General features: G+C 48.9%; 6 protein-coding genes and 1 pseudogene across 7 annotated transcripts; 4 read left to right on the forward strand and 3 right to left on the reverse strand.

Moving 5' to 3' along the window:
- Positions 1-741: 741 nt before the first annotated feature.
- On the reverse strand, positions 742-8,909 carry LOC120635176 (PR domain zinc finger protein 2-like). Its single transcript, XM_039906109.1, has 7 exons — positions 8,776-8,909; positions 7,656-7,740; positions 6,567-6,741; positions 5,366-5,571; positions 3,452-3,816; positions 1,667-1,769; positions 742-1,300 (listed from the first exon to the last, which is right to left on the reverse strand). Exons 2-7 carry the CDS (start codon positions 7,715-7,717, stop codon positions 742-744), a joined length of 1,470 nt encoding a protein of 489 aa, XP_039762043.1. The 5' UTR covers positions 7,718-7,740; positions 8,776-8,909.
- Positions 8,910-9,515: 606 nt separating this feature from the next.
- LOC120635387 (selenoprotein S A-like) lies at positions 9,516-14,042 on the forward strand. 2 transcript variants are annotated; one of them, XM_039906393.1, is made up of 6 exons: positions 9,516-9,631; positions 9,701-9,903; positions 10,258-10,389; positions 10,975-11,081; positions 11,606-11,696; positions 13,651-14,042. In XM_039906393.1, exons 2-6 carry the CDS (start codon positions 9,846-9,848, stop codon positions 13,737-13,739), a joined length of 477 nt encoding a protein of 158 aa, XP_039762327.1. In that variant the 5' UTR covers positions 9,516-9,631; positions 9,701-9,845; the 3' UTR covers positions 13,740-14,042. The 2 variants fall into 2 exon arrangements, with proteins under 2 accessions (XP_039762327.1, XP_039762328.1); XM_039906394.1 differs by having other exon boundaries at positions 9,708-9,903.
- Positions 14,043-16,195: 2,153 nt separating this feature from the next.
- LOC120635177 lies at positions 16,196-28,664 on the forward strand (the record flags this gene model as incomplete). The annotated part of the gene is made up of 9 exons (XM_039906110.1): positions 16,196-16,589; positions 17,648-17,731; positions 19,340-19,769; positions 20,386-20,630; positions 21,110-21,152; positions 22,016-22,455; positions 24,635-24,768; positions 26,113-26,223; positions 28,609-28,664. Coding segments are annotated over exons 1-9 (1,761 nt in total), but the record flags the coding sequence as incomplete, so codon positions are not given.
- Positions 28,665-34,948: 6,284 nt separating this feature from the next.
- Positions 34,949-44,717, reverse strand: LOC120635262 (E3 ubiquitin-protein ligase COP1-like). The gene is made up of 5 exons (XM_039906224.1): positions 44,411-44,717; positions 42,466-43,069; positions 41,987-42,127; positions 39,243-39,779; positions 34,949-38,611 (listed from the first exon to the last, which is right to left on the reverse strand). Exons 2-5 carry the CDS (start codon positions 43,060-43,062, stop codon positions 37,760-37,762), a joined length of 2,127 nt encoding a protein of 708 aa, XP_039762158.1. The 5' UTR covers positions 43,063-43,069; positions 44,411-44,717; the 3' UTR covers positions 34,949-37,759.
- Positions 44,718-45,063: 346 nt separating this feature from the next.
- Positions 45,064-69,292, forward strand: LOC120635178 (bromodomain and WD repeat-containing protein 1). The gene is made up of 30 exons (XM_039906111.1): positions 45,064-45,249; positions 45,334-45,392; positions 45,469-45,498; positions 45,627-45,686; positions 46,373-46,535; positions 46,591-47,288; positions 47,351-47,443; positions 47,973-48,857; positions 52,155-52,321; positions 52,631-52,657; positions 53,101-53,190; positions 53,278-53,557; positions 54,276-54,365; positions 54,444-54,640; positions 55,032-55,156; positions 56,294-56,381; positions 56,448-56,694; positions 57,031-57,164; positions 57,233-57,417; positions 57,494-57,645; positions 58,961-59,060; positions 60,084-60,239; positions 61,713-61,772; positions 63,425-63,495; positions 64,609-64,671; positions 65,938-66,065; positions 66,678-66,894; positions 67,517-68,021; positions 68,647-68,711; positions 68,769-69,292. The coding sequence occupies exons 1-30, from the start codon at positions 45,213-45,215 to the stop codon at positions 68,904-68,906; spliced, it is 5,310 nt and encodes a 1,769-aa protein (XP_039762045.1). The 5' UTR covers positions 45,064-45,212; the 3' UTR covers positions 68,907-69,292.
- A 35,000-nt stretch (positions 69,293-104,292) lies between these two features.
- On the reverse strand, positions 104,293-105,552 carry LOC120635179. Its single transcript, XM_039906113.1, has 2 exons — positions 104,697-105,552; positions 104,293-104,405 (listed from the first exon to the last, which is right to left on the reverse strand). The coding sequence occupies exons 1-2, from the start codon at positions 105,550-105,552 to the stop codon at positions 104,293-104,295; spliced, it is 969 nt and encodes a 322-aa protein (XP_039762047.1).
- Positions 105,553-132,366: 26,814 nt separating this feature from the next.
- Positions 132,367-134,324, forward strand: LOC120635180 (annotated as a pseudogene).
- Positions 134,325-141,548: the final 7,224 nt, after the last annotated feature.

Here is a 141,548-nt window from a genome sequence, read left to right on the forward strand (position 1 = left end):
ATATTTTACATACCAAAACAAGTACGAAAAAATTAATTAACGGTACGTCACTGTCAAGAGCTCGTTGGTGTTATACCGGACGGTCTGCCACTGTGCACTGTGCTGAAAAAGTCTCATTTAAGGTTTATATAAATTTAGCACCCTTGGTAAAAGTTTAGCTCACTCGCAATCGAGGAGTTCTCGCAAAGCGAACTAATCTCATTCGTTTTAGATTAGAAAATCCAGTGCATCTAATTTATATTTTACAAACGTTCTGCCAAAAGCCTGCGCAGGCAAATTTGAGCTTTAATACAATATATATGCGATCCAGTTTGCTTAGTAGCCTCAGTACAAGATTTGCTAGTTCGTAATTATTGAGGAGTCGCTTTCTTGGACTTTGGACAGCAGAGTTAAACAAGTAGCAGCTTATTTCCATTGTATTAAAGCTCAAATTTGCCTAAATTTCTTGAGCGCGTGCTTTTGTCAGAACCTTTGTACAATAAAAATCAGAAGTACAGGACTCGCGACACTAAAACGATATCGCGGTATTGTGATTGACGATACCAACTTCGATAAGCGTCAACGACTCCCCGATTGAGAGCGTACAATTCTCGTTCTAGGGGAACAGTGTCTGGTATCGAAGTAGCGCCATCTAGCGGCGGTACGGTTTCTCAGTAAACATAGGCAGAAAATCTCACACTCGGCACTCAAGTATTTCGGTACTCGAAAACGACTCGGCGATCGCTGCGAGCAATTCTCGTGCTAGGGGCGCCCCCGAGCGCGCGCCGGCACGCTACGGCACGTAGTCGTCGTCGTCGTCGTCGCCGTCGCCGTGCCGCCGCGCGCGGCCACGTAGCCGCACGAGCCGCACGGGAACTTGCGGGCGTGCGTGGGCGGCGGGGCGGGGTGGGGGGCGGGCTGGGGGGGCCGGTGCGCGCGCATGTGGTACAGCAGGCTCATGCGGTGGCGCGCGCGGTAGCGGCAGTGCGGGCAGTGGTGGCGCCGCTCGGCGCGGTGCTGGCGCTGGTGGCGCGCGTGCTGCTGGCGGCTGGCCGTGGTGTGGCCGCACAGCGCGCACACGCGCAGCGCCGCGTGCCGCTCGAGGTGCCGCGCGTAGTCGGCCGGGCTGGTGCTGCTGTAGCGGCACTGCAGGCAGACGTGCTCGTGCGGCGCAAACGGCGGCGCGGCACCGGCCAGCCGCACCAGCGGCACGTCGTCCTCGTCCGTCTCGTCCGACACCTCCACCAGGTCGTAGTGCGGCTCCTCGATGATGACTTCGTCCTCGTCGCTCGACGTCAGCAGGCTGATGGGGCCGTCCGTCCTGCCGAGAGCACCATATGAGTAGTGAGCTTGCGGTGTGGCTGCACACACACATTATAAACTACCAACCGATGAAAATTCATTTAGTACAATGCTATGCCCTCTAAACTGACTGTATTGTTTATCAGCATGTTGACCTTGTACAAGCATTCTTGCAAATAAATGATTATTATTAATATTAATAAAGCATTTCTGCGGCACTCGTACTAGGGAGGCCTGTGTGACGAGTGCGGTAACCTCGCTGCAAGTGAGCGTGAGTGCGTGCGTGCATGCGAGCGTGTGCGTGCGTGCGTGTGAGCTTACGTGCGTGTCAGCATGTGTGCGTGCGTGTAAGCGAGCGTGCGTGCGTGAGGTGGTCGCCACTCACCGGGCGGGCGGGCTGGCGGGCGCGCGCTCGGGCAGCACGAGGCAGCGCGGGTCCACGTCGCACTGCACGCTCTCCAGCAGCATGACGCAGTCCTGGTCGCCGCCTGCGCACAGGCATTGCTTAGTGGGGCTCGCGGCGACGCGGGGAGCTATGCTCGGGGGATCGTTACACCTTCAAACGGCCTTAGTGCCGACTATTGATGTGAAACATCTATAGGCGGAGAGTAAACCTGATTGTTGGCGTGGCGATACAGGCTGTGACGACGCTTCGCCACGCTACATGATTGAATTTTTGTAATTGATATTTAATAATAAAAATGAATGTTCATTTTGTAATAAACAGTCATTATTAACCGACTTACAAAGAGGTTCTCAATTCGGTTGTATTTTTTTATTTTTATTTGTGGAACAAATTTAATGCATTATTTTTTCACTATGCAATATCTGATTTATATTAGACGAGACAATTTCGATGTTTCACATCTGCCAGGCGTCCCGTGACGGCTCACACTTTTTTTTTTTCTTAGTTGTCCTATGATGTTAACAATCTTTTGTGCTACTATTGTAAGTCCAAGTCAAAAATAACTGTATTCAAGAATAATGCCCATAAGGCACTTTTGATGCGTACATTACATTAAAGTTTTGTGTAGTACTTATAAAACTAAAGCTACGAGCTATGTAAAGTTTATTTTCGAACTTCAAAAATAACTTTTTATTGTGTTTATTTTGAATTTCTCTTAATCGTAGTTGTTTATTTTATATTTTTATGTTTCTACTTTACAAGTTAACACTAAACGTTAATGGAAAGATTGATTACATTATAGAAGTAAAAAATAATGGAGTGCACATCGAGCAATTGTTTTTGCATATCAAACTTAACAACGTCAAAGTAAAATTGACCTAATCCCTCATTTTACAGTCGTAACTCCCCTTATTTGTTTATGAACTCATCTTCATCTCATCTCATCTCATCTCTCACAAAACAGAAAAATTCTAAAGATTACTAAACTTAAAAATGATGTTGGAAAGGAGCAATCTGCTGAGTATCTTGCCGGCTCTTCTCAGTGGAATCTGCCTTCCGAACCGGTAGAGTCACTACAAACAGACTGACTTGACGTTTCAAAAGTGCTTATTAACTAGGCCTACTTGAAATAAATGAATTTTGAAATATTTTTTTTCAACGCACTATCAAATCCCCAGCTGAAGAATTGAAGGCAAATTTGAGTTTAAATACAATAAGCAATAGATATATTTTACTTGCGTTTACGTTCAATGATTCGAAATCGACTCTTCGATTGCGAGCGTAAAAATTTCATACTAAGGGTAGTGAAATGAGATCCATTAGCAATGGTTCAACCAACCGATGGACGCCGGGTCACACGGTGCTGGAACGGCGACCCTACGCCCCTAAACGTAGCGTTGGTCGTCCATAAGGAGTCGCTGGACGCACGCGAAAATAGATTTCCTATAGAAGACCTTAGACGACCGATAGGCGCAGTGGGCAGGGACCCTGCTTTCTGAGTCAACACTGGGTTCGATTCCCACAACTAGAAAATGCTTGTGTGATGAACATGAATGTTTTTCAGTGTCTGGGTGTTTATCTGTATATTATCAGTATTTATGTACATTATTCATAAAAATATCACAAGCTACGCTTACTTTAGGGCTAGATGGCGATGTGTCTATTGCCGTAGTTTATTTATTTTATTATTATTTATTTAAATTCCATTACGGTTTTAGCGGTTTAAAAGTGTCGACAGCACAATCCTGTCGTGCTCTGTCTCACCTTTTCCCACTGACACCTCGATGAACACCGGCTCCGCTTCGTCGTCCACATCGATCACTTGGCTGGCTTCCTCTCTCCGCATTTGAATTTCCCCATTTTTCCCTATTTCCATTTCCCCATTTCTCCCTATTTCTATTTTATCGTTTCTCTCTACTTGTATTTCTCCTGCAAACGGCGGCACTTCCACCTCTATGCAAGCGTTCGCGGCGAGGGTGCTCCCGCCCGTTTCTCTATTTCCGCCCGTTTCTGTTTCCGTCCCCTGATGCACGGGCCTCGTTTGTTTGATCTGATAGTTTGTGATGATGTCCTCGATGTCTTTGTTACTGATTTCGGAATCCGTAATAGATACATTGTCCGGTTGACTTCTGGAAGGGATTTTCAAATAATCATTGCAAGCGGTGATTTTAAAACGGCATAGACAATCAATTATTGAGAGTAACTCCATGATTTAATGAATATACTTTTTTTTAAAGTGCATAAACAGGAAAGTTTATACTTTTCTAAACAACATATACAATTTTGCGGCCTTATCGCTCCATAGCCAATGGCGAAGGTAACAAATACAGAAAATAGTTAGGTGGTGCACATGTACATATACCCATAAATATTTCAATACCTAAATAAATATATGTAATATCTTATATCTTTAAACGAGCAATTCTTGCATATATATATATATTATATATATATAATTGGAATCTCGGAATCGGTTTTTCATGAAATTTAGTATACAGGGGGTTTCGAGGGCGATAAATTGATCTAGCTAGGATTCATTTTCAGAAAATGTCATTTCATTTGTGTTTTCCGGTAATAGCCGATTTGGTGCAACGAAGTTGCACGGGTCAGCTAGTAATATATATAAAACAATAACCGTCACTACAGACAGATAAATAAATAAGTAACTACCAATACAAATATCAGAATTACGAAAAAATATTAAAGGGTGTCTATATTTCATAAGGAATCTCCCTGTCAAAATATTAAATCAGAAGAATTAGTCATCAGTATTTATTTCCATACGAACTAATTCAAAATATTCTAAGTGTTTACTTATGACAACCCTATTGGAGATAAAAGACTGACACGCGCATAGTACCTAGGCTACGCGACGCGTACCTGATAAAGTGACAGGAGTCACATGATTTTAATTTTTCATGTGACGTTCGGGCTGTGTCTGATTTCTTACAGTATGAACGATGGAAGTGGTTTACTCAGAAACTATTAGAGTTACGGTTTCACAGATAAGTCTCAGAGACAGTAAATAATGCACCTCCAAGGCATGTGAATTATTGTTTCGGTTTTCATTTACACGTTGTATACATATATGACTTCCGTACCTGTTTGTCACTTAAATTCTAATAAAGGGCTGGAACGGTTTGGATCACATTTTGTTTGTATATTTCGACGGGTCCCCGGATGGTTTTAAATTACAACTGAACCCGGTAGATGGCGCTGCTTCACCGGGCAGGGCGATGTCGACCGGCTCCACGAGTATTACAGTTATAGTTACAATTTAATTTTATAAATGCGTTTTTATTTATTTCTCTGTTTCATTGTTTGTACTTCCTTTAAGCCATATCTCAGCAATCTATCTACATTATTTTTGCTTTTTGAAGGCGAAGGTTACAATTCATCATATCAGCCCCAATACAGGGAGCGAGTCTCATCCCACAATGGGAAAGTATTAAGGCCAGAGTCCACCACGCTGGCCCAGTACTGATTGGTGGCCTCCGCACACCTTTGAGAACATTATGCAGAGCTCCCAGGCATGCAGGTTTCCTTCAACGTTCTGTAATATTAAATTACTTGAAACGCACATAACTTAGAAATGTACCCCGAAAGTGATATTGAGCTCCTACGCAATGCGCTATCACAGCTTCTACTGCTACAATTAGTATTAGTTAATAAATATACCTTTTCACAATATCTTCTTTAAGTCCATTTGTCATGCAGCTCTCGTTTTTGGATGTGTTCTCTTGTAGTCTATGGTTGGGTGAGTTTGTACGTTGTTCTGTGTCGGGTTTATTGTCTGTGGTAACGTCGGATGCGACTCTATCGTTGGCTGTGTCTGTTTGTTTAGAGGATATAAGCTCGTCATCTTTGGCTGTTGGGGTTTTAATCTGAAAAAGATTAAAATTACATTAATTACTGAATTTTTGAAATGTATATATAAAACAAAACTTCAATAAATAATTTAATGTATTTCCAACAAGCCGGACACTCAGCCTGACTAGGCAATTAGTTAGGACATTGCTGTGCCCGGATGCACCAGTGATGTGTGAAGTACAAGATGCTGACACAGACTGGTAGGGTAACCAAGATGGTGTTATACACGATTTGTACTTGCTACAAAAGCTTCTCACAATTGTTAAGTTTCTAATTTAAGCTAACACTATTAAATAAAAATAAGTTAAATTAGATATACGTTGAATATAAATTTAGTTGATGTGGGACACTCTGGGCACCGACTTGGCGTTGAGCTGCTTCTTATGTCTTCTAGCCCACTTATAATGCTCAGCCGGAAGGCGTCCGAAAGACACCACTCACGTGATGCCGGAGTGCACGGGCGTAGCAGCAATATACCTCAGTTCCCCAGCCACTATTCCGGAAGTTCTCAACTACGTGGGCGGTATGCTAGAATTCTGGAGTGAGGTAGGATGGCTGGAGTAGCAACAGTGGGAAATTTCGACCAACTCATGTAGGCCTATCACAGGCACTTATGAAGCGTTCATACAAATAATATGTTTAAATATTGGCTAGGAGATGGTGAAAACTTCGTTCGCCAACTTAAACCTAAAGCTACGAGGGTTCCAAACGCGCCCTGGTCTAAGAGGAGCCCGCAACAAACTTAGCCAGGTAATTTTTTTTTTGTTATCACTATCTCACTGTAAATGAATATTAAGCTAAGAAGTTAAAGCAATTCACACCCAAGCTGTTTTATCGTTTAAGTAATCATTAACATTATAATAGGATTTTTCTGTAAGCTTCCGTTTTAAAAAAACGTTGAACTTATTGGGAGTTGAACGTGCGGAAACTGCCCAGAGAAAGAAGAAGAAGACACTACTGTGCCAGTGGTGTCTTTCGCACGCGGCAGTGCATGGTGGAGTGCACTCACCTGGTCGAACACGCTGGGCACCACCTTGGCTTTGAGCCTCCTCTTCTGCCTGACCACCTCATACTGCTCGGCGAGGAAGTGTCGACTGCACACCACTGTGTCCAGCGTCACTTTGATCGACGTTGAAGGTATTGCGTCGAGCCACTTACGACGGAGGGCTCTGCTGTTCGGGAATCTGGGTAGACACAAATGTGTTTTAACCGATTCTGAACAAAGGATTTTTTAATGAATCTAGTTAGGGCTGAATCAGAGATGTGGTTGTTAATAAAACGTATGGTTAGGGTGTAGATGAGATGTTTGAGGTTCATAGGTGCTTAACTATTTGGATCGTTAACTGAGGCATGCGAGAAGCAGGTTACATACTAGTTAGATCTGTGACTCCACAAACTATATATGAGTTTAGCCAGTGTTTCAACATATAAAAGTTAATTTAAAGTTTGAGGTGGATGTTGGCTGGTGTTAATTTGAAGTTGCTTTTGTTGTTTTAGTTTCAGTATTGTTTATTTTACCGTATAGTTTATTAAACGTATTGAAATATGTATTAGTTTATTTTATTATTATATTTGTGCACTGCTATAAGGATTCATATGTGAGTCAACTCCTTATAATGGTTGCCTGGAAGAAATCACTATAAGTGATAAGGCTGCCTTTGATAAATTTAAATTTCTTGTATCTTTGTTCTTTTTTATTTATTTCTGTTTTGTTCTTGTGTACAAGAGAGTATTTTTGATTGATTGATTGAAGTAAAATAAATGGTTAACTCAAATATCTCCAGCCATTTATTGATCTTTATTATAATATGGTCAGTTTAACACAAGATCAGTTTGTCAGTCATTATGATCTTTGACTATTACAAACTCACAACCTCTTAGTTACCATATACATCCCGCTGGGCTCATCTAGGAGACAGTTTCCCAGCACACACCTCAAACTTTTCAGACTTATGTGCACTTTCAGCAAATAAATATAACTTTCTTTAACAGTGAAGGAAAACAACGTAATGATCTGCATGCCTAGGAGTTTACAAACGTTTGCGAATAAAATCTACAATTGGTAATAAAATTTTATATTTAAGTTAAAAAGACATACTTAAAGTATGTTACATCATCTTTTGCTGGAACGCACCCATCCACGCAGCATATCTCAGGCATTTTCACGCAGACATAATACTGTCCTGAAAAAGGAACATTTTCAATATATTATTTATTAAATTTTATGAATAAAATAATATTAATCAAACCTTGTAGATTTAATTTTCGTAAAGGGAACGATGGGGCTGATATTCTTAGTGTTTAGAAAAGTCCCGAACAAATAAAGAATTAAAAAAAAACCTTATAGATTTGTTTCCTTGTCACAGCTTACAGCACATTATGATGATTGTAAAATCAATATTTTTCTAACTTAGCTTATAATGTATCATGAATTTTTTTGAATTCTGAATTAGAATTTTTAAATTTCATGAACTTAGGTAATCTCTTCTTTATTTTTTACAATATAGTACATTTTGAAAATAGAACACATACTTAAATTAAAGGGAATTTTTTTTTTTTTTTTTTTTAATTTTTCTACATAATTAGTAGTAGCAATTCTTGTTTTTTAAATTTTATGACATTAAACAACCAGCTAATATAACACTGTGATGAAGTTGAATGAGAAATCTTTCAGGTCCAGGATACATTTCTATTTAAAAAGGCTGACTTAGACTGATACGGTAACCAAGGTGGTGTTTTATGTCACGACTTGTAATTACTACAAAAATTCGCACAATTTTTAAGTTTCTAATTTAAGTTAACATTATTAAAACAATATAAATTAGAAATCTGATGGAGATTTATGTTAAAAAATTGTTTTTTTTTAATTAATCACCAATGTGCATCTGCCTTTACATTCCCTATTATAACTTGTTCCGCGTCCTTATTCTGGTACTCCTACATTGCAACCATATCGAATGCATTTTCGACCTTAATACTCTGTTAATACGGAACAAAATACGATATCAAGCGGCGAACCAATAACGCAGTTTTACGAAGCGATTTCCAGAGTAAGACGCCACGATAATAATTTGCGATAACTTAAAATTTATAGAAGAACTCTATTTACACAGGAAAATGAAGTAACTCAACTTATAGAACGTCTATAAAAACTTATTTCGCGCGCAAACAGTTCCAAAACAAGGTTATAAACAGCGGAAACAATAATTTAAACTTACTACGATAAAAGGCTTGAAACCACTTAAAAACCACTAAGTATACATTTGCTAGGAACACTCTTATTTTCACAAAAGTTATTAACTTGCTATATACATTATAATTGGTAATAATATCAAAAATAACTGCATGAAATATTTACTAAATATTTCAATAAATTATTGGTTTTTTGACAACTGCTAGTGTTGTAACTTGTGCTTTGAAATGCTTATAAACCGATACAAGTCTTTGATGGGAAGACAAAATTATTTAAATACTCGATTGGATTTTCGATTCTGAACGAATTAAATCCAATGTCTATCTGTATGTTATAAGTAGTAATGTATATTAATCATAAATATATTCATTAGCCATCTTAGTACCCATAATACAAGCTACGCTTACTTTGGTGCTAGGTGGCGATGTGTGTATTTGGAAATTAGTGTTTGGGCTTCCACTATTTACTGCCATAGTAACAAGATGTAAAATAAATAGATAAATAATTTACACCTCAGTGTACCCTACACAAATCTTAACCACAGCTGAAATCTTGAACTCATTTGAAGAGCTACTTTTGACATACGCAGTACACTGGAACTCATTTTACAGTGTTTTTAAACATTCAAATTTCTGTTCCCTGCACTCTCGTATGCTCTGAATCGTATAAATGTTTGCGCCAGATATGAGTTATCAACAGAGGAGGCAATAGAGGTCTAACTAGAAATCTATGGATTTCCGCTCTATGGACTATCTATATTTGTGTTAGTCTGTTTCAAAAATTAGTAAACAATCGAAATGGCAAAAATTCTAAAGAATGAACTGTAAGATAAACACGACATTTTCTAAGATATCAAAAGAAGAACAAATTACTTTATGCAGGTACCTATAAATTTTATTCTTGGATAATTTTTTTAAATTATCCTACGGAATAAAACAAACCAACTCAAGGTTCTAGTAGGAGTATTGGAACGACAACACGTTGACAGCTGAGGTCAGAGATTGAAACATCGTAATTTCATCATATCCGCAGAAGAAACACACAACAAGTGCACATTGAACATTCTGATCGAAGCAAAACTTTATAATTTAAAAAATGGGCGATCACGTCGCTGATCCAGAGGGTTCCACTTTTGTGAACCCGATTTCTCTAGGTGAGTTAAATTAAGCGTTTACCAGAATGCTTATTGGAACGCTGCAGTCACTAAATATCTGTCAACATACATTGCTTTTATGTTGACAAACATTTAGCCAACAATCTTAACAAATGTTTTCATTATAACTTTAACATTGGTCATTAATATAACTAAAAAAAAGAAACATTTTATAAACAACATTAAAATGTAGACCTATACCATTCGAAAATGTTTAAAGTTTTTCGTAAGTGTGGAAGCATTGAGAAAGGCTAACAAATGTTATCAAAATGTTAGTAAATAAAGGCCAGCCTTGGGTCTGGTCTAAAGGGGAGCTAGCCCTTACCACTATAGGTTTTGACATATTCTCGGCAGTGCTAGGATTCCTGGCAAACTATGGCTGGTTGGTGGTGGCGGGCGGTGCGCTCTGCGTGTACGTGGTGCAGCGCCTGAAGCCTGCCTTCAGGCGCTGGCAGGAGGCCAGAGAAGATGCAGCTTATCATAAAGGTGATCATATACATTTCTATTTATAAGTGCTTTTTATACCCTAGTATAAGATTTGTTTGCTCACAAGGTAATATTAGGTCCGTTTTACTTTGAAAATACAGTTTGATATGCAAAAACTACTCCTCCTACTGAAAAGTAGCCTAAGACAGATTATGTGATTATGACAGATATTATTTATGTGTTTTTGTTTCTTTATCATTACACTTTTTCCTTTTGTCGGGTTACAAATATAGTTCCTAGATATTTCAAATCAAAAAACCCCAATAGAAATTAAAAAAATTAAATTGGTTATGATGCATGGGAATTGTCAGTTCAGACTATTTTTGATGGTTGGCTTTCAAATTAGTAATTGATTGTACGAATTTACATTTAAATCAGCTTTCACCACAATGCTATTATAGTATTAAGGAGGAGAAAAGTCCTATTATAGTATTAAGGACTTCAAAATCAAGGAAAGGAAGAAGGATTCAATGATCAAAATGCTTGGGTGTAAATGATTGCTCTATCCAGGTTGCCTTCACCACAATGCTATTTAGTGGAGTGAATGTGAAGATGTGCAGATAACATGTGTCCACCTCCCCCCAGACCCTGACAAGGCGTTGGCGCGCATGGAAGCTATCCAGCGCGCACGCGAGCAGCAGCAGAGGGCGTTGGAGGCCGCCTCGCTGAGAGCCCTAGAGCAGGAGAAACAGGTGAGTGTGGACCTGCGCTGTTGGGATGTGTTTTTGGCCCTGCTAATACCTTTTCTTAACTTTTTATACAACACATACTTTGTTATTATCGTAAAATCGAATTAATGCTAAGTGATCGCCCTATGAGCGGGTGAGATTCAGGTATACAAAACATTTTGTCAAATCTGTCCTAATAAAAATGATAAACATACGAAATATGGTTCATATTTCATTTCTTTCTATTATTAACAAGAATTCAATTAATAATTACTACTTTTATATTAAAATATGTAACTGTAATGGTCTAAAAAGATAAAATGTATAAATTGTACTAAATTCCTCACAAGGTAATGTTTAAATCATTATGTTTGGTGATCGATTTAAGAATGTATTCATTCAATCGTCCATTCATAACTACTCTGCCAATGTTTCCAACACCTGACAAATTGGATCACGTGATCTGACGCCATGTTGGTTTGTGACGGTGATGCACAGACTTAGCGCTCGGCTTGTAGCGGGGAGTGTAACGGAGTGGCTTGTTGCAGCGCGAGGAGCGCAAGCGGCGAGAGAACCTGGAGCGCCTCGAGAAGTACGGCGCGGGCGCGGCGCCGGCGCGGCGCCTGGGCCACGGCGAAGGTACCGCGCTCCCGAGGGACGCCCTCCCCGCCATATAGACCAATGGAAATTACACTTTATTCAAGGAGCTTTTATAGTTTTCAATCTTTCAGCTGTTTCGCTAAAAGATTCCCGCACAGATGGCTACCGTTCGAGAGAACAAGCCAGCACGGCTAGCATGGGCAGAAGACAGTTATATCCCCGGGGAAAGGGTAAAAATGTATCTTCTCCCACAGCTCCATTAACTCTCAGAGCACTGACGCACAAGTGGAAATAATATCCAAATAATGTGTAATAATAAACGGGGGCAAACTTCTCCTATTTCATATTGCTATGCTTTATAGCATATGTATTATATCCCCTGTTATGTCATGTCATGATACGGCAGTTTTTCTATGAATAACGTTAGATGCTTAATTTCAATTGGGCACTCTTGTAAATAATTTATCGAACAGGCTTAGTTCTGCCGCCTATGCAGTGACGAAGATACGCTATATCACGGACATTGAAACTGCTAGGCTAGTCTACTTTAGTTACTTTCACAGCATTATGTCATATGGAATTTTACTATGGGGTAACGCTGCTGAAATTGGCACTAATTTCGTGCTGCAGAAGAGGGCTGTTCGTACGATCTATAAAATAGGTCCGACAGAGTCATTAAGAGATAAATTTAAAGATAGTGACAGTTTTTAGCCAATACATATTTGAAAATTTAATGTCTGTTCACAAAAATATCAATCTAAATTTAGGTGAAAATGTGACTGCAACAATTTGAAATTTAGAAGCAAAAATAAACTTGAAGTGCAATATACTAGACTACATAAAATAGGTTTAAAGAAAATTGTATACAATTTTACAATAAACTACCGGTTGATATTTTGGAGATGTCTCTTAAAAACTTCAAAGTTTGTATTAAATATAAGCTTTTAGAAAGCTTATTATAGTATTAAGGACTAAGTCAACGATCAAAATGCTTGGGCGTAAATTATTGCTCTAACCAGGTTGCTTCTTTAATAGTTTTAAATGACAATGTGAGATGGTGATAACAAAAAAAACAACCGGCTAAGTTTGTTGTGGACTTTTTCTTAGACCAGGGCGCGTTTGGCACCCTCGTAGTTTTAAGTTGACGAATTTAGTTATCGCCATCAACTCACTTCTATGTCATATTTTACATGTAATGCATCAAAAGTGTCATCTATGTGCCTATTTGAATAAATAAATATTTGACTTTGACTTGACTTTGACTTTATCTCCGACAAAATTTATCAAATCTTTATTAAAATTAGACAATACTATAATAGTATGCTTGATAGTATACAATTTCAAATTAAAATGAATAATTAAATTTAATGGAGCTTTGAAGTAAAATTGATAAAAAATTTCATCCCATTTCCCGGAGGAAACTTCTTGTTTATCGGGATAAAAAGTATCCTATGTTTCACGTGATGCCCGGACAGACAGACAAACAAAAATTAAATAAAAATCTGTTTTGGACTCAGTATCGATTATAAAGCATCCCCCGGTCAAAATTTTCAAATTATATTAAATGTGCAGAAATCTTCCAGTTACAGTTTTATTATATATTAATACTATTGTGATCAAACAAAGTGCCATTCAATCATAATACTGTTGAAATACTTTAGTTGCATAAGCACTGCTTAGCCACAAATATATCAGCGCCATCTCTTAGAACGGTTATGAACTACTAAGGGCCACCAACATAATACATTTTTTCTTGCTTGCCTATTAATGTATAAAAAAATTAGTAAAAACTAACGATAAAAAGAGGTTTCCATTATGTACAGGTTCTCATTATTTTCTTGAAAATTTGTAACTAAACTTTAAAACTAAACTTGACATCTAAAACTAACGAATAGAGTGTCTAGTTTATAGGACAGGTAAAATAAAATAGACTTTAGGTTGAATATAATAATGAAAATATGTTTAACGAAACTCTTTGTTTTCCTCGCTGCAGAATTCCTGCCGCTGAGCGGCGGGGCGGAGTCTTCTTCCTACCGCCGGCCCAAGCGCTCTGCGTGCTCTCGCGGCGGCTGCGGGCCATAGGCCGCCGGCGGAGCGGCGCAGAGGCCGCCGGCGCCGCCAGTATGTTGCTGCGGCACTGTCAACACTACTACCAACAGAGTCTTCACACCACAGCGTCAGTGCATGGGCCAAAGAGTGTTGACTTTTAAAAATATGTTTTTTAAATATAGACACTTTTTGATATCGATTTCGATATAAGATTATCGATATCGATTTCAATTAAAATGGTGAACTTTTAGACGACTCTAAATTCCAGCAATGTAAGTCAGCGGTGACAGGCGATAAATCTGTGTTAAATAAAATCGCATTAATACATTTTTGATATTGGATTTTTTTTATTGATTTATCGATGGATCGACATAAATATACAATGTGTAACAGAATTACGAAATATTATTGAAGGCTGCATAAATATATTTCAGGAGAAATATTAAGACAAAAGAAGCATATTTATTTTTCCATACAAACGAATTCAAAACATTAATTAATTATGACAACCGTATTGAAGATATGAGATCGACACGCGCAGAGTACCTACCTTCGCGACGCGTACCTAATAGTGACATGAGTCACATGGTTTCACAGATAAGTTTCAGAGACAGTACATAATGTAGGTACCGCTAAAGCCTTCTAAAGTTTTCATTTACACGTTGTATATAGCTAAAAACATTCGGTATATCATTATTTTCCCTGCAACCTTAACAGCCGCCGCCCAACAGTTGTGTATACGACTGAAATAGCGTTAGCCTAATGACTAACATAATGGCAGTTATTTGGTGTGGTACAGTTAAGATCTTCATATATTTTTTTTTCCTGTAACACCTATTTACCTGTATCAGCAAATAAATAAAATTGAATTGAATTGAAATTGAATTACATGTTCGTATCACACTGATTTAATATGTTATCAATATTTATACACTGTACCGGTTCGGAGCTACAGTCAGGTTCAATTTCAGACCTGGGTAAATATTGTCCATGGCACACCCAACCCGGATAAAGGACACCAAGCCAATCTTGGCAGGATATGTGACACTTATAAAAATTAATTAACACCTATGTAAACATGTTGCATGTACCATTTCAAGCAAAATAAAAATTAAGAAAGAACTACATTTTGTCAATTTCATGTTCACATGTAACTTATTTTATTTTTCTTAGAAGTTTATGTGAATGAAAATAAATTTAGTGATAGCTTCATCTGTTGTTTTCGGCATTTATTTATTTATTAATTATTATTAATTAGAATGGCTAAAAGCCAATTACACTAATTAAAGAAAACGAAACTAACCATTATTAAAAAGAAAGTCATAAACAAATTAAAATAATTATTGATCTGAATTCACACCGACTTGTCACAATAATGCAGACACTCGCGCATGAACTTTATACGTTCATCAGCAAACAATTTAGATAAGGTTTAGCCTCTAGGAGAGCATTGATCATCAATTCAACTGATTCAAACGAACAATCTATAAATGAAGCGGAATGTTTTGTTTTGGCCCATTGTATATTAAGGTAGAATCACTACAAACAGACAGACTTGACGTTTCAAAAGTGCTTATATTAGGCCTACTTGAAATGAATGAATTTTGAATTTTTTACTTCTTATTCCAAAGCAGTGTATCTTTTATAAGAATTAAAAAAAAAAGTGGGCGACATCTTGAAATTATCGATATTAAGCCGATTGCTATCAAAATCGATATCTGGGCGAGACACCAACAACAAATTCCACGGTGTGATTGCAGTCAAGGGCTATCTTGTAATTGAATAAAAAAATATATAGATAAGCAATCAATCTGTGTAACACCACATACTTTTTTTATATCGTAAACAACAATTACAAATATAAAAACATTTTAAATAATTATTACTAAGTATTTTGTCAAATACGATGATGATCCAGTGCTCGCTACCGCGCCAGGCGGCAAGCGCGCGTTGACTACCCTAGTGCCCTACTAAACAAGACGAGTTAGTTGTAAGACGCGAGGGGTGAACGATGACAGCGCCTTAAACGAGGATCTGTATATTCTGTAAAAAGTAGGTAATTGGAAAAAACTTTGAAATGTGTCGGTTTACAGTTTGTGCCCTAGACTTTTTATGTTTGTAATTACATATTATATTAAACTATCCGTTTTTGAAAGTATTATCATTGAATGCGATTTTGAAATTGGTAAGCCAAAATCTTCAATGCCCTTTACCGACCATTTTAGATGTTCCTTTTATTAGAATTGTAATAGGATAGCGATGAGTCCAGGAAAAGACGCAAATAATATGTACCATAAAATTATTTCATATACTTCATGAAACTATCGTAAAAGTGTATAATATGAAGTTATTCTTCACAACCATGTAATTCACTTCACGATCTCTTGCAAGAACGATTCAACCCGCCTAGCAAATAAACCAAAGTTTCTGTGGTTATCTGTGGTTATTTATTGTCTGGCGGTTGTTCTGACTTGACTTTGATATTTATTTACTAGTCAGCAGTCTGTGGAATTTGATATTTTATTGGCGGGATTTGGATTGTCTTTATTTACCTACGAAAAGTGAAAATTAATTCCAAATTATCACGTTTGCATTTTATTGTCGGTAACTGCGCATAGCGAGGCGACATTTATGTTAAACCGGGAATAGCGGTGCTGGAGTTGCGATGAGCGACGTGATGTTCGCGGTGTACGGCGGCGGGCGCTGGCGGCAGCTGTGCCTGAAATCGGGGCGCGTGTGCGGCTGGGGCGCCGTGCGCGTTGCGTGCCAGCGGCGCGGGCGCCTCGAGCTGGTGCCGAGCGCTCCGGCGCTGCGCGCTCTTCGTGCGCTGGCGCAGGGTCGCCGCAGCGCCGCGCGCGCCGGTCCGCGGGTGCCGCAGCAACGGTACTCACCTACACACCTTTCTGCTTCTATGGGTCCGGGACTACGGCTCAGACCACAGCCACACAATAATGATATAATAACCTAATTGCTTATTTAATTAAAGAAAATCAATCAAAAGAAGGTGGTAAGAAGTTTTAGCATCTAGTATGTCAAAGCATTTAATTCAATACCCTTTTATTGGTATGGAGGTATTTCAGACTTTCTTAAGAGTCCAAGAAAAAGATTCAAAGAAGAATTTAGCCAGAATCCTCATTTTTTTATTCACAAAATTAGTTTAGGTGAAGTAACAAGATAAGATATCTTGGTACTTCTCTTAAACTGATCTATATTCACAGAAGTTGACAAAGGTAATTATTGTGTGGCAGAGGGAGAAGCTCTGAGCAGATAGAACATCCAACTTGGATGAAATTTTGAGGGACAGTGCAAGCCAGGGTCTTTTCAAGCAGGTTACTTGCACCCTGTTTTTTTTTATGCCACTACAAGTTAGCTCTTGATTGCAATCTCACCGAGTGGTAACTGGTAAGTGATGATGCAGTCTCAGATGGTAGCGGGCTAACCTGTTAGGGGTATGGTAGTCATAAATTGGTTTCTGTGTGACATTGCACCAAAACACTAAATTGCTTAGCGGCATGTATTTGTTGTCTGGATGGTAACTAGCCAATGCCAAAGCCTCCCACCAGGCAAAACTAAGTTTTAACTTAATTCATAGCCATATTTGTTTAGTTCATTTTATTTCATGTAATATTTGCGTTTATATGTACCATACTTATTACATAGAGGCTTGGATTAGTTTGGTTTAGTAATGGACCTGCAGTTATATAGCACAATGGGAAATTTCACTGAGCTATATTAGATGAAATTTTGAGGGTTCTTAAAGGGTTATCAATCTGAACTCCTAGTACTTTAACAGCAGTCCAAAATAGACTAAAATTCAGACTGCATTTATAGACTTTAGACAACTTATGAAACAAAACCAGGTCCAAATTATCCATAGTCCATGCTGACCCATAGACCAACAAGGTGGATTGTGGTTTGTTTGTTAAACCAAATGTTCCAAGTTCCAGAAAAGAGCACCATTATATTCCGGATGCAAGCAAAGACTGGATTGAGGGACACATGTGCTGCCAGCCACACGTGAAGCAGTAAGTGCCTTGTTCATTTTAAATATATGACATATTTAACCAAAATGTATGACATTTATCATGTTATACATTTTAGTCTGCTATAAGTGTTGGTCATAAGATTGAGGAAATTAATAAACTAATTGAAATCATCATCAAATTCAAATTCAAAATTTCTTTATTCATATATATTGGATAGAAGCAGGCGTTACTTTGCGGAAATCCATGATATATTATCAAAATGAAGCTTAATTTGCTATACTCCGCGAAAAGCAGGAGAATCTGTGTGGTGTAATTTATAATTTCTTCAATCCTTATACCCCACACCAAACAGATCTTCGGCAATATACCCTCTACGCACGTTTCGCTCCGAATCCGGAGCATCATCAGGAGATGTTGACTTTACAATGAATAATTGTTAAGTGAAAAATTCGCCAAATGTGTCGCCTTTTATACCTTTCTGACCCCCACCTAATCTATCTAAGCCCCTCCCACCTCATTAGTGCCTCTGAATATGTTCAATAGAGGTGAAGTTGATAAATTTATTTGTTCGTTTAGTAATTCGAACCTCCCATTCCTATGTTTAATAATTTCTAATTGTTCCCTCAAATCAAGTTTCAACCCTTTGTCGCAAGCATGTAATATTTCGTATGAATGATTACTGGTTACGTTATGTCCACTGTCTAAAAGATGTTTTGCAAAATGAGATTTTTCAGGATGGTTATGATTGAAGGCTGCCATATGCTCTTTATAACGTGTTTCAAATTTACGTCCGGTCTGACCCACATATGTGGCGTGGCATTCAGAACATTGGAGTTTATATACCCCTGATCTGTGCTTATTGTCCAATCTGTCCTTACCGTTACAAATAGCTCTCAGTTGGTTATTTGTTCTAAAAGCCACATGAACTCCATGTGATCTAAGTATCTTTGCTACACGCTCTGATATAGATCCGAAGTAAGTCAGACTGGTCTTATACCTATTCAGTTTGTCCATTGGTACGGCGTATAACTCCTTAGCAATCAGCCTCTGGTAAAAAAAATTACTAAAAAAGAAACAACAGAGGCTGATTGCTAAGGAGTTATACGCCGTACCAATGGACAAACTGAATAGGTATAAGACCAGTCTGACTTACTTCGGATCAAGAACGGAACGCGGAACGCGCCCTGGTCTTAGAAGAGCCCTCAACTAACTTTTTTTTGTTGAAGCTAGAGCAATTCACACCCAAGCTTTTTTATCGTAAAAGTGATCCTTAATATTATAATAGGATTTTTCTGTAAGCTTACGTTTTATATAAACTTTGAACTCATTGAGAGACATCAGACAAGACAAGTGAATAGGAGAAGTTTACCACCGTTTAATATTACTTATATATTATTTGGATATTATTTCAACTTGTGCGCCAGTGCTCGGAGAGTTGATAAAGCTGTGGGAGAAGATACATTTGTATCCTTTCCCCGGGGAGATAATTGTCTCCTGCCCATGCTATCCTTTATTCTATGCCTTCCGAACTGGTGGTAGTCACTACAAACAGACTGACTTGACGTTTCAAAAGTGCTTATATTAGGCCTACTTGAAATAAATAAATTTTGAATTTGAATTTATTTGTACTTGGCGTGCTCCTTCCAGCTGTCGCGGCGGCTCCAAAGGCAGCGCGCCTCGGCTGGTGCACGCGGCCGTGCAGGCGGACGGCCGGGCCTGCGCCCCGCGGGACTCCGCCCCGCCGGACTCCGCCCCGCCGGACTCCGCCCCGCCGGACCCCGCCCCGCCGGACCCCGCCCCGCCGACCCGCTATAGCCAACACAAGGATAAGAAGCGGAAAACCGGCGCCGAAATCAAAACGCTGCTGAAGAAGAATCATACTGAGGAGCTGTGGGAAGCCGTCGGACCCGAGGATGGCGCCCTGGTGGTAGCGCGGAGGGGATGTGACGAGGGGGGGAGCGAGTCCAGCAGTGAGCCGTCGGGGGACAGCGCTCCGAAGAAGAGAAAGCGAGCACAGAGAGCAAGCTCTGGCAGTGATGCATCTACAGAGTTGGCGTCGCAGAGCCAGGATGATCAGGTATGTAGACTTTTTTGACGACTCCCTCTCCCTGGCGCAGCGGTGAGCGCTGTTAACCTCAGTAGGAGGTCCCGGATTCGATTCCCGCCAGGGGCAATTTGGGAATTTATAATTTCAGAATTTTCTGTGGTTTGGTCTGGTGAGAGGCTTCGGCCGTGGCTACTTACCACCCTACCGACAGAGAAGTACTACATACTGCGATTTAGTGTTCCGGTGCGATGTCGCGTAGACACCTATTACACAGGTTATACAGGTTAGCCCGCTTCTATCTTAGACTGCATCATCACTTACTACCAGCTGAGATTGCAGTCATGGGCTAACTTGTAGTGGAGTAAAAAAAAAAACTCTATCGACCTCCGATAAGTAAATTTGATCCGCACTAGTAACCCACCGCGTCGCATCGACCGCCCCCTCGCATGACTCATAATGGCTGTACTTGATGTTACGTAAATCTGACCCGCACTGATTCGTATTAACACGCCTTTAATACGAATTATGTAAAGCAAAATGGAAGAAGAAGAATAAAGCAAAAATGTAAGATGGGGAATGAATAAATAAATACCAAATGTGCAGGCGTAGCGCAGGTATACGTGCTGTGAGGCCGAGTGTGTCGCAGGACGCGCCGTGCAAGGAGCTGCTGATCTCGGAGGACGCGGTGGCGCTGTTGCGCGGCTTCCTGCGCCGCGACACGCGCAACGTGTTCGGCGTGCAGCTGAGCCACTTCGACGCGGACGACGCGTGCAAGGAGCGCCTGTTCTACCGGCTCAACCCGCTCGTGTCTCTGCGCCGCTGTCCGCGCGTGGCCGCCGCCGCGCTCGGGCGCTTCGCCGACTCGCTGGGCCTGCGCCGCGTCACGCCCGGGTACCCTCCGCCGAGCCGGTGTTATCTGTATATTATAAGTCTTTATGTATATTATTCATAAAAATATTCATCAGTCATCTCAGTACCCATAACACACTTTGGGGCAGATGGCGATATGGGTATTGTCGCTCTATATTTATTTATTTAATTAATAATAATTGTAAATCCCATATTCTTCAACTGACAATATGCCTCGGCGGCCATCTCGGTTTTCAATAAGAATTTAATATTCGTTCTTACTCCACATAAACCCTATATGTTAACCAAACAATATGGCACGGCGGCCACCTTGGATGTCTAAAATAATATCACACTCTGACTTAGTCATGAAACAACTCCTATGTTGTTAAACTGACATTTCGACTTGTCAAGTACAGTACCTATATTTCGACGCTAGATGGCGCCACTAAACCCTTTAATGCATAAAGTGCGCGTCCGCAAGCGCCCTGAGCCGGCTAACCGTTGTGTTCTGTGCGCAGGCGCAGCGCCGGCCCGCGCAGCCCGCGCCACGCGCACTCGCAGGTGGGTGTTTCTTAGTTGGCCAATATTTGTGCAAATTTATCAAAACATTAAAAATTTCACGTTTTATATGATTTGATCGATTTTTGCTCTTATGCATCGTTCAGAGTTATTTATATATAAAAGGAATGTCTTTATTTTAAATATTGAACGAGTTATAGCCACAAAATATATGTAAGTTATGGTAGTGATGTGATGTGCTCAGTCATGGTAATGAAATATAAGGACGAGGTGATGTTACAACATATTTTTAAACGTCTAATATAACTAAATATTTATATTTTTTTAATTCCTTATATTTCTGATTTGAAGAAAGAGAAAGAGTGGGATTTTACAGCGTCCTGTACGACCTGTTGAATTTCTTTCTCTGCTCACTTTTTATAAAAAATAAAATAAAATACAAAAATTATAAAAAAAACTACAACTTTAACATTTGCCACTTCATCCTTATTTTACCTTAAGATTTGCACGCTCCTAATCGAAGGTTTGTAATACGCTCGTTGTTCTGTAACGTCAGAGTAAAATGGCATCTATGCTAATAAGATAACAGACGAAATTCGCCCACAATTCCGTACCGGTACGATCACACAAACCAACTGGGAGGTTGGCTTTAATATAATAAAGAAATTAAAAATTTTAATTTCATTTATTTCAAGTAGGCCCAGTTTATAAGCACAACTCTACCACCGGTTCGGAAGGCAGATTCCACTGAGAAGAGCCGGCAACAAACTCAGCAGATTGCTCTTTTCCAACATCATTTTATAGTTAACAATCTTTAAAATGTTCTATCTTGTGAGAGATGAGAGCGGCAGGCAAGGACTTCCAGTGGAATGAAGAAAAACATACAAAAATGTCTGTTCTCGCAGAAGGTCAAGGCGTTGGACGCAGAGCGAACGCCTGTTGACGACAGCCCGCCGACTCGGCGGAGCCTGCGCCCGCGGACCAGCGCCTGCGACTCGTCGGTTGCCAGCACGTCGGCCAGCCTGCCTCCCAACGTATCTAACAGGCTACTAAATAACGCGCTGGACAGGTCACTGACCAACGCGTTGAAGAGGCCGCCACCCAAATCGTCGAGCAGGTCGTCGACCAAAGCGTCGGACAGGTCGCTGAACAACGCGTTGGATACGTCACCGTTCAACGCGTCGAAGAGGCCGCCATCCAAAACGCCGAACAGGTCGCCGACCAAATCGTCGGTCAGGCCGCCGACCAAAGCGTTAGAAAGGCCGCCGATCAAGCCGTCGGACAGGCCACCGTCAAACTCTGCGAGGTCGTCGACCCATTCCAGCGAGGAACTAGACGTGCCGGGGTAAGATGCGTCTATACTTCACTGCCGTGTGTCTATACTAGATGGTAGGCTGAGTTCGAAATTCATCCGTCCTGTCCGTTTGTAGTGACTCTACCACCGGTTCAGCAGTGTGTGGTTTGTGTGTCGTTAGAGTGACACAAACAAAGGAATGCTGACACAAGTTAGAACTGAAAACAACTTGTAGCCTTTGAATACTTCGATCCCTTCTGCGCATAGACAGCCAATTTCTTACTGCTCGATGCGAAAGAAAGAGGAACATTGTCATTGACGCGCGCGCCCGGTTGAACGCCGAATGTTGTCAAAAAAGTAGGTTATTCAAATCCCCGCTATTTTTTGTTGTTTACACAAAAATAGCTATTTATAATTGTATTTCTCGAATTCCATTGAAAATAAAAAAAGTGCGTTACAATACGCGTGCATCGGTATCGGGACCTTCCAACATAAATAACTCAAATTGATAAAATATGCGGAAAAGTAAAATCGAAGAGATTATCCCACCCTAAAATGGGCATACATGGAGCTCCTCAGGGCGGTATATTAGGACCACTTCTCTTCCTTATTTACATAGATGATATGCCAAAATCGAAAAATTTTCCCTTGGTCCAGTTTGCTGATGACTAGTAATATATCAAAAAAAAAAAGATCATAAAACCCTACTGAAAATCAGCGTTGTAGTATTCCTTGGCATTGACTGCCACGGTGCTGTGGCACAGCGCTGAGTAGGTGACCCGTTGACCGCAATGAAGCTACACTATTATACTCCTAAACTATTGTATTTTTTTGACGTGACAACGTCTTATAATTCGATGGAGCCGGCTGCACGCACGAAAAAACATGACGTATGCGGCGTTACCTCGCTCTGAGGCGTTCCGAGCGACAAAGAGGCACAGTCGGCTTCCGCGTTCGACATCTGTCTCTCTCCTACTTGAGTGAGCGATGCGTCCGCGTGGACAGCTTCTATACAATAGTACATTTACATGTTTTCGGCAAGGATGAAGTGCAGTGAAAAGTGAATGTGGTGTCAATTGTTTATAGCAACGATAATATCTATCAAACAAATAAAATTAGAATTTTCTTTTGAAAAATGCAACCATTCCATCAGTAATTTCTTACGACGTTGTCACGTTCAACTATCGTCAGTAAGCCGACTTTACAGACAACCAATTTTTTTTCTTTTTCTTTGCCCTCATGTTGTCGTATGTCGTTATTTATTTATTGTGGTTATTAAATATTTATTATTATTATTTATTTATTATTAAAAATACAATAAATGAAAGTATAGTAAAATAATAATTCAATGGCTGACTTTAAACATTTGACATTAAATCTGAAGTTTATTGTAAAATTGTATGCAATTCCTTTAAATGAATTGCTTATTTTACGTTTTAGTACATCATCGCAGTCACATTTTCTCTTGAATTGGGATATATTTTATTTGAACATATATTAAATATGTATCGGCTAAGGGCGCGTTCACATAGAACGTCCGTTTTGCAGGTCCGTTTAAACGTATATCCGTTTTATTGGAACGAAACCGCGCGAGGCTTGGCAGTGGCACGCCATTTACAACGTCCATCCTCGTAGAAAGTATCGTCTACTTGAACGTCTACACTGAAGAACGAAAGTCCAGTATCGTCGGATCTGTTAAAATCGGTCTTGCAAATGCTGTGTGAATATTACCACCAGTAGCGACGGATCAGTTAAAAATCGGATGTTTTATGTGAACGAGCCGCGATCCGTAAGCGGGTCGGAGGGAGTGCGGGTGCGGTTGTGAATGTGAAATCATTTGTGGGGATGGGTATATGCTTTTATAACATGATACCGAAGGTAATATTAGATCTACCTTTACCTAAGTTTAAACAATATATTAAAACACATTTAACAAATCGTGGTTACTACACGATTGATGAATTCCTGAACGACAAGGCTGCTGCGGAAGCGGGCCACTCCGCTCTCATCTCTCACAAAACAAAAGAATTCTAAAGATTGTTAAACTTTAAAATGATGTTGGAAAAGAGCAATCTGCTGAGTTTCTTGCCGGCTCTTCTCAGTGGAATCTGCCTTCCGAGCCGGTGGTGGAGTCACTACAAACAGACTGACTTGACGTTTCAAAAGCGCTTATTAATTAGGCCCACTTGAAATAAATGAATTTAGAATTTTAGAATTTGGTTGTCCGCAGGGCGCGCGCGTACGCGGCGGCGGAGGACGCGCACGTGCTGCGGTTCGTGTGCGGCGCGGCGCGCGCGCGGCTCGTCAACGGCAACCGCCTGTGGCGCGCGCTACAACCGCTGCACCACCGCGCCACCGGCCGCTGTGAGTGCAGCCCGCACCTGCTTGTATACGTGCACCAGCGGACCCCGGCGCCATCTGCCGGCGCCATTTGTGAATCTAAACCATCCAGGGTGCCACACAAACGCGTGCCGAAAAATTCATTCAAATCGGTCCAGCCGTTTAGGTTCAGTGACATACATACACACGCACACAAGAAATATATATATATATATATATATTTTTTTTTTTGAAGTTATACTTCTATTGGCGCGTTAGGGAGGAAAGATGAGAATTTTTACGATGCGCGCGCACACCGTCACGAAAAACCGACACCCTGAAGTTAGCTAAACTTTCAATTGTCAAAAGTCTGCGGGCTCGTTCCGAAATCTCAAATTTGAATGCGAGTTCAACTTGGCTGTACGATAGTGAGATAACTAGATAGTGCGTTATAATAAAACTTTCATTGTGTTAAATACTGAATCTATTGTTAGTGTGGTTTTTTCAACAAACGTTAGAATAAGGCGAAAGATTAAATTTTATCTTGTTTCTCCAAAGAAGTATAACTTTTAACGCGTGTACATACGTACACACACGTTTTTTCTTATTCTACTACTAGTAAGTTCTTGACTGCAATCTCACCTGGTGGTACAAGTAACATGGTAGCGGGCTAACCTGTTAAGGAGTATGGTAATCATAACCCCTAATCGGTTTCTACGCGACATCGCACCGGAACACTAGATTGCTTAGCGGCACGTCTTTGTCGGTAGGGTGGCTAGCTAACTAGCCACGGCCGAACCTTCCCACCAGACTAGAGAAAATTCAGAAATGATAAATTCCCAAAGTGGCCCTGGCGGGAATCGAATCCAGGACTTCCTACTTAAATTCACAGCGCTCAACGTTGCGCTAGGGAGGTTTGCAGATATATATTTTATATTTATATATTTGTGTAATGCTTTATACTTTATTTATTGCACCACCTACCTTTTCTATGTTTTTCCTTTTACGCCTTTGGCTGGAAGAAATCGCTATGTAGCGATAAGGCTACCGAATTGTACTCTCTGTCTCCATGTCAAAACTTTATTGACTTTATTTTTATTTAGCTCAACGTCAACCATTTTGGGTACCGTGCCCACAAGTGAACAGTTAGACGGAGTTTTTGTAAATAGTAATGTTATTTTGTAATTATAATATAAATATAGCCTCTCTTCTTGAGCTGTGTTTTACGCCTTTGGTTGCCAAATTGTATAGATTTCATAAATTTCTTATTTCACAATTTCTCTATCTCGTATTCATTCATAAAGTAATAAAGGGAGACAATAAATCCTGTTCACACCGGCATGGATTCGTCCGTGCAGTGTGTCACGTCATGCGTGCTCGTGTCCGCAGTCCGCTCGTGGCAGTCGCTGCGCAACCGCTACCTGCGCCACCTGCTGCCCAAGCTGAACTCCCTTCTGCCGCCACAAGACGCCACGCGCCTGCGCGCCGCCGCCACCGCCGGTGAGTCCCCCGCGCTGCCCGCCCCGCGCCCCCCGCCCCGCGCTGCCCGCCCCGCGCCCCCCGCTGCCCGCCCCGCGCCCCCCGCCCCGCGCTGCCCGCCCCGCGCTGCCCGCCCCGCGACTCCCATGCTCCCCGACAGGCTAGCCCGCTTAGACTGCATCATCACTTTACGACTGTTTATGTCACAGCCTGATGGATCTTACTACTTATAAGTACTCTCACGTCTCTCTTAATCGTTTTCTCTCCTTCTAACTGACAATATAGCTTTGTATTCGCAAGTTATGGCAGTCTTAAAGTGGGTCTACAATATTACATTTATATTTTTTTTCATTTTTTATTTAGTTTTTAACAGTTGTTGTTGTAACCTGTTGATTGTCCCTTAAATAAATAAATAAAAATCACTCACCACCAGAACGGCTAGCATGAGCAGGAGACAATTATTTCTCCGGGGAAAAGATAAAAATGTATCTTCTCCCACACCTTTATCGACTGTCGGAGCACTGGCGCACACGTGGAAATAATATATAAGTATCTAGCGGACCCCAGCGCCATCTGTCGGGCTAATCTGTGAATCTAAACCATCCCCCTAGGGTGCCACCCAAAACGTATACCAAAAAATTCATACAAATCGGTCCAGCCGTCTAGGAGGAGTTCAATGACATACACACGCACACAAGATATATATATATATATATATATATATATATATATATATATGCTTTAGCAGAATGACACGTGAATTATATCCCTTGTCAGGGGTTATAATTTATATCTTCTGCCTGTGCGAGCCCTGCAAGTGAGATTGCAGTCAAGGGCTAACTCGTAGTGGAATTAAAAAAAAACAAATGATGGCTTGTGTCGATGATGTATCATTAGTATACTATCCTCACATATTATTATGAGGTCAGTGAGGTCATTAATGTAAATTAAGAACAAAAAAGGTCCTATTATAGCTCCCTGAGGGACCTCTGATTTTCACAACTGATCTGTCAGACCTTAAAAAATGGCGCTTCCTCTCCATAATAAATTCCATTTCATAAAAGTTAAGTTTTTGATCAATGTCACATGTTAAACACAATCGAATGCCTTGGTCAAATCTCCTACTATATCTCCTTTTTGCTTTTGACGGTCTATTGGCGCAGTGGGCAGCGACCCTGTTTACTAAGTACAAGACCGTGGGTTCGATCCTCACAACTGGAAAATGTTTGTGTTATGAACTTGAATGTTTTTATGTATATTATTAATAAAAATATTCATCAGTCACCTTAGTACCCGCAACACAAGCTACGCTTACTTTGGGGCTAGATGGCGGTGTGTTGGATGTGTATTGTCGCATTATTTTTATTTATATTTTATAGTTTGTTAATAGTTACGCGGTGTTTGGTAACGCACTTACATTGGATAGGTGCTGTCAGTTAAGCGTGACAGAACACTGCATTACTATTACGACGTTATGCGAATGTTTACTTATAAGGCCCCAGTAACAGACAGTGCCTTAGTAACCGATTCGCTCGCTTGCAACGGAGAAGTCGTTTTAGAGTATTAAACTCTGTATCGTCAAAGTAAAATGGACCTAATTTCACTTACTTTAGAGTCGCAAAACGTGTATTTCTTATTTTTATTTAAAATAGCTAAAGAATTTTAAGCAAATTTGAGCTTAAACGTAATAGTAATAAGATCCATTTTACTCAAATGTTCAAGTATTTCAGATATAGATTCCCACTGTCGCTCTCTCCGTTCTGAAGTTAACCTTATCCTGAAAATTCCTATCTATTGTACTTCTTTCTGTTGTAAATCCTTTTTCGTTGAAGCTGTTTGGTGATGGAACTCTCCCCCCATTTAGATTAGGCGTGCGCTCAAATCCCTACCGATTTTCAAGAGACTTCTTAAAAAGCATTTAATGCCACCCTAATTTGTTGTGTTGTATGCTTATACTCTGCATGATATAATGATAGATATTTTTTTAGTTTGGTAACTTATTGTGTACAACCTAAACCTAAAGTCTTTTTTTCCCTATCCTTTGTTTTGTTGCCCGGCAGAGATCGCTTTGTAGCCATAAGTACGAGCGTGTTATATTTAGTGTTTTTTTTTGTTTATAATTTCATTCTGTTAGGTGCACAATAAAGTGTTTTATAATTTAATTATATCCGTACTCTAAAACGAGCTACGGATAGTTTAGCTAAGAAGCAGTGGCGTGCACATGGCTTTTAACCGGGGTGTGAATAAAGAAGGAAGATGCCTTTGCCATGAAATGGAAAAAGCCTTTGCATTTACGAGTTATACAAATATTTTAGGGTAGGAAGAGCTTTCGCGCATGTATGAAGTGCACGCCACTGCTAAGAAGCAAGCTAAGAGCCAACTAAGTGTGCGCGTGTCGTGTTGCAGGCGAGTTGAAGGCCAGCGCGCCGCCGCCGCGCCGCAACTCCGCCTTCGCGCCGCCGCGCACGCGCAGTGCGTGGGGCGCCCGCGCTCGCCCCGCCCACAACGCCCACAACGCCCCGCCCACCCCGGGTGAGCGCCGCCGGGACGACGAGACGCTCCCGATACACACACTGCAGTCTCACTTTAATAATAGTATAAAAAACATTGGATACAAGCAGGCGCTACTTTGCGGAATACCATGATATATTATGAAATCGGTCACGAACACGATTGATGAATTCCTTAACGACAACGCTGCTTTGAAGCGGGCCACTCCGCTCTCTTCTCTCACAAAACAGGAAAATTCTAATGATTGTTAAACTTTAAAACTATTTTGGAAAAGAGCAATCTGCTGAGTTTCTTGCTGGCTCTTCTCAGTGGAATCTGCCTTCCGAACCGGTGGTAGAGTAACAAACAGACTGACTTGATGTTTCAAAAGTGCTTATAAAGTAGGCCTACTTGAAATAAATGAATTTTGAATTTTGAAAATTAAGCATAATTTGCCGTACTCTAAAAAAAAAACTGATATACATCATATATGAATAATTATTATTGCAAAGTCAACATCTCCTGAGTTCAAGTCTGTCTGTTTGTAGTGACTCTACCACCGGTTCGGAAGGCAGTAATACTGGCACGGCCGCGCTCGGCCGGGTCCGTGCTCCAGAATGTCGCCTCCGTCCGCAGACGCAGAGGTCGCGGCGCCTTCGCCCGCGCGCACGCCCACGTACGCGCAGCTCACGCAGCGGTTCGCTGATACCAGCAGCCCCACCGGCGACCGGCCGCGCCGCACCAGCCTCCGCCGCGCCGCCGAGCGCTCGCCCCCGCGCAAGCTCACCCGCCGCCTCTACAACCCCAACGCCATGTGACGACTCAGGACCGCGTTACTGGCCAGTAGCACGCTGATTATATACTATTGAGAAAAATCTCCAGTACGAGCTATAAAAAAGTTCAGAGCGCAGCGTTGTTTTAAATTGGAGGCCCCGGATGCAATTCAATCAATTTTGGAATTCATTATATCCAATTGCTCAGGCTTCGGCCGTGGCTGGTTACCATCCTGCCAACAAATCGTGCCGCTAAGCGATTTAGCATTCCGCAGTATGATTACCTAACTCTCGCGAGCACTTTTGTAATTTTACTGTATGCAAAATTGACGTTGACAACAGTGATCGAGATATTTACGCCTGTCGCAAACCTGTCGTGAGATACGTACCATGCCGCGTATTACAGTTTGGCTTTACTCCCTAATAGGTTAGCCCGCTGTAATCTTACACTGCATCATCACTTACCACCAGGTGAGATTGCAGCCAAAAGCCAACTTGTGGTGGAACAAAAATACTCATACTAGATAATTTCTCAATTTTGTATCATCTACCCGTTGCGTACTGCTGTAGCCTTAGTACTAGATTTTCTCGCTCGCAATCGACTAGTCGTTTTCGCATATCAAACTATGCCGTCTACGTAAAATGAACCTAATGCCAATCATTATAAAATCGCAAATCATCTACTTCTGATTTTTGACGTGTTTCTTACAAGTCGACAACGCACTAAAAATACATGACTCATTGTCACGTTCCGCTTGAGCCGAGCGTGCGAGCGAGAGCGCGGAACCGGCGACAGAGAGGCACGATCGGTCTAAACAATTCGGCTTGTGTTCTTATAATCGTCCGTAAACCGACTTTACAGATAACCATTTTTTTTTAATTTTATAAGCGTTTTCTCAAAAGCCCCAGCAGCAGCAGAGGTTACGCAGGTTCTGTGCACTGACGCCACAATTGCTCACAAATTCAATTTCGCACAACGTTAGTAATTTAGTTAGTCTTTCCTAATATTTCTCTGTCTTCTTCTTCTTCTCTCTTTTGATTGTATATAATTAGTACACAGTTTTATAGGATATGGGAAAGAAATTGCGCTTACGTTCTATTCAATAGAAACTGTTCATTTGTCACTCAAAACCAGTGGCGTGCATAGAGTGTATGCACAGCGTATGCAGATGATATAAAATGTAAAAAATCTCCAGTACGAGTTATAAATACTCAAGGGTAGGCTTTTAAAACTCTTTAAATTCCTATCCTAAAGTTTTTTATAACTCGTACTGGAGATTTTCCTCATTTTATATCATCTGAATACCCTGTGCATACCCTCTATGCGCGCCACTGCTCAAAACCTTTAAACTATTAAAACGCAAAAAGTCACGTCGTTCCGCTGCTCCGTTGCTGCGTGCTCGCAGAACAATCTCGCATGTAGTATGATAAAAATCATCTGAAATCAAACCGATCGTGTTCACAGTATCAAACAATAAATGAGGTATTTATAGTTTTTATGAAGCCATTGTGCGGATTCTTGTATCACATTCTGTAAATTTGAAAAGTTGCCGTTTTAACGCTCTTACCTCAGAAACTAGCAGTGTTATTTTTATGTCTTTTTTATTTTGGATAACGTCAGTTTACTATCATCCGAAATGAACGCTTGCTTTAACGTACACTGTACAGTGAAGCTTCTAATTATAACTTTTGACGATTTGCGATATTAAAGAGTATTTATTGACTTACACACCGTATGTTATCTTTTAGCCCATTACTTCAATCTCACCTGATGGTAAGTGATGATGCAGTCCAAGATGATAGCGGGTTAACCTCTTAGTGTGGTAGTTATATTTAAACCATACTCCGAATCGGTTTCGACGCGTCACCGTACCGGAACGCTAAATCGCTTAGCGGCACTTCTTTGTGGGTTTCTCCTGCTCTTACGTTCTTTTCTCTCTCTCATGTAACGAAATGTATTTTTTTTCATACAATTTATCCCTTCAAGTTGTTTCTATTCAAATACTGTATTGTAAGCGATGGAGACATTGTGGTAACGCAATGCTGGAGACAGACTTATACAGTAGTAGTAGAATTTTGTGACTTAGCTCGTCCAGGCCAAGTTACTACTGCCACAGCATTGTTGTATTCCGAATAAAAGGGCCTCGAAACCTATCTTGATGGACACGGGGTGGGGTTGTAGTACGTATTTCTTGCATGTGCTGCGAAGAGTTGATTTATTTATACGCGATGGTTACCACTTGCCACATTTATATATTTTTTATATTAGATTTTGATATAAATAAAAGTGTTTTCACCATCGAACCGCGAGGCACCGTAAGGATGTACATCCCTACGTGGTTGATACCGCGGACGCGTATCCAGCGCTTTGCATCAACACTTTACATCACTTACCATCGGGTGCGATTGCAGTTAAGCACTTTTATAAATATCAACATAATGTAATGACTTGAAGAAATCCAAGCAACTCTGTGCTCAATGTCAAATTATGTTTATAGAAAATTCCAGTTCGAGTTAGCTTGGACAATTTTAATAATGATTTCGTTTGCCAAAAGTGTACCGAGGAATAAAATCCGAAATCGCTTTGGAAACCCAGTTTAAAAAAAACCATGTTTTAAAAAACGGCTCCTTACTCAAAGAGCCTATTCTGCACTGGTCCAATTTAATTAATTACTTGTCTAAACACATTGAGATGTTCGAATTTCCTTCGTTTAAGCGGAAATAGAAAGGATTCTTAATGAATAAAACCGGCTGAACCATTCTCAATGTGGATGGAGACCCGTGCCCTGTAACGGGTCGATATAATGACTTCTAACTTTAGCTTGTTATAGGGCGGTTTAGACAGCGTTCCCGAGTCCAAAATGTCCTCGAACGAAACCGGTTTAAAGTTGCGCGCAGTTAAGAGAACTTTGTTAAGGACGAATCGTGGTTCAGTTCGGGGTCTGCAGTGTTAGGCTCGTTCGGGAGAGACGCCGAGGTTTTAATTTTATTAATTTTTCCGTAATTTTGCGTTAACGCCTTCTCAATGTGGATGGAGACCCGTGCCCTGTTGATATGACGACAGTGTGTCGATTTTTACTATATTATATTGAACGCAGTAGTAAAAAAGCAATGTGAAAAGGGGTTTGTGGTTCAAGCTGCGATGAGTAGACGTGATTGGTTAAGCCTGCCCGACGGTCGGACGTACACCGACACACGAGCCAGCCGAGCTGAATCATGTATAATTGCTTTCTAGATGATTTTGTTGTTTGTTTTCCTAATATAACATGATTAGTTTTTTTGTTTTTGTTTTTTATTTCACACACACGTGCCAAATGATCGGAGCGTCATTGTATAATAATTGTGACACATTGTCAGGCTCAGCGCACACCAGGCGGCATGAGTTGACAGTTTAATCAAAATGATAACGATTCGTGTTGATTTACAGTAATCATAATTTAATAGTTTATATGTTTTGTTTCGTTGATTTAATGATAAGCATTTCCAAATACGGTTGACGAAGTCCGGGGTTCTATTCCCGGGTCGGGCCAAAAATTGTGCTCGAGTCCACTTGGAGCAGCGTCGAGTATCTACGCTCTGAATACCCTCTCGTATGAGTGAAGATGCGTTGGCCGCGCAATGGGACCTAGATACGCTGATGATACTGTACAACATTTCGATATCTGTCTGTGTAAAACAATGAGGTTTCTTTGCAAGTAATTTTTTATACTTATAAGTTATAACGTACTTAATATGTTAGCAAGTCCCCGTTCGAAATCAATATTCATTTCTTCCAAGTAGGCATACATGCACTTTTTAATCAAAGGCGAAAGGAATCACGGTGCCCAGCTAGTTTTATTATAATTTAATAAATAAAACGTATGTACTATAGTTTTTTTTCTTCTTTTATCTTGCTATCAGTCCTTGATGAGCAGATGTGTTCTTAGATATTTTATTTCTTTTATGATAATTTCCCATTGGAAATTGTCATTTGGTATTTACTACTTCACTGTTGCAGTTCTTCTTTTACGCTCCTGATCCTCCAGATGCTGATGGATCTCATTGTTCTTGATAAACCAAGGGGAGTATTCTAACAGATGGCGCTGATTTATTTGCGGAATTATACAATGCTGTTTATCTATCTGTTCATTGATATCGATGGATCGTTCCGATTTGTCTGCTTACAGCAAATTAGGTTTTATTTTCGTTAACTTAATGCGGTATATGCATTGTAGAGAATGTTGGCGTCCACACGACTGTGGCTCTCAGGGGCCGCTCGGTAAGGAGCACACACGTGCGGGTGTCGGAGCTTAATGTTGTATAATGACTGATGAATCGAAATTAAATCGTTCTCATAAGTAATTATGAGAGTTGAAAGTTGGAATAAATATATTTTCCTATTACATAGCACTGTGTTTGTATTTCTATGACACCCTTCCATAATCTTTTAGTAGAGGTATGTAGAGTGACCGCTTAAAAAATGCCCTTATAATATACTTTTATAGTAGTCTGTGGCAAAAAATCCCTTTTGTAACTGGGCTGCGATTACTTGCAAAAAAGTGAATAAAAACTACTATTATACAGAAGTCTGTAAACGAAATTTAAGAGTAAGCCACCGGAAGCACCGTGAAAGAAACAGCGTTATTTAAGTCTGCTATTTCAAATGTGTCTGAGAAAAGAAAGTTATTTTTTTTCTTATAATGAAACATTCTTTTACTTCTCTTCAAATATGATGTGCAACAAAGAGTCAAAGAAGTTTGTTAACAGCATGTTTCCGATCAGCAGTGAAAGCTTTTTACTCAAATAAGTTATTAATCGGGAAAAACTTCTGTACCAGAGTGAAAATTAAGCGATACAGGCTTACCTAGTTTTTTTTTATGAACAGTTACAAAATATGTATGAAACGTGACGCCCTCTATCTATCCCTCTATCAATCTCGCAGATTGGCTTAAATTTTTCTTAATAAATAAATAAATATGCGACAATACACACATCGCCATCGCAATATATAGATAAACACCCTGACACTGAAAAACATTCATGTTCATCACACAAATATTGTCCAGTTGTGGGAATCGAACCCACGGCCTTGGAACTCAGAAAGCAGGGGCGCTGCCCACTGCGCCAATCGGCCGTCGAAATTACAGCGGCAACCGCGCCCTTCAGATCGGAACACAGCAATGCAGCTTGGCCGCAGAAATCAGCGGCAGTACTCTCCCAACAAAAACCTCTTACTACTGCAACTTTGGGTAGCAACGGTTTAGTTATTGTCAAATTGTTCAATATTGCGGGTCATAGTAGATTATGCATCTAGTTTGATTACATTGCATTTTAGTCGATGCGGTATTGGGCGCGTGAGCTAAAAGCGAGCACGCTAAGAAAGCCGAGAGATTATTAGATTTATGCTCATTAGTATACAATTTTATCCAAGTCACAAACACTGAGGAGGGCCTTCGAAGGACCCGGTGGAGCGGGGATACGAGGGGTAAGAAATACGAGGCAAATGAAATAAAAGCTCTATTTACACATTTATACAGGGTGCTTACTTGTTATAAATATTACAACTTGTAACTCAATACAAAACATCCTTATATAACATTTATATTCTTAAACATTACAAAAAATATTTATGGACTTTCTCTGAGCGCTGATTGTTGACTTTCACCCGTATCCACAAACGACACTGAAGTGGCGCAAGACAAAACATTATGCGTTAATTTTGAGTCAATTTAAAGAGAACTTATTTTACTTCATCTTGCAAGTTGACCTTTTACATTTGTCCCTTCCCTCCTATACGCGCACACGTACACACGCAGTGCACGTCATATCGTGTTGTGGGTGCTAGTGAGGTTTACAAAACGATACTTTTTTATATTAAAATTATTAAGGCAAATACACTTTACACTCACCACTGCCACACGATTTGATTTGACTCAACACTTGTTGCGGCGTGTTGTGTGTTTACGCTCTCACTAATGGTATCTTTTAATTAAAATCTCTATTATTATGATAAAGGTTAACACTATTGTTAAAAAAATATGTTTTAAGAAAAAGATCCCGAATATTGTAGAGTTTGAAATGATTTCATTATTAAGATCACAACGTACTTTATATTTTTTCAATAGAATATAATTTTTATCTTAAAAAGCTAATAAAAGGTTAATTTTTCAAAAAGTTTGTAATGCAAAGCCAACGAGCCGAGAAGAATGTTAACAAACATTAATCATAATAAAAATAAATATACTACGACAATACACACATCGCCATCTAGCCCCAAAGTAAGCGTAGCTTGTGTTGTGGGTACTAAGATGACTGCTGAATATTTTTATGAATAATATACGAAAATACTTGTAATATACAGATAAACACCCAGAAACTGAAAAACATTTGTGTTCGTCACACAAACATTTTCCCGTAGTCGTACCCACGGCCTTGGAAACAGAAATACAGAAATCAGCATAAAATACTCCGGTGTCGCAGCGAAACGTGCGTCGAGAGTACATACGTTGCGAAAGATCTGTTTGGTGCGGAGTATAAAGATTTTAAATAACACCGCACAGATTCGACTGCTTTTCGCAAACTAAGCATTATTTTGATTGTATATTATAAAATCCTGCAAAGTAACGCTTGCTTCCATCCAATATGGTCGCAGACTATTTTCGCCTTAGATTGTTTGGTTATAATAATTTTCCTTATATGGCAGCCCTGCATCTGGGAACATTTCCGACTAGGTAGTAGTAGTTTCCTTCTGCATCTTACAGGTTCAGCTGAACGATTATTGCATGCGACAGGATATGACAAGATTTCCTTCCTTCCTTGGCTCGCAATACCGCCAGTTTGCTAACATTCTTGATCACGTCTGGTTGGCTTTACTCGTAATGTAAGAATAACTCCGCCCTCCGATAACTGTACTTTAGAATAAGAATTCATATCACACGACATTTTTTAATTTTATTTTAAACTCTATGAGATTTGAGGGCGTGCGGCCGACCCACGTTAAACCAGTCACCTAACCCAGTTCTTTTCAGGACTGCGCCGATATTGTAGGCTTTCTTGACACTTGCAATTTGTCTGATATCACACCAGGTAGCGATAATGCAGGCTAAGGTGGAGCGAACTTGCCTAGAAGAAGCCTCGACACTCTCGGTGGCAGGGAAAACCGTAAGGGCGTCTGGGTTGCCCTTACGGACTTTGAGGTAAGTAGCAAGCCTAACATAAAGCCTCACAAACCCTATCAAACAAAGAAACCTTGAAGTGGGTACGAGACGACAACGGACACACAGGTAATGACGCAGCCGACCAACGTCACTGAGGGTAGCTGACGGAAGCGATCATACCCGTCCCGTCAGTGAATACAAAACATGGCTCCATACACGAACGCAATCAACACACTCGGAGTTATGGATTAACACAAAAGATCGCAAAAACCGAGGAGGCCCTACCACCTCAACCCACGACTGACAACCAAATGATTGCAACCGGGTTAAACTAAGGACAACACGGCATTGCAGGTTGCGGAGTACAAAAACAAACACCCTTTTGTTTTAGGTATAACCGACAGCTCTCTGTGTAGAGCATGCGTGGAGACAGAAGATGCTCTGCTGCAACCGAGTGCCTGAGCAACGCGCAGTACACCTTGGCTCCCAGCAACACTTCCCACAGTGAGCCAGCGGCCACACGTATTACGGATAATTCCGGCCAAAAAAGTACGGAGACAGATCCAGGAACAAAAGAAAAAGAAGTAGTAGTAAGTTGTCATCTCCGTGCAAGATCCGGATGAGTTGCGAAAAGCAAAGAAAAGTTACGCAACAGGGCGCAGCACTGAAACGGTTCCTACTGCGACTGGTCGCGGGTGCCGGCGTCGCTCGCCCGCACCGCCACGTGCTCACGAGTCCCTCTACTTACCTACAAAGCGCACCACAACATTCATTAATTATACTATCGCGTCGAATGTCATCATAGTTACATTTCATCTCTTCGTCATGTGCCAGTGTCCTCGCGGCAGGCGTCGGTCGGCGCCTACACCAGCTCCAGCACCTCGATGGTGCCCTGGCTGTTGGCGGCCAGCAGTGCGGGACAGTCGAGGTCGGCGCCTACACCAGCTCCAGCACCTTGATGGTGCCCTGGCTGTTGGCGGCCAGCAGTGCGGGACAGTCGAGGTCGGCGCCTACACCAGCTCCAGCATCTTGATGGTGCCCTGGCTGTTGGCGGCCAGCAGTGCGGGACAGTCGAGGTCGGCGCCTACACCAGCACCAGCACCTTGATGGTGCCCTGGCTGTTGGCGGCCAGCAGTGCGGGACAGTCGAGGTCGGCGCCTACACCAGCTCCAGCACCTTGATGGTGCCCTGGCTGTTGGCGGCCAGCAAGGCGGGCCGGTCCGCGGCGCGGCGCCAGCACACGGCGGACACGAACTCGGGCGGCTCCTCGTCTTTGCGCTCGCGCTCCAGGAAGCCGCGCACGGCGTCGAAGCGGTGCGCCAGCAGCGGGCGCGACAGGCCGGCGTAGTACACGTACAGCGCGTTGTTCTCCGAGCCGCACGCCACGTAGCGCCCGTCCGTGGCCAGCCCCACGAAGTTCTTCTCGTTGGCGTGGCCGCTGAACGAGCGCACGCAGCGCGGCGACTCCACGCGCCACAGCTTGAGCTGCGAGTCCGTGGACGCCGACACCAGCGTGTGCGCGTCCAGGAACTGCACGTAGGACACGGCCTTGCGGTGGTCGCGGAACACGCACAGCGGCGCGCGCGGCGCGCGCAGGTCGTAGTAGTGCACGGCGTGGTCGGCCGAGCCGAAGGCCAGGTGCGCCGAGCTGCGCGGGTTGAACCGCACGCAGCACACGTTGAACTTGGCCTCCAGCGTGGCCACGGAGCGCTCCTGGTTGAGCGCCCACAGCTTGACGCGCGCGTCGTCGCCGCCCGACGCCAGCAGGCGCACGTCGGCGCGGTTGAAGTGCACGGACCACGCGCGCTTGTCGTGCTCCTGCAGCGCGCGCGTGCGCACGGCGGCGCCCACGTCCCACACCGACACCGTGCCCTCGTAGTCGCTGGACGCCAGCACGTGCTTGTGGTAGCTGTTCCACGACACGCAGCTGATCTTGTGCGCGCACTGCATCTCGGCGCACGGGTAGTGCACGTCCACCGCGTCGCGCACCACCGCGCCGAACTCGAACACCTGCGCACGGTCGGTGCGTTCACGGTCTGCTCCGATGCATTCGTTGACTTAAAACTAAAGCTAGGAGGGTTCTCAACGCACCCCGGTCTAGAAGAGTCCACTTTTTTTTTTATTTTGTTATATTTTTATGTCGTAATTCTAGCTCCATTTAATTTATCTCTCAAAGACGCTCTTGGGCCCATTTTATACATTGCACGAACAGCCTTCTTCTGCAGTACCAAAATACCATACCCCATAATACTATGCCGTAAAACATAATGCTGTGAAAGTAGGTCTGGCAGTTTCTATATCTGTCATATGACCTATATTTTTACCGCGTATGCTGCGGAGCTAAGTCTATTCTATAAGTTATATATATGTGGGCCCCATTGAAGTTTAGCATCTAACCTTATATCTAGAAATATTGTCGTATCCACCTGATCCAATTCCTCATTATTAGGTTGTACAATGGTTCTTACTTGTAGAACCCCAGGTAACGTGATTTTTTTCCGTTCTTACCTAAACTTGCTTCCCACTATCCGCAATATTTAGTACTTTTTCAATCAGCATTATGTTATTGGAGAACAAGCTCTACATGTCATTGCTACAATATAATGCATACATTCGCCGCTGTTCCAAATGTGAGGCCGACCTTTATGCGCTTGGTGACGCCGGCGATGGCGAAGAACTCGTCGTCCTTGTCGAACTCGATGGTGGACACGATGGTGGAGTAGTTGATGGCGTCGCTGCAGTACGACAGCGTGGCCAGCGGGCGCAGCGCGCGGTACCGCGTGAAGGCCGCCAGGTCAGCGCGGAACGCCTCCAGGCCGCCGTAGCGCTCGCCCGCCCCGTCGCCGCAGGGCGGCTCGGCGGGCACGGGCGCCGGCTGCGGCTCGCTCTCGGGCGCGCGCTGGTCGCCGGCGGCGCTGGCGGCGCGCGAGTCGGGCGCGGCGCTCTGCTGCGGCACGGGGTCCGCGTCGGCCGCGCCGCCCGAGGGGGAGGGGGCGGCGCCCGCGGGGGAGGGGGCGCCGCCCGCGGGGAAGGGGGCGCCGCCCGCGGGGGAGGGGGCGCACAGCGCGGGGGAGGGGGCGCCGGGGGAGCCGCAGCGCTGCGCCAGCGCGGACGGCGCGGGCGTGGGCGCGCTGGAGCCGGGGAAGTACAGCTCGTCGGCGCGGTGCGCGAAGTAGCACTGCGGACGCGCACACGTCAACGACAAGACACAGACACTCCTCTGTCTTCCATGTCTTGTTAAGTAAGCAATCTTTCAGATACTTTTTAGAATACAGAAACTGTGGTTAACGAGTACATAACAAGACAAGAAAAAATAGAGTATATACATTCATTACAAATACAAATAGTATGTATTTGGCTGAATTTCCTATACATAATATAAACTACGAAACCGATTTTAATACAGTTTACAATTTTTAATCCAGTTAACATTCATGTGTAGTAAACATGCATGTTATAGGAGAGAAAAAAAGAAATTCTAAGTTTTAAAATTTGATGTCGTAACACATATTTTTGTCTTACGACACAGATTGAATTAATGTACTGCGGAATTTCATTAGTATTCACTCCATTCACATTAGTTAGAACAAATGGGTCTTAGGTGTCATAATAAAGAGATCATTATTTATAGTTAGTTTATTATATTAGTTTATTAATAGTATATTATTAGTACCAGTAGCTGCACTGCACCAATGCGAAGCGAGAACGAGTCGCTCGGGGATACAAATATAATCAATAAAATAACAAGCAAGGATGAGTTATTGACCAGGCTTTTGATCGAATTCATCACGACATATTACTATTCAAATTATCCAAAGTTGCAGAGTTGTCCGGGCGTATCTGTCTTATCTAGTGTAAAATAGATCACGGAACTACTCTTTATATTCGTGTTCGTACTTTATGGAGTTTCGCAAGGCTCATTACTTGGACTTACGCTATTTACCATTTCATATTTAATTTTTATTCGTTATTAAGTAGTCTCTTTAGCAGTACACAATTTCAATGATCAGTACGTAAAAAGCAGACATTCGTCAGATTACTATACCATCAATAGATTGAATGACAATGATTGCAATTTCCCGTACACGTAAAAGGTATATACTTAAGTTGAAAGACATTTACTCTCAAAAGAAACAGTTTCTCTTAGTGAGAAATTTAAATTAACATAAAGAAGTTGTTACAAGTATATTATCTAGTTAGTGAAACTAGCAGCTTACACTAATAACAGCTTTTAGTAGTAAAATTCAAACGTTCATAAGAAATTAAAAACTATGCTTTTTTAGTTTATTTTTAGATGATTTAAAAGATTTCTCGCAAAAAATATGTTTAGGTAGACTATTGTCAAGTAGTGCTTCCTCAACCTGTATAATTTTAATGCAAAACTAAGTTCTAGTTTTGATTTTAAATATATTCAGATATAAACCGAGTATCGCAAACAATTGATCTCGTAGTTTTGATTGACAATTAACTTTTATTCGATATATAGAATCAAATCGTTGCAATCCTTTCGTCTAAAACTTTCACAAAACTGAAATTGTGCTTTCGAGAAAAGTCATCTTGAGTGTAGACAATACAGTATTCGACATATCAAATAGCAAGTTTATACGGCTTCTTAGATTTCGATACATTTTAATCTTACTATTTCACATGAACCTTTATGTGCATTTTAAGAATTAAAACCGGGAGAGTTGTTTGGCACGATTCTAAATTTAAAAAAAACTGTCAAAATGCAGGGGCAAAATTGCGCGTCTAACAACCAAACATGATGCTTTTAACGAACTGGCATTAAAATACGTAAGGAGATAAATAATTAAGACAGACAGACAATCAAAACGAAGTGTATTCTGTCAATACAATACTATAATGTATTCGCATACTAACACAGAGTATTGAGTTTTCAATCAAGATATTTTAAGTACCATTCTGGAGTTTGGTACTCTTACCGATCGTGTCGAAGCGGGCGGCCCGGACTACGTGCACAACAAGTGTGTGCGAAAACGAGATATTAAAATATCTCCTCGCGTTGCCGTAATCGGCCAAGGAAATGTTTTTTATAGACCCACAATTTGGAGTTCTGTACACTAGAATTGAGAGAGTACGCGATTACGTGCTAACACAGCTAGCTAACTTTATTTTTGGGAAGGTTAAAACCACATAATTAAGAACAAAGCGACAACGTGTAACTAATATTGAAGCATTAAAACCACTCCACTATAGAGTGTTTCTCGAACGAGTGTCAATTCATTTAATTTAGCAGTTGACAGTCATTTTTTTACCTCCAACGTGCCAAACGTTTACCACCATGGACAATGCATAGCATGTAATAACGGCTGAATGAGGGTTCCGTATTTGCTTAAAAAGTGGTTAAATAACTGAACGAGCTACCTGCACGAAGTCGTCGAAGTGCGCGGCCAGGCGCCGCCAGCGCGCCGCCAGCGCGTCGCCGGCCGCCGCGCCGCCCGCCGCGAAGCTCTCCTCCTCCTCGTTGGGCGGGCTGCCTGCGGCGCACCGACCCGTTACATTGCGCTCATAGTACAGTATCATCTGCACAACCGAAGACTTTAGAATCCGTCAATACTGAGCGAGAATCGTTATTACAAACGTCAAATAAAACGGGTCCTAGCGGACTCCCCTGAGGAACTCTACGAATAAGTAACTTAAGAAAGAGATGCTGTGAACGCGCACATTATCGGATTCGGAAACAACATAGATCTAGGAAATTAAAGTTTAAAGCTGGTAAAAAATTTGCTGCAGAATAAGATAAGGGAGTATAATTGGAAATACTGATGGTAATATTTCTAGATTAGATGTGCATAGGACGTACGCGACGGCGTCTCGCCCAGCTCGCCCAACGGCGGGCGCGCGTCGGCGCCGGGCGCGTCGGGCGCGTCGGGCGCGTCGGGCCCGTCGGCGCCCGGCTCGTCGGCGGCGGCGCGCAGCTCCCGCAGCACGGCGGCCACGTGCTCCATGTCCTTGCGCACGAGCGCCGCCTCGCGCGCCAGCTGCTCGAGCTGGTGCGTGCGCGTGCGCAGCAGCTGCGCCAGGAACTCGTAGAGCAGGCGGTGCTGCTGCGCCGCCGACTCGGCCTCCAGCAGGCGGCGCCGGCGCGCCAGCACGGCCAGCAGGCCGCGCACGTCGGCCAGCGCCAGGCGGTGCGCGCCGGCCGCCAGCAGCGCGCGCAGGTCCGGCGGCGGCGCGGGCGCGGCGGGCGCGCGGCGCCGCGCCACCAGCTCGTTGAGCAGGAAGTTGGGGAAGTAGTGGTCGCGGCCCGCCAGCGCCGCGCCGCACTTGGGGCAGCGCCGGTGCAGCTCCACCGCCTTGGCGATGCAGGCGTAGCAGAAGGAGTGGCCGCAGCGCGTCACGTAGGCCTCGTCGATGAGCTCGAAGCACACGGGGCACAGCAGCTCGCAGTCCTTGGCCTCCAGCGAGCCGCCCAGCCCGCCCAGCGCCGCGCCCGCCATGCCGCGCCTGCACGCCCGGGTTGGGAATAACGGCCCTTTGTCTTTGATGAACTCGATAATTATATTACATACTAGCTGTTGCCCGCGACGTGGATAGGGAAGTAAGGATATGAACAAACCATAGTTTGTATACTCATTCATAGTATATTCATAGTAAAAATAAATAATGGCCTTTACTAGACTATCAAAAAAAAGTATAAAATTCAAAAAATTAAAATTGAAAATTCATTTATTTCAAGTAGGGCTAATATATAAGCACTTTTGAAACGTCAAGTCTGTCTGTGTGTAGTGACTCTACTACCGGATCGGAAGGTAGATTCTACCGAGAAGAAGCCGGCAAGAAACTCAGCAGTTCCTCTTTTCCAATATCAACAATCAACATTTTACTCTTTAACATTCATTTTTCTATCTTGTGAGAGATGAAAGCGGAGCCGGATGCTTCCAAGCAACCTTGTCATTAAGAAATTCATCAATTGTATAATAACCTCGCTGTAACAAATGTGTTTTAACACATTCTTTAAACTTATGCATTGGTAGGTCATATTATAAAAGCATATACTCAATCTCACAAATGAGTTCTGCACCTTTTGCAGACGATATGCAGATGTCACTAATTTATGACCATGTCTTAAAAGTTGAAAAGACTGTTTATATCCACTTTTTGTTTATAAAGACTAATATGTTGTCTTACAAATACTATTTTGTTTGTTATAAATATATTGTGAGGCTACTGTAAGGATACCTATTTCTTGAAATTTTTCACAGAACTTTCACTTTTCTGCAATATAAATATAGTTTCGATATCAGCAGCTTTTCCCCATAACAAGATTCCGTAGGACATAACACTATTAAAGTACGCAAAATAAACAAGCCTAGCTATTTCAACGTCAGTAATCTGTCTAATTTTTCTTACTGCGTAGGCAGCCGAGCTTAGTTTACCTGCTAGTGTATCTATATGGGTACCCCACTGAAGCTTACAATGAATGAATGAATGAATACACTTTTATTGTACACCACATAAACATAACAAATTATAAGTAAAAATCTGAGGTCATGCCCAGAAAAACTGTGGAATCTTCTATTTTTAATTTCAAATTTTATTGCACTTTCCGAGTGCAATAAAATTGGCATTAATTTACATAGTCTAAAATTGTACCTTAAAATCTGTATACTGCATACTAACTGAAATGGTTGCGATTAAAATAATCGATAAGGACAAGAATCGCTGTTATTGAAGAGCTAAAAGCAATCATTAATTAGAATAAAATTATAAAAACGCGCGAATAGCTAAATCTACGATATGCTCAAGAACAAAAACTGTTTATTCTACTTTTATTCTAAAACGTACTTCAATAGATTGAGTGGCAGGGGAACATCTTCTGGAACGTACTAGGTCTTCAGAACCTGCAGGACGTCGCAGCACACCACGATTCTTAGCGCAAGTACATCGCGAGTGTTTATTGATGAGTCTGCACGACACTGGACCCACACCACTGTGTACACTTCGCCACTTTGCAATAGGAGGTTTTAACTCTAAACTCTACAATTATACAATGAATATTTTTATGTCATCGGGATTATAAGAAGATTTCTTAATTTTTCAAGAAACTTCGGAGAGCGGTGCATTCACCTCAAAAACATTGACATTGACATAAAACCTAAAATGCCAATAGCGAGTGACGTGACATTTATGTGACCGTGTTACCATAGTACGGTTTGGTAAGTGGAAATATCAACATGCAGTTTTTATTCATTTTCAACAATATTAAGAAAGTTAACGAATATTCTATTTCAAAATACATTTCGAAAAACTTTTACAGTAAGCGATCTGATGTATTTCAATTCTTTCTGTAATAAAATCGTAACAAAAGATATATTATTTTAATTTGGTAACCCAGCTCGTCAATGCCTGCGCCATCTGTGTAATTAAATGAGCACTTCGTCGGCAACCGTTTTACCGACTAATTATTCGAGTAGCCACTGCTTGACCGTGGCTGTCAACTGACAGCAAACGCCATTTTGCTATTATTACAGGAGGTTGCATTATCTTTCGTCAACAATGTAATGCTCGATGTGAAATGTTTGTCGGATTATATCAATGTTTGTGATGTTTGAGGCCGAATTTAGCGCAATATAAAGAAAATAGGATTATGGAGGATCCTAATGAGGCGCACAATGTCGTTCCAGGTAAGTGTAGTGCATAAAAATCAAGCTACAAAAAGTGATCGTTCGAAGTGCGAGATCTCGTAATGGTAGCTTTCCCGGTTTCAGAACTCTACTTTCTGATCGCGAAATTTCTCTCCGGGGGCCCGCTGAAAGAGACTGCAAAGGTAAATTGAGTAGAAATAGTCGTGAATAAGATTAATCTATCGTCTAAAATGCTAATAAACGCTTTTTGTTCCGCAGACTTTGCTCAAAGAGTTGGAGCGCGTAGAGGTGAGTTTAAGCTTTCCCACTGCCGGGTGTAAGCTTATTGTTGTTTTGGTCGAAAAGGCACGTGGAGGCGGCTGTCAAACTTGCTGAAAGTTCACTGAAAAGTTATCGCGCGCCTCTCGCTGTTGCAGGTGCTGCCCCGCCGACTTGATTGGGAAGGCCGCGAACACTCTCAATCCTTCGATGAATTGGTGAGTTCTGAACTTTTGTGCGCGAAATATCGTGTTTATTTACGTTTTACGTGCGAATTTGTGATTAGAAATCATTTAATTGTGACAAAACGGTAAAAAAATGCGTTTCGTACTTTGTGTAAAAATGATCGCCAAAATGTGGTGGAATATCGTAAAAATTGATTTTGAGATGTTTCTGTTAGTATTTTAGAAATATTTAAGATTTTGCAAAAAAGTTGATACTTCATGTGCTCGATTTCCGTGAACACGTAAATTAAGTCGCCTCCGTCCTGCTCTAACACGCAGAGCAACTAGTAGTTCGTCTCACTTTACCATTCGGCGCGGCGCATACTCGCTCGCTATTGGCCGATATCCGATGAACCGACGTCGCGAACATCGCTTCGCGTTGCGGGGCGCCAAAGTGTGAAAAAATGGCGGGTTAAGTTTCAGAACTTTATTTACGAAAAAAATATTATCAGTTTGCTTTGCGCATATTTCGACCGACCTGTTAAAATGGAGCAGGTGCTAAATTAGACGTGTAGGTATATAAGTTTTTATTTTCATTGAGATGAAAGGGCTCCATACAAACTGGGTCAAATGAAGTTATTTTCAGTTGTGAAGATTAAACACCAACTAACAGAATAAATAGTATAAACGAATGAATACCGTCTGGAAAAGAGTTTAGAATCGAATGACACGCCGCGCAGGAGGCGCAGTACCCGGAGGTGTCGCGGCGGCGCCTGGCGCGCGTGTGCGAGCGCGCGCTGCAGCTGGCGCGCCGCGCGCCCGCGCAGCTGCCGGCGCGCCTGTCGCTGCTGGGCGAGGCGCTGGTGCGGCCGGCGCGGCGCGCGCGCGACGACCACTCGCTGGGTGAGTAGCGGCGGCCGGCGCCGGGCGCGGCGTCCACTGAGCGGTGCGTGCGCAGTGCGGCGGCTGGCGGCGCGCGAGCGGGGCGCGCGCGGCGGCGACTTCCCGGCGCGCCTGCTGCGCGGCGTGGCGCTGCAGCGGCGCACGCTGGGCCACCTGTCGGCCGTGTACTGCGTGGCCGTGGAGCGCAGCGGCCGCTTCGTGCTCACGGGCGCCGACGACCAGCTCGTCAAGGTGTGGCGCACGGACGGCCGCCTGGCCGCCACGCTGCGCGGCGCGGGCGCCGAGATCACGGACGTGGCGGCCTCGGCCGACGGCGCGCTGCTGGCCGCCGGCTCGGTGGAGCGCCTCGTGCGCGTGTGGTGCCTGGCCAGCGGCGCGCCGCGCGCCGTGCTGGCGGCGCACCAGGGCACCATCACGTCGGTGGCGTGGGCGCCGGGCGTGGCGCCGCGCCGCCTGGCCTCCACCAGCACGGACGGCTCGGTGGCCTTCTGGACGTGCTCGGCCGACGGCACCTTCCAGCCGCGCCCCGTGCAGTACGTGGAGCGCCTGCGGCCCGGCGCCTGCCACATGATCTGCGCCGCCTGGTCGGCCGGCGGCGCCTTCCTGGCCGCCGGCAGCGCCGACCAGCGCGTGCGCGTGTACGCGCTGCACGGCGCCGCGCCGCGCCGCGTGCTGGAGACGCCGGCGCACACGGACGCCGTGGACTCGCTGGCCTGGGCGCACCGCGGCCTGCGCTTCGTGTCCGGCAGCAAGGTGCGCAGCGCCCGCGGGCCCGCGACCCGTCGGCGCGCCCGCTCATGCTCTCCCTCCGGCAGGACGGCACGGCGGCGCTGTGGACGCTGTACGCCATGCAGTGGCGGCACATCGTGCTGCGCGTCACCGGCGCCGACGACCACAAGAAGCTCAAGGTGTGTGTGTACGGCGTGCTCAAACGTTGAAACCATGCTCATGATGCCTGGGAACGTTCGGAGAATGCTGGTGTTTTTTGTGATCTTGCCAAAGCATTCTACTGTGTTGCACATAAGACCCTGGTAACTAAACTAAACCACGGCAAAAACGTTGAACATAAAATACATTGTCAGGGTTCATGTACTTAAATGGGAAACAATACAATTTTAGACCCTTTTTGTTTTTGTGTATATAGATAATCTGCCTCACCATGTCAGTGGCACTTGTGACATTGCATTGTTTCCAAATGAAACATCTCTAATTTGCAATCGTTGCATGCGTCGGACTAGTTTGAATGCAAAATACGTTACGGTATAGAGAATTTATAATCTCAGATCACGAGAATTATTAATAATATAAAACATATTTGTAATGTAGGCGAAGTATGTAGCAGGAATAGCAAAGGGCCCGAAACGCAACCTTGTGGAACGCCACTTTGGACATTCTTTAGAGTAGATATTTCGGTGTCGTAATCCGCCTCGCCCGCAGGTGACCATGGTGTGCTGGGACCGCAGCGACGCGTACGTGGTGACAGCCGCGTCGGACTGCTCGCTGCGCGTGTGGTGCGCGCGCTCGGGCGCCCCGCTGCGCGCGCTGGCCGCGCACCGCGACGAGGCCTACGTGCTCGAGCCGCACCCGCGCCTGCCCGGCGTGCTGCTGTCGGCCGGCCACGACGGCCAGCTGCTGCTGTGGGACGTGCGCGACGAGCGGCCGCTGGCGCGCTTCCGCAACGCGCTGCCGGGCCAGGGCGCCGGCGCGCTGTTCGACGCCAAGTGGCTGCCCGACGGCGCGGGCGTGGCGGCCGCCGACGCGCACGGCCACCTGCTGCTGCTGGGCCTGGGCGCCGGCGCGCCGCTGCTGCGTCGCCTGCCGCCCGAGCTGTTCTTCCACACGGACTACCGGCCGCTGGCGCGCGACGCGCTGGGCGGCGCGCTCGACGAGCAGACCGAGCTGCCGCCGCACCTCATGCCGCCGCCCTTCCTGGTGGACGTGGAGGGCGCGCCGCACGCGCCCGCCTTCCAGCGCCTCGTGCCCGGCCGCGAGGCGCTGCCGCTCACGCAGCTGCGGCCGCGCGCGCGCGCCGGCGCGCCGCCGGACCCCGCGCCCGGCGGCCGCGGCGACGGCGTGCGCCACACGCCCGGCGCCTGGCTGGCCGACGCGCCGCCCAGCGCGCGCCCCATCGTGCCGCCCGCGCCGCGCGCCGTGCAGGCCGAGCTGGCGGCGCAGGCCGCCGAGCTGTTCGCCTGGGAGCTGGCGTGCTACCGGCGCGAGATGCGGCGCCGCCCGCTCATGATCAGCACGGCGCCCGGCGAGCCCGCGCGGCGCCGCGCCGGCCGCCGCCCGCGCGCCGCGCCGCCGCGCCGCGCCCCGGAGGTGAGCGCCGCATCTTGACTTCACTGAAGCGTTCGATACTATTGAACATCCGGCAATATGAAAGTTACTTAAACAACGAGTAGTACAGATAGCATGATCACACAATGAGCACAAGAAAGCCCGAAGGTGGGACCTTAAAGAAAAAAGAGGTTGGAGATTATGAATAACTAGATAAAAATATCAGCAATTCAGGCAGCAAGTTCTATCGCTCCCTTGCTGAATTAATGGATGCCAATCATATAAACTCAAGAAAGCAGTGGAGGAAAATATTAATGTTTTATACAAATTCAGCAAGAACGAGTGCCGCTCACAACGATCTCATGCCCAGTCACAAATAAAAATTCCTTACTTACAATATCTTTAGATCTCAAGTCAGTTGAAAAAGCCTTGAAGAAATTGGATAAAAATAAAGGAGCAGGTCCTGATGAATTACCAGCCATCTTCATTAAAAATTAAAAAGTCTGGCTTATCCACTTTACCTTATTTTTAATCGCTCTCTTGCCACTGTGATATTTCCAGATAAATGGAAATTTGCTAATGTTGTACCAATCCCTAAAAGCGGGCAAGCAAATGATATACTTATTTATAGACCAATTTCCCTGTTACCTCATGTAAGCAAAGTCTTCGAATCTTTAATATGTCCATTTCTTTCGTTTCATTTGCAGACCAACCTTATTGATCAACAATATGGTTTTCGAAATAAAATGTCAACAGTATCAAATTTGACTGAATACACGACTCAAATAATTGACAACATTGATAAGGGATATCAAGTCGATGCTATTTTTTTTTTATTTATTTATTAGGTTCACCAACAGATTATACACTGAAACAAGCTTAGGGACTACAAAATTAAGAAATATAAAGTTGTAGTGTAAACCCAATTACTGGCAAACCGGCATGCGTATCTGAAGAAACAAACACACAAGTGCGGGTTCGCAAGTTTACAATAATATTATTGTTGTAACGAAGGAAACACTGTAAGATGAAGTTAAAAAAACAGGAAACAAAAACATAACTTAAATTAAAACAAAACAGAAATGTACGAGGCAATTATCTACTAGCTGTACTAATATGTAGTTGCAGAATTGTTTTGTATTGCTGAAGAGAACATGAGTGGATGTCGGCACGAGTAGCTTGGAATAGCTTGTTGTGCTCTCGGCAAATCCTAGCCAGGATACTGTGAGCGCCCAAATTAGTTCTATACAACTTGCCAACGAACGGTTAGAAGTTACCGAGGCGCGCATTGTTACGCGGAACAGTAAATTTAATTTTGGTCAAAATATTTGGACAGTTGATTTTATTATTTAAAATTTTGTAGAGAAATACTTGATCGGATACCCAACGACGACTTTCTAATGAAGTTAATTTAAAGAAGTTTAATCTTTCGCTATATGAGGTTAAAACGAATTGTTTTTTTTGATGAACTGACAACAAGAACAGAAAACGTTTTTGGATTCTTTCAATCCTTAGAATAGGATCCTTATATAGTGGATTCCAAATGCTGGAGCAATACTCTAAGAGACCCCGAATTAATGCAAAGTAGACGGTTTTGAGAGCCAGACAAGAATTGAATGTTTTACAATTTCGCCAAACAAACCCCAGTAATTTGTAGCATTTACTGATTAATTGATTTATGTGTGTATTGAATGACAATTTATATGGACGTAAGTAAGGCATTCGATCGGGTCGACCATTGATCTTAATATCCAAATTGTATGATCTCTTGGCTCTCATCTTATTTGTCGTGCAGGCAGCAGAAGGTTGTAGTTTGTAGCTATGAATCAGATCCGTTCAGGGTTCCATCTGGCGTCCCACAAGGGTCCCACCTTGGCCCTTTGTTGTTTTTAGTGTATATTAACTATGTGTGTGATAACATTAAATCTTCCAATTTCACCTTGTTTGCTGATGATTTGAAATTTTTTAAAGCTATAAAAACTCCTCTAGACTCTGATTCTCTTCAAAATGACTTAAATAGCATATCGGACTGGTCTGCAAAAATAAATTGCCTCTTAATATTAAAAAATGCCAACTTATTAAATTTACAAAAAAACGCATGCCTCTTCAAACTTCTTATTATCTTAATAATCTGTTGCTTGACGAGGTGTATACTGTTAGAGACCTAGGTGTTATTTTGGATAAAAAATTGTCATTCAATACACACATAGATCAATTCATCAGTAAATGCTACAAATTGCTGGGGTTTGTTTGGCGTAATTGTAAAACATTCAATTCTTGTCTGGCTCTCAAAACGGTCTACTTTGCATTAATTCGGGGTCTCTTAGAGTATTTCTCCAGCATTTGGAATCCACTATATAAGGATCCTATTCTAAGGATTGAAAGAATCCAAAAACGTTTTCTTTTCTTGTTGTCAGTTCATCAAAAAAAAAAAAAACAACTAGTTTTAACCTCATATAGCGAAAGATTAAACTTCTTTAAATTACCTTCATTAGAAAGTCGTCGTTGGGTATCCGATCAAGTATTTCTCTACAAAATTTTAAATAATAAAATCAACTGTCCAAATATTTTGACCAAAATTAAATTTACTGTTCCGCGTAAAAATGCGCGCCTCGGTAACTTTCGTTGGCAAGTTGTATAGAACTAATTTAGGCGCTCACAGTATCCTGGCTAGGATCTGCCGAGAGCACAACAAGCTATTCCAAGCTATTCGTGCCGACGTCCACTCATGTTCTCTTCAGCAATACAAAAAAAATCTGCAACACTAGTAGATAATTGCCTCGTACATTTCTGTTTTGTTTTAATTTAAGTTATGTTTTTGTTTTCTGTTTTCAACTTCATCATACAGTGTTTCCTTCGTTACAACAATTATATTATTGTAAACTTGCGAACCCGCACTTGTGTGTGTTTTCTTCAGATACGCATGCCGGTTTGCCAGTAATTGGGTTTACACTACAACTTTATGTTTCTCAATTTTGTAGTTCCTAAGCTTTTTGCAGTGTATAATCTGTTGGTGAACCTAATAAATTAATAAATAGGGAATTTTTAACTTTAAATCATTCTACTTTAACAAGAGATATTTTACATTGTCAAGAGTTGTTTTTCATCTATTTATTTTAAACATGAGTGTTGTCTCATTGAATAACAATACTATCCCTTGTTTTCCCGTACTGAACGATATCAAAAGTTATCATTGATATAAATAAGGAACAGAAAACTACCTAATATAAACCCCTGGAAGACACTTTTGTTTCCAGCCGACTTTTTAGATAGTTTTCCGCTTTCGTTTACTATTTGAATTATATTGTTTAAATCTCACTGTGTTTTGGAATGTTGCAGGAGGAAGAGCGACGTTTGGAGGACGAACCGGCGGACATACCGGAGGAAAGCCGCAGCGACTCATCGGACGAATCGGTGCGGCTGTCGGCCGAGCGCTCGTCGCACTCGTCGCACTCGTCGCGTTCTAGCCGCTCCAGCCGCTCCAGCGACGACACGGAGTCCGACAGGTGAGCGACTGCAGGACGAGGTGTTGTCACTGGCTGCGTGTGACCTTACCACACCTTCCGACCAGCTTGCTGAACTGTAGAATAACAAGCCGCACAGAGCGCAGTCAGATATCAGGAGATTACTTACAGAAATAAAATGGTAAAATCCTTTTGTTTAGGGAAAGCTCTCTAAGAACTTGAGAGTTGATGCGTGATTTGCTTGTAACATGACCCCGGCAGCATTGGGTCCAACGATATAAATAATTTAGCGGTGTGCTTTGCCGTAGCCTTCGTACAATCGACTGACGAGCGAATGTTGTTCTGTTGCAGCTCGCACACGGACGCCAAGAGCGACAGGTGAGTGACGTCACGCGTTCCATACGACTGTCGCAGGAGCTGCTCCTAGTATTGCGCAATGTTTAACGTGTAACGCGCGCGACTTCGGTCAGATTTCCCCGTCCAGCTAGCAAGTCATTTGGATGGCCTTTACGTTATTTACAGCTGTTTTTTTTAAAGGCTGGCTTTAAAAAAACAATGAAATAATTATTGGCGTAAACAGTGTTGTATTATAGGGTTAATGTTGGCGGAAATCCTCGGTCTTGGCTGGGAGTAGGATACGGGAAACTAGTGCACCTTCCTCTAATGTCAATATATGTTGCTATGCTCTTCTAGAACCGAAGTTGTGAGTAACGTACAATAAAAGATAAATTCTTTTCCGTAACATCTGTCGTGTGTCCCATCACGGAATGTCGGAACGCTATATGTTGTAAGTGGTACTCAGCGCTTGTGGTTGTTCGCAGCTCGGCGTCGTCGCAGTACTCTGACTGGGAGGCGGGCGCCGCGCTGGCGCCGCCGGCTCGCTCGCGCCGCCGGCCCGTGCCCACCGCCCGGTGAGTGCGCCGCGTGCTGCAGATGTTCACTCAGGTGACGTCAGCAGTTTGCTCAATCTTGGGTCCGTTCCTTTCACTGTTTCGCAGATACAGCCCGAGCACGAGCACCACTAAGCGCCCCGCACCCGCTGTCACCACCGCCACCGCCGGCACCGATGCCGGACCCAGCACATCTGGCGACGCGGCCTTCGCGTCCGGCAGCGCAACAGTCGCGTCTGATAGCGCGATAGTCGCGTCCGGTAGTATGAATGGCGTGCCGGAGGAGTTGCCCGAGGCGTACCGTGTGGGCGAGTGGCTGACTGCAGTTTCGCCCAGGAAGGCTCCGTACCATCCGCAGATGGGGGACCATTGTCTGTACTTCCGACTGGTGAGCCAAATGTACCGCGTAATCAACGAGGCAGAGTCGTATCTAAAAATTACGCTCGATTGAATTAAAACTTTTATTATTATTTATTGATGAAAAAGCCATTTTATTTAATATTCACTATTTCATTTTATATTCTGTTTAAAATTCATCAATATCACTTTCACATTTTATAAATATTTTCATTTCAGAAAATTTAAGGTTAGATCAGCACATGTCAATATAACCTTGTTATTGAATATTATAGAATGTCGCAATCGTGAGAAAATTTACTAATAATTTATTAAACAAGTATATTTGGAGATTTAAAAAAAACTTTGCAATTTAATTTTTTTTTAAACTTTTGAATTTTTATTCACTTTGCTGTTATATTATAATTGATTATGTTATATATAGCGGGAACTACACAGACGTCTTACGATAGTGTTACTTCGCGCCTAAAGAAGCTTTACTTCAATAATCGGGTAGGAATTATTTAAATCAATGGTTTTCAAAATTACCATTCATTTACAAAGATTAGGTGACCATAACTATTTTTTATTTGCATTTGCACGTGCTTTCAGAAGATTAAATAGAAAAAGTCAGAGATCATTTTGCGGACGACACATTGCTCCTGCTCAACTTGTAGGCTACCTACGCAAAGTGCCCTCGCGAATGCTAGTGGTAGGCAATGTGAGCCGTTCCGAGGTAGTACCGCAGCACCATGTTCCGTCTGTCGCAGGGCCACCAGCGCTACTTCGAGGCGGTGGCGGAGAAGGACGTGTACAAGATCAACGCGCGGGACAAGCCTTGGGAGCTTCTGCAGCTCTACGTGAGTGTATTATAAAAGAAATAGCCACACTTGCTGTCGATAGTGTGAAGTAAACCCGCGAGTGGCGCTGTCCCGCAGGAGTGCGAGGCGGTGCAGGTGGTCGGCATCAAGTACGTGATCAAGCCGCCGCGCGTGGCGTGCCTGCGAATGGCGCGCGCGCGCGACGGCCGCGCCTTCACCGTGCGCTACCACGACATGCCCGACGTCATCGACTTCCTCGTGCTGCGCCACCACTACGACGCGGCCGTGGCGCGGCGCTGGGGCGGTGGCGACCGGTGAGTGCCGCGGCCGACGCGACGCGACTGTCGCGACCGACGCGACTGTCGCGCTGGCGGGAGTCTGACGGACGCAGAGCATTACATATCATATTACTTACTGTCCCGATATATATCGTAATACTTAATAATTTACACGTAAGAGTAAAATAAATATAATTTCAACGACTCGGTTACACAAAAGATACAGAAACAACAAAGTAATTGGAATGTTATAATCAGAAACTTACGATGTTTTATGTAACGCAGATTCTTTATTATAATGATTTATCGTTCTGGTAAAACAATAACTACTCACTCACTTCTGACTCGCTTTATGAATTGCTATACTCGCGGCGCTCGAGGCACTGTGCGCTCGCACAGTGGCGGGTGCTCACTGACCGCGCGGCAGGTTCCGCTGCATGATCGACGACTCGTGGTGGGCGGGGCAGGTGCTGGAGCGCATCCCGGCGCCGCAGGGCAGCGACGCGGCGCCGCCCGCCGAGCCCGAGCAGAGCTGGGCCCGCGAAGCCGCCTGTGAGTGCACGCCTTTATGTCCTTACTAGTTACTGCTCCCCGTGGAAACCGCTCGCATTCCTCGAATACAAGGTAGCCTCTCAGTTCTTTTAACTAACTCTATGCCACAATTCTAGTTCATTGGATGCTTAGTTAAGGGCAAACGAACAAACTTTCGCATTTATATTATTAGTAAAGAGAGTTAGGATTGTAACTTGAAAGAACTACCTCAAAATTACAAAAATTCTAAATTCAAAATTCATTTATTTCAAGTAGGCCTAATATAAGCACTTTTGAAACGTCAAGTCTGTATGTGTGTAGTGACTCTACCACCGGTTCGGAAGGCAGATTCTACCGAGAAGAAGCCGGCAAGAAACTCAGCAATTGCTCTTTTCCAACATTAACAATTTAAATTTTACATTTCAAAATTCATTTTTCTATGTTGTGGGAGATGAAAGTGGAGCCGGATGCTTCCAAGCAACCTCATCTACCTTGTCCTATATATTTTTTTACCAGTAATTAGAATTAAAAGAACAGCATTCTGCCACAACAGAAAAGTCATTAAACAAAACAAAAGTTTGTTCTTTTGTTTTTTAGACAAAGCACAAGCCTTTGACAAAGTTCTGCACGAAAGCCTGTTTTATAAACTGAGCATAATGTTATCAATATTATATTTGTGTCCATCAGGCAAACAATTCTGGACAAATATATGGACTGAATATAAAAATTTAATATGGGGTATTACAAGGAAGTGTATTAGGTCCGGTTCTCCTTATCTCTATTAAGTCTAAACACATAAGAAATGAACTCCCATAAATATGCAACCAAAGAATGCGTTCAAGTTGAAGACTGACTTATGTTACAGGACTATAAAATATGTAAGTTTAAATCAAAGGTAACTTCAATAATAGCCACTTTAATGGTTTGAAATGTGATAGGCTGTGTAGAAAATATTTTATCTACTTTGGTATCAATGGTTTAACTATATTTATTTTACGGGTCGTAGATAATATCTCAGTTGCAACTGTACGTATCGTAAAACAATATTGTTATCAAAATATAGCACTTCTGTAAAAATGGTCCTAATTACGTAGTAGTTGCATAAATAGCTGTGGACGAGCAGTGTGTGCAGTGATTTACTGGGCATGGTGTCCGCAGCCCACTTCCTATCGCTGCGCGTGCGCTGGGACAACGGCGAGGTGGAGCGCCTGTCGCCCTGGGACCTGGAGCCGCTGGACGCGGAGCGGTGAGTGCCGGCGCCGCGGCCACCGCCGCCCGTGACCCCCCGCCGTGACCCCCCCTCCCCCCGCAGGCTGCCGGCGGAGCCGGGCGGCGCCGTGCCGGTGCTGGCGCGCGAGCTGGAGGCCGTGCTGGCGCGCGCGCACGAGTGGCCGCCGCTGGCCAGCCGCGCCATCGCGGCGCACGTGTCGCAGGTCATGTCGCTGTCGGCGGCCGAGCCCTTCGTGGCGCCCGTGGACCTGCAGCTGTACCCCGCCTACGCGCGCGTCGTGCCCTACCCCGTGGACCTGGCCACCATCCGCGCGCGCTTCGACAACCTGGTGAGCGGCACCTCGCAGAGGCCTTTGAATGTGTAGCTCACTGTAAATCACTGGATCAAAAACAGAGTCCTCGAGTGGGTTAAGATTTAAAGCAATCTTTGGAAATATATAATTACAATAATGACACGGTTAGTACAGATCATTGTTAAAGCAGAATAATTTTGGAGTACCCAAGGGCAGTTCACTCGGTCCCGTATTATTCATTCCTCGCATAAATGACCTACCAGTCGGATAGCTGACATGCGACATGCAGATCCGGTCTAGTTAATTTGGCTGCATTTTCCAAGGCAACATTGAAATAGCGAGCGCGTAGAGCTAACTTGGCGGTTTGCGCAGTTCTACCGGCGCGCGGCGGCGGCGCAGTTCGACGCGCGCTACCTGGCGTCCAACGCGGAGCAGTTCAACGAGCCGCACTCGCCCATCGTGCGCCAGGCGCGCCTCGTCACCGACTTGCTGCTGTACGTCATCGGGTGAGTGGCCGCCCCCCGCGCCCGGCCTCCCCCGCCCCGCGCCGCCCCGCTAACCGTGTGTCCCGCAGCGAGTGGCGCGACGCGGACGTGCTGGCCAAGTACCACGAGCTGGCGGCCGCCTACCACTCCTCGGACGGCGAGGCGCCGCGCCGCGCCGCCTGGCTGCCCGCCGTGGCCGCGCTGCTGCGCCGCCTGGCCGCCGCGCCCGACGCCGAGCCCTTCCGCCAGCCCGTGTCCGCCGCGCAGGCGCCCGGTGCGTACCCGCCCCGCCCCGCCCCGCCCCCGCCCCGCCCCACTGGCCCGCCCGCTCACCCGCCGCCTGCCCGCAGACTACGCGGCCGTGGTGGCGCGCCCCATGGACCTGGGCACGGTGCGGCGCCGCCTCGCCGCGGGCCGCTACGCGCGCGCGGCCGACGTGGCGGCCGACGTGCGGCGCGTGTTCAGCAACAGCCGCCTCTACAACACCAACAAGCGCAGCCTGGTGAGTGCAACACTGGGTAGGAGCAGCCATCAATACGGAAGATCTGTTTGGTGGGGAGTATAAAGATTGAAGATTTTAAAATAGAATGTAAATTACGTCGAACAGATTCTCCCGCTTTTCGCAAAGTATAGAAAATTAAGCTTAGATTTTCATAGTATAATGTCATTGTTTGGCATTCGAAGCCGCCGTGCGAGCGGCGCACTTTGCCCTTCATATTATAACGAAGAACCTCATTACCAGGAATTTAAAGTTCATAATCGCGTGTGTTATTTACCTTCTATAGGTTTCTGTTTCTTTTGCTTACGCTTTCCGTGTCAAGAAAGTTCTAGGAGAGAGAAATTGTCGCTATTCAAGAGAGTCGGAACACCAAAGAACAATGGCATTGTCGTGAGCGTCTGGTAGGTTTCGGAGGAGACACTTCGACACAATTAATAACATACAGAATCAGAATCTTGATCGAGACATTATTGCGTGCATTGTGTCCAAAAACAGAAAATGTCTCGAGCAATTGTCACTTCATACCCGCGGAATTTTGCTAGCTCACAAACTTGTTCCAGTCTTCCCATTTTAACCATAAATGTAATGTAAACAGTTAGAATATTAGAGGGGGAAAATGACCGTCCACTGCTAAATGAATGAAGTCAAAGTCAAATATTTCTATATTCAAATAGGCACATAGAGGGCAAAGCTACGAAGGTTCCAAATGCGCCCTGGTGTAACAAGAAGCCCACAGAAAAAGTTTGTTGTGGGCTCCTTCTTAGACCAGGGCGCATTTGGAACCTTCGCCTTTTTTTATCACTATCAATAATCTGGTTAGAGCGATAGTTCACACCGAAGCTTTTTTATCGTTTACGTAATCCTTTATACTATAATAGGAATTTTCTATAAGCTTACGTTTAATACAAACTTTGATCTTTTTTAAAGACATTCCCGAGATATCCACCGGCAATTTATTGTAAAATTGTATACAATTTCCTTGAAATGAATTGCTTATTTTATTACACTGCAAGTTTATTTTAGCTTCCAACGTTCAAATTATTGCAGTAAAATTTTTTCTCTATGTTAGATATATTTTGTGAACATTTTCAAATAGTTATTGGCTAAACTGTCATTATTTTGTGTGAAGTCAGTGAGTGGTGAAGTGACCGACTGCCTTTTCGAGAAACACTACCAATGCGCAGTGGTCTTTGATGCTTCAATATTAGTGTACATTCCTGTATGTTCTTAATACTGTGGCTGCCACCGCCGGCACAGCCTGTTGGGACACATCCCAACAGTGGGCACCGGGTGGATAACGAGCACGGCCTCTGTGCAGATCTACTCCATGACGGTGCGGCTGGCGTCGCTGTTCGAGGCGCTGTGGGCCGAGCTGCCGGCGCCGGGCGGCCGCCGGGCCCGGCGAGCGCGCCGCACCGGTGCGTGTCCGCCCGCACACACCACACGCACCCGCACACACCACACGCACCCGCACACACCACACGCACCCGCACACACCACACGCACCCGCACACACCACACGCACCCGCACACACCACACGCACCCGCACACACCACACGCACCCGCACACACCACACGCACCCGCACACACCACACGCACCCGCACACACCACACGCACACGCCACACGCACACACAAACACTGTGCATTGCGATAGAAGCACGCGCCTCTAACTTTTGCAGGTTATGTGAGTTTTAAGCAATTAAAATATCTCTTGCTGCAACGGTGACGGAAAACATCGTGAGGAAATTCCATGATATGTTATGATATTATGTTAAATCAGACAGTAGATTAAAGTTTTTGCTGTCATATCAACTACGGGCCCTCTACAGGGCACGGGTCTCTTCCCACAACGAGAAGGCCTTAACTCAGGGACTCCACGCGCCTATTAGAACATTATAGAGAAGTTTCAGGCATGCAGGTTTTCTCACGATGTTTCCTTCATCGTTCGAACAAGTGACATTTTAATTGCATAAAACGCACTTAACAGATCAGTTTTACAGGAGTAAGAGCAGTGGCTTGCACAGGAAATTCAATTCAATTCGTTTATTTGCTGATTGGTTTTACATTGTTGGTACATAAAATATAAGAAAAAACAATCCGCCTTAGATGGCATACAAAAAAAATATATATATGTTCTTACACTAATTCTTACTTTCTACAATATACCCCAGTCGACAAGTTGAAAATGGTACGAAATAGAGACCACTACTCTTAAAATTATGTGCGATAGCTCATTGAATCCGGAATGGCCAAAAGCGTAAAAAAATGCAAAAGTTTTAAACAATTGAAGATGAAAAAATGGCATTTCGTTTTTTGCCAATTCCTCATACACTATTAATATTTAAGAAATTTATATAATGATTCAGTGATGGGAGGAAATTTCTTAAAAAATCTTCAAGCTCCCGGAACTCATTATTTATAATTGTTTAACTTGAAGCGGGGCGGGGGGCGGAGCGCGGGGCGGGGCGCGGGGCGGGGCGCGAGTCGTCGCGCAGCTCGGAGGGCGAGCCGCTGGCCGCCACGTCGCGGCGCGTGCACGCCGCGCGCGCGGACTCGTGGGACAGCGACGCGCCGCTCACCGAGCACCGGAAGGGTGAGCGCCGCACCGCTTGGACACTCGGAATACTGTCTTCAATATAATTATTAGATAAACGCTCGCTAAAAATGGCGCTCGGTTTGAGGTCACGTGACTCCAATTGCGTCACGCGTCTAGAAATATCCACACATCGCCATCTAGCCCCAAAGTAAGCGTAGCTTGTGTTATCGGTGCTATGATGTCTGATGAATATATTTTTTTAAATATAACACGCATAAATACTTATAATATACATTTATAAAACACACAAATATTTTCTAGTTGTGAGAATTGAACCCTTGACTCGAAAGAAACCGTAATAACTATGAAATCAATATTGAAAGGTTTATTTAGGAGTAACAATGGTTTAGAAACAATTTTTAAAAAAACTAGGAATATTTTGAAAATGATTGAAATACGTTCCCAGAAACCTGGAGACCCTACGTTGTCAAGTAAGATTATGATCTCTATCAATAAAGTACTTTCTAACTAAAGCAATACCACATTGTTAACGGTCTTATGACGTCACAAGACTGTAAAAAGAGAATCAACCAATCAATAGCTTTGTGATCACGTGACCTTGGCTCAGAAAAATATCTTTTCTTTTAAGGATTTATAGATAATTATACTTTATAAGGATTACGCCAGTGTCATATTGTTAATGCAGTCAAATACCGTATCAACTCTTAAAAGAAATCTCTTATTATTATTGTGCAGTTTGTGATCGTCTAATCTAATCTTTGTCTCTAATTGCAGCATAACTCATTATGTACAAACATCTCTCTTCCATCTTGACACTGACGGGAATGGAATGTGCATATTTGACCTAGGTTGTTGTCTTTATGAATTTTCACTGCGACTTACATCGATCACAGATTATGTATTATTTTGGCCAGCCTGAACTAAGATACCTCTTTTCAAATAAATGTACAGGCGAAGGCAGTTTTGCTAACTCTCTGAAAATATTATTCTCAGATATGGTCAGAAAAATAAGGAACTTTAATGGAAACAAGTTCTATTATCGATACAGAATCACGCAATAAAGTAAGCAAAGTGAAAAAAAAGTCTATATATTGTCAGTTTAGCGAAAGTCTCAGTTCTGTTCGCAGCGGCTTGCAAATTGTATGTGATTTGTTGTGAATTGGTGAGCCAAAGAATTGTAGGCAAATTTGAGCTTGAACACAATGTAAACAAGATCCATTTTACACCATTGTTCAAGTATTTCCATAATCAAAAACAACACGAATCGGCTTTCCGATCCGGTGGTAGAGTCACTACAAACATACATACTAGGCCTACTTGTCTATATAGGCCTATTTTTGACTATCGACTCGTTATTTATGTGACAATTTTGTATTTTTTTGTGTTTAACACCGATTAATATGCGTATGTAACTTTTAATGTAACATTGCATGCCAAATTACTGGCAATACCTTGTACCCTTAACCATTATGTAACATTCAAGTAACGTCTATTATGCCTACTGTGCAGGCAAGGGCGTGGGCAAGAAGAGCAAGAGCGCCGCTTCCGCCAGCTCCAGCGGCGTGCCGGGTGAGTGCGCCCGCCCGCCCACTGCGCCGCGACGCTGTGGGCTTACACCACAACCCACTGACACATAGTGCTGATTGCAAAATAAATGAAACTAAAATAAGCAATTTCACGATACCATCATCATCATAAATGAGAAAGGTTTCGGGCCTTAGTCCACCACGCTGGCCCAGTGCGGATTGGTGGACTTCACAAGGTCACATGCCGTTGAGTACATTAGTAGCGATGCTTTCCTTCACCGTTAAAGTGATATTAAAATTGCTTAAATTCAAAACGCTTAAAAACGCACATAACTCCGAAAAGGAAGTGGTGCGTGCCGGGCTCGAACTGCTCCCGTAATTTTATTAAAAATATCTACCATGTTTAATTAATAAATAGTTTTTTCAAAACTTAAAAACGCTTAAAAAAATCTATTAGCAAATATGAATCTATAGTTATCAAAAGTTTTTTTATCCACATCATCAGATTACTGTAACATTGCAAACATCTTCTTTGCTATTCGTTACAAAACATATATTAATGCTAATAGTGTTTTCTATTTTTACTACGATGATATCGAACGATATTGATATACAATTGTAACAGCACACTGGACTCCAGGTAACAGGGACCTTTATGAAATTCAAATTCATTCTGTAAACACACACACACACACACACACACACAAAACAGGCAGGAAAAACTAAATAACTACATTTTGTAAGACATTACAATTTAAAATGAATTATTACTATTTATACTAATAAGTCTAAAATCTTCGCATAATTAAACCTTTTGTTTAAAAAAAAAAAGTTATTTAAAATTGTAAGATAGGGTTACCTTTGTTTATTATTATTTAAAATATCGAACATTAAAGTTACTCTTACTTAATTTTAAATATCAGCGAATAACTGTAATTATAACATTAATTAAACTATATTATATCCATCCTTGTATATGCTTTCCCGGGGCAAGCGCCTGGTGGCTCGAGACAAAGGTTTTACCTAGTTCAAGCATCAGTTCCCACATTATGACTGTGTAACAAAATAGCCCGGAACATTATATTGTACTTATATAGGTAATGTGGAGAAATAAAAAAATATACTACGACAATACAAACATCGCCATCTAGCCCCAAAGTAAGCGTTTCTTGTGGTACTAAAATGTCTGATGAATATTTTTATGAATAATATACATAAATATGGTACACTGAAAAACGTTCATGCTCATCACACAAACAGTTTCCAGTTGTGGGAATCGACCCCACGGCCTTGGACTCAGAAAGCAGGGTCGCTGCAAACTGCGCCAAACGGCTGTCATTCAAAATTCATAATTCAAAAATGTTTTATTCATGCAGACCTTATCACAGGCACTTATGAAGCGTTTATACATTTAACATGTTACACTAGTGTTACTGATGGTGATAACTGCATTCGTTAACCTCAAACTTAAGCTACGAGGGTTCCAAACGCGTCCTGGTCTAAGAGCCCACAACAAACTTAGCCAGGTTTTTTTTTGTTATCACCATCCCACAGTCTAGTTATCATTCATTCATACATTCTTAATATTGACACAATCGCACAATGTTGTACACACACGCACGTATAAGTTTGAGTGGAACCAGTGTAGCTGTGGGTGTTGCGAGTGAGGTTTATCAGAGTGCGTCGGTGTCGCAGGGTTCGCGCGCTCGCCGTCCGAGGGGGAGGCGCGCGGCGAGGCCGGCGACGGCGCCTACTCGCGGCTTGAGGTGCGTTTGCCATAACGTCGGAGCGTGTGGTTTAATTTTTTTAATATTATGTTGGTTGATACTGTGTTAAGTGATCACAACTGCCCATAAACGTCTGCAACACCAGAGTAGCCACCGATACGTTGCGGGCTAATAATTAAGAAGTGTTACATTTATAATAAAATATTTAAAATATTAAATTGGGCGAAGCCATTTTTTTATGCAAATATTTTTTTGAATTTTACTATCATAAGTAAGACATCGTGTAGTAAAGAAACCGATTTTATTGTGGGATGCTCAAATTAAAAAAAAGAAACATTTACAGAGTAAAAGCATTGTTCTGTGAGGTGTTTTTTTTATATATTTTATTAAATTCATTGTCATCGCCACCGCAATTAGAGACATCCAGTGCAAGCTTGCTGCTCCCCCGCGCAACGAGCAGTCGTTTTCGCATATCAAACTATACCGTCAAAGCATAATGAGCCTAATGTTATAGAGTCTGCACTTCTTGATTTTCATTCTTCGAAAGTTATGCCTATTCTCTAGCTGAAATATTATAAGCAAATTTGAGCTTTAACACGATGCAAATAAGATCTATACGTGAGCTATGGAGATGTGCTCGACCGTAACAAGGAAGATCTTAATCCAAGCGGGTGTTCGTGCTTTGAAAGTTGTATGTATAGTAATTTTTTGTGAACACTTTGTTAGCGCGATGCAGCGTGTTTGTGGCGCCATCTAGTTTTGTTATGTTGAGACCGCCACAGATCCATTTTATTCCAATGTTCAAGTATTTTTACAATCGATTACGAGCGAGCTAATTTTGTATTATGGGGGCTGAATGGAATAAAACAGCGCCGTCTAGTTGTTTGCGGGTTGATGCGGTTTCTCAGTTTCGTCGATGGATGGCGCTTCTTCGGTATTCATATTAATCACGGATTATTTCCATCTGTCCCCCTGCTCTGTCACCTCAGGGGGTCAGATAGGAATAAAAAGTGCTATCTCTCCCCCTGCTCCCGACGAGAGGACATATTAAACTTATTATTTCCATTGTCCCCCTGCTGTCCTGAGGGGGACTGAGCACGGGGACAGAGGAATAATCCCACTGAGCGACGGTAAACGCACGGCAATGCGCAGGTGCTGGAGGAGCGCCTGGCGGAGAACGGGACCGCGCGCACGCGGCGCGGCGCGTCGCACCGGGTGAGTGGGCTCTCTTATTGCACCGGCGGACTCCCTTATGAGTAGTAACTAGCTGGTGCTGCGCAACACGTTGGCGTTTGATAATAACATTTACCAGATTTAGAAGTAATGTCCTAAAAGCTTTACAAATAATGTGTGTTTGAATTAGTGTACACCCGTAAGAAGTGAAACTATTTTTTATTTAAATTTTATTATATCAATTAATTGATGTTTACTAGATTAACAGTCGTTTTAATTCACTCTGACAGTTACTTTACAATCAAAAACTGAGGTAAACCTGAAACAACTTAAATTAAAAATATAAACAATAATTACACCCATGTGTTGAATATATTAGAAATAAATATGGCGCATCACGGAAACATGTGACTTAGAAATGCAAATGTCGCGTAACACAAAAACGTTACATTGCTATAAAATGTCTCCATACGTAAATAAAGAATTTTCACTCCAAAGATAGTTGTTTCGGCTTGAATCAAGTTATTTCACAACGGGTAACAAACGCATTGTAAAAAACAATCGGGAGTTGCGGAACAAATTATGTACCTAACTTGCCATTTTGTGTTGGAGGCCATTTTAGATCTTTGATTTATCGTAATGTTTTTTTTTATTTATTTCAAGGGAAACAAGGGGTAGTATCACACTTAAGAGTAATGCCGTATTTAACGATAGCAAGTGAAAATAACTAAAAAAAATTAAATTAAAAAAAAAACAAAATCTTTTAATCTTATAATACTTATTTTGCCATACATATTTTCCTAATACTGCCAAAATTCCATACGCATTTTGAGGGAGAGTTGTGAAAAAAATAACTAATATGCCATTTTGTGGCGGCGGCCATCTTGGAGCGATTGTTCAGCTTATCCGTTCTGGACCTGTCATAGCACAGACAGACAGATACACACAGAGTGTTTATAACGTGAGGGGAAAAAAGGAGGAGGCTATTTATCTTTTGTCTTTTTTAAATATATTACACGGTTACTTTTTAGTAAGCGAGGAATACCAACGGTTCCCACGGGACTTGTAGGAAACAGTAATAAACGCGGACTAAGAACGGGGGAAACTGCCGGGCTTACCAGGTGTTGGAAATGACACAAGTATTTCTAGGAAGCTACCGACAGTGGGTGCTGGGGGAATTATACCGTTTATTTTTTTATAAACGGTAATAAACTGACTTAAAATGGTTTTATTTTTCTCGGAAAACTTCCAGTTTATATCTTTAGTTATAAGTGTGTATATGCTGAGTTTGGTTTCGCTCGTTCACAGCGGCGCGGGGCGGAGAGGCGCGGGGCGGAGAGGCGCGGGGCGGAGAGGCGCGGGGCGGAGCGGCGCGCGCGCAAGCGGCGGCGCCGGCGCAGCTCTCCCAGTAGCGGAGGCACGCGGCCGCGCAAGAGGTAGTCTGCCAGCACTCGGGGCTCCGCTGAATACCGAACACGATTAGTCATCCAGATACAACCCGCGGGGCAGTCTATGGGCGCAGTGCCCGTTGATGTGAAAACTAACTCTACTTAAAACCTCATATATATAAAATATCATGGAAAACTTGCGAAGATTACGCGAGATTCACGCTTTTAGTTCACTTATAAACTGCACATATATATGCAGTGTACATAAATAATAATAATAATCATTTATTCAGGTTAAAAATAATGGATAAAATACTTACATGAATGCCCCCTACCTCTGCGGACGGAATACCTGTGCTGCAGATGGTAAAAAAGGTATAGCTCACGGAGAGCGCTCGGTGACGATGACACGAATTCCATGATTATGGTACAAATGGTACAACCAAAAAGACTTTTTGGCTGACTCAATTTAAAAAATAAATAAATTTTGATTTTCAATATGGTAATATCCCCTGTCGCCGCAGCGTTATTACTGAGGTATAACGCTATGCACATGTGCGATGAGTATACAGCGGGGTGACTCGTCTGTATGCTCGTCGGAGGGTGCGACGTGTGTGTGGGTGCGACGTGTGTGTGGGTGCGACGTGTGTGGGTGCGCAGGGTGCGCGCGCGCGCGTCGGCGGGCAGCGCGTCGTCGTCGAGCGCGGGGTCGGGCGCGGGCTGGGAGGCGGGCGCGGGGCGGCGCTACGAGTCGGACGGCTCGTACCGGCCCGGCGGGGACTCGTCCGACGACGACCAGCCGCTGCTGGCGTACCGCACGCCGCGCGCGGGCGAGCCGGGGCCCTCCCGCGCGCCGCGGACCCCGCAGCGCCGCGGGGTGAGTTCAATTAGTTATTTATGCAACTGTTCCTGCAACACGTTTATTTGTTCTGTGTAAATTATTTATTTGTGCGCCTTTTTCAATATGGCGTCTTTATACGATGTGATCCTAGAGAGTAAGGGGGGGGTTAAACCATTCCATAGCTTCGCCATAAAACCACAGTGTACACATAACATTACTAACTATTCTATAAGTGTTTAGACAAAGTTTGTTGCCCATTAAAGTGATAGGCAATGGGATACGTATTCAAATCGCACTGTCCGCGTTGGCAAGTATGGAAAACAGCGACGATAGGACTATCTCTTTTTTTTTTTATTAATTTTATTTAACTCCCAATGCCCCCGTTGACAAGTATCGAAAACGGCAACGATGGGACTATCTTTTTTTAATAATTTTGTTCAAATCCCACTGCCCCCGTTGACGAGTATGGATAACGGCAACGATGGGACTACATTGTTTTTTATAAAACATTTATTAAATTAAGCTGATTATTAAGGTATTTATTTCTAGTTTTAATAACTGAAGTTTAGTAAATACATAAATAATGAATAAATGTTGCAAGACGATAGATTGCGATCGAGTAAGCTGTGTCTAAGAAATCGGTCGCCGGCGTGTGCAGGGCGGCGGCGTGTCGCTGCGGCGGCGCGGCAGCCCGCGGCGCTACAACGAGGACAGCGAGGACGACTCGGCGGCCGCCATCAGCAAGCGCGGCCCGCACCACCTGCAGCTGCAGCGCCAGCAGCGCCAGCGCGCGCTCATGCGCCGGCGCCACCACGCGCAGGGCGCGGCGCACGAGGCGGCGCGCGGCCCGGCGCCGGCGGACGCGCCGCACGCGCCGGACGCGCCGCACGCGCCGGACGCGCCGGACGCGCCGCACGCGCCGGACGCGCCGGACGCGCCGCACGCGCCGGACGCGCCGGACGCGCCGGACGCGGCGGCCAGTGCGGCGGACGCCGACCACAACTACTTCAACGGGCACGCGCACAACGGTACAGGTTCAATAATAGCAACTCTAAATAGGAGAGCTTTCGGACAGCATCACTGCCATTCTGATTACCGTGTTCCGGCGGGCGGGGCGCGGCTCACACCTGAGCCTGAGGTTGATGGCTGGCAATTTGTGGGACGTAATTCTCGCTCGCCCTGCGAAGGGTTGCTCTTTCTAGGCGATAGTTTTACGCCACGGTGGGCCGTCGCTTACTAAAAAAACCTCGATATGTGTCAAGAAGCAAATCCTAGACATTCCGGAGTCGGTTCGAGCCCGCATGGGGTTATTTTAAAATCCTCAGTAACTATAGGTCGAAATTATATTTAATATGAAATTTTATGACTGTTTGTATCCAACTAGCTTCGTTATTAAGTGTCCAGACGGGATGAATTTTTAATAATATTATTCAAATCCCACTGTCCCCTTTAACGGAAGATTGCTCAAAGGGGGCAATGGAATCCATTGCGATATTCTATATAAACTCTCTTTTAATTATCATGCAGACAGCACAGATTGTTGTGGTTTGTGGTTACGAGCCAGATCCGTGCAAGATTCACGAAGATCTTCTTTCGTGTAATTTGTTGAAAACGTAAAGTAATTGAAGCTATTAAACTATTATCTTCATAAAGACTTTGAAATCAATTAAAAATAACACCATCTTTCGGGCTGGCAGTGGAAACCCGTGGGGGAGAAGGCCCGTGCTTAGCAGTTGGGCGTTAACAGGTTAATATTTTTACAATAAAGCAACGCGATGTGGCCTGTAGGCGGCGCGGGCGCGTCGTCGGGCTCCGGGGGCTCCGGGCCCGTGTCCATTTCGTCGCGAGGCCGCGTGCGCAAATTGACACCCAAGGCGCGCGGGCTGCTCCGCCCCTGACGCGACGCCTAGTGCGGCGCGGGCTCCGGGGGCTTCGGGGGCTCCGGGGACTTCGGGGGCTCCGGGCCCGTGTCCATCTCGTCGCGCGGCCGCGTGCGCACACTGACGGCCAAGGCGCGCGGACTGCTCCGCCCCTCCCGTACCCGTTAAGTTAAGATTACCGCCGCCATGTTAAACGTTAACTGTAAACGATTGATTGATGTGACGTTTGTGACCGAAGTTCGCCTTCCTGGGTCTGTCCGTGTGACGTTTGCCGGTGATGTGTCACCTGCGACGGAGGCTGTACTCTGCAACCACTTGTGTATATTTTGTATATAACATTTGTACTATGTATATTGATAACATCTTATTGGGTGCTGTTCCAGTATTCCTTGAACGGGCCTCGTGGAGGGAGGGGGGGATACAATTTGTTTTTGCAAGCCTGCGTGAGATAGAGGAATATTTTTGTAAGATATAATAAATAAAATACACTTCAAGTTAAAGCAAATATGCTAAATTAGTATTTCTAAAGTGTTCTAAAAATCCAGTAAAAAAATGATTTGGTAAAAAAATAAATAAATTAAAATTAATTACTGGAAAACTAAAAAAAGTAGCAACAATTACTGACTGCTCACGCAGCACTCGAGCGGCCCCACACTTTGTGTCGTAAGACTGAATGTAATCAATGTGTAATTTTACCGGATGCAATACAATTTGACGAGATCAATATTTTTTTTAAACAACTGAGATACAACTTTTGCGAGAGGTTTCGATGCGAATGACACTGAAGGTAAGTTGAACTTTGTACAAGTTAACTGTGAGTACTTAGGTATAATAATTATTCTCATACGTGTTAGACTTTAATGTGTATAAATGGTTGTAATGTGGAAATTTGTAAAACTGTTAGTTAAATTGGTATACAAATATAAAGTGAAAATGAAAACTGCTATTTATTGTGTTTAACCCCCCCCCCCCCCCCCCCCCCACAGATTTTCTCTTCGGTGCATCGTTGGGCAGAAAGTGAATTAAGTAAATACACTACGGAAATAAAGCTTAACCAATTTAGGTGCCTAAACGTAATGGGAGCCATCTATTATATATAAGTTTACCTACGAAGGTGTTATAAATTATATTAATTGTCTATTTTTTTTACCGGTCCTGAAATTTAAATACAATATTCATAAAAAGTATATTAAACGAAAATAGAAATTTACTAACAAAATGTCCGTAAAGAAAGCCCCTTTTCATTCATTGAAATATAATTGTTTTTTAAACATCCTTTATACTTACACTAACAATTTAAAAGAAATGAAAACATTCTCAGCATTCCTCCATTTCAAAATGGAGCATACACATATTTATTTATTTATTTATTTTTTAACTTACGACTAGTATTACAGGAATTTTCATAATGCACTGGCGTAGATACTGATGCATCCATCAACATACATCATAACTATATTTTACATACTACATAATAAACTTTATCAATTAATGAATCATCAAACTAAACATTATAAAAAGTATATATTCGAATGTACTACTTTTAGAAAAACTAAAAGAACAACTTTGACGTTGACTTGGTAATATATTAGATAACTAACTAAGTAAGTCCGTTAATTTTGAACTGAATGAAAATAAACAGTCAAAATTGCTAACCCAACGATGCAACGCCATCTATCGGACACTTAATGTTAGTTAGAAGAGCTAAAAATAAAAAAATACATTAATTGAGTCTATCTGATAGAAGACTTCGGGCCAAGACGAAGAAGAGGAGTACGCACTATAATGTGGTCGTGTATTTAGTCTGGTTGTCGGGCCACCATCAATTCAAATTCAAAATTTCTTTATTCATGTAGGCCCATCACAGGCACTTATGAATTATGTTTACATAATTGTAAGGGGAGGGTGATAACTTCAACTTAAACCTAAAGCTACGAGGGTTTCAAACGCGCCCTGGTCTAAGAAGAGCCCACAACAAACTTAGCCGGGTAATTTTTTTTGTTTTTGTTATGACATACTACTACTTATTATTTAATTAATACATATTTTTTAATGTATGCATTGGTAGGTCAAGAATTTTCTTAGGAATCATGTTGTAAAAGCGTATACTCAACCCCACAAAGGAGTTCTGCACCTTTCGCAGACGATATGCAGATATTACTAATTTATGTCCTTTTCTAGTAAGTCGATTGTTAATTTCAGTTTTTTGTTTATAAAGAGCTATATTTTGTCTCACAATGACTATATTATTATAGATATATTGCGAAGCTACTGTAAGAATACCTATTTGTTTAAATTTTTCACGAAGCGATTCGCGTGATCCAAGTTTATATATTGATCGTACGGCTCTTTTCTGTAGTATAAATATACTTTCAATATCTGCAGCTTTTCCCCACAGTAAGATCCCATAGGACATAATACTGTGAAAGTATGCGAAATAAACAAGCCTAGCTGTTTCAAAATCGGTAAGCTGTCTAATTTTCCTGATTGCATATGCAGCTGAGCTGAGTTTACTCGCTAGGCTTTCTATATGGGTACCCCACTGTAGCTTACAATCTAAGGTCACTCCTAGAAAACAGTGGAGTTTTCTATTTTAAGTGTTTCTCCATTTATTATGATGTTTTTATCAATTTTTTTTTACGTTAGGCAAAACAAATTCCAAACACTAGGTTTTTTTTGCATTTAAAAGTAAGTTATTAACAGTAAACCACTCTGACACATGTGACAAAGCACGGTTTACGTCGTCAAAATTATCTTTGTTTCTGAGATGTCAAAATTATCTAAATGAGAGATGTATCATCTGCAAACAGTACAATGTCACAAGTGCCCCTGACATTGTGTGGTAGATCATTTATATACACCAGAAACAATAAGGGACCCAAAATTGAGCCTTGTGGGACACCTATTAAGGTAGATGATCCCTTGTGTCCCCCTTTGTGTCTTTTTCGCGGTACTTCGCGGCGCTGGTCGCCGCGCTCGCCCGAACTGGTTTTGCCACGTATACTACGGGTTTCACCCGAGTATGCGCGCGAATTAATTTCGTCCGCTAACTTTGTATCGTGTAAGTGTTGTATGTGAGTTAGTATGAATGTAATGTGTATATATGTACGTGTATATAAATATGGTGTGTAAATTGTTTATTTGAGTGTTTGCATATATGTATACAATAACCTTGAATATAATAATGTGAAAAATAAACTTAAATATATTTATGTGGTGGAATGTACAATGTAGCCCACATCACTCCCCCCCAGAGACCTGGTTAAGGGCGATAAAAATCCGGGAATCAAACCCGTCAACCGGAACGTGTGGTTTTGGGAGCTACATAGGTGGTAGGTGATGGCGGAGTGTCTGACGGAGATGAGTCTGAAGTAAGATCCTCTTCGTCCGAGAGAATATAGGCCGGTTTTAGACGGTCTATGGAGACGGTGACAGTTTTCCCTTTAATAAGTAGGGTAAAAGTCTTGTCACCTCTCCCAATGACCTTGTGTGGGCCTGTGTAGGACGGCTGGAAAGGAGCACGAGAAGCGTCTTCACGCAGGAATACATATTCAGTATTCGCAAGCTCTTTGAATACAAACACTTTATGTTTGTTGTGGCGAGAAGTTGGGACTGGCTTCAACTTCTCGGCGAATGATCGAAGACGCACTGTAAAATTTGACATGTCAGAGGTACAGGGCGTGCTCGGATTGAAAAATTCACCAGGAAGTCTCAATGGCTCGCCATACAGCAATTACGCCGATGAGGTTTGTAAGTCCTCTTTAAAAGCACTGCGGATGCCTAGCAGTACGAAGGGTAGTACCTCCGTCCAGTTGTGGTCAGTATGGCAAGTAATGAACGCTTTGAGCTGCCTATGGAATCGCTCCACGCGTCCATTGCACGCCGGATGGTAGGCTGTGGTACGCCTGTGCTGGAAACCAGTGGTCTTGGCGAGATACTGGAACAGGGCCGAATCGAATTGTCGACCCCGATCCGTGACGACACAAGTCGGGACGCCAAATCTGGATATCCAACCAAATATTCATGCCTTGGCTACAGTCTCTGCAGTGATGTCAGCTATAGGTATGACTTCGGGCCACTGGTTAAAGCGGTCAATGGCCGTTAGGCAATACCTACCTATATCCGTGAGAAACGGGAAGAGGGCCAATCAGGTCAATGTGGACCTGTTGAAAGCGAGTGCGAGGGAGGTCGAAAGTGTGTAATGGTGCAGACACGTGTCGACTGACCTTTGCACGTTGACAGGCTATGCAAGTCTGACTCCACTTACGACAGTCCTTTCTTATACCGGGCCAGACAAATCTTTCGGCTACCAGTTTGGCAGTCGCGGCGGCACCAGGGTGGCTTAAGGAATGAAGGCTCTGGAAGACCTGCATGCGGAACTCTGTTGTGACAAAAGGCCTGGGTGTGGGTGTACTGACATCGCAGTGCAGTGGAACTCGACTTCCAGGGAAATTTATCTTTTTAAGACGAAGGAAAGTTTCACCTGTGAGATACTGGGCTAATTCTTGGTCTTTGTTTTGACTGTTAGCAAGGTCTGTGAGACAAATTGGAGCATCCAGTTTTTCGACGCGAGACAAGGTGTCGGCTACGACATTATCTTTGCCAGAAATATGCCTTATATCTGTCGTAACCTGGGATATATAGTCCAAATGTCGGAACTGCCTAGGCGAACAGTTCTGCTTCCTTTCGTGGAAGGCGAAACTGATGGGCTTGTGGTCAGTGTAGACTGTAAAATGTCTCGCTTCGACCATATGCCTAAAGTACTTTATGCCCACGTAGATCGCGAGAAGCTCACGATCGTACGGTGAGTACTTTTGCTGGGATGGGCTTAGCTTCCGGGAGAAAGACGCCAGTGGCTGCCACAGGTTGTTATGCAGCTGCTGCAAAACAGCCCCTAAAGCCACGTCTGAAGCATCTGTGACCAATGCGAGCTTAGCTCGGCAATCCGGATGTGCTAGAAGAGCTGCATTGGAAAGACTCTCTTTGGTTGCTGAAAAAGCCTTCAGGGCATCACCAGTGAGGTTGATGGGTGCTGAGCCTTTGACAGTACCCATGAGGAGAGCGTTAAGAGGCGCTTGCGTCTGGGCGGCGTTAGGCAAGAAACGCCTATAAAAATTAGCCATGCCCAGGAAACGTCTGAGTGCCCTCACATCCTTGGGTGGGGGAAAATCGCGTATGACTTGAATCTTCGTATCCAGTGGTTTGGTGCCACTCTCTGAGATATGATAACCTAGGAATGTTACCTCAGGGGCTCCGAATACACACTTGGATACGTTGATCACCATTCCATACTCGCGAAGCCTGGTGAATACTTGCCGTAGATGATTTTCATGTTCAGCCTCGTCTCTGCTAAAAATAAGAAAATCATCTAGGTAACAATAAACGAAGTCTAAGCCACGCATCATTTCGTCTACAAACCTTTGAAATGTTTCGCCAACATTGCGAAGATCAAACGTCATGTATGGGAATTCAAACACGCCACAGGGTGTGGTGATGGCTGTCTTCGGTATATCCTCTGCACAGACAGGTATTTGGTTGTAGGCTTTTACCAGGTCGATGGTACTAAAAATTCTACAACCAGCTATGTTGTGCGTAAAATTGTGAATATGGCGAATTGGATACCTATCTGGGATGGTGCAGGCGTTTAGCTGTCTGTAATTCCCACAGGGACGCCAACCGTTATCTTTTTTCGGTGCCAGGTGGAGTGGAGACGACCAAGGACTCTCCGAAGGTCTTGCTGTGCCGTTGGCTAGCAACGCTTCGAACTCACCCTTAGCTACCTTGAGTTTGTCTGGGTTGACAAGTGACTGGAGGACCTGGTGTAGTGCGTATGTGGTGTTGGATGTTGTGAGGTATAGTGCGATGCGTACCAGCTGGGCGCGTTATTCCTGGAAAATCACGGGAAAGCAATACATGATATTGTGATTCTCCAGTGAGAACCTTCACAGACACAACATCTTTACAATTAAAAACTAGAGAAGCTGCAGCAAGTGAAGCAAGTGAAGTTAAATCGTCTGTTAACTGTTTACGCTTACAATCTAGCACTAAGCTATAATAAATTAAAAAGTCCACTCCTATTATCGGTTTTGTCACGTCCGCCACTACAAAACACCACGGGTATGTACGACGGAGTCCAAGGTCCAAATTAAGGTACGTAAACCCGTACGTGTCGATTGTGGACCCGTTGGCTGCAACAAGTGTGAATCACCAGTGTGTGATGATCACCATCACAGTGAAGTGTGAATGCTCGGCGCTCCTTCAGCTTCGACCGTGGGAAGACGCAGAGGTCGCTGCCGGTGTCGACCAGGAACTGGGCCTTCGTGGTGCGGTCGGTAACAAAGAGGCGACCTGATGCGGTGGGGTAATCTTCTGTCGCCATCAATGATTGCCCGCGGCGTTTCCCGCACTTTGATAGTCGCACGGCTTCTTACATTTATTTGCCCTGCTTCCAAATTTTGCGTGGAACCAACATACGGGATACCGCCGGCAGTAGATCGTCGTGCGCGATCTACTGCGTGAATTCTTATAGTATACGTACGTATCGTGATTTTAGTATACGTACGTTGATTAGATGCACACACTATACTTTTTATAATTATCCTATACAAGTACCAGTACAATTACTGGTAATGACATAGAGTTGAGTTTGAGAATTATAAATATTTCAAAAGTATCGAATAATCAATACACGAACTGCCCACACACTTGTAAATATAGACGCGCAAGATCGTTACACGAACCGCTTACCGTTTTTCAATATATAAATGTCTATCATAGAAAATACTTTTGTCTTTTTTTTTTTTTTTTAACGGAACTGAACCTAAGTATGATGAACCCGTCTTATTCATATACCTAACCTAACTAAAAATCTAAACTAAAACTAGTTTTAATTTCCTTTAGACTTTAGATTCAAGATTTAATGTGAATATATGCATTACTTAATGTTAAACTAATTAATACTAGTTATGCTGCTGTTGATGCACTGTTGAAAGCCAGATAGCTAGATCAGTGTTTAGTTAATCGTAGTTGCCGGTGGGCTTAGGTCTAAAGGAATCCAAACTAGTTTTAAAAGGTTTGGATAGGTTAGGTTAGGTTAGGTTAGGTTAGGTTCCCGTGTGGGGTTGCTAGTCCCCCATCGGGCGCGTCCCCGGGTGGTGGATAGGGGAATGCCTCCCAGATATGGGGGGTACCGGGGAAACCCGGCGCGAACCAAAACTAGCACGAGGCGGGGTGGGGCGCTTTTGTGCGCTGCCACTGAGGGTGGGGCGCTTCTGTGCGCTGCCACTGAGGGCGGGGCCTTATAGGCCGCGAGGAAGGACAACCTCAGTAAAAAATCACCGGTGTGGGTGGAAACGCCCTGCGCGGCGGGCTCTCCGGTCTTCATGGCCGGTGAGCGAGTGGCGGCAGAGAAGGGAAACGTCCCACCGGAGCAGGTGAGGGTTGGCGCCATTCGAATGGGACCAAGTGGGACTGGTTCATCCCTTGTCCGATGCCCGGTGCCCGCAGCAAAGCTGCTCATTGCGGCAGGACGGTTAGTCGTTGGGTGGTCTGCGGCCCGTATTACCCTTGTGGAACCTATCCCGATGCGCTGCTTTAAGTGCATGGGGGTGGGTCACACAAGGGCTCTCTGCCCGTCACCTGCCGACCGAAGCACTTTGTGCTTCAGATGTGGTAAGGATGGGCACAAGGCGGCCTCGTGCTCAGCTGACCCGAAGTGTGCAGTCTGCACGCAGTTGGGTAGGAAAGCTGGGCATGTCATGGGGGGGCTGAAGTGCTCTCCACCCCCTACAAAGGGTAAAGAGGCCCCTTTGACCCGGGCCCCTGACACAGGCAATGGGCAACAGGAGACTGAACCGGAGGACATCGAAATGGACGCTTAATGCCAGAACGCCATAACGACTTCCTCCTGGCAAATCTTAACCACTCTGCCCGTGCGCAGGATCTCCTGATGCAGCACATGGCGGAGTGGCAGATTAAAGTGGTGACAGCCGCTGAGCCCTACTTTATCCCCCCCCAACCAAACTGGGCTGGGGATACTGAGGGCTCGGTGGCCATCGTGGTGCCGGGACACGGGGTTCCACTGGTTCCAATACGCAACGGACCAGGGTTCGTTGCTGTCGGATGGGGGGAGTTGATACTTATTGGAGTATACTTCTCCCCAAACAGACCTCTGTCCGACTTTGAGTCATACCTCAGAATGTTGGAGCCAGTGGTGAGAGGTGCGGCCCCAGCCCAGGTTATCTTGATGGGAGATCTCAACGCAAAGTCCGCCGCGTGGGGATCGCCCATCACAGACCTGAGGGGGGTTGAGCTACAGAACTGGGCTGCCATGGTTGGCCTGGTCCTACTCAACCGAGGACGCGTCAACACCTGTGTGCGACAGCAGGGGGGGTCAATAGTGGACATTACATTCGCTACCCCTGCCATCGCCTCACGTACCCGGGACTGGCGTGTCCTTGAGGAAGTAGAGACTCTGTCTGACCACCGATATATTCGGTGGAGAGTCTCCGCGTCACTCCCGGCCTCCCAAAGGCAGACTGGGGGAGGTCGAGGACTGTTTCCCAGATGGACCTTAGCCCACCTCGACCGCGAAATGGCGGAGGAGGGGGCCATAATCGAGGCCTGGAACACTGCTCCCCCGGGATCGACGGGCATTGAAGACAGGGCGATGCACTTTCGCATCGCCCTATCTAGGATATGTGACGCGGCAATGCCCAGGACTAGGCGCCTTCCCGCCCGGAGGGCAGTATACTGGTGGTCACCAGAAATTGCGGCTCTCCGGGCCGCCAGCAATCGGGCGCGCCGGGCCTACACCCGCTGCCGCCGCAGGAGGCCGCTGTCTGGGCCAGAAGAAACTCGCCTCTATAGGAAGCTTCAGAGGGCAAAACTGGCCTTCCAAGTAGCCATTGCCAATGCCAAAGATGCCGCCAACGAGGAGTTCTTGGCAACCTTGGATAGGGATCCATGGGGCCGGCCATACCGCATCGTAAGAGGTAAGATGCGGAGTGCCCCCCCCATGGATTTCATGGAGCCGGGCCTTCTTAACCGGGTGGTGTCTGGGCTCTTTCCCCAGCCACCGGTTTTCTCACCCCCGATTATGGCACCTCCGTCCGGGGACCAAGAAGAGCCAGTGGAAGCCCCTCCAGTCACAGACGAAGAGATAAGGGAGGTTTGGGACCACTTGAGGCGGCAGAAAAAGGCACCTGGACCGGACGGAGTTCCCGGAAGGGTTTTGGCGCTGGCCTGTAAGCATCTTGGGGTTCATCTCAGGCAGCTATTCGACGACTGCCTGGAAGCTGGGCGATTTCCGCGCGTGTGGAAAGAAGGACGATTGGTGATGCTGCGGAAGGAGGGTCGATCTCCCGACTCGCCTTCAGCATACAGACCAATCGTCCTGATTGATGAAGTGAGCAAGATGTTGGAGAGAGTTCTGGCCTCCCGCATAAACCAACATCTTGCTCAGCGAGGGCCTGATATCTCGGAGCACCAGTACGGGTTTAGGGTCGGCTTGTCGACCATAGACGCTATTGGTGCTCTGAGAAGTTTCTGCGCTGATGCGCAAAACAGGAGAGAGGGCGTATTGGCGGTGTCTCTGGATATCGCCAATGCCTTTGGCACGCTGCCTTTTGGCGTGATAGAGGAGGCGCTGCGGTTTCACCGGGTGCCCATTTACCTGCGCCGAATGATAGGGCACTACTTGGAGGAAAGGGTAGTGCTCTATCAGGACAGGGATGGGAGCAGGCGAGAAAGGCAGATGGCCTGTGGAATTCCGCAGGGTTCAGTCCTCGGACCCCTGTTGTGGAACCTGGGGTTCGACTGGGCAATTCGCCCGGTTTTGTTGCCCCGGATGGCAATCATATGTTATGCGGACGACACCATGGTTGCCGTTCGGGGGAGCAACTATGAGGAGTTGGTCAGGAGGGCCACGGTGGCCACTGAGTTGATGATCACCCGGATCGGCATGCTGGGTCTTAAAGTGGCCCTTCCAAAAACGGAGGCCGTCCTATTCGGGGGAGCGGGCTGGCGGCCCCCGGCACGCGCCAACATATCTGTGTCGGGGGAAGTTGTCCCAATCAAGGCCCACATGAAGTACTTGGGCCTTGTTTTGGACCGAAAATGGGACTTCGAGGAGCACTTCCGCCAGCTCGCTCCCCGAGTCGTAGGAGCAGCTTCAGCGCTCGGCCGATTGCTCCCAAATGTCGGGGGCCCTGGGGCTCCATGCCGTCGCCTCTTCGCGGGTGTCGTGAGAAGCATGGCGACGTATGGGGCTCCCATATGGTTTGAAGCACTTCGTGCCTCTTCCAAAGCCCTACTGAGGCGGCCGCAACGGGTAGTGGCGAACCGAATTTGCCGAGCCTACACCACGGTTGCCTTTGCAGCAGCCTGTGTCTTGGCAGGGACCCCCCCTTGGGAGCTGGAGGCGGGGGTTCTCGCGGAGACACACCGTGTCAGAGCAGAGGCTCGGGCGAGAGGGGAACACCTGGCCATAGATCAGGTTGGACGTGTGCGGCGAATGGCCGAAAAGAGGATGCGGGACCGCTGGAAAGCGGACCTGGCGGACGCCCTCTATGGCAAACGCACCATAGACGCCGTCCGCCCGGTCCTAGGCCGGTGGTGCCGGCGGAAGCATGGGGCTCTCTCCTACCGGCTGGTGCAGGTCTTGACAGGCCACGGCTGCTTCGGTCACTATCTCTACCGCGTCGCGAGGAGAGAACCGACCCCTTTGTGCCATGAGTGCGGCGCTGCGGATGACACGGCGCAGCATACCCTTGAGGTGTGCAATAAATGGGATCCTCAGCGCCGCGCTCTGGTGGCGGAGATCGGAGGGGATCTCTCGCTGCCCAGCGTAGTGTTTGCCATGCTGAGCAGCGAGAGATCTTGGGAGGCCGTAGCTGACTTCTGCGAAGAGATCATGTCGCAGAAGGAGGCCGCGGAGCGGATGCGTGAAGAAGATCCAAACGCGCACCCGCTCCGGCGCAGACGGGGGGGAAGAAGACGGCGGCAATTTGCCGCTCGTCAGCTTCCCTTGGGAGGCGGCGGGTAGCTATTGGGCTAGCTGCCCGCCACTATACTAGTCTCCTCACTGTCTAAGGGGGGGATCACGCTGTCCCGACCCCCTCCTTTTTAGCGCGGGAGCCCCGGCATTCGGCTGGGGCAGTTGGCAGACGCCTGGGAAGTATACAACGGGTTCCCCGGGCGTCTAGCAAAGCCAACGAGAGGGACATGCCGTGGTGGTTTTTAGTTTGGGTATACCCCAGAGGGGGGAGTCCCACATAACCTCCGTCCTGCCCAAGGGACGGGGGTAGTCATAAAGCTTTTCCACCACGACAAAAAAAAAAAAAAAAAAAAAAAAAAGGTTAGGTTAGGTTAGGTTAGGTTAGTTCGGGCCTCACCTGGAGCATAATTTTTAGACGGCCGAGTGGAGCAGTGGGCAGAGAGACGGCCGAGTGGAGCAGTGGGCAGAGACCCAGCTTACTGACTCGAAGGTCGTGGGATCGATTCCCACAACTGGAAAATGTTTGTGTGATGAACATTAATATTTTGAGGTTAGGTTGATATATCGCGGCATCTGAGTTCGAATCCTGACGCTTTGTATGAACTTTTTTTTGGAGGTTGAAAGTTGGTTTCGTTGGTTTTTCAAAGGCCCTTTTCAGGGCCAGTGGTAGTGGCAGCGGTTGTTGTTGTTATTTGTTGTTGTCAGTGGTTGTTGTTATCGTTATTGTTATTGTTATTGTAGTTTTAAGTCTATTTTAGGTTGGATTGCGGTTGTTTTTTGTGGGTGGTTGCCTTTGTTTGTTATTGTTATTGTTATTGTAGTTTTAACAGGGATAGGGGGATTGTCAAAGGGCCCTTTTAAGGGCCACAGGTTGTTATTTCTTATCTTGTTCTGTTGACTGTTGGCTGTTGTTATTGTTTTTCTCACTTGTTGTTGTTAATTGTTAAGTTTGGCTGTCCCTGACTGTTGGCCTGCTGGCTTTACAGACAGGTGGACCGTCGGAGATGGCGGATGAATTGTCATCGGGGAGGGATGGCGCTCCAGGGCCGCAGACGCGTTCACGCCGGAGCAACAGGGCGGTTGCAGTAAGGGGCGGAGCTTCGGCCCGTACCCCTGTTGTTGCGAGGTACTCGCGCCGGGATGATTCCGTTTCGCCGAGCTCCCGGAACTCGTCGATGTCGCGGTGCTCGACGCCGGTATCAAGGGGGAACTTTGTTCTTTGTGCGCAATATTCTACAGGGTTGTTGAGCTACTGTAACTTCTGGCAGGGCTTCATAGATTTTGCGTCGAATTGTATTTTTGGAAGTGCTTCCGTTCGCTAGCGCTGCGAGTCCTGGCGATATCATCACCCTGCTCGAGTCGCTCGCGATGCAGAAGCCTATCCCCAATCTCTCAGAGCTGTTATCCATAAACAGTGCCACACCACGGGTTCTTAACCCCGGATTTCCCCTTTCTGCCATTAGCAAGAGCTGCCTGGTAGGCATATCCTGCACCGGGCAGGGTTGTTGGGGTAACGGGGCCTGGGTGGTCCTGTTCAAGTCTGGGCTTGGCGGCGTCGGGTTGCTGTTTCTCCTGACGGCAATGAGGAAGATCTTCTCCACATACCTCAGGAAGTCTGGTCTTCTCTCTGGATCCGCTACGAGATCGTGGAAGCTTCTAGTTGAGATTTCCCGATCGATTTGATGTTCGAGCTCGTAGCGATGGTTCGAGAATCTTGGGCATTCTACTATAAGGTGTTCGACAGTTTCTGTTTCGTTTGGGTCACATTCGCAGGCTGGGCTATCTTTTAGCCTAAAGGCACCCCTCGTATTCATGTTCTAACCTAACCTAACCTAAATCTAGTTTTGACACCTTTAGACTTTAGATTCAAGATTTAATGTGAATATATGCATTAATAAAAACTCATTACTATATTTTAATACTAGTTATGCTGCTGTTGATGCACTGATGAAAGCCAGATAGCTAGATCAGTGTTTAGTTAGTCGTAGTTGCCGGTGGGCTGAGGTCTAAAGGAATCCAAACTAGTTTTAAAAGGTTAGGTTAGGTTAGGTTAGGTTAGGTTAGGTTAGGTTCCCGTGTGGGGTTGCTAGTCCCCCATCGGGCGCGTCCCCGGGTGGTGGATAGGGGAATGCCTCCCAGATATGGGGGGTACCGGGGAAACCCGGCGCGAACCAAAACTAGCACGAGGCGGGGTGGGGCGCTTCTGTGCGCTGCCACTGAGGGTGGGGCGCTTCTGTGCGCTGCCACTGAGGGTGGGGCCTTACAGGCCGCGAGGAAGGACAACCTCGGTAAAAAAATCACCGGTGTGGGTGGAAACGCCCAGCGCGGTGGGCTCTCCGGTCTTCATGGCCGGTGAGCGCTGGCTTCGGCCACCGTCGGGCAACCCGTAATCCGCACTGAGCGGAACCGGGGGTCCCGCGCACTGAGCGTGGGGCTGCGAGGAAGACAACCTCTATAAAAAATTACCCCAATCCTAAGGTTTGATGCCCGCCGATGGGATGCATGGTTGCTGGGAGTGGCAGCCACTAGGGTGTCTGGGAAGGGTCCCCATTAGGCCTAAAAAACAAAATGGAAGTACGAACTGGAAATAAATCTACCCGGGAGGGTCCCCGCGAGGGGGAATCCCTTGGTGCGTCGCTAGTGGCGCATCGGCCCCATGTATACGGGGGGGCCACCATTCGTAAGGAAGAGGAGAAGATTGTGGGGGGTTTAGGGATAGATGGAAACGTGCAAGGGGGGAAAGAATTGGTAGTGGCCTTAGAGAGGTGCGAAGTTTTAGCACAGAGGCACGAGAGAGAAATGCGTAAGGAGGAAGAGTTAGAATTGGGGGGGAAATTTTGGATGGATGTAGGAGAAGGGGGGAGGAAGAGGAGCGGAACTGAAGAGGCGGCGTCGGAATCCGACTGCAGCCTTATAACCGTCGAGAGCAGGCCCAGATCGGGCTCAGGCTCGTCGGTAGCGTTTTCAGTGTCCGATATGACAGGAGTGAAGCGCCCACGCCTCAGTGAAGGCGATGATATGTCGACTGACGAGGAAAGGCCGGGGACACCAGTCCCTGTAAGAGGTAGAGGGCGTCCACCTACCCATGGGCGTTATGTCGGCATTGGCAAGGCCAGGGAGGCCCTTAATATGGAAAAAAGAGCCGAGGCGAAAGCCCAGGCCAAACAAAAGGCGGAGGATGACCTCCTCAAGGAGGCCGCCGTCGCCCGTTTTCGGCGGGAGGCGCGCAAAGAAGTGTCATCTCCATTCGGGCAACGTGTGGATGAAAAGACCGCAGCCCGACTGCAGGACCAGGTCTGGGAAGACTTGGACCTTATTAGAAAGGTGGCCACTAAGTCTGCCCACTTGAAGGGCACCTTCGTGCGTGACCTGAAAGACGCTGCGGCTTCCATCAAGGAGACTGTAGAAGCCCTCGGGTCGCGCACCGTTTCGGATGAGACGCGGCGACTGCAGGCGGACAACACACGCCTGCAAGCCGAGATGGCTAGCCTCCGCAGAGAGCTGGCCCAATTACGGACAGAGATGGAGGGTATGCGGAAGCAGGGTTCCGCTCACTCTTCCCCGGACAAGACAGAGGAGGCGCCCCCTGCAATGCGTCCTCCTCAACAAGGCAAAACTGGCCGCCCTGGGGTTACCCCAGCTGCGCCTTCATTGGAGGAGATTTGTCGTACGGTGATGGTCCAGGTCGGAGGAATGTTGAATGCCCGCCTGGAGTCACTAGAGGACAGACTCCTCCCAGAGAGGAACCTCCGGCCGCCTTTGGCGACCGACAAAAGGCGAGACGGGCGCACATATGCTGCCGCGGCATCGGGATCTCCAGGCACCGCAAAACCGCCTACTGAAAGCGCGCCTAAGGGGCCCGCCCGATCTGAACACAGCAGGCTCGCAGGGCAGGCGCCCTCGGCACCACCTCATCGCCCAGCTGGGTCCTCGTGGAGTCAGCCACGGGCACGGATGACGACAGACCCTTCTACTTCCTCTTCTACTCCACCTTCCGCGGAGAAGAAGAAAAAGAAGAAGAAGAAAAAGAACGGGAATCAGGAGGCTGGCCCACACCAGGGGAAGAGCCAGTCGTCGGAATGGACGAAAGTAGGTCCCAAGAAGCGACCTGATGCGAAAAGTCGCGCCAGCAAACTCCGCACACCTCGGTCATCAGCAGTCATCTTAACGCTGCAACCGGGGGCGGAAGAAAGGGGCGCGACTTATGCAAAAGTTATTGCCGCTGCGAAGGCGAGAATAAATGCAGCAGACATTGGCGCACAAGGAGTCCGACTCCGAAAGGCAGCTACAGGAGGCCGCCTGTTCGAATTCCCCGGGGCCTCCAGTGCTGAGAAGGCGGACTCCTTGGCTAGAAAGCTCAGAGAGGTCTTGAGTGACGAGGTCGTTCGGGTCTCTAGACCTACGAAGTCTGTTGACCTGCGGATCACAGGCCTGGACGACTCCGTCACCAGCGCCGAGGTTATCGCAGCGGTGGCAACGGTAGGAGGATGTCCCGTCGAGCAAGTGCGTTCTGGCGAAGTTGTCAGTGGCTACGACGGGCTAGGGGCAGTGTTAGTGCACTGTCCCGTTGCAGCTGCCAAGAAGGTAGTAGCAGGAGGAAGGCTCCTCGTGGGATGGGTGTCGGCCCAAGTAAAGTTGCTGGACGCCCGGCCCCTGATGTGCTATCGGTGCCTGGCACCGGGGCACATGGGTGCCCAGTGCAAGGCAGGGGTCGACCGCAGTGGTTTGTGCTATCGCTGCGGCCGACCGGGTCATAAGGCCCGTGAATGCTCCGCTACACCACATTGCGTGGTCTGTGCAGCGGATGGCAGAACGGCGAAGCATCGCGTGGGCAGCAAGTCCTGCGTATCCCCATCTGCGGGCAAGAAGAAGAGAGGGAAGGCAGGCCAGGCTACTGAGCAGTCTTCTTGCTCACCTCAGCAAGCGGAAACGCAGCAGGGGACTGAGGAGGTTCCAATGGCCGAAGACTAATAATGGACCTGAACCTCCTCCAGGCGAATATCAACCACTGCGCCAGAGCTCAGGACCTCCTCTTCCAGAGCATGGCGGAGTGGTTGATTCACGTAGCCGTGGTAGCTGAGCCCTATCGCGTCCCTTCTGGGGATAATTGGGTGGGAGATACGGAAGGAGTGGTTGCCATAACGTCCCGGTCCATAGTGGGCTCTCCAGCCTTCGATAACGTAGTGCGAGGTCGGGTATACGTCTCGGCTTTCGTTGACGACGTTATGGTAGTCGGAGTGTACTTCTCGCCTAATAAAAGTCTCGCTGACTTCGAACAGTTTCTTGCTGAAGTCGGCGTCCTGATAAGCAGAAGACGCTCCGGCCGCGTTCTTGTCGCTGGGGACCTCAATGCAAAATCTGTGGCATGGGGGTGTCCAGCGACGGATCCGCGTGGACGAGAGCTGGAGGAATGGGCGATGGCGACTGGCCTCACGGTCTTAAACCGAGGATCGGTAAACACATGCGTGCGGCAACAGGGCGGCTCCATTGTGGACGTCACTTTCGCAGATGCTGCCCTGGCGCGCCGTGTTCGGGGCTGGAAGGTGCTGGAGAACGTGGAGACGTTGTCGGACCACAGATACTTGAGGTTCGACATCTCCGCAAGTTCGGTTCTCCCGAGCGGTCCAACCCCCTTGCGAGAGGACGGTCCTCGTTGGTCGCTGTCGCGCATTGACCGGGACTTTTTGGTCGAGGTCGAGGTCCTTAACCGGCCGGACTGCGAGGAAGAAAACCTCTATAAAAATCACCCCGAATCCCAAGCGGCGGCGCACCGCGAGGGGATGCATGGCTGATGGGTAGTTCAGTCTCTAGTGCGACCCCCGTCAGGGTACCGGCCGACACCCTTTGGCGAGTTACGCTTTGGCTTATCTGGGTGCAGGGGGCACCACCCGGATGGACTGAATATTTCCCCCATACTCGTGGGATCAAATATGGAAATAAATAAAATTAGAAAGAATAGTAATATTAGAGGGCTAGAAGGCCCGCAAGGAGAGGAAGAGAGAGGAAGGAAGAGAGAAGGACAGGCTTACCGGCTGAAGATTGTTCTGCCTAAGCCAACGGAGGAGGAAAAGGTTAATGAGCTTCTAATGGACACTGATTCAGACGATAGTGACAGAGTTTTGGAGGCCTTAGTGGAGCCTTGGAAGGTAGCCGGAGCCGTATCAAAGCGGCCCCATGATCAGGTGGACTCACGGGAAGAGGAAGAAGGAGAGCCCTCGTTGAAGGCTGTCGCAGTGGAGCCTGAGACTGAGTCTGCAGTAACAACAAAGGCAAAGATTAAAGTGGGAAGGGCTCGGGCTGAAAGAGTAGATGAAGGTGTGCGAGAACGGAGTCCTATCAATAGGGCTAAAGTGACCATGAATGCCGATGGCGAATATGGCCCAACAAAAGACGAGCTCATCGACAGGGCCAGGAGTGCGGTCTCCTCGATAACGTGCGAGACTCAGAAGTCCAACAACCTCAAGGGCGGCGTGAAGGGTGAAATAAACCGGGCTACCAAAGAAATCCGCGCAGCCATGGACGCCCTACAGGCAATGACGATTGACGAGGAAGCCCAAAGGCTCCGGGCAGACAACAGGAGGATGCGACAGGAGATGGCCGCCTTAAGAGCGGAGGTCAAGGCCCTCCGGTTCGCGTTCTCTGCAAGGGAAAAATCCCCTGCACCAGTGGGTCAGCCCGATCTGGGCATGGATCCCCAGAGCTCCCCGGCACTCGGCGAGATGCTTGAGACCTTAAAGAGGGATCTCTTTATATCCATCGGGGGGATGGTAAATGACCGCCTCGAGCAGCTGGAAAAGCGACTCCCACAGGAGCCCATTTTGAGGCCGCCACTCGCGGCTGATAAAAAGAAAGGAGCAGTTACCCGCCGCTCTCCCGATGAGCCATCAGCGGGCCCTTCGCCTGCGCGTCCAGCAAAGACTCGCTCGGCGGCAGGAACTAAGACCACTAAGCCTACCGCTGCGCCGCAGACAGAGTGCAGCGTCTCCACACGTAGTGCAGAGCCACGTGAGGCTGAAGCCACTGAGACCACGCTCCAGCCCCACCAACCCCACCCGCCTGGTCAAAGGTAATTGGGAGGAAGGCTAACGCACCGCACCTGCTAAGGCTACGCCGGCTAAACGCAAGGGTAAACTGAGCCCTCCAAAGTCCTCAGCGGTCGTTATCACCCTGAGGCCAGAAGTCGTCGCAACCCAAACTTACGCGACGGTCATGAAGACAGCCACCGCGGGCCTGGCCTTGAAGGAGGTCGGAGTGGATCATGTACGGGTGCGCAAATCAGCCACCGGGGCCAGAGTTATTGAGGTTCCGGGGGCCGACAGCGCCAAGGCTGCAGATGAGCTGGCGGGCAAACTGCAAGGCCTGGTCGGCGAATGGGTGACGGTTACACGGCCCATGAAAACCGCAGAACTGAGGATCGCTGGTATTGACGAGTCCGTCACACCTGAAGAAGTGCAGAGGGTGGTGGCGCAAATGGGAAGTGTTCCACTGGAGCAGGTTAGAGCTGGTGCTATTCGGGCGGGACCCAGCGGGACTGGATCGATATTGGTCCGATGCCCTGTGACTACAGCGAAGCTACTCGTAGCAGAGGGAAGGATAGTCGTTGGGTGGTCGTCAGCCCGTGTTACCCTTTTGGAACCTATCCCGATGCGCTGCTTTAAGTGCATGGGGGTGGGTCACACAAGGGCTCTCTGCCCATCACCTGCCGACCGGAGCACTTTGTGCTTCAGATGTGGCAGGGAAGGGCACAAGGCGGCCTCGTGCTCGGATGAGCCTAAATGTGCAATCTGCACGCAAATGGGCAGGAAAGCTGGTCATGTTATGGGAGGGCTTAAGTGTTTCCCGCCTCCAACGAAGGGTAAGGAGGCTCCTTTGACTCGGGCCCCAGGCTCTTCAAGAGGTCGACAAGAACCGCCACAGGAGGACATCGAAATGGCGACTAATGACCATACGCCATAGCGAATTTCTGCAGGCCAATCTGAACCACTGCGCCCGTGCCCAGGACCTCCTGATACAACACATGGCGGAGTGGCAGATTCAAGTGGCGACAGCCGCCGAGCCCTACTTCATCCCTACTCAATCAAATTGGGCTGGTGACGTCGAGGGATCGGTGGCTGTTGTGGTGCCGGCACATGGAATTCCACTGGTTCCACAACGCAGCGGACCAGGGTTTGTAGCGGTCGTGTGGGGGGAGGTGACACTAATTGGAGTATACTTCTCCCCAAACAAACCCCTGTCTGCCTTCGAGGCTTATCTTAGAAGTCTGGAGCCAGTGGTGAGAGGTGCGGCCCCGACCCAGGTAATCCTGATGGGGGACCTAAATGCGAAGTCTGCGGCGTGGGGATCCCCCATAACAGATCTGAGGGGAGTTGAGTTGGAGAACTGGGCTGCCATGGTCGGCCTGGTCCTTCTCAACCAAGGACGCGCAAACACCTGTGTGCGACGGCAGGGGGGGTCAATAGTGGATGTCTCATTCGCTACCCCTGCCATCGCCTCACGTGCCCAGGATTGGCGCGTCCTCGAGGAAGTGGAGACTCTGTCAGACCATCGGTACATCCGGTGGAGAGTCTCCGCATCCTGCTCGTTGCCTCAAAGTCAGACCGGAGGAGGGAGAGTAGTGTTTCCGAGATGGTCCCTAGCCCGCCTCGACCGTGAAATGGTGGAGGAAGGAGCCATTGTTGAGGCCTGGAACGCAGCCACCCCGGTGCTGACTGATGTTGAGGAGAGGGCGAGGCGTTTCCGCATCGCATTGAAGAGGGTATGTGATGCAGCGATGCCCCGGACCAGGTGCCTCCCAGCCCGGAAGGCGGTTTACTGGTGGTCGCAAGAAATTGCTGCTCTCCGTTGCGACAGTAATCGGGCGCGCCGGGCTTACACCCGCTGCCGCCGAAGAAGGCCACTGGACGCGCCGGAAGAGGATCGCCTATATAAAGAGCTCCAGAGGGCAAAAAGGGCATTCCAGGTGGCCATCGCTAATGCCAAGGACTCCGCCAGCGAGGAGTTCCTGGCAACCCTGAATAGGGATCCATGGGGTCGGCCATACCGCATCGTCAGAGGTAAGATGCGGAGTGCCCCACCCATGAACTCCATGGAGCCGGAGCTCCTTAATCGGGTGGTGTCTGGACTCTTTCCTCAACCACCAGCTTTTACGCCCCCGACTATGACGATTCCATCATTCGGGGAGCGAGAAGAGTCGATGGAAGCCCCTCCGGTCACAGAGGATGAATTAGGAGAAGCGTGGAACCACCTGCGGCGGTGCAAGAAGGCACCGGGACCGGATGGAGTCCCGGGAAGAGTCCTGGCGCTGGCCTTGAGGCACCTCGGGAGCCACCTTAGGCAGTAGGAACATCGCTGGGTTTTAGTGGGTATTCTGGCCGCTTTATGCCGGTGAGTCCCACATACCCCTCCGGAAACGGCGCAGCTTCGGATGCGCTGTTTCCGGAGGGGATGCATAAACGCATTTCCCAGCGTTAAAAAAAAAAAAAAAAAAAAAATAGGTTAGGTTAGATAACATCCAATCCTTATATTTTTTAATATCGCCAGATCAAACTTTTTTGTTTTTACTTACGTATTTACATTGACAGGTAACCGCAGTAATCAACGATTACCAATATAATATAGCTCCAGTCAAACCATTTGGCTTTACGTATGCACGTGCCCTGTGGGATCTAAACCGGATCTGCATGGTGGATTATACAATTTCTGTCATCGTTATACACCACACAGATTTTAGTACAGAGTTTATTATATATTAGCACACCCACGGAGATAGGAAATTTGGGGTCTGAGCCCCAGTGGCTTGAACAGAACATTAAAGTGTCGGTCCCCGTTATTACTAACTTGTGATATTAAAAGTAGTTCTACTATAAGAGGGAGGAGGCGTGTACCCAGCAATGGGACATTCAAGCTATGGATGAAGATGATGGTGAATCACGTAGCAACGTCGCAAGTTTACCTCACTAACAGGATTCTACAAGGTATGTGTAGGAGCTTGTTCGTCGAGCAAGTATCTACGTCACCACGTACCACGAGCCAACTTTACAAAATATACGTCATTCAAGCATCTAAAGTAACAGGTAACCCCAGTAATCGTTATTACCAATATTACCCGTCTCACGTGGTCAACGTGAGCGATATGTCTCTAAGCGCAGACTTGATCGCATCGTAGGACGCGAAGGAGATGCCCACCGCGATGGGGCCCTTTACCCAATTCATGCTGAGCCCTTTGAAGAAACCCCGCCAACCCTCCGATCTGTGAGATGAAAATCTAATTTGTAAGATGTGATTACTTCCAAAAGTATATCGCCCAAGTATAGAACTTTTGGTATAACTAATGAAAGTTTTTAAATAGAATTTAAAATAATGGTTTGAAGCCAATAATTTGGTTTTAAATAGAAAGAAAAACTAAATGCATATAATTCCCATTACTTCATGTACACGTGTAAACCACTGTACTACTTAATAATGAGAAGTTGAACCTGGTGGATGAGACAGTTTTTCTAGAAATATCGTTAGATGCTAAATTTCAATGGGCTAAAATTCATGTACATAATTTATAGAACATCCTTTAGTTCTGCCGCCTAAGCAGTAAAGAGGTCACGCCATATGACAGACATAGAAACTGTTGGAATTGTCTTATGGGGTACTGCCTGGGTAAGAAGATAGGGGTAGAAATGCAGGTAATCAAAGTTGTCGTTACCTGTAAACGGTGCGCAGCGTGGCCGCGATGGTGGGGTAGGGGTAGGTGCGGTCGGCGCGGCGCCGCGCGGTTTGCATGCGGCGCCGCACGATGTCCAGCGGGTACGACGCGGTCTGCGCGAGCGCGCCCGCCGCGCCGCCGAACGCCATGTTAGTGAGGCCTCGCGGGCTCGAGCCCGTGTACTCTGCGGAACAGATTTAGCTCGATTCATTCATTTAATTCATCCATTACAACTCAAGCCATCGACCGCATATTGCTAACTTCCCATTGACATTGCTATTCCAAGTAAACGGTAAAATGGTTTTATACACACGGGTTTTTCACGCCATTGGTTGCCTTGAAGAGATCGAGGCCACTGGCTTTTTAACCGACTTCAAGAAGGAAGAGTTTCTTAATTCGTCGGAATCTTTTTTTTTTAATGTATTACCCGATTACTCGAAGACGCCTGAACCGATTTGCTGTTATTAAAAAATCAACAATAATGTAACCCAAAGTAGCAAATTTTTTTTTGTATTTAAGTTCCTGGGCGTATGTTGAAGTCAGTTTTTTTTTTAATTTAAAATAATGTATTTATTACGTATTATGTTATTTTGTTCTATACTTTGGTCTGTTGTATAATAAATGTGTATTCATTCATTAAGGTGCTTAATGTGTATATAAAACTTTAGAGATTATAGGTAATAAAATGGTAATACAAATTTTCCGCTCTCATAGTTCGCTCTTTCGTTCAATCGTTCTTTCGTTTACATATCATTCAACATGAACAGCTATTTGAAACGGAGCTCATCCGCGGAAGTATCACCACCATGTTTTATTCTGTCGCTGAGCAGCATTGTTGTAATGCAGCGTTCCGATCTAAAGCGCGTGATTACAGTCACACGAGCCCAAACACCTACCCACCAAATTGCTGCTGCTGTTTTAGTTACTTTCACAGCATTAGGTCAATACTATGGGATACTGCTGCTAAGGTAAGCAGTGGTTACCTGTACAAGGTGTTACATGCAATTCTACCCTTTGTAGCTATACCTATCCGCAACGGTATACGTCTCAAATTGAAGGACACGGGGCGACACGTCCCATTCATTTGTTCATTCACTCACATTCGGGCGTCGTGAGTTAAACACGTGTAGCAATGTCCCGCGACTCACCCAGGTACCAGTGCTTCAGCGAGTCGTAGGTGAAGAAAGACACCCCCGCGTAGGGGATCACCCCCAGCACAGTGGCGGGGTAGCCTCTGCGGACACGGAGACCAGTCCATTATTACCGGAAACAATTCGCTACTTTTCTTAATTTGTGAAACAGCTAAAAATTTGCGACTTTTTCTATAAAACCCCAGCGTACAGACAGTTGTCTGATTAAATCTGTACTCAAAGAATGGGATAAGTTATTAAAATAATACTATTTTTACAAAATTAAAATTAAAGCGAAGCAGCGTATCGTTGATAAGATAATTATACTAAAACAATGTCAGAATAAAATATACTGGTTGTTGTATGAAACAATAATAAATTGATTGAATTACATTGTAGTTTTGTTTGCTCCGAAAAATACAGAAGTTAAAAGATTAAAGGTGGAGAGCAATTAGATGAAATTTATTCGCTTAAACTAAGAAAGAATTGACAGGAGAAACGGCTAAAGGGCGAATATTTAAAGAATTTGCAAGGGATGATGATTACAATCAAGGTAAGGGGAGAATGCACAGCGAAGAGAGTACAGGGCCAGGGTATAGGGCTGAAATGATAAATTCACGGGAGATAAAAGCAAAGCAGCATTTAAGGGGGGTTGCAATACGGGAAGAGTCAACTAGGCTAAAGTGAGGTGAAGCAGGAAATGTGGCAAGGGTTTAAAGGCGTCAGACTGGAGAAAGGACAACTTAGAAAATTTTACAGTTATTGGGCCAAAATTTGATGGGGGTTGGGAGGGGAATACATACAATAGAGGTTACGGGTGGGGATGAGGGGAATACATCGTTGAGAGCAGAGTGGTTGGGAGGGGAAGAGCAGGGGTCCGAAGGTGAAGGAGGGGAAGAGCAGGGGTCCGAAGGTGAAGGAGGGGAAGAGCAGGGGTCCGAAGGTGAAGGAGGGGAAGAGCAGGGGTCCGAAGGTGAAGGACGGAAAGAGCAGGGGTCCGAAGGTGAAGGAGGGGAAGAGCAGGGGTCCGAAGGTGAAGGAGGGGAAGAGCAGGGTTCCGAAGGTGAAGGAAGGGAAGAGCAGGGGTCCGAAGGTGAAGGAGGGGAAGAGCAGGGGTCCGAAGGTGAAGGACGGGAAGAGCAGGGGTCCGAAGGTGAAGGACGGAAAGAGCAGGGGTCCGAAGGTGAAGGAGGGGAAGAGCAGGGGTCCGAAGGTGAAGGAGGGGAAGAGCAGGGGTCCGAAGGTGAAGGAGGGGAAGAGCAGGGGTCCGAAGGTAAGGAGGGGAAGAGCAGGGGTCCGAAGGTGAAGGACGGAAAGAGCAGGGGTCCGAAGGTGAAGGAGGGGAAGAGCAGGGGTCCGAAGGTGAAAGAGGGGAAGAGCAGGGGTCCGAAGGTAAAGGACGGGAAGAGCAGGGTTCCGAAGGTGAAGGACGGGAAGAGCAGGGGTCCGAAGGTGAAGGACGGGAAGAGCAGGGTTCCGAAGGTGAAGGAGGGGAAGAGCAGGGGTCCGAAGGTGAAGGACGGGATGAGGAGGGGTCCGAAGGTGAAGGAGGGGAAGAGCAGGGGTCCGAAGGTGAAGGACGGAAAGAGCAGGGGTCCGAAGGTGAAGGAGGGGAAGAGCAGGGGTCCGAAGGTGAAGGAGGGGAAGAGCAGGGGTCCGAAGGTGAAAGAGGGGAAGAGCAGGGGGCTGAAGGTGAAGGAGGGGAAGGTCCGAAGGTGAAGGAGGGGAAGAGCAGGGGTCCGAAGGTGAAGGAGGGGAATAGCAGGGGTCCGAAGGTGAAGGAGGGGAAGAGCAGGGGTCCGAAGGTGAAGGAGGGGAAGAGCAGGGGTCCGAAGGTGAAGGAGGGGAAGAGCAGGGGTCCGAAGGTGAAGGAGGGGAAGAGCAGGGGTCCGAAGGTGAAGGAGGGGAAGAGCAGGGGTCCGAAGGTGAAAGAGGGGAAGAGCAGGGGGCTGAAGGTGAAGGAGGGGAAGGTCCGAAGGTGAAGGAGGGGAAGAGCAGGGGTCCGAAGGTGAAGGAGGGGAATAGCAGGGGTCCGAAGGTGAAGGAGGGGAAGAGCAGGGGTCCGAAGGTGAAGGAGGGGAAGAGCAGGGGTCCGAAGGTGAAGGAGGGGAAGAGCAGGGGTCCGAAGGTGAAGGAGGGGAAGAGCAGGGGTCCGAAGGTGAAGGAGGGGAAGAGCAGGGTTCCAAAGGTGAAGGAGGGGAAGAGCAGGGTTCCGAAGGTGAAGGACGGGAAGAGCAGGGTTCCGAAGGTGAAGGAGGGGAAGAGCAGGGGTCCGAAGGTGAAGGAGGGGAAGAGCAGGGGTCCGAAGGTGAAGGAGGGGAAGAGCAGGGTTCCGAAGGTGAAGGACGGGAAGAGCAGGGTTCCGAAGGTGAAGGAGGGGAAGAGCAGGGGTCCGAAGGTGAAGGAGGGGAAGAGCAGGGTTCCGAAGGTGAAGGAGGGGAAGAGCAGGGTTCAGAAGGTGAAGGACGGGAAGAGCAGGGTTCCGAAGGTGAAGGAGGGGAAGAGCAGGGGTCCGAAGGTGAAGGACGGGAAGAGGAGGGGTCCGAAGGTGAAGGAGGGGAAGAGCAGGGGTCCGAAGGTGAAGGACGGAAAGAGCAGGGGTCCGAAGGTGAAGGAGGAAAACAGCAGGGGTCCGAAGGTGAAGGAGGGGAAGAGCAGGGTTCCGAAGGTGAAGGAGGGGAAGGTCCGAAGGTGAAGGAGGGGAAGAGCAGGGTTCCGAAGGTGAAGGAGGGGAAGAGCAGGGGTCCGAAGGTGAAGGAGGGGAAGAGCAGGGGTCCGAAGGTGAAGGAGGGGAAGAGCAGGGGTCCGAAGGTGAAGGACGGAAAGAGCAGGGGTCCGAAGGTGAAGGAGGGGAAGAGCAGGGGTCCGAAGGTGAAGGACGGAAAGAGCAGGGGTCCGAAGGTGAAGGAGGGGAAGAGCAGGGTTCCGAAGGTGAAGGAGGGGAAGAGCAGGGTTCAGAAGGTGAAGGACGGGAAGAGCAGGGTTCCAAAGGTGAAGGACGGGAAGAGCAGGGGTCCGAAGGTGAAGGACGGGAAGAGCAAAGGTCCGAAGGTGAAGGAGGGGAAGAGCAGGGTTCCGAAGGTGAAGGAGGGGAAGAGCAGGGTTCCGAAGGTGAAGGACGGGAAGAGCAGGGTTCCGAAGGTGAAGGAGGGGAAGAGCAGGGGTCCGAAGGTGAAGGACGGGAAGAGCAGGGGTCCGAAGGTGAAGGAGGGGAAGAGCAGGGTTCCGAAGGTGAAGGAGGGGAAGAGCAGGGGTCCGAAGGTGAAGGACGGGAAGAGCAGGGGTCCGAAGGTGAAGGAGGGGAAGAGCAGGGTTCCGAAGGTGAAGGAGGGGAAGAGCAGGGGTCCGAAGGTGAAGGAGGGGAAGAGCAGGGTTCCGAAGGTGAAGGAGGGGAAGAGCAGGGTTCCGAAGGTGAAGGACGGGAAGAGCAGGGTTCCGAAGGTGAAGGAGGGGAAGAGCAGGGGTCCGAAGGTGAAGGAGGGGAAGAGCAGGGGTCCGAAGGTGAAGGAGGGGAAGAGCAGGGTTCCGAAGGTGAAGGACGGGAAGAGCAGGGTTCCGAAGGTGAAGGAGGGGAAGAGCAGGGGTCCGAAGGTGAAGGAGGGGAAGAGCAGGGTTCCGAAGGTGAAGGAGGGGAAGAGCAGGGTTCAGAAGGTGAAGGACGGGAAGAGCAGGGTTCCGAAGGTGAAGGAGGGGAAGAGCAGGGGTCCGAAGGTGAAGGACGGGAAGAGGAGGGGTCCGAAGGTGAAGGAGGGGAAGAGCAGGGGTCCGAAGGTGAAGGACGGAAAGAGCAGGGGTCCGAAGGTGAAGGAGGGAAACAGCAGGGGTCCGAAGGTGAAGGAGGGGAAGAGCAGGGTTCCGAAGGTGAAGGAGGGGAAGGTCCGAAGGTGAAGGAGGGGAAGAGCAGGGTTCCGAAGGTGAAGGAGGGGAAGAGCAGGGTTCCGAAGGTGAAGGACGGGAAGAGCAGGGTTCCGAAGGTGAAGGAGGGGAAGAGCAGGGGTCCGAAGGTGAAGGAGGGGAAGAGCAGGGGTCCGAAGGTGAAGGAGGGGAAGAGCAGGGTTCCGAAGGTGAAGGAGGGGAATAGCAGGGGTCCGAAGGTGAAGGAGGGGAAGAGCAGGGGTCCGAAGGTGAACGAGGGGAAGAGCAGGGGTCCGAAGGTGAAGGAGGGGAATAGCAGGGGTCCGAAGGTGAAGGAGGGGAAGAGCAGGGGTCCGAAGGTGAACGAGGGGAAGAGCAGGGGTCCGAAGGTGAAGGAGGGGAATAGCAGGGGTCCGAAGGTGAAGGAGGGGAAGAGCAGGGGTCCGAAGGTGAACGAGGGGAAGAGCAGGGGTCCGAAGGTGAAGGAGGGGAAGAGCCGGGGGCCGAAGGTGAAGGAGGGGAAGAGCCGGGGGCCGAAGGTGAAGGAGGGGAAGAGCAGGGGTCCGAAGGTGAAGGAGGGGAAGAGCAGGGTTCAGAAGGTGAAGGAGGGGAAGGTCCGAAGGTGAAGGAGGGGAAGAGCAGGGGTCCGAAGGTGAAGGAGGGGAATAGCAGGGGTCCGAAGGTGAAGGAGGGGAAGAGCAGGGGTCCGAAGGTGAAGGAGGGGAAGAGCAGGGGTCCGAAGGTGAACGAGGGGAAGAGCAGGGGTCCGAAGGTGAAGGAGGGGAAGAGCAGGGGGCTGAAGGTGAAGGAGGGGAAGAGCAGGGGTCCGAAGGTGAAGGAGGGGAAGAGCAGGGGTCCGAAGGTGAAGGAGGGGAAGAGCAGGGGTCCGAAGGTGAAGGAGGGGAAGAGCAGGGGTCCGAAGGTGAAGGAGGGGAAGAGCAGGGGTCCGAAGGTGAAGGAGGGGAAGAGCAGGGTTCCGAAGGTGAAGGAGGGGAAGAGCAGGGTTCCGAAGGTAAAGGACGGGAAGAGCAGGGGTCCGAAGGTGAAGGAGGGGAAGAGCAGGGGTCCGAAGGTGAAGGAGGGGAAGAGCAGGGGTCCGAAGGTGAAGGAGGGGAAGAGCAGGGGTCCGAAGGTGAAGGAGGGGAAGAGCAGGGGTCCGAAGGTGAAGGAGGGGAAGAGCAGGGGTCCGAAGGTGAAGGAGGGGAAGAGCAGGGTTCCGAAGGTGAAGGAGGGGAAGAGCAGGGTTCCGAAGGTGAAGGACGGGAAGAGCAGGGTTCCGAAGGTGAAGGAGGGGAAGAGCAGGGGTCCGAAGGTGAAGGAGGGGAAGAGCAGGGGTCCGAAGGTGAAGGAGGGGAAGAGCAGGGTTCCGAAGGTGAAGGACGGGAAGAGCAGGGTTCCGAAGGTGAAGGAGGGGAAGAGCAGGGGTCCGAAGGTGAAGGAGGGGAAGAGCAGGGTTCCGAAGGTGAAGGAGGGGAAGAGCAGGGTTCAGAAGGTGAAGGACGGGAAGAGCAGGGTTCCGAAGGTGAAGGAGGGGAAGAGCAGGGGTCCGAAGGTGAAGGACGGGAAGAGGAGGGGTCCGAAGGTGAAGGAGGGGAAGAGCAGGGGTCCGAAGGTGAAGGACGGAAAGAGCAGGGGTCCGAAGGTGAAGGAGGGAAACAGCAGGGGTCCGAAGGTGAAGGAGGGGAAGAGCAGGGTTCCGAAGGTGAAGGAGGGGAAGGTCCGAAGGTGAAGGAGGGGAAGAGCAGGGTTCCGAAGGTGAAGGAGGGGAAGAGCAGGGTTCCGAAGGTGAAGGACGGGAAGAGCAGGGTTCCGAAGGTGAAGGAGGGGAAGAGCAGGGGTCCGAAGGTGAAGGAGGGGAAGAGCAGGGGTCCGAAGGTGAAGGAGGGGAAGAGCAGGGTTCCGAAGGTGAAGGAGGGGAATAGCAGGGGTCCGAAGGTGAAGGAGGGGAAGAGCAGGGGTCCGAAGGTGAACGAGGGGAAGAGCAGGGGTCCGAAGGTGAAGGAGGGGAAGAGCAGGGGTCCGAAGGTGAACGAGGGGAAGAGCAGGGGTCCGAAGGTGAAGGAGGGGAATAGCAGGGGTCCGAAGGTGAAGGAGGGGAAGAGCAGGGGTCCGAAGGTGAACGAGGGGAAGAGCAGGGGTCCGAAGGTGAAGGAGGGGAAGAGCCGGGGGCCGAAGGTGAAGGAGGGGAAGAGCCGGGGGCCGAAGGTGAAGGAGGGGAAGAGCAGGGGTCCGAAGGTGAAGGAGGGGAAGAGCAGGGTTCAGAAGGTGAAGGAGGGGAAGGTCCGAAGGTGAAGGAGGGGAAGAGCAGGGGTCCGAAGGTGAAGGAGGGGAATAGCAGGGGTCCGAAGGTGAAGGAGGGGAAGAGCAGGGGTCCGAAGGTGAAGGAGGGGAAGAGCAGGGGTCCGAAGGTGAACGAGGGGAAGAGCAGGGGTCCGAAGGTGAAGGAGGGGAAGAGCAGGGGGCTGAAGGTGAAGGAGGGGAAGAGCAGGGGTCCGAAGGTGAAGGAGGGGAAGAGCAGGGGTCCGAAGGTGAAGGAGGGGAAGAGCAGGGGTCCGAAGGTGAAGGAGGGGAAGAGCAGGGGTCCGAAGGTGAAGGAGGGGAAGAGCAGGGGTCCGAAGGTGAAGGAGGGGAAGAGCAGGGTTCCGAAGGTGAAGGAGGGGAAGAGCAGGGTTCCGAAGGTAAAGGACGGGAAGAGCAGGGGTCCGAAGGTGAAGGAGGGGAAGAGCAGGGGTCCGAAGGTGAAGGAGGGGAAGAGCAGGGGTCCGAAGGTGAAGGAGGGGAAGAGCAGGGGTCCGAAGGTGAAGGAGGGGAAGAGCAGGGGTCCGAAGGTGAAGGAGGGGAAGAGCAGGGTTCCGAAGGTGAAGGAGGGGAAGAGCAGGGTTCCGAAGGTAAAGGACGGGAAGAGCAGGGTTCCGAAGGTGAAGGAGGGGAAGAGCAGGGGTCCGAAGGTGAAGGAGGGGAAGAGCAGGGGTCCGAAGGTGAAGGAGGGGAAGAGCAGGGGGCCGAAGGTGAAGGAGGGGATGAGCAGGGTTCCGAAGGTGAAGGAGGGGAAGAGCAGGGTTCCGAAGGTGAAGGAGGGGAAGAGCAGGGGTCCGAAGGTGAAGGAGGGGAAGAGCAGGGTTCCGAAGGTGAAGGAGGGGAATAGCAGGGGTCCGAAGGTGAAGGAGGGGAAGAGCAGGGGTCCGAAGGTGAACGAGGGGAAGAGCAGGGGTCCGAAGGTGAAGGAGGGGAAGAGCAGGGGGCTGAAGGTGAAGGAGGGGAAGAGCAGGGGTCCGAAGGTGAAGGAGGGGAAGAGCAGGGGTCCGAAGGTGAACGAGGGGAAGAGCAGGGGTCCGAAGGTGAAGGAGGGGTAGAGCAGGGGTCCGAGGTGAAGGAGGGGAAGAGCAGGGGTCCGAAGGTGAAGGAGGGGAAGAGCAGGGTTCCGAAGGTGAAGGAGGGGAAGAGCAGGGTTCCGAAGGTAAAGGACGGGAAGAGCAGGGGTCCGAAGGTGAAGGAGGGGAAGAGCAGGGGTCCGAAGGTGAAGGAGGGGAAGAGCAGGGGTCCGAAGGTGAAGGAGGGGAAGAGCAGGGGTCCGAAGGTGAAGGAGGGGAAGAGCAGGGGTCCGAAGGTGAAGGAGGGGAAGAGCAGGGTTCCGAAGGTGAAGGAGGGGAAGAGCAGGGTTCCGAAGGTAAAGGACGGGAAGAGCAGGGTTCCGAAGGTGAAGGAGGGGAAGAGCAGGGGTCCGAAGGTGAAGGAGGGGAAGAGCAGGGGTCCGAAGGTGAAGGAGGGAAAGAGCAGGGGGCCGAAGGTGAAGGAGGGGAAGGTCCGAAGGTGAAGGACGGGAAGAGCAGGGTTCCGAAGGTGAAGGAGGGGAAGAGCAGGGTTCCGAAGGTGAAGGACGGGAAGAGCAGGGTTCCGAAGGTGAAGGAGGGGAAGAGCAGGGTTCCGAAGGTGAAGGAGGGGAAGAGCAGGGTTCAGAAGGTGAAGGACGGGAAGAGCAGGGGTCCGAAGGTGAAGGAGGGGAAGAGCAGGGTTCCGAAGGTGAAGGAGGGGAAGAGCAGGGTTCCGAAGGTGAAGGACGGGAAGAGCAGGGTTCCGAAGGTGAAGGAGGGGAAGAGCAGGGGTCCGAAGGTGAAGGAGGGGAAGAGCAGGGGTCCGAAGGTGAAGGAGGGGAAGAGCAGGGGTCCGAAGGTGAAGGAGGGGAAGAGCAGGGTTCCGAAGGTGAAGGAGGGGAAGGTCCGAAGGTGAAGGACGGGAAGAGCAGGGTTCCGAAGGTGAAGGAGGGGAAGAGCAGGGTTCCGAAGGTGAAGGACGGGAAGAGCAGGGGTCCGAAGGTGAAGGAGGGGAAGAGCAGGGTTCCGAAGGTGAAGGAGGGGAAGAGCAGGGTTCCGAAGGTGAAGGACGGGAAGAGCAGGGGTCCGAAGGTGAAGGAGGGGAAGAGCAGGGTTCCGAAGGTGAAGGACGGGAAGAGCAGGGTTCCGAAGGTGAAGGAGGGGAAGAGCAGGGTTCCGAAGGTGAAGGAGGGTGTTAGCGACGCAAAAAGCCCTCTTGTTAATTATTAATTAATAAATTATAAATAATTAATATTATATAATTTTAGCTGAAATAAATGATTGTCTATGGTTTTAATAAATAATGTGCTAAAAACGGAACGTAGGTGGCGGGGGCGGCAAACCGTTATTCTGACGTCCGCGGCGGTTCAAATTGTAGACGTTCACCGCAACCGACCGCAGCCGCATCGTTTAAACTTTGCCAACCGCTACACACGTTCTGTCAGCCAAGTCACTTAAAGAAACCCTGTGTTTTCACTTGCCCTGGCCCCTACAAGTGGTCCTTCGAGCCGGATCGCAAGGTATGTTCCAAACTCCACCGCCAAATATGGTGAACACTGTGAAGAAACAGGACCTAGTTGAGGAGCAGGAGCAGAGCCAGCACACATGTAAGCAGGTGAAAAAGCAGGTACCCCTAAAGGAGGAGCTTAGAAAAAGGCTTTTCGATGAAGTAGAACCAGCTACTAGTGTTAAGAGCACTAGCGGCCACGCAGTGGCACCGAGTAGGGCTTCTACACGCAATGGCACGTCGAGAAAGTCAAGTTCAGCATCCATCCGAGCAAGAAAGACACGGCTGGAACTAGAGGCAGCGGAGGCGAAAGCGCGTATTGAGATGCAGCTAATTGAGAAAAGGTTGCAAGCTGATATGGCAGCACTAGATGAGGAAGCATACAGTCCACTACCGGAGGAGCATGAGGTGCGTAGCAATAATAATAGTTCTGTAGAGAAATGGTTAGAGCACAGTCAGCACGAGCAGTCAGCACAGCCCGTCCAGCAGGATGGTTCAGATTTAGGCGAGCTGTGCCCGCCCGCCGCTATAGGCGGTGGCACTGATGGGACTGTACACATGCTGGCTAGCGCACTCAAAGAAATGGCAACTATTGCTAAGCACAACGCACCACATGCACAAACACATAAGTTTTTAAGCCGTATTAGCACACAGAAGGATCTACCAACGTTTGAGGGCGACCCCATGGACTGGCTTTATTTTAAGCAAGCTTACGACGAGTCCACAAAAGTATGTAGCTTTAGCCCCAGGGAGAATCTGTGGAGGCTACGTAGTTACCTCCGCGGACCAGCAAAGGAAGCCGTCACGGCGCTGCTGATTAGCGCCACCACACCGGTGGTATACATAGTAATGTCAGCACTGGAGCTACAATTTGGTAACCCCGATATTATTATCACTAGAATAGTACAAGATGTCCAGAAGCTTCCAGCAATGGCACAGGAATATCATAAGGATATAGTCAAGTTTTCCGTTAAAGTTCAAAATTTCGTCGCAGCAGTCCTCGCTATCGGTGAAGATGAGTACCTAAAAAACATGAATATCATGTCGGCCGTGTTGTCTAAGTTCCCAACGGTTTTGTTATCAAAATGGACGGACTACAGCTATCCGCTTATAACCGACGGATCTAAAGCCAAACTCGTAATATTATCCGATTTTTTAAAAGAGGAAGCAGTTAAAACTACAAAAACCGCGATTAATATTAATAGCATCAAAGCCGATCAAAACTTTTCAAAGCGAAAATATGCCGTAAACTATGTAAACAAATCTCATGTGTTATTACAAAGCGAATCTAACACGGACGCGGGTATGAAATGTCGGTTTTGCTACAGCGGGCCGAAACACAATCTACCGGACTGCAAAGTATTCAAAAAGGCACTACAAAAGGATCGGTGGCGTCACGTAAAGCGGTACGGTATATGTTATAAATGTCTGTCACCCACGAAGCACGACAGGGATATTTGCCCGGCGCCTGCTTGTGATAAAAACAATTGCGGGCAGGCTCATCACCGATTGTTACATTATGAGAAGAGCAGTACGGGAAATGATAACACTACGGGCCTACACGAGTCTTCTGAACGCGAACCCACTACCGAAGCACAACAAGTAACGCACATTAAAGAAAACAATCGTCAGGTACTATTAAAGGTTGTAACGGTACAAATACACGGACCGATGGGAACTGTAACAACTGCCGCGTTGCTCGACGACGGGTCAACTGTAACGCTAATGAACTCGGAACTAGCCGCAAGAGTGGGGCTACGCGGGCATAGAAAAACTATGCGTGTGCGCGGCGCATGGGACACTAATGAGCTAGAATGCGACAGCGAGATAGTAAATTTCACTGCATCCAACAAAGACGGCCAGCTATTTACACTTACGGCGCATAGCGTTAGCGATCTGAATTTACCTGCTCAAGATACCTCTAATTTAGGTATTTCACGATATGGACATATTTCTCAAATTAAAAATCAACTTAATCTTGAATATTATAAGCCACAGCTGCTAATAGGGCAAGATAACTATCACGTATTATTACCATTACAAGTTCTAGAAGGCAAACCAGGGGAACCGTTTGCTACTCTTACTCCTACCTACTGCTTAAGCTGCTACTGGGGGACGCATTCTCGAGCTGCCTGGCGCCTCCAGCGCCGAAAAGGCGGATGCCCTTGCCCTCAGGCTTAAGGAGGTGGTCAGCGAGGAGATCGCTCGAGTCTCAAGGCCGGTTAAATGTGCTGATATGCGCATAGCGGGCCTTGATGACTCGGTCTCAAAAGGAGATGTCGTTGGCGCTGTGGCGAAAGTTGGCGATTGTCCTCCAGAGCAAGTGCTGGCGGGAGAAATCAGGCAAGACGCGGGGGGCCTGGGTACAGTGTGGCTGCGTTGTCCAGTGGCAGCAGCCAAGAAAGTGCTTGAGGGTGGCAGGCTGCTCGTCGGCTGGGTGTCAACCCAAGTCAAGGTGCTAGACGAGCGGCCCCAGCGGTGCTACCGCTGCCTGGAATTTGGCCACATGAGGGCGCTTTGCACTGCCGAGATCCGTTTAGTGGTCGGAGCGTACTTCTCGCCGAACAGAGCTCTGGTCGAGTTCGAACAGTTCCTGGTCGAGATCGGGGCTCTTATCGGCCGAAGTCGTCCTTGCCGGGTACTCGTCGTCGGAGATCTCAACGCAAAGTCTACTGCGTGGGGATCCCCGGCGACCGATGCTCGTGGTGAGGCACTCGAGGAGTGGGCGGTTATGACGGGCCTAGAGGTGTTGCGGGGGTGGGTCCATTGTGGACGTGACGTTCGCAGATTCCATCCTGGCGCGCCGTGTGTCGGGCTGGGAGGTTCTGCAGGATGAGGAGGCGCTCTCGGATTGCGCTTGTACGGCAATTACCGGGAAGCCGTCGGGACCCTGAAGGTGGCAGTGGCAACAGCCAAGAATCTGGCGGTACCTTTAGGGAGGCACGCATGTTGGCGACCGCTGGGGTGGCCCAAGTTGTGGCTCGGATCTGACGGTTGGGGCTGGAGGTCGCCCTTAACAAATCTGAGGCTTTGTGTTTTCACGGGCCTCGGATGGCACCTCCAGCTGGGTCGAATCTGGTGGTGGGAGGAGTTTCCATCGCTGTCGAGTCAACGATGAAGTACCTGGGACTCGTCCTCGACAGCCGATGGAAATTCGAGGAGCACTTTCGGCGCCTGGCCCCCAAACTCATCGGGGCTGCAGGGGCGCTGAGTCGGCTCCTCCCTAACTTGGGCGGAACTGGCGTTGGCTGCCGCGGCCTGTACACAGGAGTGGTGCGGTCGATGGCGGTTGACGCTCTTGTCGCCCGTAATAGGACCCTGCTGCGAAGGCCGCAACGGGTCATGGCGGCAAGAGTGATCAGAGCGTACCGCACCATTTCGCACGAGGCGGCCTGCGCGTTGGCAGGGACACCCCCGTGGGACCTGGATGCGGAGGTGTTGGCGTGTGTGCACGAGCGAAGGGTGGAGGTCCGAATGCGGGGAGAACACCCTTCGCCGGAGAGGGTCACTGGGTGGCGGCGTTTAGCGCAGGCCGAGCTCTTTCGCCAATGGCGAGAGAGGCTCGAGTCACCCGGTGCCGGTCTGCGGACTATTGACGGGATTCGCCCCGTGCTTCAGCAGTGGGTGGAGAGAAGACACGGGGTGATGACCTTCCACCTTGCGCAGGTGCTTTCAGGACACGGTTGTTTCGGAAAGTACCTGTGCAAGATTGCCGGTAGGGAACCTACCGAGGAGTGCACGAGTGCGGCTGCGCTGTGGACACGGCGCAACATACGCTTGCCGATTGCCCGAGCTGGGCGGTGAACTCGTGGCGGTAGTGGGACAAGACCTCTCCCTGCCGGCTGTGGTCAGGGCCATGGCCGGCAGTGAGACGTCTTGGGATGCGATAGTCTCGTTCTGCGAAGACGTGATGACGCAGAAGGAGGCAGCGGAGCGGCTGAGAGAGGATGCCGTGGACTCCCAGCCGATCCGCCGCAGGAGAGTCGGGCGCAGGCGGCTTGCACAAGACCGCCGCCTGCCCCCATAAGGAGGACCTTCGGGCGATAGATGCGGGGACATTTACCGCCCGTGGGTCCTCGTGCTGGAAGGCGCACTTTGTGTTCTAAGTGCGCCTTTGGCGAATGAGGGGGCACGAATTGCCCCCGGAGAAGGGTCCGCCGGAGCGGACGCCGCTGGCTGGGTCGCGGTCGTGTGCGAAAGCGTTCCCGTAACCCAGTCACCAGGCGAAGTGTTTGAACACCGTGGGTTTAGTCGGTAAGAGTCCGACATAACCATTGCACCTCCCCGGGTGTGTTGGTATCCATGAGGATTCAAAACTCAAAAGGATTCAAAAAATCCAGGAAACAAAAGACGAGCTCATCGACAGGGCCAGGAGTGCGGTCTCCTCGATAACGTGCGAGACTCAGAAGTCCAACAACCTCTAGTCCTACACTTAAAACGGTGCAGATATTTTGAGAACCCACCATGTCCGGTTAGAATTTGCGTCTGTAGTGCCGTATGCTCCAATTTTCGGATTTCCCGGTATGCTTCGATGGCGTCTGGGTAAAACACTTTCGTCGTTGCAGCTGTCTCGCCGGATCTATACCTCAGATTCCATTCCTCCATTGTTTTTATTCGAAGCTGACGCTTGACGAATGAAATCGGGCATTGGTCATAGTCAGGTTTGCGCTTGAGGTTGAGCGCTGCTTCTTTTGCCAGTTTATCGGCCCTCTCATTACCCTCCAACCCTGCGTGGGCTTTCACCCAAAATAACGAAACAGTTTTATTTTGGGAGTGGCAATTATTTAAATTGCCTCTTATTTTGGTCACTAGGGGGTGGAGGGAATGTCCACCAATCACCGCCTCGAGGAATGATCTGGAGACGCTGTAGATACCGAACGTCTGCTCTTGGCTCTCTAGGATCAGGGTGGTCGCTTTTTCTACTGCTAGAAGTTCAGCCTGATAGACCGTGCAGTGAGAATCTAGCTTTAGCTTGAGGGCTTTGGTTTCAGACACATCATTCCATATGGATATTGCTGCGCCAACCTTGCCCTCAATTTTGCTACCATCTGTATAGATTCTCACTGCTTGATCGTTGTGCCTGTTTACTTCTTCCTGATCCGTGAGGCTTGTGAATTTGTAGTCTCTATTTGTTGCCGGATGTGGTAGTGTGGCATACTTGGCACTTCTTTCTACCTCCCTGTCCCCCAGCTCCGGCAGAGTAACACCCCTTCTCACTTCATACAGAGAGGCTGCTTCCCAAACTCTGAGATCGAGGGGAAGTATCCCCGCCAGGAGCAGAACGGCGTTCAAGGAGACCGTTCGGTAGGCCCTTACCATTTTCTGCCCAAAACCTCTCGGATCACCGCTACATTCGGTTCGAGGTTTCCTCCATCCCGGCGGCTACCCGAATAGTGAGCCGACCCGTGCCCGGGGACAGCCCTCGATGGGCTGTCCCCGGGCACGTGACGTGAGGAGGAAGCCGAGTGCCTCGGCCAGGCCATGTTGCAAGTTTGCGACGCGGCCATGCCACGGATCGGTCCTCAGCCTCCGAGGGGTGCAGTGTACTGGTGGTCCAGCGAAATAGCGCAGTTGCGCAAATCTTGCGTGGCTGCGAGACGCCAGTACACCCGGTGCAGACGACGGCGTCAGCGGAACGCAGACGCGGAGCAGCGCCTGTACGGCAATTACCGGGAAGCCGTCGGGACCTTGAAGGTGGCAGTGGCAACAGCCAAGAATCTGGCGGAGGAGGAGAGCTAGCCTCGACGCCGATCCCTGGGGCCGGCCATACAAAATGGTTAGGCGTAAGCTTCGCCCCAGGGCCCCACCGCTAACTGAATCTCTTCAGCCTCAGCAACTGGAGTTAGTGGTGGGGACTCTGTTCCCCAGGAGGGATGGCTTGGAGCCACCGTGTATGGCGCCACCCATCGGTGCTGCGGACGCGTCTTTTACGGGCGCGCCCGAAGTCACCGAGGGAGAACTGAGGGCGGCGCTGCTGCGGCTTCGAGCCAAAAACACTGCTCCGGGACCCGACGGCATTCCCGGCCGGGCCTGGGTCGTGGCTTTGGGTCGTGGAGACTCTGTCAGACCATCGGTACATCCGGTGGAGAGTCTCCGCATCCTGCTCGTTGCCTCAAAGTCAGACCGGAGGAGGGAGAGTAGTGTTTCCGAGATGGTCCCTAGCCCGCCTCGACCGGGAAATGGTGGAGGAAGGAGCCATTGTTGAGGCCTGGAACGCAGCCACCCCGGTGCTGACTGACGTTGAGGAGAGGGCGAGGCGTTTCCGCATCGCATTGACGAGGGTATGTGATGCAGCGATGCCCCGGACCAGGTGCCTCCCAGCCCGGAAGGCGGTTTACTGGTGGTCGCAAGAAATTGCTGCTCTCCGTTGCGACAGTAATCGGGCGCGCCGGGCTTACACCCGTTGCCGCCGAAGAAGGCCACTGGACGCGCCGGAAGAGGATCGCCTATATAAAGAGCTCCAGAGGGCAAAAAGGGCATTCCAGGTGGCCATCGCTAATGCCAAGGACTCCGCCAGCGAGGAGTTCCTGGCAACCCTGAATAGGGATCCATGGGGTCGGCCATACCGCATCGTCAGAGGTAAGATGCGGAGTGCCCCATCCATGAACTCCATGGAGCCGGAGCTCCTTAATCGGGTGGTGTCTGGACTCTTTCCTCAACCACCAGCTTTTACGCCCCCGACTATGACGATTCCATCATTCGGGGAGCGAGAAGAGTCGATAGAAGCCCCTCCATTCACAGAGGATGAATTAGGAGAAGCGTGGAACCACCTGCGGCGGTGCAAGAAGGCACCGGGACCGGATGGAGTCCCGGGAAGAGTCCTGGCGCTGGCCTTGAGGCACCTCGGGAGCCACCTTAGGCAGCTATTTAATGACTGCCTGGAGGCGGGGCGGTTCCCGAGAGTATGGAAACAGGGACGCTTGGTGCTGTTGCGGAAGGAGGGTCGTTCTCCTGATTCTCCTTCGGCATACAGACCAATTGTCCTTATTGATGAGGTGAGCAAGATGCTGGAGAGAGTTCTGGCCTCTCGTATTAACCAGCACCTCGCTCTGCAGGGCCCTGATCTTTCGGAACACCAGTACGGCTTTAGGGTAGGCAAGTCGACGATAGATGCCGTTGGTGCTCTGAAAAGTTTCTGCGAAGGAGCGCAGAAGGAAAGCGACGGGGTATTGGCGGTATCACTAGATATCGCCAATGCCTTTGGCACCCTGCCGTATAGCGTGGTAGAGGAGGCGCTCCAATATCATCGGGTGCCCCTGTACCTGCGCCGAATGATAGGGCACTACCTGGAGGAAAGGGTAGTGGTCTATCAGGGAAAGGACGGGGCGAGGCAGGAGAGGCGTATGGCTTGTGGGGTTCCGCAGGGATCGGTTCTCGGACCCCTGCTGTGGAACCTGGGCTTTGATTGGGCAATTCGTCCGGTTCTGCTGCCCCGGATGGTAATTATTTGTTACGCGGACGACACCATGGTTGCCGTCCGGGGAAGCAGTTATGAGGAGTCGGTGAGGAGGGCTACGGTGGCCACCGAGCTGATGGTCACCCGAATTGGCATGTTGGGGCTCAAAGTTGCCCTTCCAAAGACGGAGGCCGTCCTATTCGGGGGAACGTGTTGTCGTCGGTGTAGTATATGCAGCTGATGGTGTGCCGTGACACCGCAACAATCGCGTGGGGAATTTCGTCGTGGATACGCGACTTTTTGGCCGTAGTGCGCACTATCACCACATATTCGGATGTCAGACCCTGGGCCTCGTGGATGGTGTTCACTCGTGATCCCTGTCCCGTTCCATATCCCAAGGACTTCAAGAGAGCCTTTTCTTTTTGGGTATGGGTAAGGTACAAGGTGTTAATTGTCTCTTTAGGGATCTCGGCACCAGTGTAGTCCTTCAGGGTCAGGGACTGTATCCGAACGTTGGACGAGTATATGCCATCATACACTTCGTTGAGCGCATACGCCACGTCCATGGGGTTTCTGTGCGTGCACAACAGTTGTTTGCTGATAGTGAGGAATACGCTAGGGCGGGAGTACTTTAATGAGAAAGCGTTACTACGGTCGATGAAGGGCACCTGGTTTTCGTCGCCAATTATGAGCATTTCGCTGGCATGAGCAAGTTTCGCGGCCATAATTATCGATCCTGGGTGGCTCATGAGAGCTTCATCCACGATGAGGCGCTCGCAGTGCCTCTCGCTTTGCTCTTTGAATCCATTTACCAAGACCGATGCCATGGTGCGGACTTTGAGTGTTGATGCCGCTCCGTACTTTGCCTGCAGCTTCTCCTTCAAATCCTTTTTGGCCTCCGTGGTTGCTGTTAGAACCACGTCACGATTTATCTCGAAGTTCCTCACTATCCAGGTGGTCTTCCCACAGCCAGGAACTCCGTTTACCCAGGTGATTTTGGGTGCTTTCCAGGATTTCAGGGGCTCCTTCTCGTCCTTCGCTATCTTATTGCCTTGTTCGAGGATTCTCTGTCCCAGCATTATGTTGGTGCATTTTGCCAGGACAACTATTGGGTCGGTGGATGGTGTTTTGAACCGCGGCTTATTATCTTCTGCTTCCGCCTCTTCGTCCACCTCGACAAAACCTGCTGTTGCGCTGTATGCGGCCATGTGGTCGAGTTCTTCTACATTTCCATGTAGAGTTTGCCGACGTCCGTTGTCGTAAATAACCGCTTCAGCTTCCTGGAGTCTCACCGTCAAGAGGCCAGTGTTTTGATGTTTGTAGGCCTGCAGGATGTCATGGCAGGTCTTACGGCTGACCTCTAGCTCAGCTTTGATGAGAGCCATGAACTCCAAGAATGCATTCATGATGTGGTCCATTGGTGTTACTACGACTCCGAGGGTCGGCGGTTCGACCAGGCCTTTTTCGGCGTTAGTCCGTTTGTCGCTGGGTGAAGTTTTGGGCTGTGGCCTGGGCTTCAAGAAAGCGGCCAGTGCACTGCCCACCTCTTGCGTCATTGACTCGGCTCTCTTTTTTGATTTTTCGCCAGACATGCTTGCTATTGCCGATTTGAACGTGCTGATGGCTGTTTTAAAGGCACGTGTCGGCGCAGAGGTTGTCTGGGAGGACTCCCCTTGAGTTTTCTCGGCCTCCTGCCACTTTTGTGTCAGCTGTTCCGCGCCGCTTTTCCGCTCCTGAGTAACCATGATGGTGGGTGGAACATTTTCCCAGTCAGGTGTTTCGCTGGGTTTTTTCCTGGGTTTGAGGTAACTAAGGTCCTCTCCCCTGTTTTCGTAGACAACTACCTGGTGCTTTTTCGATGCGTCTATGCAACCAAGGTAGTCCTTTATTGTTCCTTTTGTATAGCCCACCGCCATGGCGTCGACGCTAATTATTCGGGCAGGTGTGTCGCCCGTGCTGCAGAATGATGTTAGTACTGAGCTGGCCCTGGCAAATGGTGGTTCCAGTAGATTCCAGTTGAATATTGCGACAACTTTGTTCTTTGTGCGCAATATTCTACAGGGTTGTTGAGCTACTGTAACTTCTGGCAGGGCTTCATAGATTTTGCGTCGAATTGTATTTTTGGAAGTGCTTCCGTTCGCTAGCGCTGCGAGTCCTGGCGATATCATCACCCTGCTCGAGTCGCTCGCGATGCAGAAGCCTATCCCCAATCTCTCAGAGCTGTTATCCATAAACAGTGCCACACCACGGGTTCTTAACCCCGGATTTCCCCTTTCTGCCATTAGCAAGAGCTGCCTGGTAGGCATATCCTGCACCGGGCAGGGTTGTTGGGGTAACGGGGCCTGGGTGGTCCTGCTCAAGTCTGGGCTTGGCGGCGTCGGGTTGCTGTTTCTCCTGACGGCAATGAGGAAGATCTTCTCCACATACCTCAGGAAGTCTGGTCTTCTCTCTGGATCCGCTACGAGATCGTGGAAGCTTCTAGTTGAGATTTCCCGATCGATTTGATGTTCGAGCTCGTAGCGATGGTTCGAGAATCTTGGGCATTCTACTATAAGGTGTTCGACAGTTTCTGTTTCGTTTGGGTCACATTCGCAGGCTGGGCTATCTTTTAGCCTAAAGGCACCCCTCGTATTCATGTTCTAACCTAACCTAACCTAAATCTAGTTTTGACACCTTTAGACTTTAGATTCAAGATTTAATGTGAATATATGCATTAATAAAAACTCATTACTATTTTAATACTAGTTATGCTGCTGTTGATGCACTGATGAAAGCCAGATACGCCATAGCCAGACTCTTCCCGGACTCCCAGGGACATGTCCCTCCAACGATGGTACCCCAGGCCGGAAGGGGCTCCACCCCCCTGGTTGATGGCGGTTCTGTTCCGCTGATCACCGGGGAGGAGATGGACGTAGCCCTTGGCCGCCTCCGGTCCAAGAAGACGGCACCTGGACCGGACGGCATCCCGGGTCGGGTCATATACATGACCCGGGAGTTCCTCGAGGCAAGACTCCGGGAGCTGTTCAACCAGTGTATACTGGCTGGACAGTTCCCCAAGTCTTGGAAGGAGGGACTGCTGTGCCTTATCCGCAAAGCAGGGCGACCGTTGGACGCTCCGTCGGCGTACAGACCGATAGTCTTGCTCAACGAGGTCGGGAAGGTCTTTGAGAAGATCCTTGCAGACCGACTAGTTGGGCATCTGGAAACTGTCGGTCCAGGGCTATCGGCGGAGCAGTACGGCTTTAGGGCGGGTCGCTCGACCATTGACGCCCTAGAGTCGTTGAAGGCCCTGACGGATGAGGCAGTTGCCGGCGGGGACGTCATTCTCGCCGTCTCCTTGGACGTCACGAATGCCTTTAACAGCCTCCCCTTTGAGACTCTTCTAGAGGCACTTCGGTACCATGAAGTGCCTCCGTATCTCAGGAGGCTGTTGGAGTCATACCTCCAGGATAGGTGGATATCCTGGACGGGGAGTGGCGGGCAACGAGAGCGGCGGAAGGTGCTCAATGGGGTCCCGCAGGGATCGGTTCTCGGGCCGGTGTTGTGGAACATCGGCTTCGATTGGCTCCTGCGGGCCCCCATGCTGCCGGGGACAGGGGTGTTATGCTATGCGGATGACACCCTAGTCACGGCACGCGGGAGCACCTTTGCGGAGGCGTCCCGCCTGGCCACGGTCAGCGCGTCCCTAGTGGCAAGGAGGGTCCAGGCCTTGGGTCTGAGGGTTTCGGTCCCTAAGACCGAGGCCCTCCTCTTCCATGGCCCTCGCAGAGGTCCACCACGAGGTGCCCAAATCACCGTCCAGGGTGTTCAGGTGGAAATAAAGGCCCAGATGAAGTACCTGGGCCTCACCCTGGACGGACGGTGGAGTTTTAAAGGACACTTCGAGCTGCTTGCGCCCAGACTCGTCGGAGCAGCAGCCGCTCTGGGGAGGCTTTTGCCCAACATCGGGGGGCCGGACTCAGCCTGCAGGCGCCTGTATGCGGGTATCATCAGGAGTATGGCGCTGTACGGGGCTCCAATATGGGTGCACGCATTGTCTCCGCAGAATATCACACTCCTGCGGAGACCGCAACGCGTAATCGCGGTGCGTGCGATCCGGGGCTACCGTACGGTGTCTTGGACGGCATCCACACTCCTTGCTGGCGACCCGCCGTGGGACCTGCAGGCTGAGGTGCTTGCACAGGTGCACCGCTACCGGTCAAGTGTGAGGACTCGAGGGGAAAGACCAGGACCCGAGGAGATTGGGAGACTCCGTACCCTCGGAAGGGAGGTCCTGGTCCAGAGATGGAGAGAAGACCTCGAGTCCCCGGTGGCGGGCATCTGGACGGTGGAGGGCATCCGGCCCCACCTAGAGCGGTGGCTGAAGCGGCGCCATGGCGCGCTGACGTATCGCCTCGTGCAGGTGCTTACCGGACACGGCTGCTTCGGTAAATACCTGCACGGGATCGCGAGGAGGGAGGCCTCGCCGATCTGCCATGAGTGTGACGCGCCTGAAGACACGGCGCTCCACACCTTGGCAGTATGCGCGTCATGGGCCCCGCAAAGACACGCAATGGTGTCACTCCTGGACGGTGACCTCTCGCTGCCAAGTGTTATCAATCTGATGCTCGGCAGCGAGGAGGGATGGTCTACTGTCGCCTCCTTCTGCGAAGCCGTAATGGGCTTGAAGGAGGCCTCGGAGAGGGAGAGAGAGCAGGCGGCTGATGCTCTTCCCCTCCGAAGAAGGAGAACAGGTGGCAGGAGGCGCAGATATGCGCACCTAATGCCACCTCCGTAGACACCATTGCGTGCCTCCGACGAGTGCGCCGGGGCGTCAAAGTTGCATGCGACCGCGATCCTTTGACGCTCCAACTTGGGCGCGGGCGGCTCCGCTGGGTTTTAGTGGGTATTCTGGCTGATACATCATCGGCCAGCGAGTCCCACATACCCTGCTGGAGGCTGCACAGTTTTGGCTGCGCAGCCTCCAGGAGGGATGCCTAAACGCATTTCCCAGCGACAAAAAAAAAAAAAAAAAGGTTAGGTTAGGTTAGGTTAGGTTAGGTTGCCCCCAAACTCATCGGGGCTGCAGGGGCGCTGAGTCGGCTCCTCCCTAACTTGGGCGGACCTGGCGTTGGCTGCCGCCGCCTGTACACAGGAGTGGTGCGGTCGATGGCCCTGTATGGAGCACCGATCTGGGCAGACGCTCTTGTCGCCCGTAATAGGACCCTGCTGCGAAGGCCGCAACGGGTCATGGCGGCAAGAGTGATCAGAGCGTACCGCACCATTTCGCACGAGGCGGCCTGCGCGTTGGCAGGGACACCCCCGTGGGACCTGGATGCGGAGGTGTTGGCGTGTGTGCACGAGCGAAGGGTGGAGGTCCGCATGCGGGGAGAACACCCTTCGCCGGAGAGGGTCACTGGGTGGCGGCGTTTAGCGCAGGCCGAGCTCTTTCGCCAATGGCGAGAGAGGCTCGAGTCGCCCAGTGCCGGTCTGCGGACTATTGACGGGATTCGCCCCGTGCTTCAGCAGTGGGTGGAGAGAAGACACGGGGTGATGACCTTCCACCTTGCGCAGGTGCTTTCAGGACACGGTTGTTTCGGAAAGTACCTGTGCAAGATCGCCGGTAGGGAACCTACCGAGGAGTGCCACGAGTGCGGCTGCGCTGTGGACACGGCGCAACACACGCTTGCCGATTGCCCGAGCTGGGCGGTGCAGCGGGCCGCACTCGTGGCGGTAGTGGGACAAGACCTCTCCCTGCCGGCTGTGGTCAGGGCCATGGCCGGCAGTGAGTTGTCTTGGGATGCGATAGTCTCGTTCTGCGAAGACGTGATGACGCAGAAGGAGGCTGCGGAGCGGCTGAGAGAGGATGCCGTGGACTCCCAGCCGATCCGCCGCAGGAGAGTCGGGCGCAGGCGGCTTGCACAAGACCGCCGCCTGCCTCCATAAGGAGGACCTCCGGGCGATAGATGCGGGGACATTTACCGCCCGTGGGAGATAGGTCCTCGTGCTGGAAGGCGCACTCTGTGTTCAAAGTGCGCCTTTGGCGAATGAGGGGGCACGAAATGCCCCCGGAGAAGGGTCCGCTTTAGCGGACGCCGCTGGCTGGGTCGCGGTCGTGTGCGAAAGCGTTCCCGTAACCCAGTCACCAGGCGAAGTGTTTGAACACCGTGGGGTTTAGTCGGTAAGAGTCCGACATAACCATTGCACCTCCCCGGGTGTGTTGGTATCCATGAGGATTCCCCACGTAAAAAAAAAAAAAAAAAGGTTAGGTTAGGTTAGGTTAGGTTAGGTTAGGTTAGGTTAGGTTAGGTTAGGTTAGGTTAGGTTAGGTTAGGTTAGGTTAGGTTAGGTTAGTTCGGGCCTCACCTGGAGCATAATTTTTAGACGGCCGAGTGGAGCAGTGGGCAGAGAGACGGCCGAGTGGAGCAGTGGGCAGAGACCCAGCTTACTGACTCGAAGGTCGTGGGATCGATTCCCACAACTGGAAAATGTTTGTGTGATGAACATTAATATTTTGAGGTTAGGTTGATATATCGCGGCATCTGAGTTCGAATCCTGACGCTTTGTATGAACTTTTTTTTGGAGGTTGAAAGTTGGTTTCGTTGGTTTTTCAAAGGCCCTTTTCAGGGCCAGTGGTAGTGGCAGCGGTTGTTGTTGTTATTTGTTGTTGTCAGTGGTTGTTGTTATCGTTATTGTTATTGTTATTGTAGTTTTAAGTCTATTTTAGGTTGGATTGCGGTTGTTTTTTGTGGGTGGTTGCCTTTGTTTGTTATTGTTATTGTTATTGTAGTTTTAACAGGGATAGGGGGATTGTCAAAGGGCCCTTTTAAGGGCCACAGGTTGTTATTTCTTATCTTGTTCTGTTGACTGTTGGCTGTTGTTATTGTTTTTCTCACTTGTTGTTGTTAATTGTTAAGTTTGGCTGTCCCTGACTGTTGGCCTGCTGGCTTTACAGACAGGTGGACCGTCGGAGATGGCGGATGAATTGTCATCGGGGAGGGATGGCGCTCCAGGGCCGCAGACGCGTTCACGCCGGAGCAACAGGGCGGTTGCAGTAAGGGGCGGAGCTTCGGCCCGTACCCCTGTTGTTGCGAGGTACTCGCGCCGGGATGATTCCGTTTCGCCGAGCTCCCGGAACTCGTCGATGTCGCGGTGCTCGACGCCGGTATCAAGGGGGAACTTTGTTCTTTGTGCGCAATATTCTACAGGGTTGTTGAGCTACTGTAACTTCTGGCAGGGCTTCATAGATTTTGCGTCGAATTGTATTTTTGGAAGTGCTTCCGTTCGCTAGCGCTGCGAGTCCTGGCGATATCATCACCCTGCTCGAGTCGCTCGCGATGCAGAAGCCTATCCCCAATCTCTCAGAGCTGTTATCCATAAACAGTGCCACACCACGGGTTCTTAACCCCGGATTTCCCCTTTCTGCCATTAGCAAGAGCTGCCTGGTAGGCATATCCTGCACCGGGCAGGGTTGTTGGGGTAACGGGGCCTGGGTGGTCCTGCTCAAGTCTGGGCTTGGCGGCGTCGGGTTGCTGTTTCTCCTGACGGCAATGAGGAAGATCTTCTCCACATACCTCAGGAAGTCTGGTCTTCTCTCTGGATCCGCTACGAGATCGTGGAAGCTTCTAGTTGAGATTTCCCGATCGATTTGATGTTCGAGCTCGTAGCGATGGTTCGAGAATCTTGGGCATTCTACTATAAGGTGTTCGACAGTTTCTGTTTCGTTTGGGTCACATTCGCAGGCTGGGCTATCTTTTAGCCTAAAGGCACCCCTCGTATTCATGTTCTAACCTAACCTAACCTAAATCTAGTTTTGACACCTTTAGACTTTAGATTCAAGATTTAATGTGAATATATGCATTAATAAAAACATTACTATTTTAATACTAGTTATGCTGCTGTTGATGCACTGATGAAAGCCAGATAGCTAGATCAGTGTTTAGTTAGTCGTAGTTGCCGGTGGGCTGAGGTCTTAAGGAATCCAAACTAGTTTTAAAAGGTTAGGTTAGGTTAGGTTAGGTTAGGTTAGGTTAGGTTAGGTTAGGTTAGGTTAGGTTAGGTTAGGTTAGGTTAGGTTAGGTTCCCGTGTGGGGTTGCTAGTCCCCCATCGGGCGCGTCCCCGGGTGGTGGATAGGGGAATGCCTCCCAGATATGGGGGGTACCGGGGAAACCCGGCGCGAACCAAAACTAGCACGAGGCGGGGTGGGGCGCTTCTGTGCGCTGCCACTGAGGGTGGGGCGCTTCTGTGCGCTGCCACTGAGGGTGGGGCCTTACAGGCCGCGAGGAAGGACAACCTCGGTAAAAAAATCACCGGTGTGGGTGGAAACGCCCAGCGCGGTGGGCTCTCCGGTCTTCATGGCCGGTGAGCGCTGGCTTCGGCCACCGTCGGGCAACCCGTAATCCGCACTGAGCGGAACCGGGGGTCCCGCGCACTGAGCGTGGGGCTGCGAGGAAGACAACCTCTATAAAAAATTACCCCAATCCTAAGGTTTGATGCCCGCCGATGGGATGCATGGTTGCTGGGAGTGCAGCCACTAGGGTGTCTGGGAAGGGTCCCCATTAGGCCTAAAAAACAAAATGGAAGTACGAACTGGAAATAAATCTACCCGGGAGGGTCCCCGCGAGGGGGAATCCCTTGGTGCGTCGCTAGTGGCGCATCGGCCCCATGTATACGGGGGGGCCACCATTCGTAAGGAAGAGGAGAAGATTGTGGGGGGTTTAGGGATAGATGGAAACGTGCAAGGGGGGAAAGAATTGGTAGTGGCCTTAGAGAGGTGCGAAGTTTTAGCACAGAGGCACGAGAGAGAAATGCGTAAGGAGGAAGAGTTAGAATTGGGGGGGAAATTTTGGATGGATGTAGGAGAAGGGGGGAGGAAGAGGAGCGGAACTGAAGAGGCGGCGTCGGAATCCGACTGCAGCCTTATAACCGTCGAGAGCAGGCCCAGATCGGGCTCAGGCTCGTCGGTAGCGTTTTCAGTGTCCGATATGACAGGAGTGAAGCGCCCACGCCTCAGTGAAGGCGATGATATGTCGACTGACGAGGAAAGGCCGGGGACACCAGTCCCTGTAAGAGGTAGAGGGCGTCCACCTACCCATGGGCGTTATGTCGGCATTGGCAAGGCCAGGGAGGCCCTTAATATGGAAAAAAGAGCCGAGGCGAAAGCCCAGGCCAAACAAAAGGCGGAGGATGACCTCCTCAAGGAGGCCGCCGTCGCCCGTTTTCGGCGGGAGGCGCGCAAAGAAGTGTCATCTCCATTCGGGCAACGTGTGGATGAAAAGACCGCAGCCCGACTGCAGGACCAGGTCTGGGAAGACTTGGACCTTATTAGAAAGGTGGCCACTAAGTCTGCCCACTTGAAGGGCACCTTCGTGCGTGACCTGAAAGACGCTGCGGCTTCCATCAAGGAGACTGTAGAAGCCCTCGGGTCGCGCACCGTTTCGGATGAGACGCGGCGACTGCAGGCGGACAACACACGCCTGCAAGCCGAGATGGCTAGCCTCCGCAGAGAGCTGGCCCAATTACGGACAGAGATGGAGGGTATGCGGAAGCAGGGTTCCGCTCACTCTTCCCCGGACAAGACAGAGGAGGCGCCCCCTGCAATGCGTCCTCCTCAACAAGGCAAAACTGGCCGCCCTGGGGTTACCCCAGCTGCGCCTTCATTGGAGGAGATTTGTCGTACGGTGATGGTCCAGGTCGGAGGAATGTTGAATGCCCGCCTGGAGTCACTAGAGGACAGACTCCTCCCAGAGAGGAACCTCCGGCCGCCTTTGGCGACCGACAAAAGGCGAGACGGGCGCACATATGCTGCCGCGGCATCGACTCACGGGAAGAGGAAGAAGGAGAGCCCTCGTTGAAGGCTGTCGCAGTGGAGCCTGAGACTGAGTCTGCAGTAACAACAAAGGCAAAGATTAAAGTGGGAAGGGCTCGGGCTGAAAGAGTAGATGAAGGTGTGCGAGAACGGAGTCCTATCAATAGGGCTAAAGTGACCATGAATGCCGATGGCGAATATGGCCCAACAAAAGACGAGCTCATCGACAGGGCCAGGAGTGCGGTCTCCTCGATAACGTGCGAGACTCAGAAGTCCAACAACCTCAAGGGCGGCGTGAAGGGTGAAATAAACCGGGCTACCAAAGAAATCCGCGCAGCCATGGACGCCCTACAGGCAATGACGATTGACGAGGAAGCCCAAAGGCTCCGGGCAGACAACAGGAGGATGCGACAGGAGATGGCCGCCTTAAGAGCGGAGGTCAAGGCCCTCCGGTTCGCGTTCTCTGCAAGGGAAAAATCCCCTGCACCAGTGGGTCAGCCCGATCTGGGCATGGATCCCCAGAGCTCCCCGGCACTCGGCGAGATGCTTGAGACCTTAAAGAGGGATCTCTTTATATCCATCGGGGGGATGGTAAATGACCGCCTCGAGCAGCTGGAAAAGCGACTCCCACAGGAGCCCATTTTGAGGCCGCCACTCGCGGCTGATAAAAAGAAAGGAGCAGTTACCCGCCGCTCTCCCGATGAGCCATCAGCGGGCCCTTCGCCTGCGCGTCCAGCAAAGACTCGCTCGGCGGCAGGAACTAAGACCACTAAGCCTACCGCTGCGCCGCAGACAGAGTGCAGCGTCTCCACACGTAGTGCAGAGCCACGTGAGGCTGAAGCCACTGCGACCACGCTCCAGCCCCACCAACCCCACCCGCCTGGTCAAAGGTAATTGGGAGGAAGGCTAACGCACCGCACCTGCTAAGGCTACGCCGGCTAAACGCAAGGGTAAACTGAGCCCTCCAAAGTCCTCAGCGGTCGTTATCACCCTGAGGCCAGAAGTCGTCGCAACCCAAACTTACGCGACGGTCATGAAGACAGCCACCGCGGGCCTGGCCTTGAAGGAGGTCGGAGTGGATCATGTACGGGTGCGCAAATCAGCCACCGGGGCCAGAGTTATTGAGGTTCCGGGGGCCGACAGCGCCAAGGCTGCAGATGAGCTGGCGGGCAAACTGCAAGGCCTGGTCGGCGAATGGGTGACGGTTACACGGCCCATGAAAACCGCAGAACTGAGGATCGCTGGTATTGACGAGTCCGTCACACCTGAAGAAGTGCAGAGGGTGGTGGCGCAAATGGGAAGTGTTCCACTGGAGCAGGTTAGAGCTGGTGCTATTCGGGCGGGACCCAGCGGGACTGGATCGATATTGGTCCGATGCCCTGTGACTACAGCGAAGCTACTCGTAGCAGAGGGAAGGATAGTCGTTGGGTGGTCGTCAGCCCGTGTTACCCTTTTGGAACCTATCCCGATGCGCTGCTTTAAGTGCATGGGGGTGGGTCACACAAGGGCTCTCTGCCCATCACCTGCCGACCGGAGCACTTTGTGCTTCAGATGTGGCAGGGAAGGGCACAAGGCGGCCTCGTGCTCGGATGAGCCTAAATGTGCAATCTGCACGCAAATGGGCAGGAAAGCTGGTCATGTTATGGGAGGGCTTAAGTGTTTCCCGCCTCCAACGAAGGGTAAGGAGGCTCCTTTGACTCGGGCCCCAGGCTCTTCAAGAGGTCGACAAGAACCGCCACAGGAGGACATCGAAATGGCGACTAATGACCATACGCCATAGCGAATTTCTGCAGGCCAATCTGAACCACTGCGCCCGTGCCCAGGACCTCCTGATACAACACATGGCGGAGTGGCAGATTCAAGTGGCGACAGCCGCCGAGCCCTACTTCATCCCTACTCAATCAAATTGGGCTGGTGACGTCGAGGGATCGGTGGCTGTTGTGGTGCCGGCACATGGAATTCCACTGGTTCCACAACGCAGCGGACCAGGGTTTGTAGCGGTCGTGTGGGGGGAGGTGACACTAATTGGAGTATACTTCTCCCCAAACAAACCCCTGTCTGCCTTCGAGGCTTATCTTAGAAGTCTGGAGCCAGTGGTGAGAGGTGCGGCCCCGACCCAGGTAATCCTGATGGGGGACCTAAATGCGAAGTCTGCGGCGTGGGGATCCCCCATAACAGATCTGAGGGGAGTTGAGTTGGAGAACTGGGCTGCCATGGTCGGCCTGGTCCTTCTCAACCAAGGACGCGCAAACACCTGTGTGCGACGGCAGGGGGGGTCAATAGTGGATGTCTCATTCGCTACCCCTGCCATCGCCTCACGTGCCCAGGATTGGCGCGTCCTCGAGGAAGTGGAGACTCTGTCAGACCATCGGTACATCCGGTGGAGAGTCTCCGCATCCTGCTCGTTGCCTCAAAGTCAGACCGGAGGAGGGAGAGTAGTGTTTCCGAGATGGTCCCTAGCCCGCCTCGACCGTGAAATGGTGGAGGAAGGAGCCATTGTTGAGGCCTGGAACGCAGCCACCCCGGTGCTGACTGATGTTGAGGAGAGGGCGAGGCGTTTCCGCATCGCATTGAAGAGGGTATGTGATGCAGCGATGCCCCGGACCAGGTGCCTCCCAGCCCGGAAGGCGGTTTACTGGTGGTCGCAAGAAATTGCTGCTCTCCGTTGCGACAGTAATCGGGCGCGCCGGGCTTACACCCGCTGCCGCCGAAGAAGGCCACTGGACGCGCCGGAAGAGGATCGCCTATATAAAGAGCTCCAGAGGGCAAAAAGGGCATTCCAGGTGGCCATCGCTAATGCCAAGGACTCCGCCAGCGAGGAGTTCCTGGCAACCCTGAATAGGGATCCATGGGGTCGGCCATACCGCATCGTCAGAGGTAAGATGCGGAGTGCCCCACCCATGAACTCCATGGAGCCGGAGCTCCTTAATCGGGTGGTGTCTGGACTCTTTCCTCAACCACCAGCTTTTACGCCCCCGACTATGACGATTCCATCATTCGGGGAGCGAGAAGAGTCGATGGAAGCCCCTCCGGTCACAGAGGATGAATTAGGAGAAGCGTGGAACCACCTGCGGCGGTGCAAGAAGGCACCGGGACCGGATGGAGTCCCGGGAAGAGTCCTGGCGCTGGCCTTGAGGCACCTCGGGAGCCACCTTAGGCAGTAGGAACATCGCTGGGTTTTAGTGGGTATTCTGGCCGCTTTATGCCGGTGAGTCCCACATACCCCTCCGGAAACGGCGCAGCTTCGGATGCGCTGTTTCCGGAGGGGATGCATAAACGCATTTCCCAGCGTTAAAAAAAAAAAAAAAAAAAAAAATAGGTTAGGTTAGATAACATCCAATCCTTATATTTTTTAATATCGCCAGATCAAACTTTTTTGTTTTTACTTACGTATTTACATTGACAGGTAACCGCAGTAATCAACGATTACCAATATAATATAGCTCCAGTCAAACCATTTGGCTTTACGTATGCACGTGCCCTGTGGGATCTAAACCGGATCTGCATGGTGGATTATACAATTTCTGTCATCGTTATACACCACACAGATTTTAGTACAGAGTTTATTATATATTAGCACACCCACGGAGATAGGAAATTTGGGGTCTGAGCCCCAGTGGCTTGAACAGAACATTAAAGTGTCGGTCCCCGTTATTACTAACTTGTGATATTAAAAGTAGTTCTACTATAAGAGGGAGGAGGCGTGTACCCAGCAATGGGACATTCAAGCTATGGATGAAGATGATGGTGAATCACGTAGCAACGTCGCAAGTTTACCTCACTAACAGGATTCTACAAGGTATGTGTAGGAGCTTGTTCGTCGAGCAAGTATCTACGTCACCACGTACCACGAGCCAACTTTACAAAATATACGTCATTCAAGCATCTAAAGTAACAGGTAACCCCAGTAATCGTTATTACCAATATTACCCGTCTCACGTGGTCAACGTGAGCGATATGTCTCTAAGCGCAGACTTGATCGCATCGTAGGACGCGAAGGAGATGCCCACCGCGATGGGGCCCTTTACCCAATTCATGCTGAGCCCTTTGAAGAAACCCCGCCAACCCTCCGATCTGTGAGATGAAAATCTAATTTGTAAGATGTGATTACTTCCAAAAGTATATCGCCCAAGTATAGAACTTTTGGTATAACTAATGAAAGTTTTTAAATAGAATTTAAAATAATGGTTGTAAGCCAATAATTTGGTTTTAAATAGAAAGAAAAACTAAATGCATATAATTCCCATTACTTCATGTACACGTGTAAACCACTGTACTACTTAATAATGAGAAGTTGAACCTGGTGGATGAGACAGTTTTTCTAGAAATATCGTTAGATGCTAAATTTCAATGGGCTAAAATTCATGTACATAATTTATAGAACATCCTTTAGTTCTGCCGCCTAAGCAGTAAAGAGGTCACGCCATATGACAGACATAGAAACTGTTGGAATTGTCTTATGGGGTACTGCCTGGGTAAGAAGATAGGGGTAGAAATGCAGGTAATCAAAGTTGTCGTTACCTGTAAACGGTGCGCAGCGTGGCCGCGATGGTGGGGTAGGGGTAGGTGGCGGCGGTCGGCGCGGCGCCGCGCGGTTTGCATGCGGCGCCGCACGATGTCCAGCGGGTACGACGCGGTCTGCGCGAGCGCGCCCGCCGCGCCGCCGAACGCCATGTTAGTGAGGCCTCGCGGGCTCGAGCCCGTGTACTCTGCGGAACAGATTTAGCTCGATTCATTCATTTAATTCATCCATTACAACTCAAGCCATCGACCGCATATTGCTAACTTCCCATTGACATTGCTATTCCAAGTAAACGGTAAAATGGTTTTATACACACGGGTTTTTCACGCCATTGGTTGCCTTGAAGAGATCGAGGCCACTGGCTTTTTAACCGACTTCAAGAAGGAAGAGTTTCTTAATTCGTCGGAATCTTTTTTTTTTAATGTATTACCCGATTACTCGAAGACGCCTGAACCGATTTGCTGTTATTAAAAAATCAACAATAATGTAACCCAAAGTAGCAAATTTTTTTTTGTATTTAAGTTCCTGGGCGTATGTTGAAGTCAGTTTTTTTTTAAATTTAAAATAATGTATTTATTACGTATTATGTTATTTTGTTCTATACTTTGGTCTGTTGTATAATAAATGTGTATTCATTCATTAAGGTGCTTAATGTGTATATAAAACTTTAGAGATTATAGGTAATAAAATTCACTCACATTCGGGCGTCGTGAGTTAAACACGTGTAGCAATGTCCCGCGACTCACCCAGGTACCAGTGCTTCAGCGAGTCGTAGGTGAAGAAAGACACCCCCGCGTAGGGGATCACCCCCAGCACAGTGGCGGGGTAGCCTCTGCGGACACGGAGACCAGTCCATTATTACCGGAAACAATTCGCTACTTTTCTTAATTTGTGAAACAGCTAAAAATTTGCGACTTTTTCTATAAAACCCCAGCGTACAGACAGTTGTCTGATTAAATCTGTACTCAAAGAATGGGATAAGTTATTAAAATAATACTATTTTTACAAAATTAAAATTAAAGCGAAGCAGCGTATCGTTGATAAGATAATTATACTAAAACAATGTCAGAATAAAATATACTGGTTGTTGTATGAAACAATAATAAATTGATTGAATTACATTGTAGTTTTGTTTGCTCCGAAAAATACAGAAGTTAAAAGATTAAAGGTGGAGAGCAATTAGATGAAATTTATTCGCTTAAAATAAGAAAGAATTGACAGGAGAAACGGCTAAAGGGAGAATATTTAAAGAATTTGCAAGGGATGATGATTACAATCAAGGTAAGGGGAGAATGCACAGCGAAGAGAGTACAGGGCCAGGGTATAGGGCTGAAATGATAAATTCACGGGAGATAAAAGCAAAGCAGCATTTAAGGGGGGTTGCAATACGGGAAGAGTCAACTAGGCTAAAGTGAGGTGAAGCAGGAAATGTGGCAAGGGTTTAAAGGCGTCAGACTGGAGAAAGGACAACTTAGAAAATTTTACAGTTATTGGGCCAAAATTTGATGGGGGTTGGGAGGGGAATACATACAATAGAGGTTACGGGTGGGGATGAGGGGAATACATCGTTGAGAGCAGAGTGGTTGGGAGGGGAAGAGCAGGGGTCCGAAGGTGAAGGAGGGGAAGAGCAGGGGTCCGAAGGTGAAGGAGGGGAAGAGCAGGGGTCCGAAGGTGAAGGAGGGGAAGAGCAGGGGTCCGAAGGTGAAGGACGGAAAGAGCAGGGGTCCGAAGGTGAAGGAGGGGAAGAGCAGGGGTCCGAAGGTGAAGGAGGGGAAGAGCAGGGGTCCGAAGGTGAAGGAGGGGAAGAGCAGGGGTCCGAAGGTGAACGAGGGGAAGAGCAGGGGTCCGAAGGTGAAGGAGGGGAAGAGCCGGGGGCCGAAGGTGAAGGAGGGGAAGAGCAGGGGTCCGAAGGTGAAGGAGGGGAAGAGCAGGGTTCAGAAGGTGAAGGAGGGGAAGGTCCGAAGGTGAAGGAGGGGAAGAGCAGGGGTCCGAAGGTGAAGGAGGGGAATAGCAGGGGTCCGAAGGTGAAGGAAGGGGAAGAGCAGGGGGCCGAAGGTGAAGGAGGGGAAGGTCCGAAGGTGAAGGACGGGAAGAGCAGGGTTCCGAAGGTGAAGGAGGGGAAGAGCAGGGTTCCGAAGGTGAAGGACGGGAAGAGCAGGGTTCCGAAGGTGAAGGAGGGGAAGAGCAGGGTTCCGAAGTTGAAGGAGGGGAAGAGCAGGGTTCCGAAGGTGAAGGAGGGGAAGAGCAGGGTTCAGAAGGTGAAGGAGGGGAAGAGCAGGGTTCAGAAGGTGAAGGACGGGAAGAGCAGGGTTCCAAAGGTGAAGGACGGGAAGAGCAGGGGTCCGAAGGTGAAGGACGGGAAGAGCAGGGGTCCGAAGGTGAAGGAGGGGAAGAGCAGGGTTCCGAAGGTGAAGGAGGGGAAGAGCAGGGTTCCGAAGGTGAAGGACGGGAAGAGCAGGGTTCCGAAGGTGAAGGAGGGGAAGAGCAGGGGTCCGAAGGTGAAGGACGGGAAGAGCAGGGGTCCGAAGGTGAAGGAGGGGAAGAGCAGGGTTCCGAAGGTGAAGGAGGGGAAGAGCAGGGTTCCGAAGGTGAAGGAGGGGAAGAGCAGGGGTCCGAAGGTGAAGGAGGGGAAGAGCAGGGTTCCGAAGGTGAAGGAGGGGAATAGCAGGGGTCCGAAGGTGAAGGAGGGGAAGAGCAGGGGTCCGAAGGTGAACGAGGGGAAGAGCAGGGGTCCGAAGGTGAAGGAGGGGAAGAGCCGGGGGCCGAAGGTGAAGGAGGGGAAGAGCAGGGGTCCGAAGGTGAAGGAGGGGAAGAGCAGGGTTCAGAAGGTGAAGGAGGGGAAGGTCCGAAGGTGAAGGAGGGGAAGAGCAGGGGTCCGAAGGTGAAGGAGGGGAATAGCAGGGGTCCGAAGGTGAAGGAGGGGAAGAGCAGGGGTCCGAAGGTGAAGGAGGGGAAGAGCAGGGGTCCAAAGGTGAACGAGGGGAAGAGCAGGGGTCCGAAGGTGAAGGAGGGGAAGAGCAGGGGTCCGAAGGTGAAGGAGGGGAAGAGCAGGGTTCCGAAGGTGAAGGAGGGGAAGAGCAGGGTTCAGAAGGTGAAGGACGGGAAGAGCAGGCTTCTAAAGGTGAAGGACGGGAAGAGCAGGGGTCCGAAGGTGAAGGACGGGAAGAGCAAAGGTCCGAAGGTGAAGGAGGGGAAGAGCAGGGTTCCGAAGGTGAAGGAGGGGAAGAGCAGGGTTCCGAAGGTGAAGGACGGGAAGAGCAGGGTTCCGAAGGTGAAGGAGGGGAAGAGCAGGGGTCCGAAGGTGAAGGACGGGAAGAGCAGGGGTCCGAAGGTGAAGGAGGGGAAGAGCAGGGTTCCGAAGGTGAAGGACGGGAAGAGCAGGGTTCCGAAGGTGAAGGAGGGTGTTAGCGACGCAAAAAGCCCTCTTGTTAATTATTAATTAATAAATTATAAATAATTAATATTATATAATTTAAGCTGAAATAAATGATTGTCTATGGTTTTAATAAATAATGTGCTAAAAACGGAACGTAGGTGGCGGGGGCGGCAAACCGTTATTCTGACGTCCGCGGCGGTTCAAATTGTAGACGTTCACCGCAACCGACCGCAGCCGCATCGTTTAAACTTTGCCAACCGCTACACACGTTCTGTCAGCCAAGTCACTTAAAGAAACCCTGTGTTTTCACTTGCCCTGGCCCCTACAAGTGGTCCTTCGAGCCGGATCGCAAGGTATGTTCCAAACTCCACCGCCAAATATGGTGAACACTGTGAAGAAACAGGACCTAGTTGAGGAGCTGGAGCAGAGCCAGCACACATGTAAGCAGGTGAAAAAGCAGGTACCCCTAAAGGAGGAGCTTAGAAAAAGGCTTTTCGATGAAGTAGAACCAGCTACTAGTGTTAAGAGCACTAGCGGCCACGCAGTGGCACCGAGTAGGGCTTCTACACGCAATGGCACGTCGAGAAAGTCAAGTTCAGCATCCATCCGAGCAAGAAAGACACGGCTGGAACTAGAGGCAGCGGAGGCGAAAGCGCGTATTGAGATGCAGCTAATTGAGAAAAGGTTGCAAGCTGATATGGCAGCACTAGATGAGGAAGCATACAGTCCACTACCGGAGGAGCATGAGGTGCGTAGCAATAATAATAGTTCTGTAGAGAAATGGTTAGAGCACAGTCAGCACGAGCAGTCAGCACAGCCCGTCCAGCAGGATGGTTCAGATTTAGGCGAGCTGTGCCCGCCCGCCGCTATAGGCGGTGGCACTGATGGGACTGTACACATGCTGGCTAGCGCACTCAAAGAAATGGCAACTATTGCTAAGCACAACGCACCACATGCACAAACACATAAGTTTTTAAGCCGTATTAGCACACAGAAGGATCTACCAACGTTTGAGGGCGACCCCATGGACTGGCTTTATTTTAAGCAAGCTTACGACGAGTCCACAAAAGTATGTAGCTTTAGCCCCAGGGAGAATCTGTGGAGGCTACGTAGTTACCTCCGCGGACCAGCAAAGGAAGCCGTCACGGCGCTGCTGATTAGCGCCACCACACCGGACATAGTAATGTCAGCACTGGAGCTACAATTTGGTAACCCCGATATTATTATCACTAGAATAGTACAAGATGTCCAGAAGCTTCCAGCAATGGCACAGGAATATCATAAGGATATAGTCAAGTTTTCCGTTAAAGTTCAAAATTTCGTCGCAGCAGTCCTCGCTATCGGTGAAGATGAGTACCTAAAAAACATGAATATCATGTCGGCCGTGTTGTCTAAGTTCCCAACGGTTTTGTTATCAAAATGGACGGACTACAGCTATCCGCTTATAACCGACGGATCTAAAGCCAAACTCGTAATATTATCCGATTTTTTAAAAGAGGAAGCAGTTAAAACTACAAAAACCGCGATTAATATTAATAGCATCAAAGCCGATCAAAACTTTTCAAAGCGAAAATATGCCGTAAACTATGTAAACAAATCTCATGTGTTATTACAAAGCGAATCTAACACGGACGCGGGTATGAAATGTCGGTTTTGCTACAGCGGGCCGAAACACAATCTACCGGACTGCAAAGTATTCAAAAAGGCACTACAAAAGGATCGGTGGCGTCACGTAAAGCGGTACGGTATATGTTATAAATGTCTGTCACCCACGAAGCACGACAGGGATATTTGCCCGGCGCCTGCTTGTGATAAAAACAATTGCGGGCAGGCTCATCACCGATTGTTACATTATGAGAAGAGCAGTACGGGAAATGATAACACTACGGGCCTACACGAGTCTTCTGAACGCGAACCCACTACCGAAGCACAACAAGTAACGCACATTAAAGAAAACAATCGTCAGGTACTATTAAAGGTTGTAACGGTACAAATACACGGACCGATGGGAACTGTAACAACTGCCGCGTTGCTCGACGACGGGTCAACTGTAACGCTAATGAACTCGGAACTAGCCGCAAGAGTGGGGCTACGCGGGCATAGAAAAACTATGCGTGTGCGCGGCGCATGGGACACTAATGAGCTAGAATGCGACAGCGAGATAGTAAATTTCACTGCATCCAACAAAGACGGCCAGCTATTTACACTTACGGCGCATAGCGTTAGCGATCTGAATTTACCTGCTCAAGATACCTCTAATTTAGGTATTTCACGATATGGACATATTTCTCAAATTAAAAATCAACTTAATCTTGAATATTATAAGCCACAGCTGCTAATAGGGCAAGATAACTATCACGTATTATTACCATTACAAGTTCTAGAAGGCAAACCAGGGGAACCGTTTGCTACTCTTACTCCTACCTACTGCTTAAGCTGCTACTGGGGGACGCATTCTCGAGCTGCCTGGCGCCTCCAGCGCCGAAAAGGCGGATGCCCTTGCCCTCAGGCTTAAGGAGGTGGTCAGCGAGGAGATCGCTCGAGTCTCAAGGCCGGTTAAATGTGCTGATATGCGCATAGCGGGCCTTGATGACTCGGTCTCAAAAGGAGATGTCGTTGGCGCTGTGGCGAAAGTTGGCGATTGTCCTCCAGAGCAAGTGCTGGCGGGAGAAATCAGGCAAGACGCGGGGGGCCTGGGTACAGTGTGGCTGCGTTGTCCAGTGGCAGCAGCCAAGAAAGTGCTTGAGGGTGGCAGGCTGCTCGTCGGCTGGGTGTCAACCCAAGTCAAGGTGCTAGACGAGCGGCCCCAGCGGTGCTACCGCTGCCTGGAATTTGGCCACATGAGGGCGCTTTGCACTGCCGAGATCCGTTTAGTGGTCGGAGCGTACTTCTCGCCGAACAGAGCTCTGGTCGAGTTCGAACAGTTCCTGGTCGAGATCGGGGCTCTTATCGGCCGAAGTCGTCCTTGCCGGGTACTCGTCGTCGGAGATCTCAACGCAAAGTCTACTGCGTGGGGATCCCCGGCGACCGATGCTCGTGGTGAGGCACTCGAGGAGTGGGCGGTTATGACGGGCCTAGAGGTGTTGCGGGGGTGGGTCCATTGTGGACGTGACGTTCGCAGATTCCATCCTGGCGCGCCGTGTGTCGGGCTGGGAGGTTCTGCAGGATGAGGAGGCGCTCTCGGATTGCGCTTGTACGGCAATTACCGGGAAGCCGTCGGGACCCTGAAGGTGGCAGTGGCAACAGCCAAGAATCTGGCGGTACCTTTAGGGAGGCACGCATGTTGGCGACCGCTGGGGTGGCCCAAGTTGTGGCTCGGATCTGACGGTTGGGGCTGGAGGTCGCCCTTAACAAATCTGAGGCTTTGTGTTTTCACGGGCCTCGGATGGCACCTCCAGCTGGGTCGAATCTGGTGGTGGGAGGAGTTTCCATCGCTGTCGAGTCAACGATGAAGTACCTGGGACTCGTCCTCGACAGCCGATGGAAATTCGAGGAGCACTTTCGGCGCCTGGCCCCCAAACTCATCGGGGCTGCAGGGGCGCTGAGTCGGCTCCTCCCTAACTTGGGCGGAACTGGCGTTGGCTGCCGCGGCCTGTACACAGGAGTGGTGCGGTCGATGGCGGTTGACGCTCTTGTCGCCCGTAATAGGACCCTGCTGCGAAGGCCGCAACGGGTCATGGCGGCAAGAGTGATCAGAGCGTACCGCACCATTTCGCACGAGGCGGCCTGCGCGTTGGCAGGGACACCCCCGTGGGACCTGGATGCGGAGGTGTTGGCGTGTGTGCACGAGCGAAGGGTGGAGGTCCGAATGCGGGGAGAACACCCTTCGCCGGAGAGGGTCACTGGGTGGCGGCGTTTAGCGCAGGCCGAGCTCTTTCGCCAATGGCGAGAGAGGCTCGAGTCACCCGGTGCCGGTCTGCGGACTATTGACGGGATTCGCCCCGTGCTTCAGCAGTGGGTGGAGAGAAGACACGGGGTGATGACCTTCCACCTTGCGCAGGTGCTTTCAGGACACGGTTGTTTCGGAAAGTACCTGTGCAAGATTGCCGGTAGGGAACCTACCGAGGAGTGCACGAGTGCGGCTGCGCTGTGGACACGGCGCAACATACGCTTGCCGATTGCCCGAGCTGGGCGGTGAACTCGTGGCGGTAGTGGGACAAGACCTCTCCCTGCCGGCTGTGGTCAGGGCCATGGCCGGCAGTGAGACGTCTTGGGATGCGATAGTCTCGTTCTGCGAAGACGTGATGACGCAGAAGGAGGCAGCGGAGCGGCTGAGAGAGGATGCCGTGGACTCCCAGCCGATCCGCCGCAGGAGAGTCGGGCGCAGGCGGCTTGCACAAGACCGCCGCCTGCCCCCATAAGGAGGACCTTCGGGCGATAGATGCGGGGACATTTACCGCCCGTGGGTCCTCGTGCTGGAAGGCGCACTTTGTGTTCTAAGTGCGCCTTTGGCGAATGAGGGGGCACGAATTGCCCCCGGAGAAGGGTCCGCCGGAGCGGACGCCGCTGGCTGGGTCGCGGTCGTGTGCGAAAGCGTTCCCGTAGCCCAGTCACCAGGCGAAGTGTTTGAACACCGTGGGTTTAGTCGGTAAGAGTCCGACATAACCACTGCACCTCCCCGGGTGTGTTGGTATCCATGAGGATTCAAAACTCAAAAGGATTCAAAAAATCCAGGAAACAAAAGACGAGCTCATCGACAGGGCCAGGAGTGCGGTCTCCTCGATAACGTGCGAGACTCAGAAGTCCAACAACCTCAAGTCCTACACTTAAAACGGTGCAGATATTTTGAGAACCCACCATGTCCGGTTAGAATTTGCGTCTGTAGTGCCGTATGCTCCAATTTTCGGATTTCCCGGTATGCTTCGATGGCGTCTGGGTAAAACACTTTCGTCGTTGCAGCTGTCTCGCCGGATCTATACCTCAGATTCCATTCCTCCATTGTTTTTATTCTGCCGTATAGCGTGGTAGAGGAGGCGCTCCAATATCATCGGGTGCCCCTGTACCTGCGCCGAATGATAGGGCACTACCTGGAGGAAAGGGTAGTGGTCTATCAGGGAAAGGACGGGGCGAGGCAGGAGAGGCGTATGGCTTGTGGGGTTCCGCAGGGATCGGTTCTCGGACCCCTGCTGTGGAACCTGGGCTTTGATTGGGCAATTCGTCCGGTTCTGCTGCCCCGGATGGTAATTATTTGTTACGCGGACGACACCATGGTTGCCGTCCGGGGAAGCAGTTATGAGGAGTCGGTGAGGAGGGCTACGGTGGCCACCGAGCTGATGGTCACCCGAATTGGCATGTTGGGGCTCAAAGTTGCCCTTCCAAAGACGGAGGCCGTCCTATTCGGGGGAACGTGTTGTCGTCGGTGTAGTATATGCAGCTGATGGTGTGCCGTGACACCGCAACAATCGCGTGGGGAATTTCGTCGTGGATACGCGACTTTTTGGCCGTAGTGCGCACTATCACCACATATTCGGATGTCAGACCCTGGGCCTCGTGGATGGTGTTCACTCGTGATCCCTGTCCCGTTCCATATCCCAAGGACTTCAAGAGAGCCTTTTCTTTTTGGGTATGGGTAAGGTACAAGGTGTTAATTGTCTCTTTAGGGATCTCGGCACCAGTGTAGTCCTTCAGGGTCAGGGACTGTATCCGAACGTTGGACGAGTATATGCCATCATACACTTCGTTGAGCGCATACGCCACGTCCATGGGGTTTCTGTGCGTGCACAACAGTTGTTTGCTGATAGTGAGGAATACGCTAGGGCGGGAGTACTTTAATGAGAAAGCGTTACTACGGTCGATGAAGGGCACCTGGTTTTCGTCGCCAATTATGAGCATTTCGCTGGCATGAGCAAGTTTCGCGGCCATAATTATCGATCCTGGGTGGCTCATGAGAGCTTCATCCACGATGAGGCGCTCGCAGTGCCTCTCGCTTTGCTCTTTGAATCCATTTACCAAGACCGATGCCATGGTGCGGACTTTGAGTGTTGATGCCGCTTCGTACTTTGCCTGCAGCTTCTCCTTCAAATCCTTTTTGGCCTCCGTGGTTGCTGTTAGAACCACGTCACGATTTATCTCGAAGTTCCTCACTATCCAGGTGGTCTTCCCACAGCCAGGAACTCCGTTTACCCAGGTGATTTTGGGTGCTTTCCAGGATTTCAGGGGCTCCTTCTCGTCCTTCGCTATCTTATTGCCTTGTTCGAGGATTCTCTGTCCCAGCATTATGTTGGTGCATTTTGCCAGGACAACTATTGGGTCGGTGGATGGTGTTTTGAACCGCGGCTTATTATCTTCTGCTTCCGCCTCTTCGTCCACCTCGACAAAACCTGCTGTTGCGCTGTATGCGGCCATGTGGTCGAGTTCTTCTACATTTCCATGTAGAGTTTGCCGACGTCCGTTGTCGTAAATAACCGCTTCAGCTTCCTGGAGTCTCACCGTCAAGAGGCCAGTGTTTTGATGTTTGTAGGCCTGCAGGATGTCATGGCATGTCTTCCGGCTGACCTCTAGCTCAGCTTTGATGAGAGCCATGAACTCCAAGAATGCATTCATGATGTGGTCCATTGGTGTTACTACGACTCCGAGGGTCGGCGGTTCGACCAGGCCTTTTTCGGCGTTAGTCCGTTTGTCGCTGGGTGAAGTTTTGGGCTGTGGCCTGGGCTTCAAGAAAGCGGCCAGTGCACTGCCCACCTCTTGCGTCATTGACTCGGCTCTCTTTTTTGATTTTTCGCCAGACATGCTTGCTATTGCCGATTTGAACGTGCTGATGGCTGTTTTAAAGGCACGTGTCGGCGCAGAGGTTGTCTGGGAGGACTCCCCTTGAGTTTTCTCGGCCTCCTGCCACTTTTGTGTCAGCTGTTCCGCGCCGCTTTTCCGCTCCTGAGTAACCATGATGGTGGGTGGAACATTTTCCCAGTCAGGTGTTTCGCTGGGTTTTTTCCTGGGTTTGAGGTAACTAAGGTCCTCTCCCCTGTTTTCGTAGACAACTACCTGGTGCTTTTTCGATGCGTCTATGCAACCAAGGTAGTCCTCTATTGTTCCTTTTGTATAGCCCACCGCCATGGCGTCGACGCTAATTATTCGGGCAGGTGTGTCGCCCGTGCTGCAGAATGATGTTAGTACTGAGCTGGCCCTGGCAAATGGTGGTTCCAGTAGATTCCAGTTGAATATTGCGACAACTTTGTTCTTTGTGCGCAATATTCTACAGGGTTGTTGAGCTACTGTAACTTCTGGCAGGGCTTCATAGATTTTGCGTCGAATTGTATTTTTGGAAGTGCTTCCGTTCGCTAGCGCTGCGAGTCCTGGCGATATCATCACCCTGCTCGAGTCGCTCGCGATGCAGAAGCCTATCCCCAATCTCACAGAGCTGTTATCCATAAACAGTGCCACACCACGGGTTCTTAACCCCGGATTTCCCCTTTCTGCCATTAGCAAGAGCTGCCTGGTAGGCATATCCTGCACCGGGCAGGGTTGTTGGGGTAACGGGGCCTGGGTGGTCCTGCTCAAGTCTGGGCTTGGCGGCGTCGGGTTGCTGTTTCTCCTGACGGCAATGAGGAAGATCTTCTCCACATACCTCAGGAAGTCTGGTCTTCTCTCTGGATCCGCTACGAGATCGTGGAAGCTTCTAGTTGAGATTTCCCGATCGATTTGATGTTCGAGCTCGTAGCGATGGTTCGAGAATCTTGGGCATTCTACTATACGGTGTTCGACAGTTTCTGTTTCGTTTGGGTCACATTCGCAGGCTGGGCTATCTTTTAGCCTAAAGGCACCCCTCGTATTCATGTTCTAACCTAACCTAACCTAAATCTAGTTTTGACACCTTTAGACTTTAGATTCAAGATTTAATGTGAATATATGCATTAATAAAAACTCATTACTATTTTAATACTAGTTATGCTGCTGTTGATGCACTGATGAAAGCCAGATAGCTAGATCAGTGTTTAGTTAGTCGTAGTTGCCGGTGGGCTGAGGGCTAAAGGAATCCAAACTAGTTTTAAAAGGTTAGGTTAGGTTAGGTTAGGTTAGGTTAGGTTAGGTTAGGTTAGGTTAGGTTAGGTTAGGTTAGGTTAGGTTAGGTTAGGTTAGGTTAGGTTAGGTTAGGTTAGGTTAGGTTAGGTTAGGTTAGGTTAGGTTAGGTTGCCCCCAAACTCATCGGGGCTGCAGGGGCGCTGAGTCGGCTCCTCCCTAACTTGGGCGGACCTGGCGTTGGCTGCCGCCGCCTGTACACAGGAGTGGTGCGGTCGATGGCCCTGTATGGAGCACCGATCTGGGCAGACGCTCTTGTCGCCCGTAATAGGACCCTGCTGCGAAGGCCGCAACGGGTCATGGCGGCAAGAGTGATCAGAGCGTACCGCACCATTTCGCACGAGGCGGCCTGCGCGTTGGCAGGGACACCCCTGGGACCTGGATGCGGAGGTGTTGGCGTGTGTGCACGAGCGAAGGGTGGAGGTCCGCATGCGGGGAGAACACCCTTCGCCGGAGAGGGTCACTGGGTGGCGGCGTTTAGCGCAGGCCGAGCTCTTTCGCCAATGGCGAGAGAGGCTCGGGTCGCCCAGTGCCGGTCTGCGGACTATTGACGGGATTCGCCCCGTGCTTCAGCAGTGGGTGGAGAGAAGACACGGGGTGATGACCTTCCACCTTGCGCAGGTGCTTTCAGGACACGGTTGTTTCGGAAAGTACCTGTGCAAGATCGCCGGTAGGGAACCTACCGAGGAGTGCCACGAGTGCGGCTGCGCTGTGGACACGGCGCAACACACGCTTGCCGATTGCCCGAGCTGGGCGGTGCAGCGGGCCGCACTCGTGGCGGTAGTGGGACAAGACCTCTCCCTGCCGGCTGTGGTCAGGGCCATGGCCGGCAGTGAGTTGTCTTGGGATGCGATAGTCTCGTTCTGCGAAGACGTGATGACGCAGAAGGAGGCTGCGGAGCGGCTGAGAGAGGATGCCGTGGACTCCCAGCCGATCCGCCGCAGGAGAGTCGGGCGCAGGCGGCTTGCACAAGACCGCCGCCTGCCTCCATAAGGAGGACCTCCGGGCGATAGATGCGGGGACATTTACCGCCCGTGGGAGATAGGTCCTCGTGCTGGAAGGCGCACTCTGTGTTCAAAGTGCGCCTTTGGCGAATGAGGGGGCACGAAATGCCCCCGGAGAAGGGTCCGCTTTAGCGGACGCCGCTGGCTGGGTCGCGGTCGTGTGCGAAAGCGTTCCCGTAACCCAGTCACCAGGCGAAGTGTTTGAACACCGTGGGGTTTAGTCGGTAAGAGTCCGACATAACCATTGCACCTCCCCGGGTGTGTTGGTATCCATGAGGATTCCCCACGTAAAAAAAAAAAAAAAAAAGGTTAGGTTAGGTTAGGTTAGGTTAGGTTAGGTTAGGTTAGGTTAGGTTAGGTTAGGTTAGGTTAGGTTAGGTTAGGTTAGGTTAGGTTAGATCGGGCCTCACCTGGAGCATAATTTTTAGACGGCCGAGTGGAGCAGTGGGCAGAGAGACGGCCGAGTGGAGCAGTGGGCAGAGACCCAGCTTACTGACTCGAAGGTCGTGGGATCGATTCCCACAACTGGAAAATGTTTGTGTGATGAACATTAATATTTTGAGGTTAGGTTGATATATCGCGGCATCTGAGTTCGAATCCTGACGCTTTGTATGAACTTTTTTTTGGAGGTTGAAAGTTGGTTTCGTTGGTTTTTCAAAGGCCCTTTTCAGGGCCAGTGGTAGTGGCAGCGGTTGTTGTTGTTATTTGTTGTTGTCAGTGGTTGTTGTTATCGTTATTGTTATTGTTATTGTAGTTTTAAGTCTATTTTAGGTTGGATTGCGGTTGTTTTTTGTGGGTGGTTGCCTTTGTTTGTTATTGTTATTGTTATTGTAGTTTTAACAGGGATAGGGGGATTGTCAAAGGGCCCTTTTAAGGGCCACAGGTTGTTATTTCTTATCTTGTTCTGTTGACTGTTGGCTGTTGTTATTGTTTTTCTCACTTGTTGTTGTTAATTGTTAAGTTTGGCTGTCCCTGACTGTTGGCCTGCTGGCTTTACAGACAGGTGGACCGTCGGAGATGGCGGATGAATTGTCATCGGGGAGGGATGGCGCTCCAGGGCCGCAGACGCGTTCACGCCGGAGCAACAGGGCGGTTGCAGTAAGGGGCGGAGCTTCGGCCCGTACCCCTGTTGTTGCGAGGTACTCGCGCCGGGATGATTCCGTTTCGCCGAGCTCCCGGAACTCGTCGATGTCGCGGTGCTCGACGCCGGTATCAAGGGGGAACTTTGTTCTTTGTGCGCAATATTCTACAGGGTTGTTGAGCTACTGTAACTTCTGGCAGGGCTTCATAGATTTTGCGTCGAATTGTATTTTTGGAAGTGCTTCCGTTCGCTAGCGCTGCGAGTCCTGGCGATATCATCACCCTGCTCGAGTCGCTCGCGATGCAGAAGCCTATCCCCAATCTCTCAGAGCTGTTATCCATAAACAGTGCCACACCACGGGTTCTTAACCCCGGATTTCCCCTTTCTGCCATTAGCAAGAGCTGCCTGGTAGGCATATCCTGCACCGGGCAGGGTTGTTGGGGTAACGGGGCCTGGGTGGTCCTGCTCAAGTCTGGGCTTGGCGGCGTCGGGTTGCTGTTTCTCCTGACGGCAATGAGGAAGATCTTCTCCACATACCTCAGGAAGTCTGGTCTTCTCTCTGGATCCGCTACGAGATCGTGGAAGCTTCTAGTTGAGATTTCCCGATCGATTTGATGTTCGAGCTCGTAGCGATGGTTCGAGAATCTTGGGCATTCTACTATAAGGTGTTCGACAGTTTCTGTTTCGTTTGGGTCACATTCGCAGGCTGGGCTATCTTTTAGCCTAAAGGCACCCCTCGTATTCATGTTCTAACCTAACCTAACCTAAATCTAGTTTTGACACCTTTAGACTTTAGATTCAAGATTTAATGTGAATATATGCATTAATAAAAACTCATTACTATATTTTAATACTAGTTATGCTGCTGTTGATGCACTGATGAAAGCCAGATAGCTAGATCAGTGTTTAGTTAGTCGTAGTTGCCGGTGGGCTGAGGTCTAAAGGAATCCAAACTAGTTTTAAAAGGTTAGGTTAGGTTAGGTTAGGTTAGGTTAGGTTAGGTTAGGTTCAACGATGGTACCCCAGGCCGGAAGGGGCTCCACCCCCCTGGATGATAGCGGTTCTGTTCCGCTGATCACCGGGGAGGAGATGGACGTAGCCCTTGGCCGCCTCCGGTCCAAGAAGACGGCACCTGGACCGGACGGCATCCCGGGTCGGGTCATATACATGACCCGGGAGTTCCTCGAGGCAAGACTCCGGGAGCTGTTCAACCAGTGTATACTGGCTGGACAGTTCCCCAAGTCTTGGAAGGAGGGACTGCTGTGCCTCATCCGCAAAGCAGGGCGACCGTTGGACGCTCCGTCGGCGTACAGACCGATAGTCTTGCTCAACGAGGTCGGGAAGGTCTTTGAGAAGATCCTTGCAGACCGACTAGTTGGGCATCTGGAAACTGTCGGTCCAGGGCTATCGGCGGAGCAGTACGGCTTTAGGGCGGGTCGCTCGACCATTGACGCCCTAGAGTCGTTGAAGGCCCTGACGGATGAGGCAGTTGCCGGGGGGGACGTCATTCTCGCCGTCTCCTTGGACGTCACGAATGCCTTCAACAGCCTCCCCTTTGAGACTCTTCTAGAGGCACTTCGGTACCATGAAGTGCCTCCGTATCTCAGGAGGCTGTTGGAGTCATACCTCCAGGATAGGTGGATATCCTGGACGGGGAGTGGCGGGCAACGAGAGCGGCGGAAGGTGCTCAATGGGGTCCCGCAGGGATCGGTTCTCGGGCCGGTGTTGTGGAACATCGGCTTCGATTGGCTCCTGCGGGCCCCCATGCTGCCGGGGACAAGGGTGTTATGCTATGCGGATGACACCCTAGTCACGGCACGCGGGAGCACCTTTGCGGAGGCGTCCCGCCTGGCCACGGTCAGCGTGTCCCTAGTGGCAAGGAGGGTCCAGGCCTTGGGTCTGAGGGTTTCGGTCCCTAAGACCGAGGCCCTCCTCTTCCATGGCCCTCGCAGAGGTCCACCACGAGGTGCCCAAATCACCGTCCAGGGTGTTCAGGTGGAAATTAAGGCCCAGATGAAGTACCTGGGCCTCACCCTGGACGGACGGTGGAGTTTTAAAGGGCACTTCGAGCTGCTTGCGCCCAGACTCGTCGGAGCGGCAGCCGCTCTGGGGAGGCTTTTGCCCAACATCGGGGGGCCGGACTCAGCCTGCAGGCGCCTGTATGCGGGTATCGTCAGGAGTATGGCGCTGTACGGGGCTCCAATATGGGTGCACGCACTGTCTCCGCAGAATATAACACTCCTGCGGAGACCGCAACGCGTAATCGCAGTGCGTGCGATCCGGGGCTACCGTACGGTGTCTTGGACGGCATCCACACTCCTTGCTGGCGACCCGCCGTGGGACCTGCAGGCTGAGGTGCTTGCACAGGTGCACCGCTACCGGTCAAGTGTGAGGACTCGAGGGGAGAGACCAGGACCCGAGGAGATTGGGAGACTCCGTACCCTCGGAAGGGAGGTCCTGGTCCAGAGATGGAGAGAAGACCTCGAGTCCCCGGTGGCGGGCATCTGGACGGTGGAGGGCATCCGGCCCAACCTAGAGCGGTGGCTGAAGCGGCGCCATGGCGCGCTGACGTATCGCCTCGTGCAGGTGCTTACCGGACACGGCTGCTTCGGTAAATACCTGCACGGGATCGCGAGGAGGGAGGCCTCGCCGATCTGCCATGAGTGTGACGCGCCTGAAGACACGGCGCTCCACACCTTGGCAGTATGCGCGTCATGGGCCCCGCAAAGACACGCAATGGTGTCACTCCTGGACGGTGACCTCTCGCTGCCGAGTGTTACCAATCTGATGCTCGGCAGCGAGGAGGGATGGTCTACTGTCGCCTCCTTCTGCGAAGCCGTAATGGGCTTGAAGGAGGCCTCGGAGAGGGAGAGAGAGCAGGCGGCTGATGCTCTTCCCCTCCGAAGAAGGAGAACAGGTGGCAGGAGGCGCAGATATGCGCACCTAATGCCACCTCCGTAGACACCATTGCGTGCCTCCGACGAGTGCGCCGGGGCGTCAAAGTTGCATGCGACCGCGATCCTTTGACGCCCCAACTTGGGCGCGGGCGGCTCCGCTGGGTTTTAGTGGGTATTCTGGCTGATACATCATCGGCCAGCGAGTCCCACATACCCTGCTGGAGGCTGCACAGTTTTGGCTGCGCAGCTTCCAGGAGGGATGCCTAAACGCATTTCCCAGCGACAAAAAAAAAAAAAAAAAAAAAAAGGTTAGGTTAGGTTAGGTTAGGTTAGGTTAGGTTAGGTTAGGTTAGGTTAGGTTCCCGTGTGGGGTTGCTAGTCCCCCATCGGGCGCGTCCCCGGGTGGTGGATAGGGGAATGCCTCCCAGATATGGGGGGTACCGGGGAAACCCGGCGCGAACCAAAACTAGCACGAGGCGGGGTGGGGCGCTTCTGTGCGCTGCCACTGAGGGTGGGGCGCTTCTGTGCGCTGCCACTGAGGGTGGGGCCTTACAGGCCGCGAGGAAGGACAACCTCGGTAAAAAAATCACCGGTGTGGGTGGAAACGCCCAGCGCGGTGGGCTCTCCGGTCTTCATGGCCGGTGAGCGCTGGCTTCGGCCACCGTCGGGCAACCCGTAATCCGCACTGAGCGGAACCGGGGGTCCCGCGCACTGAGCGTGGGGCTGCGAGGAAGACAACCTCTATAAAAAATTACCCCAATCCTAAGGTTTGATGCCCGCCGATGGGATGCATGGTTGCTGGGAGTGCAGCCACTAGGGTGTCTGGGAAGGGTCCCCATTAGGCCTAAAAAACAAAATGGAAGTACGAACTGGAAATAAATCTACCCGGGAGGGTCCCCGCGAGGGGGAATCCCTTGGTGCGTCGCTAGTGGCGCATCGGCCCCATGTATACGGGGGGGCCACCATTCGTAAGGAAGAGGAGAAGATTGTGGGGGGTTTAGGGATAGATGGAAACGTGCAAGGGGGGAAAGAATTGGTAGTGGCCTTAGAGAGGTGCGAAGTTTTAGCACAGAGGCACGAGAGAGAAATGCGTAAGGAGGAAGAGTTAGAATTGGGGGGGAAATTTTGGATGGATGTAGGAGAAGGGGGGAGGAAGAGGAGCGGAACTGAAGAGGCGGCGTCGGAATCCGACTGCAGCCTTATAACCGTCGAGAGCAGGCCCAGATCGGGCTCAGGCTCGTCGGTAGCGTTTTCAGTGTCCGATATGACAGGAGTGAAGCGCCCACGCCTCAGTGAAGGCGATGATATGTCGACTGACGAGGAAAGGCCGGGGACACCAGTCCCTGTAAGAGGTAGAGGGCGTCCACCTACCCATGGGCGTTATGTCGGCATTGGCAAGGCCAGGGAGGCCCTTAATATGGAAAAAAGAGCCGAGGCGAAAGCCCAGGCCAAACAAAAGGCGGAGGATGACCTCCTCAAGGAGGCCGCCGTCGCCCGTTTTCGGCGGGAGGCGCGCAAAGAAGTGTCATCTCCATTCGGGCAACGTGTGGATGAAAAGACCGCAGCCCGACTGCAGGACCAGGTCTGGGAAGACTTGGACCTTATTAGAAAGGTGGCCACTAAGTCTGCCCACTTGAAGGGCACCTTCGTGCGTGACCTGAAAGACGCTGCGGCTTCCATCAAGGAGACTGTAGAAGCCCTCGGGTCGCGCACCGTTTCGGATGAGACGCGGCGACTGCAGGCGGACAACACACAGATAGCTAGATCAGTGTTTAGTTAGTCGTAGTTGCCGGTGGGCTGAGGTCTAAAGGAATCCAAACTAGTTTTAAAAGGTTAGGTTAGGTTAGGTTAGGTTAGGTTAGGTTAGGTTAGGTTAGGTTAGGTTAGGTTAGGTTAGGTTAGGTTAGGTTCCCGTGTGGGGTTGCTAGTCCCCCATCGGGCGCGTCCCCGGGTGGTGGATAGGGGAATGCCTCCCAGATATGGGGGGTACCGGGGAAACCCGGCGCGAACCAAAACTAGCACGAGGCGGGGTGGGGCGCTTCTGTGCGCTGCCACTGAGGGTGGGGCGCTTCTGTGCGCTGCCACTGAGGGTGGGGCCTTACAGGCCGCGAGGAAGACAACCTCGGTAAAAAAATCACCGGTGTGGGTGGAAACGCCCAGCGCGGTGGGCTCTCCGGTCTTCATGGCCGGTGAGCGCTGGCTTCGGCCACCGTCGGGCAACCCGTAATCCGCACTGAGCGGAACCGGGGGTCCCGCGCACTGAGCGTGGGGCTGCGAGGAAGACAACCTCTATAAAAAATTACCCCAATCCTAAGGTTTGATGCCCGCCGATGGGATGCATGGTTGCTGGGAGTGCAGCCACTAGGGTGTCTGGGAAGGGTCCCCATTAGGCCTAAAAAACAAAATGGAAGTACGAACTGGAAATAAATCTACCCGGGAGGGTCCCCGCGAGGGGGAATCCCTTGGTGCGTCGCTAGTCGCGCATCGGCCCCATGTATACGGGGGGGCCACCATTCGTAAGGAAGAGGAGAAGATTGTGGGGGGTTTAGGGATAGATGGAAACGTGCAAGGGGGGAAAGAATTGGTAGTGGCCTTAGAGAGGTGCGAAGTTTTAGCACAGAGGCACGAGAGAGAAATGCGTAAGGAGGAAGAGTTAGAATTGGGGGGGAAATTTTGGATGGATGTAGGAGAAGGGGGGAGGAAGAGGAGCGGAACTGAAGAGGCGGCGTCGGAATCCGACTGCAGCCTTATAACCGTCGAGAGCAGGCCCAGATCGGGCTCAGGCTCGTCGGTAGCGTTTTCAGTGTCCGATATGACAGGAGTGAAGCGCCCACGCCTCAGTGAAGGCGATGATATGTCGACTGACGAGGAAAGGCCGGGGACACCAGTCCCTGTAAGAGGTAGAGGGCGTCCACCTACCCATGGGCGTTATGTCGGCATTGGCAAGGCCAGGGAGGCCCTTAATATGGAAAAAAGAGCCGAGGCGAAAGCCCAGGCCAAACAAAAGGCGGAGGATGACCTCCTCAAGGAGGCCGCCGTCGCCCGTTTTCGGCGGGAGGCGCGCAAAGAAGTGTCATCTCCATTCGGGCAACGTGTGGATGAAAAGACCGCAGCCCGACTGCAGGACCAGGTCTGGGAAGACTTGGACCTTATTAGAAAGGTGGCCACTAAGTCTGCCCACTTGAAGGGCACCTTCGTGCGTGACCTGAAAGACGCTGCGGCTTCCATCAAGGAG

The sequence above is a fragment of the Pararge aegeria genome, chromosome 26, assembly GCF_905163445.1.
Source record: "Pararge aegeria chromosome 26, ilParAegt1.1, whole genome shotgun sequence".
Taxonomy (NCBI): Eukaryota; Metazoa; Arthropoda; class Insecta; order Lepidoptera; family Nymphalidae; genus Pararge; species Pararge aegeria.

Bases quoted from the DNA above. Each gene is read 5' to 3' on its own strand.
- LOC120635262 (XM_039906224.1), bottom strand. From the start codon at position 43,062: ATGGCGGGCGCGGCGCTGGGCGGGCTGGGCGGCTCGCTGGAGGCCAAG. The intron at 39,780-41,986 runs GTAGCTCGTTCA...GCGCGTCCGCAG, and splicing joins ACTTCGACGACTTCGTGCAG to TGCTACTTCGCGCACCGCGC. The intron at 38,612-39,242 runs GTCGGCCTCACA...GACCGTGCGCAG, and splicing joins GCGTCACCAAGCGCATAAAG to GTGTTCGAGTTCGGCGCGGT.
- LOC120635176 (XM_039906109.1), bottom strand. From the start codon at position 7,717: ATGCCTGAGATATGCTGCGTGGATGGGTGCGTTCCAGCAAAAGATGAT. The intron at 5,572-6,566 runs GTGAGTGCACTC...AATCTTTTTCAG, and splicing joins TGCCCAGCGTGTTCGACCAG to ATTAAAACCCCAACAGCCAA. The intron at 1,301-1,666 runs GTGAGTGGCGAC...TGCTCTCGGCAG, and splicing joins CCCGCCAGCCCGCCCGCCCG to GACGGACGGCCCCATCAGCC.
- LOC120635387 (XM_039906393.1), top strand. From the start codon at position 9,846: ATGGGCGATCACGTCGCTGATCCAGAGGGTTCCACTTTTGTGAACCCG. The intron at 11,082-11,605 runs GTGAGTGTGGAC...GGCTTGTTGCAG, and splicing joins CCCTAGAGCAGGAGAAACAG to CGCGAGGAGCGCAAGCGGCG. The intron at 11,697-13,650 runs GTACCGCGCTCC...TCCTCGCTGCAG, and splicing joins GCGCCTGGGCCACGGCGAAG to AATTCCTGCCGCTGAGCGGC.
- LOC120635178 (XM_039906111.1), top strand. From the start codon at position 45,213: ATGGAGGATCCTAATGAGGCGCACAATGTCGTTCCAG. The intron at 45,393-45,468 runs GTAAATTGAGTA...TTTGTTCCGCAG, and splicing joins CGCTGAAAGAGACTGCAAAG to ACTTTGCTCAAAGAGTTGGA. The intron at 56,382-56,447 runs GTGAGTGCCGGC...CTCCCCCCGCAG, and splicing joins GAGCCGCTGGACGCGGAGCG to GCTGCCGGCGGAGCCGGGCG.
- LOC120635179 (XM_039906113.1), bottom strand. From the start codon at position 105,552: ATGGTAAGGGCCTACCGAACGGTCTCCTTGAACGCCGTTCTGCTCCTG. The intron at 104,406-104,696 runs GTGGGTTCTCAA...CGACCCAGCCAG, and splicing joins GCAAATTCTAACCGGACATG to CGGCGTCCGCTCCGGCGGAC.